Source organism: Hydractinia symbiolongicarpus, chromosome 11 (genome assembly GCF_029227915.1).
Source record: "Hydractinia symbiolongicarpus strain clone_291-10 chromosome 11, HSymV2.1, whole genome shotgun sequence".
Taxonomy (NCBI): domain Eukaryota; kingdom Metazoa; phylum Cnidaria; class Hydrozoa; order Anthoathecata; family Hydractiniidae; genus Hydractinia; species Hydractinia symbiolongicarpus.
Window position 1 is genome coordinate 26,387,252 of NC_079885.1, and position 116,943 is coordinate 26,504,194.

The 116,943-nt window shown below is 33.6% G+C and overlaps 5 protein-coding genes across 5 annotated transcripts; 1 reads left to right on the forward strand and 4 right to left on the reverse strand.

Annotated features, from left to right (window-relative positions):
• Positions 1 to 446: 446 nt before the first annotated feature.
• Positions 447 to 54,245, reverse strand: LOC130614608 (hydrocephalus-inducing protein-like). Its single transcript, XM_057436044.1, has 80 exons — positions 54,027 to 54,245; positions 50,007 to 50,132; positions 49,782 to 49,901; positions 47,508 to 47,642; positions 46,022 to 46,147; positions 45,858 to 45,931; positions 44,179 to 44,303; positions 43,716 to 43,824; positions 42,650 to 42,742; positions 42,446 to 42,572; positions 41,865 to 41,921; positions 41,256 to 41,474; positions 40,935 to 41,066; positions 40,755 to 40,846; positions 40,541 to 40,608; positions 40,042 to 40,277; positions 39,026 to 39,126; positions 38,467 to 38,602; positions 37,254 to 37,301; positions 37,062 to 37,178; positions 36,512 to 36,664; positions 34,824 to 34,927; positions 34,405 to 34,678; positions 33,783 to 33,895; positions 33,525 to 33,675; positions 32,266 to 32,592; positions 31,511 to 31,649; positions 31,150 to 31,412; positions 30,477 to 30,686; positions 30,227 to 30,358; positions 30,062 to 30,145; positions 29,745 to 29,906; positions 29,459 to 29,592; positions 28,456 to 28,729; positions 27,349 to 27,500; positions 26,870 to 26,909; positions 26,109 to 26,255; positions 24,208 to 24,447; positions 23,816 to 24,026; positions 23,014 to 23,259; positions 22,463 to 22,827; positions 22,166 to 22,349; positions 21,670 to 21,892; positions 20,920 to 21,099; positions 20,710 to 20,826; positions 20,167 to 20,356; positions 19,767 to 19,946; positions 19,427 to 19,642; positions 19,239 to 19,354; positions 18,416 to 18,920; positions 18,009 to 18,181; positions 17,659 to 17,857; positions 17,312 to 17,411; positions 16,307 to 16,575; positions 14,914 to 15,260; positions 13,991 to 14,162; positions 13,358 to 13,648; positions 12,928 to 13,080; positions 12,453 to 12,619; positions 12,045 to 12,171; positions 11,531 to 11,843; positions 11,146 to 11,420; positions 10,644 to 10,918; positions 10,018 to 10,506; positions 9,206 to 9,427; positions 8,191 to 8,501; positions 7,720 to 7,867; positions 7,064 to 7,271; positions 6,635 to 6,886; positions 6,388 to 6,557; positions 6,053 to 6,251; positions 5,479 to 5,745; positions 4,551 to 4,856; positions 4,291 to 4,374; positions 3,954 to 4,163; positions 3,534 to 3,697; positions 2,701 to 2,851; positions 1,848 to 2,078; positions 1,549 to 1,773; positions 447 to 1,017 (listed from the first exon to the last, which is right to left on the reverse strand). Exons 1-80 carry the CDS (start codon positions 54,102 to 54,104, stop codon positions 535 to 537), a joined length of 15,132 nt encoding a protein of 5,043 aa, XP_057292027.1. The 5' UTR covers positions 54,105 to 54,245; the 3' UTR covers positions 447 to 534.
• Positions 54,246 to 55,786: 1,541 nt separating this feature from the next.
• LOC130614618 (uncharacterized) lies at positions 55,787 to 61,094 on the reverse strand. The gene is made up of 6 exons (XM_057436053.1): positions 60,938 to 61,094; positions 60,645 to 60,725; positions 60,394 to 60,420; positions 58,081 to 58,241; positions 57,171 to 57,208; positions 55,787 to 56,854 (listed from the first exon to the last, which is right to left on the reverse strand). Exons 1-6 carry the CDS (start codon positions 60,981 to 60,983, stop codon positions 56,674 to 56,676), a joined length of 534 nt encoding a protein of 177 aa, XP_057292036.1. The 5' UTR covers positions 60,984 to 61,094; the 3' UTR covers positions 55,787 to 56,673.
• Positions 61,095 to 62,821: 1,727 nt separating this feature from the next.
• Positions 62,822 to 91,254, reverse strand: LOC130614616 (uncharacterized). Its single transcript, XM_057436051.1, has 7 exons — positions 90,931 to 91,254; positions 76,616 to 76,677; positions 76,053 to 76,280; positions 75,862 to 75,945; positions 75,574 to 75,604; positions 63,778 to 63,806; positions 62,822 to 63,048 (listed from the first exon to the last, which is right to left on the reverse strand). Exons 1-7 carry the CDS (start codon positions 91,070 to 91,072, stop codon positions 62,884 to 62,886), a joined length of 741 nt encoding a protein of 246 aa, XP_057292034.1. The 5' UTR covers positions 91,073 to 91,254; the 3' UTR covers positions 62,822 to 62,883.
• A 3,853-nt stretch (positions 91,255 to 95,107) lies between these two features.
• Positions 95,108 to 107,808, forward strand: LOC130614613 (cytochrome b-c1 complex subunit Rieske, mitochondrial-like). The gene is made up of 2 exons (XM_057436049.1): positions 95,108 to 95,444; positions 107,111 to 107,808. Exons 1-2 carry the CDS (start codon positions 95,123 to 95,125, stop codon positions 107,719 to 107,721), a joined length of 933 nt encoding a protein of 310 aa, XP_057292032.1. The 5' UTR covers positions 95,108 to 95,122; the 3' UTR covers positions 107,722 to 107,808.
• A 3,905-nt stretch (positions 107,809 to 111,713) lies between these two features.
• Positions 111,714 to 115,694, reverse strand: LOC130614611 (uncharacterized). Its single transcript, XM_057436047.1, has 3 exons — positions 114,954 to 115,694; positions 114,496 to 114,807; positions 111,714 to 113,718 (listed from the first exon to the last, which is right to left on the reverse strand). Exons 1-3 carry the CDS (start codon positions 115,591 to 115,593, stop codon positions 113,513 to 113,515), a joined length of 1,158 nt encoding a protein of 385 aa, XP_057292030.1. The 5' UTR covers positions 115,594 to 115,694; the 3' UTR covers positions 111,714 to 113,512.
• Between the last annotated feature and the right edge of the window lie 1,249 nt (positions 115,695 to 116,943).

Consider the following 116,943-nt stretch of genomic DNA (forward strand, 5'->3'; position numbering starts at 1 on the left):
AAACGCTGACGTCAGCAAAAAACATGCGATTTAGTTTCTTCTGTCTCATACTACAAGTTTATCAGAGGTGTCATTTAAGGACTTTTAGACAGCGGTCACTTTATGTTTCCTTATGCCTGCAAGCACCCATACCAGATAATGGTTTTTGATACCTATAACGATTCTCACATAAAAGGTCCCAGGCTATGGGGTATGATGGCTGCTTCGCTGTTGAAAAACGCTGTTGAGAAACCCAAAACATGTCAATAGAAATCGTCAGTAAAAGAAAAATTTGAACACATAAAAACATAAATTATTTCTTAACATAAAAGAAAGTTTAATATTTCACAAAACCTTAATTTTTTTATTTATAAGAAAATAAATAGTATATATTAAAAATTAAAACTTTCTTTATATCGCATGTTCGCAAAACGTAAACACTTTGGAAATGTCGAGTAAAAGCTTGGTAACAAAAATAGTTATATCCAGTAAAATAAACGACAAATATTTATTACATTTTTAATATGAACATCTAGTTGAAACAAAATTTAAAAATCAAACTGTGACACCTTTCAAATAAAAAGTCCACGTTAAATTACCACTAACTCCAGCGCTGCGCGCACATTTCACAACTAAACGGCCCGTACGCACCGCTTTCGAATCTCCTTGGTTACCATCAAACGACACGACGATATTGTGCGTCTTCTTGGCGCGAATCGTTTCGGCTGATTTTACGGTGAACGATGGGTTATCCACAAGAAAAGAGAATGTGGTGTTCTGACTAAAAATATTTTTGAACGGTATCTGACTGCTCCCACCCGCTTTGATTGTGTAAGGTCCTTGTGGTTTGGGTGGGAGACAGTGGCCATGCAAGGGAAAGACGTACTCTCCTCCAATATGTGACGTCACAGTGAGAGTTCCATGACAATCTCCTAGAACTGAGGGTTCAAACGTGACATCTACATTCACTTCACTACCACCACTGGCAGCAGACGCAGCGTTTACAGATTTCTCCACTGTAAACTCTATTGAATCGATCTATAAAAAATCAAAAAATTGAGCTTTAAGTTATGTTTTTATAGTTCTCTTGCAAGAGATTTTTCTCATCAGCAGGTGGTAACGCTTCTGACAGCGTCAGTTAGAAGTTCCTATTGAAGTATCTACTACAAAGAAATAGAATTTGTTTTGACAGTCGTCGAAGAAAATCTGACTTATGGAAAAGTAACATTCAAATTCAGGGCAAAAAATTAATTCCGGTTTAAAAAAACTGCTTTTACTTTTTATTAATTTATATAACCTATGAAAATAGGGAAGAAAATTTAAAATTACTATCTACAAATAACTCACAAATTGTTTACAAACACAGAGGTGAAAAAAAAAATAAACCCAAAGTCAACAAAAAGTGGCAATTAGCACTAAGAAAAATTGTATTAAAAGTCCGTTTCTCACAAAAAGTTGGCTAAAAAACTCTGTAAAAAAATAATCACCGGGAAACTTCTTTCAGAAACGTTTTGTTTCCGATAATTTACGCTTGTTATAAAAACATCGAGAAACCCGACCCGCCCTTACCTTGCACGTGTATTCTACACGCGTGCGCGCATAACTCGTAAATCTGCACGATTGAACTTGACTTGTTCCAAGTGTGGTTACAAAATGCACCGGTCTTTCTGACGCCGCCGGAGTGGCGGTTAAGTTCAAATCGTAGATATAAGCACCAAGTTCAAGGCTTTGCAAAACTAACCGACCGCTTACTGCTCCAGCTTTAAGTGGAAGATATTCAAACGTACATGATCCCTGTAAAATGTAAAGACAATAAATCAAACAATCACAAACATATATATACACATATAAAAGAAGCTATTTCTCACATCAGACTGCGGAGGCACAATGAATTGGGGTGGAAGATTAACATCTTGCAAGTTGCAGTTAGTCTGGAAATTCACCATATTCACCAGAGGATTATGAACTGTCACAACATGCGACACACTTTGACGTGCCGGCGTCGTCATTTCTATGCTGCCTATAGTTGTAGCACTACCGACTTTGAAGGTGACGTAATAGAATTGATACTCGCCGCTTTGTTCGTTCTTAAAAGTCACCTGAAAAGATTGAACAGTTAGATGTGATTCTTTTCATTATATCAAGCAAAGTTTATTAAGTCAAAGATATGATAACCTGTGCTCAGACTTTTTTTCTAAGTTTCCTCAATTTTCCTAGGAAACACAAAAACTAAACACTTTTCTACGCTTCCCAGATTTTTACTTATTTATGCAAGCTGTAATACTCCATGGACGCTATTTACAAACACAGAAAAAAAAAGTTAAGCTTGCGCGCACATTTAATTTTTGCGTATTTAGCTGCGCGAAAATTTGAAGTGTACGGAGTATTTCTTTCAGAAGATGCGTGAAAATTAGATTGCGTGGGAGTGAAAAACCGAATAACGGGATTTAGAATTACATACTACTAAAGGTAATTGATAATCACAATACTATTAGCGTTGATTGGCGCAAGATTGGTAAAGGGAATAGTTGAAATTTGAAATCTTAGTTCTACCACCGCATTTTCTTTTATTATAAAAAAGAAAAAAAAATCACTCACGTAAGTTTTTTCTCACAAAATTTGCAAAAAAATATGATCTCTCGAAAAAGTTTAGACTTTAATTTCGCGTTTAATTTCCGATTTTTGCATGTTAATCTTTAACTTAAAATGGCGTCTTCATACCTTACTACTAAATGTTCCCTCTCGGTGAGCATAAAAGTTCAGTTTGTACTCTTTCTTCGACAAGCCAGGTACATCAATATAATCAAACCCTTTAAACGTGGTCGCAGGGTCGGGTTTGTCAGGTTTGACTAACTCCATCATCACACGAAATCTAGAGAATATATCATAGAATGTAAGAGTTGTTAGCTGAAACGTTGTTTAAAACTTTCTGTTTTGTGTTTTTTTTACAAATAACTCCTCATTTTTCTGACATTTTTCTTACTTTTCCAGCTAAAATCGAATCCTTGCCAATATTTCGAAAAATGAAAATAGTTCTGGTTCGCCTTAAACGTAAAATTTCTAACAACTCCCGACAATTCTTGACAAAGTAGACATCTTGTTAAAAAACACTTTGTAAATTGCATAGCCTAGTAAGTTGTATCGACACCCAACAGGTGATAATTTAACGAAATTTTAGAAAAAACAACAACTAAAACACTGGAGCAAAAGCTAACAGAACTATCTAAAGGCACGTATAGAACAACTTGAATACAGACGGGTAATTTTCTGATACATCTCTGTTTTTCAGGTTGGCCGTGAATTCTAGAAATGTTGGAAGTACATCCCTGTTTTCCAGGTTGACCGTGAATTCTAGAAATGTTGGAAGTACATCCCTGTTTTCCAGGTTGGCCGTGAATTCTAGAAATGTTGGGAGTACATCCCTGTTTTCCAGGTTGGCCGTGAAATGTTACAAGTACACTTCCGGTTGGAGATTCAAAACAAGATATTGAGTTAAAGAAGATCTGTTTTAGATCAAATACCTAATAATAAACCATTAGGAACATGACAAATACCTTTGAGGCTTGCGTAACCAGTTCGAAACATTCAACATTTCTGTGTACGCCATTTTACATGGAACATCTCGTTGAATATTTCCAACAGGTTTAGGAGGATCTGAATTTCCAATAAGATTATACAACAAACCTGAGCCATCAGGAAGAGCAAAGAAGACAGAACCCTGTAAAGAGCAAAAAAGCATCATACATCTCGTATCCTGCAAGGAAAAACAGAAAAGAAAATCGTTCAACCCTCTACGTCAACTGGATTCATTTTTATAAATCATTTATTAAGATTGAATTACTACATACCTGGCATTTAGCTTGGCTTTTTTGGGGGAAATTAATTTCGCGAATCAGCCAATAAAAATATTTGGGAGAATTTATTTTCGTGAATCAAACAAAAAAATAGACAAAGATGGTAACAGAAACTCCTACATTGTGTTTCTTTTGATCTTGCGTCATCGCTAGTGGGCGATATACAATTTCGTAATTTTTGCTTTGTTGTGGGTCGACTATAAACGTTTCAACTGCTGACCAATATTCACCATCAATGATAGGCTTCAAAGTCCACATTTGATTAGTTTTGTTATGAAGCACTATGACCTTTGTGTCACGATTTCGCACATGCGTATTAAAATGGACGACCTAAAGAATAGCAAAAATAACAACATGACTTCCGCCTTGCGAAACATAAAGTGTAAATCGTTAAAACCAAATATTTTTGTTTTAATTTAAGAAAATCTTTATTTAATGTAGCACAACACGCCAGTACCTCTTTCATGGGCATCTGGGGTACACAACATCCTGTGACCACCAAATTCAGTGAATTTCCTCTCTCTAGTAAGCATCGAACATTCTAAATAAATTGTAATCATCAAGTTGACAAGGTAGTTCAGTTAAAAATTATCTAGCACTTTTTGACTCAGCAAAACTAATCATAAAAACGTCAGGAATGTTATTTTGTTACTAGAAGTATGTTCCAAGAGTTATGTTATCAACTTGAAAAGACAATTAAATATGTGGATTACTCACATCACATCTAATGTCTTGACATACATCTCGTGGTGTGAAAACAATTTCAAATGGAACTTCCATCCCAGGTGAGATGTAACCCTTTTCAGGTGAGATTTTAAAAGACGCTTCAATTTGCTCAACATTCCATGAAAAAGAACTTCCTATATCTCCCGTGTTCATCATCATTAGCTTTCGAGAGCTAGAACTTCCCAATGTGACGGAACCGAAAGGGATTGCTTCGCTGTCAAGTTTAATCTCCTGAGCTTGGCACGCACCAACGATTGTGAAGAGAGGTTGCGATACGCCTGCACACTCAAGTATAACCTAAATTGAGAGAAAACATGAAGTTATTATTTAATTTTGTAATTTCAAAAACTTGCATGTCGACCCCTTAGGGATTATTCAATAATTACATAACATCCAAATTCGCCATTTTTTACCACCCCTTCCCTCCACCCCTTGTAACGCATCGTAACAAACTCAGTACCACCCAACCATCCGCCCCTCGTTACGTAATATTTCGAATTTCAAGGCCTCATATTAATTTCCTATAGTACCAATAACCTTCATGTAACAGAAAATCAGGCAAACTAGTGCTTTAATATGAGAAAAAAGTATAACAGAGACATTTATTTCCGTAAGCTTAGAGGTAAGAAATAAATTCAAGATGTAGATCACAAACTAAAATAACTAAAAATATCAGTAATACATAAAAAATTTCTGTTACATAACTTTTCGTAACAAAAATGACCATACCCCCACCCCTCAGGAGTTACGAACTTATTGAATAGTCTCTTTGGCTTTAGATATCGAACACCACCACATCATAAATAACTGATGTCTACCCTCTCGGCTGGGTGTTTACATATCAACGCCCCTTATAGCCGGGCTGAAAATCATAGGATCATTATAAGGTACGGCTCTTTTCCTTAGCAGATTATCATACCTCTTCTGAAAACTTCGCGACACGTGACTTCGGATGAAAATGAACGACCACGTCACATTTAGCTTTTGGATTTAGACTAATCAACGAAATCGGTGTGATTGCTAGCACGTTTGGATTCTGCAACGCGGTGACAAACGGTGTAACTGTAGCAGTAAAACTGATCGCTGCAAGACTGTTGTTTACAATACGTACAGTCTTTTGAACTTTCTCATTGACTTGTACTATACCAAGGTTAACCTTTCGATCTGCCGGGTCAACCACATCGACCTATAATGACAAGTTGAGATGATTTCACTATGATTAACTTTGTAATTAATACTCGCAACTTAGTCTGATATTGAAGAACGGCTACCCAGTTCGACTCACGTGATGTGACATAATTAGAAGAGAATATGTGATAATTATTCTGATTACCTTCTAGAAAAAATACCTCTACTTCTGCGGTATTAGACTTTTGTCCAAAATTAATCCCAAAATTCAACGTTTCACACTTATTTTTGTGAAAATTAATCTTCGTATTCTCCAGCAGGTAAGCCTGCTAGCTAGTAATAATGAGAACGATGCTTGCACATACCTTCATATCTGCTCCTTCTCCTCTGATGTCAACATACATCATTGATAAGCCGTTTACTTCGAATCCGATTCTTTCAGTGTACACCTTTGATTCGCGCGGATAAAACCGAATCTCGATTTCTTTCGATTCACCAGGTAAAATAATGCTGGGCGTGGCGTGAACTTCCAGGTGTGATGTGTTGACGAAATGACATTCCAGACTAATTTACAGAACGAGAAGAGAAATAGACATTATGGAATGTCAACAAAAATGATTTACAAGCAGGTGCTAAAGCAACTTATAAGTAACAAAATAAAAATATATATATCGTGTATTAATTCCCTGTTCACACTTACCTAATTTCTTTAGCACCAGTGTTCGTAATGACTAAGTTTTTATTCTGAACAGCTAAACCTGGCCTGTATATAAAACATGCTCCAAAATCATGCGAGAAGAAAGAAAATTGAAGTGTTGGTGAGCGCCCACTACCTGTGACTGATATATCGAACGTAGGGCCATTTCCAATCTAGGACAAAGAATATTTTCATTGTTACAGGTTATGCTACCAATTCTTCTGATAACAAAATTGTTTTTTCATCTAACCTTTAACGCCAGCTGACAGTTCTTCAAAGTAAATTTACATGGTGGGCAGAAGGCTAACTGACATCTACGCTTGCTGCATGTCGCTACTGTTCCGCTTTCAGGTATGATAGTCACCGGAAGGTTATCAATTGACCACGCCTCCTTGTTGTGACGCGGTTTTGATGGATTTGTTATTATCCAATTAAAATCAAGATTGAATTGGCCATCGTTTTCAATGTATAGCTGACGCACAGCTTTCTCGTTTAATTCAACCTAAAAATTTGACGAGATTTCTATCAGCTTTGTGCATGGTTGAATAAAGAAATTCTTTATTTCAAGACAAACCGGGGGTATTAAAAACATGGGGATGGGGGTGGGAGTTCATTTTACTTAAAGTCTCAGTGGGGTTCAACCGCACCATTTCTAAAACCCCCCTTTACTATAACTTACTTCTCCAAAGTTTATAAGATTAGTTCCTTTCTGTAGAAGGTTCACTTCATTTCCAGTAGAATCCTCGCAAGATAACTTTACATTTACACAAAAACCTTCCGCTTTCACGTTTAGTGTTAAGGGTGTAGTCTTCTTCTTAACACGACAGAGAAGATTGAAATTCACTTCGGCTTCTGTGGTTGGTTGGTATACAATATAGATTGGAATCCTGTCATATAAATAGTATTACATATTTGATTCATAATTTGCGAACACTCAAACAATACTTCGGCAGGGTGCTCTGCATGTTATAATTCTCTTCGGAAATTTCACAAACTTAATTCACGGGGAATAATGTTACTTTTGAAAGCAATAGCAGAACCAAGATTAATATCACTGTAGAGTGAGCACTACTTCTTCCACTAACAGACAAATGTGAGAGCCAGAACACACCTTCCAAAGCCACGCCCAGAACTAGCACGTAAATGAAGTGTTTTAAACGGAAAATGTTTCATAAATATTAGATTTTACGAGTTTAGGACATTTGGGACTAATTTATTAGCTACTAACACAAATTAATGAAGCATCCTACAAAAACAGTCATTCTGCTTAAAAGAAGGAATCTAATTGTTGAAATCCATATTTCACGACTAATGAAAAAGAGTAGTATTACTTACTTGCTTCTCGGTGCAACAACGCCTTTCATTGGATCCACTTGCAAACTTGCCACGTGACCAGCAGCATGACGCGATGACTCAGCAATATTAAATGAAAATGGTTTTTCTTCATCGTTCATCAAGTAAACTATCTGTTGTGCTGTATGACCTAAAGGAGAAAAATTGATGTATTGTGACTATTCTAAATTTGCCTATCTCTTTAATAATAGCCGTATTCCGTCTGTCTGTTTGTGCGCGAGAAAAACGTTGCGTTACAGAAACACGAAATGCGATATATAATATTACGCGTATTCTTTCTGTCTGTTTAACGGGCCGGGGGTTTGTATCAAAAATAAGGTGTGATTACAGGAGGATTTTTTAAAACAGACAGACAGACAGACAGACAGACAGACAGACAGACAGACAGACAGACAGACAGACAGACAGACAGACAGACAGACAGACAGACAGACAGACAGACAATTTTCTTACCTACAAGCAGTTGTTTAAAATTGATATGAGATCTATCAAAAGACACAGCAGGTTCATCACCAAAAGCCACCAGTAAAAACGGGATTGATATATTCTGTTCTGTAATGGAAAACCTCCAGAAAGCTTCAGTCAATTCAAGACTTTCAAATTTATACTCAAATTTCATATCGAACTTCTTTCCAGGCGTGATTACACCTTTTGGTGTATGACAAGTAAAATTAGAATTCACTCCATCCAATGTACCGTCATAGCTTTCTTGGTTCCAGAGGAATGAGTACGAGGTGTTCGTTGGATTAAAAACAGAGAAAGTTCTAAAGTTGAGTTAGAAATATTACAGCGGTGGAAATATTGGTCAGGGAAAAGCGAGAAAAATGTTTTCCCCAATTTCTAGAAACAAATGAGTTACGTTCTAAGTAAAAAGCAACCAAACAATTTTTTTTAAAAAAAATTTTACAGGGTAACATAGCTGACATTTTCTTACAAATTCTCACTTTTTAAAAAAATTCTTTATATGTTTGCTAGGGTTAGTTAATAGTTAATTAGAAAATGTTTTCTTGGATTTACGGCAATAACAAACTAAATTTGATAAATTTTCTCCACACGTTACTTTATATACAACACCTGATTCATTGTCTTGGTTTCCGTTTCTGAATATTTTGTTGCCTTTTATAACAGTTTTTAGCGCTTTGTTTTTTGTATTTGTTAATTTTTGTTAAAGATTTATCAAATTTAGTTTGTTATGTATTGCCTTAAACCCAAGAAAAAATTTTTTAAATAAATTCTTATTGTTCAGTGAAAAAAGTTGTTTTATATCTTCACTGTAGTATGAACACATTGTTTCCTTATTTTTATTCGTTATTATTTTTACCAGGATTTAGCCTCATTACCACAGGCTATGCAAACAACACAGATTCTTCATATCAAAAGAGTAGATTTAAAGTTCTCATGTATAGGATATTTTAAACAATTCAGTAATATGTAGTACTACTCAGTGATGCAAAAATCCTAGCCGTACCTTTGAACGTTTGTGTTAGTTCCACATGCTAAGAACTCTAACACCTTAGTATTAGGATCCAGTGTTGAACCAGCTGCTGCACCATTTGGTCCACGAAGTTCAGGATTACGACGATCTGTGATATAGTCTGATTCGTTCAACTCAAAATGACACCACGGTAAAATGCTCTTACCATGCAGCGCAATTGTAGGCTTGTCTTGAGTTGATTCCAAGTTAGCAATACTAACAGAGAGACATCATAAGAAGGTTTAGTCGCTATAGAAGGCAACAATTTCAATAAACCTTGAAAATTTAAGGGGCGCAGTATTGCAAACATATTAATCATCTCATGCAAATCGTCCATGCAATATATAAAAACTAAATATTTTAACACCCAATCCTCCATCCTAGCCTATTTGTTATTGGGAATTATTCCACCATTTCACAGCAACTTCTCTGAACATGGCATAAACATGTGAAGACCCAAACAAAATCATATTACAAAAACTATTTAAGGAGAATGGTCAACCATGTGATAATAAAACAGCTGTAAAACAGCTGATTTCTGACTAACATTGTTCTCTATTTAGTAAACGCGTGTGGGTATGGTAGCAGTAGTAGATAGCCTACTGATTTACTCTTAGAAATTCAAACAAATGGTTGCTTTAAACATTCACCCAGCATTCATATCTATGGTGCACTGTGTGAGCTGTGTAAATGACGATCCCCAATGTAATGACGATGTCATTACATTGGGGTTGATCAACAAAAGATTTTGTCCACAGACATATTTCAAACTTTAAATACAAAAGTTAAATTTGAAAATCATTTACCTCGCAGAAAGAATAGCATCAAAATCAATGATTTCCAATGGTGAGAATCTAACTGTGAAAGTAACCTCCTTTCCAGGTACAACTGTACCATATCGAGGCTCGATATTAAATGGCATACAGTCAGTACCCTGCGCAAGACCATCACCTTCCGTTTCATAAACCAACGTCATTACACTAGCTGGTCGACCTTCAGCTGTGTAACCAATCCGACTGGTTGTGCGCTCCTCCACGGTGGCTTCATTGTCAGCAGGTGACTTATAGCCTTCTGTTAAAACACGTGGTGTCTTGGGAGTTTCTGGTGTTTTTGTTTTTACACCACTATTTCTTGATTGAGTATTGGAATACTTCGCTCCTTTTCTTGACCCCCTACTGGGTTTTCTTTGTTGTACAGTAACTTCATCTTGTTCTGGGGATGGAGGGTGGTACTTACCAGCTTCGATGTCCCAAACGTACTTCAAACTTACTTCACCTTCGTTTTTTAACTTGAAACTAAATAGAAGAAATGTGACAAAATTATAACAAAAAGATCGAAGGTATCGAAGATAATTGAAAAAGAATCTTAATATTCTTTTTAGTTTATTTTTCTATCCTTAAAGAGAAGTTAACAGACGAAAAAATAAAGATACCTATACACTCTTGTCTGAAATATGTACGTTTCTTTAAAGTATATTCGATCAGTTTGACACGTATATTTTGCGTAATTACAATTCGCAGAACAGATCAAATCCAGGTTGACATCTGAGTCAGGTATCACTCTATGTGTAGGTTCTTCTTCGACTTCTATGATCTTTTTCTTTGGTAGAATACGTGTTGTTGGAAAAGGCTGTTCGCTCTGTTGAGACGTGCTGATAGCTGACTCATCGTCCACCCAACGAATAACACGCTTTGTGTTGTTCCAATCCTATCATGAAGTTTGTAACCACGGGTTAACATTAAAAAACAAATCAACAAAGACAATAGCTAAACATCATGTGTAGTACATACATAACAATAAAGGAGTCATCGAAACAGTATCTAGCTTTCTAAAGGAGGACAGGTGGAATATAATAGTTTTTTTACACAAGCAATAAATCTCTATCAGTATAATCAGTTTACTTCTCACACACTTCTAAGAGAGAACATAACTACCTTCTTTAAATCATTTGTCAGTTCAATTCGCGAGATCTTAACTGGAACATTAACAGCCTCTAACCGACATGGTTCTGCTGACAGAAAAGTAGCTGTTACATCTTTGGCACAATTTGCTTGCAGGTGTCCACATGAAGGTTGAAATGTTAAACACGACACGTCAGAAAATTTGTAACGTACGACGTCGGTACTTAAATGATTTGTTAGAGTAAAATGAAGCGGTACTGGCTTATTCACTGCGCAGTCACCAAATTTGATTTGATTGTCGCTTGGAACTAAATAAACGAGGTTAGTTAGTTGCCATATATACCTTGAATTAATACAGACGGACAGGCGGTGGTCGGGCGGGCGGTCGGACAGACAAACAGACAGAAAAAAACCATACCTATCATAGTTTCTTCATCAAATATCTCATCTACGACAAGTTCATCTTGTTCAACAAGCACTTGAATGTTATCAATAGTTACTTCTTCTTCGTAACCCTCACCGAAAAGTTGTATCGTGGTATCTTCAAAGGGGTTGTTCACTACTGACAAACGAATGTCTGCTACCATTTTCGCGACCACGTGTGGCGAAAACTGTACAGAGAGTTGAATGATTTCACCAACTTCTGCATGAAACATAGTGGAAACAGGTTTGGTCGAAGTGGCATGCAGATAGATGGGACTATCTTCAACATCCTCCTCGCTCAGAACGTCCTATTAAAACAATATGATTTAAGACTGAACAGAGAAGATTACTACCTTTGCAGGTAACCGTTTCATGGTCTTACATCTAAAACAAAATCAATTAAAGCAATGCTTGATTGTTTAAAAAAACATAAAACAGTGACCTCACGAGATTAAAACTCTTTTATTTTGAGGAAAAGAAATTAAAAACATCAATTTCAGGACGCTTACCTCCACACATGTTTGCATAACCACAAAACTTTGATGAGGGTCAGTTAACTTGATTTCAACATCGCAAGAAAGTGTACCTTCATTTTTGAGCTCGACTGACATGACTTGTGAACGACCTAACAACAACCTGAGCGATAAAAACAAATATTGTAATTCAATAAACAGCATGTAAATCATAGTGCACATTTTTAGTCTATTGACCTTCGCTAGAAAAACGCAATATGTCATATGTCATACAAAAATGTTAAGCTCAATCCGTTGATGCTAACGAAACATAAGCTTAGTCAGTATTGTTAAATACAAGCCTGGTTTGAACACCCTGTTTTGATGAAAGATCAGTCCTTAATACATGATGGCGAGACGACTGTTTTTTTTATTATTCGAATACTAGTAAAAAGTAGAGCATACTTTGAGAAGACGATGGCAGGAACACCTTTCATGTTTGTTGTGATCGGTTTCAATACTGAAATACGTGGTAAGTTTCCATCACCTTGTACTTCAAAAGTTAAACTTCGACCTTTTGAAACAGAAGCTGATAAACCTTCAACTATAGTTTCGAATATACAGGAATATGACTAAATGAAAAATGACAGAAGTTGATATCATGGCCAGAGATTTTATGGTTAATACTGATATCAATGAAGTTGTGGTCCTGAGACAGACCACATTTAATGCAATATTGAGTATCAACCTTGTCCGCGTGCTCAAACATAATACAGCAAGTGATAGGTCCACAGTAAACTTCAGCACAAATTGTATATCACATTTTAAACCGTAACCAAAAAAAAAACAATAAAAAAAACAGAATATAAATAATTTTCGTTTCACATTTTACTAAGATATCCCAGTAACGAAGAATAAAGCAAAAAAATAGTAAACTGACCTGCATTGAGGAAGGTTGAAAAGTCAGCGTGGCAAACACACTACTGTGAGCTTGCACAGATGCTCGAGATGGTTGAACGTCAAATATATCCGAAATGCGATTGACTAGCTTGTTTGAAATAGGTTTGGCATTTATCACAACATCGCATGGTACCTATGAGAAAAATCACACAGCTTGATTGCATTCGTTTTCTCAAGTACATAAACTCAAACGTGGCAACAGTAAAACCTGTACATAGCACTACTAGGTACAAGAGGCTGCAATATGGAAGTATATGGAGTCTGGCTGTCTTCAGATTGTACAGATATTTTCAGCAAAAACCCGTCCATTATGTAACCTGGCCCACTTTGTGCAGGCTTTACAAGTACAACACACAGATAAAAGGGTAGGCAAAAGTACACAAGATTAAGAACTAGGCTAAACCACATACCTTATTCGGATTAGTTATTTTAAAACGTGCTTTTGCTTTATGACCAACAATAACATTGTAAAAAATAAATTTGTTTTCATCCTCGCCAAACACACCCGTGCCAGGCTCAAGTTCATTCGAGTGATATCGGAACACATTTAAGTTTTTCACGATGCGATGTTCTTCAAAGATTGTTGATAATCCACCTGGAAGACCTATAATTTTCGGCAAGCAAGTCTCAGCAAACAGGCGATATTCAATTCCGTTAGGATGGTCATCGGGTGGTCTTTCTGATATGTCGATTGTAACTTCCTGTTGGGAAGAAAAAAAAGTTTTAAATTTAACAGTAAAGATACTACAAGTAATCTTGTGCATAAACTTTCCAAGTGCTCCAAAGATGATGTATCTAGTGAGAATTAAGATCACGACTCGGTAATCTCTCGTTACTGTATTCAAAGTTCAAAAATATTTCCATTTATGTAGTATAAACCATGACGTTGAGAAACAAAAAGTTACAAAAGAGAAAAGATTATCGAAGATCATCAAAAAAGATATCTGGTTCCTTAAATCTTAAAAATCTCTTTGCAAGTATCACTTTCAGCTAATTCTTTTATAAATTTCACAAGATTTAAATTTTGTTCAATAACACAGTACCTCTTCGCCCACCATTGCAATTTCTGAAGCCATATCAACTGTAATTGTGGTAGAACTGCCAGGTAATACAACACCATTAGCGGGAAATATGGTGAACATACCAAGAGTCAGTCTGATGTTATTGTGTACAGCACCAGCGCCAGTACCAGTGCTAAGACCTAAACTGTCACCACTATAAAAACAATAGTAACGAATCTGATGTGAAGACAGCAAAGAAGTCAAAAAGTGTTAAGAAATATTTTTTTTTTGAAAATCAAAGACGTTTGTTCAGACTTCTTTCGTTTTCGCTTTCAACTATTTATTTACACTCAATGTTTTTACTAACATTTACAATTTTAATACAATAACACTTTATTAGTTTTGAGAACTTGTCTCCTTTAGTATTTTGTGTTTCGGTGTCTTGTGGCAAATCGCTTCTGACCTTCTCAGTCAGTACGTTCTCACTAAACTTTTTATGTATTTCTCCTTTGCTTTTACCTATTATTTTACAACCAGTGTTTTTACTGGTTTATATATAGACAATTTTATACCGTGATATATATTTTTTCAAGGTTGATAACAGATTTGTATATATTTCTGAAATGGCGATCCTTGTAAAATATTCGTAAAATAAATAAAAAATAAATAAACTTCTCACATTTGAGATGTTAGATGCCATGGTAAGAATTTTGAAAAAAGAGGATATAACATATGTACTTAAGATTGAGGCACGCCTATTCACAAGGTGAGATCATACTTCATTAACGTGAAATTTAACGGATCAAAAGTTATATACTTGACCCTTTTTTCGTACCTCCTTTAATATTTTACAAAAAGGTAAAAAAAACATATTCATTACATGGATTGATATACTGGTTTTATAACTTCTATTTTGTGTTTACCTTTTACAAAAGACAAAAAAGAACAGAATAATGTGAACTTACCCTTTTAGAGAGTCTTTCCTCGATCGTTGCGGTTGAATTTGCTGAGAACGGCCAGAATATATGGATCCCTGTCTGGACTGAGTCCTCGTCAGTGGATTTAATATAGGCTTTCCTTTTCCAGCTTGAGGCAGAGCGAGACTAACTTTCGAGATGGAATATCTGAAGTCGAAATCACTTTTGTTCTCGATAACAAATGTTCGAGTCTTCTTCGTGTTCACTAGCACAGCACCGAAGTTAATGTCATGTATAGGATAGATCGAGTATTTGCTGTACACAGATTTCGCACTGAGCTTAACAGGTATGCTGGCTATTATTTCGCCGTTCTCACCCATGTTTGGCTCGATTATCTGCATTATAAAGAAAACAAATCATGTAAGAATACAGCATAACAAATTTGAGGAGAATTTCAACATTTTTTAAGATGATGAAGGTGTTTTCATAAAAAAATGAAGACATTTGATGTGTTTTCAAAGAAATTGATAATATTTGAGAGTGCAATGAGTGAAAAAAATTAGTGCTGCATGCATGTAGCATTAATATACATTTTGAAAATAAAAACCATATAGATTAAAGGAGAACGTTGGTAAAAATCCACGTTTAGAGGAAATTTAAGAAGTTTTGAGGAGAAGTTTGGAACTAGAGAAGTACTGGAGTTTTAGGCAACCACGTGTCCATAAATTTCTCAAGCAGTAAGTTTTTATCTTTGACCAGGTTTCCTCATTACTATAAGTTAATAATACTACATGCTACTAAAATTTATTTTAAATTAGTAAGGATTATCAAGGGTGCTGGTATAAAAAAAGATTACTGTTCAACTTTTTTTACAGAAGATATGATGTATTAATTTAGCTTCTGGCACCAGAGTAACTGCTGGGTAAGAACAATCTTTTTAATCATTTAATTTTCCTTTTTTAACAAACATATACAGGGTTCACACTCTTTTTTCCAAAACTAAATCTGAGAACATTTGAGGACTTTTGAGGAGAATTTGCGATTTTTAAGCTTTTGTTAAGAAAATTGAGGAGTTTTGAGGAGAAAAACTCGCACTTGTAAAAATGAAGGAACACACAGACAGGCATCTCAATATTTTCTTACAAAAGATAACTAAAACACTTTGCTTCAAATACAAACACAACAAAATGTTTGCAGGCCACAGCAACCACAAATTGTGGTGATTCAAAATAAAATAAATTTTTCAAGGAGATTTGAGAAAACCTAAATTTCAAAAAAATTGAGGATATTTGATGAGAATTGAAGAGACTTTTTAAATTTGAGGAGATTTGAGGAGATACGAGGATGTATGTGAACCCTGATATACTTAAATATAGTTGTTTAATGCTGTTGTTGTTTAGCAGTTGAACAATTGAAATGATAAAAGTCTCTATTTACTCACTTGACATTTCAATACGGGGACATCTTTCACATGGAACTCTTGTTTTGATTTAAACGTCACTTGTACTTGTGTTGGCCGATCATTTGGTATCAACGAGCCTTTGTTTGGAACAATTGAAAACAATTCATGAAGGTTAACAGCAGTGCTTTCGATTGGTTCAAACATGAAAGAATATGCTATTTCGTAGCGTCCTTTATTTTTGACAGTACATGTTTGTTTGGCTTCTTCTCCAACTCTTAATGTTCCAAAATCTAATCCTCCATCAGCACCTGCAAAAAAGCGAGAAAGCATATAACTTGTTTAATATTCATACAAGGGTCTATAATATCAATACACAGGGTCACTATTCCTTTTATAGAGTGAAATTTAAGGTTTGATAACTTTTGCTGAGAAAAAACAAAAGTGTCTTCATAAAAGCAATTGAAGAGATCTGAGAAGATTTTAAAGGTGATGCCATGAGTGAAGGATCAATTATCGCTGTACAAATGTAGCATTTCTTGCATTTTAAAATTAAAAACATGCGTCAAATTGTAAAACAAAAATTAAGGAGATTGAGGAAAGTTGTTGAAAAAATAGTACTGTAGCTTTATTTGTATATTATTTTAGTTAAAAGAAGTTTTTAAGTTTATTTTTTTTAACAATGAATAATAGTGGCAGGTAATCTCTAAGGATCTTTTGCAGGATCTCTGAGTACTATCTTATCCGTCCGTCCGTCCGTCCGTCCGTCCATTTATTTTATTTATTTATTTATTTATTTATTTATTTATTTATTTATTTATTTATTTATTTATTTATTTATTTATTTATTTATTTATTTATTTATTTATTTATTTATTTATTTTCTACAACAGGTGTTTGGAATTTTGACTTTTTTGATACATTGAATTTGACTTGGCTAGCCCATAAAAATGTTCCACTACATATTATGTCTGTTATATAGAGGGTTGTATTAGAAACAGCAAAATACTACACAGCTTCCGAACAACCTGACACAATAGGTCCTACCTTTTGGGAAACTCATATCTAAAGCTACATCGTAAGCTTCTGCTTGAACAGAAATATTTTCTGCATGTGTTAACCCCATTACATTGCCAGCATCAGAAACCTTGAAAGAGTATATGAAGATAATATGATGCAAATATTAGTTAAACTTACACCAAAACAATCTAACTACAACAAATCTTTTTTAAAAGGGGGTTCTATTTTAACAAAGAAATGTTTTGGACATTTTACTAATTGAAACAATAGCCACCAGATATTTCTTTGCATCTTGACAATTTAGATATGAATGTTGGATTAATACCACAACATCGATAATAGAACAAACAGAAAGCTATCTATAGACACCTCACCTCGAGACGAACCACCTTCTTAACGTTGTTAGGTTTCATCGCACGAAAATGCATCTGCAAACCAAACTCATTCATTGGTTCAATTACACCATGATCTACTGGTAGTGAGAAATCATCACCAAGGTTTTCCATGCCATTTAGTTTCCAAGCTACTGGAAGAAGAGTGCTGTTGCGAAGATAAATAATGCGAGTTTCTTTCCTGTTAAAATAAAAACACAAATTTTTCTTTTGAAGGAATTTAAGTTCTTAAAAGATCAAGTCTACAAAAGTCATTCCAAGATATCTCGTCATTCCTAAAAAACTGCAAAAAAACCTGTTTCAACGCTTCGATAAATTTGCAGAAAGCTCACCTGTGTAATAACACTCGATCAAATTGAACGATTCTACGATCCAGCTCTAGTTCAGGACGAACACCGTGAGTGGAAACTTTAAACAATACAGGTTCTGGATTTTCTTTAATGCAGCATACTATAGTATCTTCATACAGACCAGGTGTTTTAGGATATGCCCATATTGTTAGCACCTAAAAATACATAAATGAGCTAGTAAAAAATTATTCATATATTTTTAACCAGAGTTCTAAGTTTATAAAGCTAACTGCTTCAGTCAAGATCGACGTGTTTATAAAAACATAATAACCTTATAGAAGCATTTCATCGGAGATTTAACTCAACTTTGTTGGATGGATCACATATTTACTACTTTTTAACAAAGCAATCCCTAAAGAAAAACTTGCTAACTTCCTTATTTTACTAACCTGATTCTCTCCTGGTTTTAAAAATGCTGTAGAAGGCTCCAACAAAAACGTGGTGGCGTTTGCATCATTTAAATAAGCAAATGTGATCTCCGCATCCATAGGTGAGGTATTTGAGATGCATATCCTTTCCATGTTCTCTGGGTAACGGCCCTCACGGTATCTTTCTCTGTTCTTACCAGCAAGCAGAGGACCAAATGTAAAGGTTTCACTGCTCAAAATATACTTCTTATGAACAATCTCATCTGGTCTTTGAAATTTCTTTCGATGAGGAAACACAATTCGAGGTTCCCTACTAATATTCGGAAAGGCGCATATTCCACGACAAAATAATTGATATTTTCGTTTGGTCCCAACTATTTCAAAATTCAAGGTTTGGTCAAACTGTCCGAGATCTTTGGAAACGAATGCAACACGAAGATCAACACTGTCACCGGGATTCACAGTCCAACGATGTTTAATCAGCTCTGTTGAGGATCTGCTTGTATCTATTTTGTCACTTGAATTTCTAAAAACCATTAAAAATCATTAGATATCCACTGAATGCATTTGATTTCACTAAGTGTTCCTTGTGGCACTTACATAAATCATTTTATTTGTTAAATTTGTACAGAGTAATCATCTCATTGAGTTTAGTAGATTCTTGAATTCTATACAGACCGCTAACAGAGTTATCAAAATTAGCCTAGGTAAGCTGTAATTGGTAAAGCAAATGCCAGGATGACACATTCCAAATTATAACATAAGTTCACAAATTGTTTTGTGAAGTCTACCAACACAATCATCTAAAAACATTTAACTAAATTAGTACAAAAAAGATCGGCACCTATCAGGACTGGCCGGTGGTGATTCCATTTTAGATGCAGCCAGTGAGCTTTGTCGACCTTTTTTTGTGATTGCTGATGGTGTTCTTTCAATTCGTGATTTGTGTTTCTTAGAATCCTAGGAGTTAAGGTAAATGCAAATAAGACTAACTGCAAGAATAAATAGCCAGCATTAGTTTTAATAACTTACTTTTTTTTCAACAGGCTTCTCTTTTATTAAATCAGATTTTGATTGGTTTTCATCAAATGCATTCGGATCGTTTTCATTTGCTGGTATGAATGTAAAATGTTGCCCAATCTCATTGATGACGGGTGGATCACGTACAATTGGAAATGGAACAACAGAAAACACTGCCTCTGGAGGGATAGGAGGACCAGATGGTCCTGCACCAACACCATCCATAACCTGAAAGGGTAAAGAACTCATAAGAAAATGATAACGACAATGATAACGGAGTTGATTAAGAGGATGATGTTGATGATGATGACATATAAATACATGACACAACACGTGTTGCTCGGTCACTCACCTGTTCAATTGAAGGCAAGAGGCCAACCTCCAAAACTTCAGTCAATAAACTGGCTTGGGGTAGCTTCGTATTTAGGATAATGTTAGGAATACCTATCCCATCTCGTACTACTTTTTCGTTGTCATCTGGGACAGATGAATTGTCAACACTTGAGGCTGATGGTGCTGGTGATTCTGAAATCTAAAAAAGGTTTGCATAAAAAGATATTTTATAGACAAGGAAGGAGTTGTTCATATTAAAAAAAAAGGAAAAAAAAATGTAAAAAAAAGTAATGGTATCATAAATAAATGGAGTTATAAATTGTTATAAAAACAGGCACGTCGGAACTTGCTTTCAACGTTTTTATCAACAATGTAAGAAAAACACTTCTGTCACCAAAAGACGAAAAAATAGGTCATACCTCTTTTAATCTATCCCTATCTTGTTTTTTTCGTTCTGATTTTTTACTAGCAGGTACCGGTGGGATGGCAGGTGTTTCAAGTTCTATTTCACCTTTGTCCGATTCAGAAATTGCAACAGTTCCTGTTGTACGATCCCATGTATCAAGGATCGCCAGAACATCATTTAAATGTTGCTCATATGGTTTAAATCTATAAAGATACCAGAATTTATTGCAACAACAATATATATATAAGGTTAAAGATAGTAAACAATATAATAAGTTGACGGTTGTAGGCCTATTTTTTTTTACTGATTCCAGCTTTTTCAATTTGTTCGAGGAATGTCCAGAAGTTTCTACAGACCTTTATGGATACAAACAAATATAACCAAACCAAAAATATTCGCAGTTTTTACTAATCGTTTTTGTCCAATTTATGTTTGTCATTTTGTTTATTTAAACAGAATTTTCTTGTTGTCACAGGCAGCACATTTATATCTTAACTGTGCATTCTTTATTTACAAGCGTTTCAATTTTAAGTAATAATCACTGATTAAGATGTACCTTGCATGGAGTATTCTTTCTTCCTCTGTTTCATACAATTCTTGCTGTTCTTCGATTGGTGTGATTTGTTTTTCTCTATGCATAGCTGATTTTTGACGTGTTTTGCTCATGCGTTTTCTTTTCAGAAAAATTGAAACAATTCAGTGTTTAGTGTTATTAGAATTTGTAAAATGTGCAGCATGTAAAATCTAAATCTAATCTAATTCTTACTTGTCAGTGTCTTCAACACTAGCTGATCTCTCCGATAAAAGACTTGTGTCAGGTCGAGCAGTCGCTTCTGTGGTCAACTTATTTGTAGTGCTTTCTCGAGCAATTAATTTTTCGCTACTTTTTTTCTCTTTTATCTTACTGCCTCCAACTGGTGCTGTTTTTCTGCCTTTCTTGGTACCCCTATGAAAACACAAAAGTTTTATAACCACAAGAACCTCACTAAAAAAGTCAAAAATTGGATTTAACTAGCTTACCATGCTTTAAAAAACGGTCTATTCTATAAGATCTTTCATCCAAATTAAATGCCCCCCCCCCCCCTTCTCCACCCTTTCATTGATCTTTTCCAGTAAACAGCCCAAAAACATAATTCAAATTTGACAATGCGAACAACAAATGTTAACGCAAATGTTTAATAAAGAACTTCAGAAAAGTCCATTCACAAATATCCACAGAAGATGTGGTCCAGTTATATAAAAGTTATAGGAAAGATGATGAAGCATTTTATATAACTTCATCATATAACCGGCAATGATGATTTTGATGATGATTAAGGTATATTAAACACCACCCACTTTAAAACACTCCCTCAAATAGGCAAGAGCCCTAAAAATAAAAAAACTTAATAAAAGTCCTGTTATTTTAAGCATCTTTATAATTCATTTTGCGACCTATACTGTTCTATTTCTCACACGTTTTAATTTAATATGACATCTCTGCATGAAAATGAAAACAGCACGTTAAAGTGCATACTTCTCATCCTCCAGTCGTTTCCCATCTTGCATTTCTTTCTCTCTCCTTTCTTGTTCTTGTTGCTCTTTTAATTCTTTTCTCTTCTGAAGTTTTTCTCTTTTAGTTAACAACCTTTTCTCATCAATCAACTTTCGTTCAGTTTCAGGTAGAGCATCATACTCATCTTCACTCATCTCTTCCAAGCGTGTTAACTCTGCCTCCTCAGCTATTTGTTTTTGAAGCTCTAAAATAGTAATGAAAGGTTTACACTGTTTTATTGTTGTTTCATTGTCATACAATGAAAGACGATGAAACAAGAAAAAAATGATATTTTCATTGTTATAATTAATTACGAGTGCATACACTGTAAAACTCCAACAATAGTGTATTTAAGGATTGCATAAAGCATAAAACTAGAAGCTGTGCGCTTTTTACTAGATGCATTCTGCTTCTATAAATGTATCTAGCACTGTTTCAACATTAGAATAAAACAAAGAATAAAAAATAAAATGTATACCTTCTTCTTTGCATTTTGTAGTATTATGCTCCTTCAATGTTTCATAGCCAAATTTCAGAGTAATGGCATATATATACTTTCTGTTATTAATGGCTCGCAAAAGAATGGTCAAAGCTGTTGGTAAAGAGGTCGTAAACATTGTCTCTAATCCATCAAAAACAAGACCGTGATGACAATCAGAAACCTGAAAAAATCCAAGCATTTCAAAAACAATAAACATAATTTTCAACTTAACCATCAGTATTATATGAAACCTTGATTGCTGTTGTATATGTCATATCAACAAAAACAAGATACCTGCATTCTATCTGCAAGCAATTCGACTAACAAATCATCGGGTAACACACAACTGTAATATTCCTCCTCCTCACTTGATTCAACTGTAACCGAAACATCCAACTTTTTTGATAAAAATGCCACAGCTGGTGGAGGTTGTGGTGATACTGCTGGAGGGTGTGAATTTAATTTGTTATTTTTGGTGGGTGGTAACATAGAAGATTTTCTTCCTTGTCCAGCATATTTCACCATACCAGCCATACCTCCAGTTGAAAGTCCATTCAAATCTGCATCTAATTTTGCATCATTGTTCAGATGTGATCGAAGTTCTTCATTTGCTTTAGATAGACGTGCTGCAGCTGCACAAAGTTCTCCAACACGTATAGCTACAACATGAAATGAACTTAAAAAAGGTTATGGGTAACATACAAACCTGATTTCATCTACAACATCAAAATTCAAGCCAAATTAATGTCATTTAACCTTATAATTTTTCAAAAACAACAAATAATTCTTAAAAGTATTTGCCGAAGATGAGAGCAGTTACGTAAAACACTGGCAGATAAACAAACCTGCTGAAGAACTTCCATGCTGCAAAGCATCCAAAACAACCTCATCAATGGATATGTAAGCATGACCATACAACTCAGCGAGATCACGTGCAGTGGCAGTTTTCCCACATAATGGTGGTCCATGTACAATGAGGCACATGCCACGCCTGTTTCTTGCTGCTCTTCCTTCAACACTTAAGTCAATTCCAAGGTGTGTAGCAATTGCAGCCGACACAGGTGTGATTTCCAGGTCACCAACACTGACAACTGTAATAGAAAAAACATACTATCCAAATATTTTTTTCATTAAAGAGTAAGAGTGTAATGATTGTTTGTAGTTTTATAAAGTCTTGGCGTCACATGACAACCAGTTTTGTACTTAAAATTACCCACCCTTTCTAAATTACATTTGTTAGCATTGGCAAAAAAAATTGCAGATGTGAAATTCCATGCCTGCTGTGCTACCATGTTGGCATTCGCGTCGGTAATTGCCCGATTGACGATGTGAAATAGAAGGACTGTTAACATACAACTTTTAGTTCATACTCAATTGGTATTTTCATACTTGAAACATTTAGGTAAAACTCAAACTTTTCTTTATTTGTATCCGTATTATGAAAGATTTCTCAGTGCACTAAAACCACCCCAAAAATTGTTGAAAACTTGTTTCTTCTTTATCCTACTTAAATTTTGTCAACACTTAATAAACAAGCATTATAGTTTTGTTTAAATACATGCAAAAATATGTATTTCAAATGTATAAACCTGTGATATATTTCACATATACACAAAAAATGTTCAGTACAAAAACCGCAGTAATCACCTTTTTCCTCCAGTTCTGTTTTTGTTGGACTCAACATAACTTTTCTAGTAGAATCCATTTCATTGATTGTGACAGGTACATTGGTATCAGATGTTGTTTTGTTTACTTTCTCATAATGTTCTAACAGTTGTTTTGGCAGGGGATCACCAGGTGCTCGTGGTGGAAGGAGAATTGTGTTGTATTCATCATAACCTTTTAATGTACGCAAGATCTGAAAAATTGCAATTTATCATTACCATAACTTGCGATCAAGACAATATAAAATTTTAAGAACTCAAGCTGAAAAAAATAAAATGCTTGTGCCCAACAAAACGTAGGAATAAAAATAGTATCACAATGATAATCTGAATTGTCTTGTTTAATTGTTTAAATAACAAAAATGAATCACTTACCTCCTCTTCTTTAAGATATTGTTTGTCAAATTCTAAAGAGTAGAACTCAATTGGAATTGAACAAGGGTTTGTCACTTTTACCACAACATCATCTTTTCCAGAATGTGGCAATATTGGACCAAACTTTAAGACTGTCTTATCAAACTCAATATGAGGTTCTTTTCCTTGACCTTTACAGAACACAAAATGTTTCTCTGTACTTTTAGATACCTTGATAAACAACTTCTCAGAATATGAAGTCTAAATTAAACAAAGAGAAAAACAATTTGCTGTAAGCAATCTTGATCGGTTCGTACATCTGAGTGAAGTCTTGTGTGACTTAAAAAAGGGAGACAGTAAAATACTAATTATTTCTCAAAAAAACACTAGATATAATGTAGTAGAAAGGAGGCTGGCATAGAAAGGATGCTGGCATTTAGATAATAACCATGAGCAAGCGAGAATAGGTTCTATGCAAAGAACACATTTTCTATTTATTTCCTGAGTTCCTATTTTCCTGAATTTTTGGACCTTTCTAGGCCGTTTGCGTGGATTGGGCAATAATGCAGACATTATGGACAGTGCAGCTAGCCAATTATCGAACTGTTTGTTTAGTTAAGACGTTGGGCAGTGGGCAGTGAAGGGGGTGTTGGAAGAAGTGTTACTTGCAGGATAGGTTCTGCTTGGAAAAAGTTCAGAGAGTTACTTCCTTTGTTGACTAGCAGAGTCTTGTTAATTGAGTTGAAAGGTAGGTTGTATGAGGCCTGTGTAAGAAGTGCTATGTTGTACGGTAGTGAGACATGGGCAGTGAAGCAGGAAGATCTTGACCGTTTGGAAAGGAATGATATGAGAATGGTTAGGTGGATGTGTAACGCCAGTCTGAGGGACAGAAAGAGTTCAGATGAGCTAAGAAGCAGGCTAAGTATCTGTAGAATTAAAGATGTTATCCAGATAAGGAGATTGAATTAGCTGGGGCACTTGGAAAGAATGGAGGGGGATAATTGGGTAAGAAAGTGTAGAGACTTGATAGTTCCTGGGGCAAAGCCCAGAGGCAGACCGAGAAAGACTTGGCAGGAGGTTATAAGGACAGATTTGATACAGAGGAAGTTGAGTTTAGATCTAACACAGTCTAGATTCCCTCCAACCCATGCTAGCATGGAAAACGGACGTTAAGCCGAGAATGATGACGATGATGATGCAGGCCAAGTTTTGTAGCCTAACAGATTGGACAAGTGAAATTGTTCGGCTATTTGAGTGAAGCTGTTCCTCTATTTAAGTGAAGTCGTTCGGCTATTTAAGCGATGTTGTTCGGCTTTTTAAGTGAAATTGTTCCTCTATTTAAGTGAAGCTGTTCCTCTATTTAAGTGAAGCTGTTCCTCAATTTAAGTGAAGTTGTTCGGTTATTTAAGTGAAGTTGTACGGCTATTTAAGTGAAGTTGTTCGGCTACTTAAGTGAAGCTGTTCGGCTATTTAAGTGAAGTTGTACGGCTATTTAAGTGAAGTTGTTCGGCTACTTAAGTGAAATTGTACGGCTATTTAAGTAAAGTTGTTCGGCTATTTAAGTGAAGTTGTACGGCTATTTAAGTGAAGTTGTTTGGCTATTTAAGTGAAGTTGTACGGCTATTTAAGTGAAATTGTTTGGCTATCTAAGTGAAGTTGTTCGACTATTTAAGTGAAGTTGTTTGGCTATTTAAGTGAAGTTGTACGACTATTTAAGTGAAGTTGTTCGGCTACTTAAGTGAAGTTGTACGGCTATTAAAGTGAAGTTGTTCGGCTATTTAAGTGATGTTGTTGGGCTATTCAAGTGAAATTGTTTGGCTATCTAAGTGAAGTTGTTCAACTATTTAAGTGAAATTGTTTGGCTATCTAAGTGAAGTTGTTCGACTATTTAAGTGAAGCTATTCAGGCAATATCCGACTCACCTCCTCCATTGGCATGAACTTAACTTGAACATTCATCTTTTGTCCAGAAAGTAATGAACCATGTGGAGGCATGATTTCAAAAATTTTAGCTTTAGGTACTTTTCTTTTCATTTTTTTACGCAAATGCATTGGTAAATGTTTTTCAATCTAAATATATATTTAAAAAAAAATCAATCACTGCATTTAAATTTGACACATCACAAAGTTTTTCCTGTTCTTAAATAACACACTTGGTAAGTAAGCTCTATGTTTTGATCTTAGGGGCTAAAGTAATTTTACAAAATCATTGGATTCCTCACCATAATTATCTGAAATAGTTTTTGGGAATAAATAGAAACTGTTAATTAATTGCATTATACAAATATATCACCTTAAACAAAATAAATCTTGTATTAAACATATTACCAAAAGTTCTGCAATATTAGGCATTCCCCAAATTAAACAACAATGACAAAGTCTTTTGAAAGTAAAATATACAATATGATTGGTAAATAAATTCTTCAGCAATTTCATTGGCAATGGTTAAAGAATAATCTGCAAAGCACACAAATTAGTATGCAACAAATAATTTAATTGTTTTATGCAAACAAAACAAGCAAATTTTATACTTCAGAAAACTTGATACCAAATAATGCACACTACGATTAACTCTCCCTGTTCCATTATCCCACTGCCAAACTGCTTTTGTTATGATTACACACAAATGTCTATAACAAAACAGACATCAAAAACAAAACAACAAAATAGTTGTAAACACCCACCTCGTTTTTTTCTTGTGGTACTTGATGTTCCCAATCACAACTATAACCAAAAATATTATAATTTAACATTGATTTAACAAACAGCTTTAGATGGAAAGCTAAAGCAAAGGAGACTTGTATAGTAAGAACTATAGTAGCCTTACAGACGTAAAATTTACTTGAGCACAAGGTTTATATGACTCAGAACTTGTTAGGGTTGATTTTAAAACATCACAATTGTGATGCGAAGAAAATGATTCTTTGTGTTTTGAGTTAACTACTGATGAACATGGTCCAAAGGGATCAAGCTAAGGTCAACAATGTCAACACTGTGTGGATAGCAAAGTTGGGTTTCTTAAAAAACGTTTATTGCATTTAAATATACTAGTTGCTTGCCTGTGGAAAATTCACAGGAATCTATCTACCTGTAGGTACTTGCAGCTACAATTTGTGGCTAGCAGACTGAAAGCAATATAATATACAGTAGTATCAATACTGACCGAACTTTGGTTATGTTACAAAGTTGTATTGTAATCACTTTGCACTGCCCACACACAACATTATCAAATTCAATCATTTCAGTTGATAATGAGATATCTGGCATTGTAACATGTGCTTTTATAAGAATGTTTGTAATGGGTCCATTTGTAACCTGAAGAAACAAATAAAAATATTAGGCAGCTGCAAATTGAATTTTTTTAATTAGTCTTTTCCTGCAAGAACGAAGCTACTACTAGGCAGGGACTGAACTGTTATAATGTCAACAAAACATGTAAAACTATCATTAATAATTTTACCACTAGCACAAACTTAGTGGTGACACAAAAAAATTTAAACATGAGTGTTTCTTTAAACAATCTGTTGGTTAAAGGCTGGTTCACAATTGCGACGTAAACACAAGCAATATACGCATGTTCACACAATGTTTTAAGAATTTGATGCAAACGCAAGTACAAGACATTCACTCTAGATCATGACGAAAAAATATAATGCAGTAAAAAAGAGTAGGAGTTTTATATTTTACTAAGGTCTATTAGTATATGTATAATTGCTTAAGAATAAAGAAAAAGCGAAAAAGAAAAATAGAATGAAGAGACAATGGATTTTACCATGTGGTATGAGCGCGATCGATAGTTAACAAATTAGCAAAAAGCCAATTTGAAAAGTGCTTCATTATATATTTTTATCATACCTTACAAAACGGGACATTTCGAAAACAATTTTCATCAGCCTTTCTATAAATGATTTTGTTTTTAGTACTTTTTCTGACATTTAATTCTTGCGTTTATTTGCGTGTTCTGGTTCAAACTAAATAAATTATGCTGCAAATGCAGAGGTAAACACAAAAATATCAAAACTATTCAACATTAATGTAGAACTTATACTTGCGCGTGTGCTCACACAGTCTGTTTCTTGTGTGAACCACTCTCAAGGTAGGTGTGAAAAAGTAAGACCATTATACTGATGTCCAATAACTAGTGATTACATCACTGAATTGATTGTTGAAGTAGGTTAAGAAAATGGGGTTTTCGGTGTGTCGTAGTTGAAAAATTGCTACACTAAAATTAAATAATTATTTGTTATGTCACTTGACACAAATATCTTACTTTTATCGGTAACATGGCTTCCACTGGACCAAGAGATAAAGTAGCAGAACTTGGGTTAAAAACAACTTCAAAATCCAACTGCTCATTATCAGGAAAACCAGGCAAACCTTTCACTCGATCAAGATCAACATAAAATCCAGTTCCTACTAACTGTCGGTGATCAACAATAAATGAAACAGGAAAATGGCCAGCATTTTTAAGTTGACATATTTGTGACGCCACATCACCCATTACCACATGCCCAAAATCAAGAACATAATTGATCAGATTTAATCTAAAGATGGTTAGGTAACAAATGGATTTATATAATAAAGAAGAGAAAAAGAGCAAAGAAATATACTTAATTACCCCTTTGAGCAGTAAACCTTATAAAAATAATTTTTTATATTTTTTTCCCTAAATTAGTAGGTGGGATTGGGAAGGGGGTGATGGCAGTGTATGTTTTACTTAAAGCTACTTTAAATCTTTCTTCAGCTGTAATGAATTCAATGGATGAGGTGACCCATTTCTATAATTAACTTTTTCATGCTATGAAAAATTATTTTCTTTACAAAAAAAGGTAGGTTTTTAAAAGTGTCTACTAAGATACACAAGCAAAATCTTTCTTTTTATGCTGACCAGTTCTTATACATGTAAGAGGGGGCTCACATATTGTAAAGTGTATCACCGTGCATGCATATGTCAATCCAGTTCAAAATACTTTCTATTCTCATTTAGGCTGTATGTACTCGTTTTGAACAATTTCTTAGTTTCAAATGTTTTGTTTATGTTTTCCTGAATAAATTAGGAAATTTTAACAAAAAAATATAGAAAAGACAGGGTCAGAAAGAAGAATTTATAGGTTCAAAGAAATAGATGGCATTGAAATTATGTGATAGTTAAAACATACATATATATTGGTCAAAAAAATAATTTTTCTCATTAATTCTGGACTCATTTTTTCCCCTAATCTATTAAGTAATTCTGGTTGTGCCAAAATCTCAGTAGAAACACATCTACATACTTTGGTTTAGCTTTCCGTCCATTCAATGTAGATGATTGTGTTTTTAGAGCTTTACTTTCATGAGAATCAAGGGAAAAGTATTTTACTTCAAGACGGTCAATTTCTTCCTGTATATCCCAATCAAACAGTTCAATCTGAAATATAAAACATTATATACTTTATTATAAGAATAGTGTTATTTATATAAAATAATTTAGTATTTTGAACTCATTTAAGACGTACAAGGTCATCGTAAACTCTCTATTTAAACTATTAGTCTTTTATCTTCACAAAATGTTAACCTTACTTCTGAATTTTTTCCATTATTCTCCAAATTTTCTTTTGCTTCTTTGAGAAGTTTTTCATACTTAGGTGAATCTTCCTCTTTCGGTAAACTCAATGTAATACGCGGAAATACACCAATACCTTCAACAGTTATTGTTTCTGGATCAAAATGTGCTACACGTATCTAAAACAAAATGATTATTAAGAAATTTAAGAATTGTGTACTTGATGAATTCCTACATCTAAATAATATCCTTTAACATTTCATTAATATCAATTTGTGATAACTATTAAAGGATTACTTAGAATAAAAAAAATTACTAAAAAATTACAACATACATGAAAATTGCGTGAGAATGGTTCAGGTATACCAGGAAAAAACTTGATTAATAGTTTAGCGGTACCACCAGCAGGAATAAAACCCTAAAAAATAGAAATGAAAATGCATGAAAAAGAAGGAATTTTTTTATAAGTGTTTATTAAACAAGAAATTTAAAAACAAACCTGTGCTGGTTGCACGTTAACCACACCAGGATGTACTTCTTTACCAATGTCAACATTTAGCACAACAAAATCAAAATTTACTTTCCCTGTATTCAACAATTCAACTTCACTGCATTTAACTTGATCATATAACTGTAATATAAAAAACACACAAGTTGTAAAGTCGATGGCTCATTTATTACTGAAGTACTTGCCAGTAACAAAAATATATACATAAGGACTCTAAATAAAAGGACATATTTTTCCATACCTGTTTGTCAAGATCGATCTTTCTTTGACTAATTTTATATTGCACTAACGATGCTTGACCTTTTAGATGAATTTTATATTCAGGGCCATCCTGTACATTACACACAGCAGTTGCTTCAGCAAGAATGTGCGGATGGCCATAAAAACTGAATTGAAATTGTTGACTTTCTGTTGGCTTTAGACAACCATATAATGGTAAGATATCAAACACCTAAATTAGAAAATAATTCAATGCTTCAATAATTTCAGAAGCAGTTTTGGAAGTTGACTGTGCAAAAATAGTAGTATTGTGCAAAAATTACAATATAAACCAAAAAATGTATAGATCAAAATCTAGATTTAAAAAGTAGATCATTCCATTGCCATTTGCTGGGTGATTACTGAAATCATTTACCCAGGATAGACTTAACAAGGAATCAGCGAAGGGAGACCTACAACATTTGAATTTCCCATTTGAGCTATGAAAGCTGTGCAACTGTGTCAACTAGAAAATCACCTAAGATATTAATCCTATTTTTGTTCTGGACTCTAAGCAGAAGAAAGATTCTGGTATAACCTGACCGTAGTTCGAATCCAAGAGCTTCCGTAGGCTACCACCTTATAAAAGAAAGCAAACTAGACTTTCTGGTACACAAGAACAAGAAAAATAAGCATTTAAAGTCTTATATACATACTTCTTCAATACCAACATGTACAGGTGGTGCTTGTATTTGACTCCAAGTAATTCTTGAAAATCGGCTTTCTTTATCACTAGATATTATTGGCGGTGCAGTTGATGGGCGTTTACGTAAACTTGTGTTGGAAACAACAGGTGAAGTCTTTGGTCGTTCTCCAATGTGCAGAGGTAGAAAAGAGTTTTCAATACCCGTATTTAATATGTTATTCATGCTAATATATTTTTCTTCATCACTACTGTCTGAGAGATCCTTACCCAGACCTGAAATTAAATTTTTCAATACAGTAGCTTAAAATTGGCAGAAAACATAAAAAAGTTGTATCTTTTATTTATTTTCACAAGTAGGGATTTGATTTTACCTTCATCAACATCTTTTCCTTCAAATGAAATCTCGTGATTCACAAAACTCCATGAATAAAACACTTCCAATGGACTGTTGTTTGTAACTTTTACAGTTTGAATGTGTTCAGTGTCATTTAAAACAGATTCAAAATTAATCTACAAAACAAAAAAATTGTGATACGTTTCTCATGCATTAATAAAATAAATATTGTCCCTTTTTTGACACCCTCCTTGAATAAACACCATTCTTCTTCCTTTTTTGCATTCTTCCTTTAACAAACTCTTATCTATAATAAACAACCCTTCCTTTGTGGCGATTTTTATTCGAAATGCATTCGAATGTTGAATCTCATGCAAATTTAATGCAAATGTTGAGTAAGAAACTTCACAAAACCCATTTAAATTATTGAAAAAAGATATATGCTGCAGCTTCGATATAACTGACAATGAAAATATTGATGATGTAGATATGATGTGAATTAAAAACTTTTTTAAGTACATGGTCCTTTTAAATGCCCACCTGGAATAGATTCACCTCCTTCTAAACGCTTCTAAAGTGAATACAATTTGGTTTCATTGGTATCATGGTTCTCTTCGTTATTAGTGTTTTAAAATAAGGTTTTTTTTGTTTAAACTCCTCACTCTCAAAAACTCTTCTATTTACACTCTAAACCCCATGTTGTCACGCGAAATTTCAAAGTTTGCCAAAATGAGCTCAAGCCCTATTAGCAATCTTAGGCTGAAGGACTTTTTGCATGAAATTAGTACCTACCTCCATAGTTTCAAACTCTAAATTAGGATAATAAACATCCCCTGTTAGCAGTATGTTATCCATGTTAGGATGGTCTTTGTAAACAACTTCAATGCTTGACTCAACGGTTCGACTAAAACTATCATCAACAAAATTTGGATCAAACTGAAGAATCAAGGTGATATTCTCTTCAACATCCAAGGTGATATCAACTTGGTCATGTTCTGTGTTGTCAGCATATATCAACTGAAATGGCTTTTGAACTGTAAACACAACACCGATGGGTAACATGCTGATGTTTCTAGCTATTAAATGTTTTGTTTCTTTTGACAGTACAGTCTGTGGTTGCTATTAAAAACATATACCATTTCAATATAACGTTTTGACTGAATTAAAATTTAATTTTAAGCTTTCTCTTTTAAAACTATGGTTAAACACTGCAAAAAGCTTAAAATGCAATTTATTAAACTTAAAGCAGTGACACAAGATTTGTTTTCCAGTGAGTTTTACTGCATATTTATCTAGGGGCCATTCAATAATTACAAAACACCTGAAGGGTATGATCATTTTTTTACGAATTGTTATAAAAATTTAGGCAGGGGTAGGGGGTTAAATCGATAGTTATGTAACAGAAAATTTTTATGTATTAGGACATTTTTAGTTTTAGGTACTGAAAATGTCATCTTGTGTGGTAAATAAATAGCGCTGTGATATCTTTTTTCTTTTCTTATTGCCTGATCATCTGTATCATAAAGGTTTTTGGTACTATAAGAAATAAATGAATAGATGTGGTCTTAACATTTGGAATATCGCCTAAAAAGGTGAGGTACCCAGTCACCCTACATACTCGTACTAGATTTGTTACGATGCGTTACGAAGGGTAAGGGAAATGGTAAAAAATAGCGAATTGGGTATTATGTAATTATTGAATGGCTCCTACCACACATGAATATTTCTTATAATTCAAACCAATGCACTTAACAAAAAAGGTGAACACAAATACATTTAATTTCAGCTTTACTTGTTAAATTTAACTATCCTAAATGAGAAAAAAATTTAAAAAAGATGTTTTTGGCGTGATAGCATTTGGTAACATTTTATAAGTCAGACCTTGTTCAATTTTGAAAAAACAGTTTTTTATCAAAAGACTGCATGCTGAAAATATAAGTTTATGCATATAGTGAGTTGGGTATTAAGTAAATTAATTTTATAAAATGTTGTCAAAGAATATTGAACTTAATTAACAAATAGTCAAAAAAGATAAACAAAATTAATATTACCTTTATAACAGAAAAATTGATTTGGTTCTCTGAAAATTCTAAGAGAGGCTGTATAAAGTCAGCTACGATATCAACTACCATGATAGTTTCTTTTCCAGTACTATTGCCAACTATTGCTTGACACACCATTCTTTCCTTAACCTTCTGTGCACTGCAAAAAATGTAAACGACATATATGTTAAGAATCTAACTTGATATAATTTCTTGGGATTTTTTATATTTTATTTCATTCCTTTATCAAATAGTGAAAAAACTTACTTCTTAGAATATCCCTTTAAAATAACATCTTGATATCTTCCTGGTGTTAAAGACAAACGATTTGGAATTAATTTGAAAATTGGTTTTGCTGGTTCTTCTGGAGGAGGCATGTTCTGAAAAAAATAAATTAATTCTCTCTTTGATGGTTAAACCAATCTGGTCTTGCAATGTAAGTGACATTTTAGTGCCATGGAGATGTAATCAGCTTTTAATACAATATTAACCGTTTAGCCAATCTGTACAAAGAAATATTACCTCAGGCTAAAAGTACAGACTAAATTTGCAAGATCTTTATGACCAGTAGTTGTTCTCTAACAGACTAATTTGTTTTATGATTGTAAAATAGATTTTCCTATTACTGTATTCAAAAATCAAAAACAGAACATCTGACTTATAGTGTTCATTTTATTTTATTTAAAAATCATAAAATAATAGCCTGGTCTGTACTTTTGATCTCAGGCTTTGTATTTCACAGTAAAACATCAAAACCAGTCAGTATCCAAACATTTGTAGGTACACTCTTCAAAAGTATTTGCAGCACACACCCATTTGAAAAATGTTAAACATTAAAGAAATTAACAATGCAACATCGTAATTTGTAAATAGAAAGACAATATATTACCCTGTACTTCATATCCTCTGCATTGTATTCTTGTTTTCGTCGTGTTTTACTGAGAGCAAAGCCTTCAGTTAACCAGTAGATTTGCTGTGGTCGTCTTCCTTTGTTATAAAATCGAAATTTTTGTTGAAAAGTATGGTTGCTGAAGTAAGGTCCTATGGTATACACTGGTCCAAATGATGGCTCTGTTATTATTGTTGTACCAGTCCCAACTGCTGATAAATACACCGTCTGTATTTGACTGTTCACAATATTTATGGAGAGTTTATCTTGAAATCTATCAAGGTAGTAGGAAACAATGTTAGAAGATAACATAAGAGGAAATTACAAAAATCTAACAATAACAGTTTTTTTATCAATTTCTTTGCATAAAACATGTATTGTTTATGCAGTGCAGTGTTTTCTCTTCTACATTAGATTACCTAGTGTTGTCATTAACATTTGCTGTAACCTTCAGCTGAATACACCCTTCAGGAGCTATCACACCAGACGTAGGTTCCACTTGAAACAATGAATGGGGACGAACCTGAAAATACATATTCACAGTGTACATACTATTAGGAAGTAACAAATTTTATTTGTTCCGAGAAAAACATTATGATTTAACAGTTGAGAACAAACTGTACAAGTCAATACTACTCTAGAAAGAAATTGAAACATTAGGTTAGTATCACATTCAAAGGGCGAGTTTAATTCTCCATAGAAAGTTCAGATGAACTTTTAGTGCCATATTGATGTTTTCAAACCAATGCAGCTGTAGCAAGGTCTTATGTAATTCAGAGTCCATATATAAGCAGACCCAGACATGCTTAGCCTATTTGATTTCCATCGCAGTCAAAAATTAGTGTTGTGTGTGTTTAATTTTTTTATTTATTTTTTAATAGAAAATGACTAATTCTGGAATTTAAAGTATAAGTGTTTTTGTACAGTTTTGATAGGCTTTTGTGCTAAAAAAGAATTTTCTAGCTGAAAATAATAATCACTAGTCGATAAGCCTATTGAAAAATCTACCTAGGTAGAAGGACAATGGAAAAAACCTGTCATTTAAATATTGAAGATCACAGCAATGAATCGTCGATACCTTTATTAGAATAGAGCTTGAAATGTTGAGCAAGAAAAGGTATAGGAACATGTGATTTTGATAAATGGTTAAAAAGATATTGTGTTTTTTAAAGATGTCATCAACTCGTCTGTTCTGAAAACGATGGGTAACACAGCTTTAAGGAAATTGCTCATTTTGCTCCCTAGTTACACACGTAGGAGAAGACATCAATTATTTTCAGCTGTTTCCAACTTATTTGTCCAAAAACAATAACTTCATTAATTTACGATATTGGCATTAATTTAATAATAGAAGTTATGACAGACCGTCAAAGTAACAAATTTGTTAATTAGCATTTAAGATTTAATTTCTCGTTTATTTTTAAGGGAGAAATTCAAACATTCCCTGTACAAACAAACAAACTAATAATTGTATTGATATAAAAAATACTGTTTGATTTTTTGTTTGTTAAAATTGTTATAATAAATTTTTTTCGCGTTTGCAAATTTGAGGATGAGTATCTTACTAATAATTAATAACACCTTCCACTTTCTAGAATGAGAAATAAAACTATTGGTCTTAATATTTCTTTAACTGTGTAGCTTTAATAAGTTTTATAACATTAAGGTTATATGCAGGCTTGGTCAGGATAATAACAATGAAAATGTGCTGTCTGTTGCAAGTCATAACACATGTTGACATGTACAACATTCGACCTGTGTTGCAATGGTATAGAATTTAATGGTATGGTAATATTCAACAAATTAAGAATGATAACTTTCTACGCAAATAATGACTTAATTCTACATGTAAATACAAGTAATGATACATTATTATGATTTTAAAATATGTTTCTAGCAAAGCCTGCATATGTAACATGCAGAACAAAAGTAATTTTTAGCTTTACCATTTTCTTTTTGGTTATTGAGAAACTAATATTATTGAAAATAAAAAGTTACATGAATATATTGTGACATGTGATTCCTATGAATATTTTTCACAAGCTGCCGACTAGTACTGCTTAAAAATAGATGTACGAAAGAAGAAGACACAAAAAACAACAATTACCATTTCACAATAGAACTGTGCAGGTATCAATGATTCGTTTGATAATGAGAGACACTCTGTAACATCACTTAAAACAGGAATTTGATTGAATACAATATTTTGCTTGTTTAAGTGTACAACAGGACCATCACCAATTGCTTTTATGTTCACATGCTAAAGAAAGAATTAAAAGTATCATAATTTCATGCTTTTTAAAAACATTTTTACAGATAACTTATCAGATTTAATTTTTAATATTTTTATATTTATTTCAAATATACATAAGAAAATTACAAAATCTATTTTTTGCCGTAACACAACACAAAAAGATTTTAGCTAATTACGTAGCTAAAAGTGACTAAAGATTCACACCACAATCAGCTTGGTGCATTCGACATCCAATTAAATCCCAAATAAATTTGTGTAGCAGGTACGTAAGCCAGGAATTGCGTTATATATTTCTTTCAAAGTTACTGCAAGGACATTATGGAGAGAACTGCAAGGATGGTAAATTTCTGGTTACTTATTGTAATTACCTACTATTTAGAAATTAAACTATTTAGAAGCTCACCAATGATTTTTGCTTTGATCCAAAAATAGTAAAATGTACTGCCGTGTTGATTTGTTTCACACTCTTTAAAGTGATATGAAGAGGTACTTCAAGTGTACTGTTGGCTTCTATTATAGCCTGAGAAAGAAAAGAAATGTCCAGGGAATAAATAGGAACTTTTTTATAACACAAACCAGATATAAACGTATTTACCCTTGGTAACGGACTTGAATATGTTAACAAAGCATTTTCATCTTCTTCCTATTAGAAAAACATAAGATAAAAAGTTTAACACTCTAAAATTCACCAAAGCGTTCTTAGTATTGCCAAGAATTCTCCACCAGCATGTAAAGCTTGGAAGGGGTAGAGGGCACTAGATTTATGGAGCATTAAAAAAAGGGATATTACGAATGCTGATAAAAATTTCATGACATATTTTAGTGCAATATTCGCATTTGGCATGTAATACCTATACCTCTGATATCTAGTAGTTAAAAGAAAACGTTGCAGTATGTAATAACAAATATTATTGAAACATTTGAATGAACGATACACATAGAAGAAACAAAAACAGATATTTTTATGATTTTTTATTTGTTACACGCTTAAGAAATTCAAAGCTTGGCAGATTTCCTAAAAGCATTTTGAAAGGCTTGCCCAGAGGAGGACAGGAACACATCTCAAATCATTATAGAAAACTAAGATAAACATTAAGGTGGATTTTCAACAGTCAATAGTCTCGAAGCAGAAGTAAAAAGACAATTAAATGAGTGGAAAATTTTATTACTTAGCAAATTGACAAGAAGCACTAAGAGAGGCAACGCGAAAATAGTACAAGAAGCTACACATGACAACAACAAAAACATAGAATTCAGTAAGTAAATTGGAGCAAAATTTCAAAAAGTATCACGAAGAAGAAATACACACACAATGAAAAAGTAACTGTAGCTATCTCTGGCTCAACTGGTCAAATCAGTCGAGAATTGGGAGCCGTGTTTAACAAGGACTAATATTTATTCCAATTTGTATTTGGTATTATATTCATTTATATATTAAAAAATGTTTTTCTCTCAACTAACATGAAAGCTTCTAAACAAAGAAGGGAAGTACAACAATACTATGTTCAATTTCTATTTCTTTGAACATTTTTTTAACTTAAAAAAACATTATTACTTTTTGTGTTTCTCAACAAATAGGGTTAGTTAGGCCTGTAGAACAAAATATTAAATTGGCTTCACAACTAACAGGTGAAGTAGGTTAGGGAAGTTAGGGATTATTCCACCCTTTATAAATATACAAACGTTATCAAATCAGAAGAAGTCGCTACATAAAACAGTTGAATTAAGTTTTACTAAACAAAAGATCTAAAAAAAAATCAATTAATATATAAGACTTGCTGTCTCATTTAATGATATTAGTAACATACGTGTTTATAAAGTTCATATTTGGCGGGTAATTCTGTGTCATTGTACAGCTCAACCATGCGTTGGTAAGTGTGGTGAATAAAACAACGACCAAAATCAAGAATTGGTGACACAATCCCAATAGTTGGAACAATACACCTATACATAAGAAAGAGTGTGATCAATACCGAGGTGCATAGAAATAGAAATTAAAACTAAATATAATATATGTAAGACACACAGACTTTAAAATCAAACATTATTTGATTAGACAAAACAGTAATGAAAGTAATGTGTCTTTACTTCTTCAGCAAAAAAAGTAGCAAACAAAATGGTGACTAGTTTGTAGCATTTGGTAAATATATAAGTATTCAAGTGATATCAGAAAGTCTTCACACTGTAACAATGTGTAAATGTGACCATTGCATACCAAATGAAAGTAATGGGAAGTTTTATTCTTAGGGATTCCGAGGCTGGCTCTTCCTGCCCTTCTAAGTAACGTTACCATAAGCGTTATATACAGATTTAAAGTAGAACAAGTGAATAACGAAAAACACGTAAAAGAGAAAGATAGTTGTTTACTTTGCTGCAATGGGAAGAGTCAGAATATCTTTTCCAATTCCTTCAATATCAACAGTGATGACTGTATCATATTTACCAGATGTTAATGGTGTAAAACATATCTAAAATCAGAACCAACATTTTATTGTTATTGCATAAATGCGCATGATGACTACATGCAGAAAACATTTGCACTTTGTAAAAGTTTTAATTTTTTAGAATAAAGGTCTGGAATTCTTAGTTGAGGTCATCCAAACAGATACAAAATGAGCTCAAGTGAAAGTCAACCAAACTTGTAAAAAATATCAAATCTTAATTTTCTGAAAATTTCTGGCTCCTGTGTCAAAGTTAAAAACCAAATATTCTCTGTAATCCTTTTTAAAGTAAATAGCAGAAGCCATTGGTCCGTAAAAAGTAAAGCTGCGGGGTAGCCATTTAGAATACAGATAAAATACTGGTATCATTACAAAAAGGCAAATTAAATTCATTAGTGAATTTTTTAAACAAAACATACCTTATTCCAAAACATTAACGAGACACAAAGGTTAGTTTAGGCATCCCCACCCGCCCACCCACCCCCAGTTGCATGCCAATTTTATATTTGCAGCGCCAAAGCAAATTTATTATAATATAATATACTGTAATTAACATAATATATTATATACTGGTGAACCTGTAATCCAACAGTTAAGACACTTAATGTTAATAAACTGGTTGTCAAAATAAAATTAAAATTTCCATTAAATTTTGTTTTTCTTAATTTCCTGATTAACATTATTTTAATGTTTTTTGTAAGTCAGTTCAATCGCATTCATTAAATTATTTTTTATTAGTTGTTATAGGTGCGTTAATTTCCTTCTTGTAAATTTTGTGATGGTTATTTTCCTGGAAAAAGTAGTCTCCCACCCATTGACTAAATACATTAACAGTTATGCAAAATATCATTGAAAAAACAAAATATCCAGCTTTGCAGTGAATAAATGTGACCTTGTTCAAAATGTCTGTCTATCCTATTTAAAAAAAACCCACCTAATTACCTGTATTTCAACGCCTGATAAGGGCAGAAGAACTCCACCTGATGGTGTCAAATTAAATTCTACTGGCTTTTCTCTGATTTGCTTGTAAACAGTCTTTATATCTGTCAAACCTTCTAAAAATCTTGTTGATACATCAGCAGCACTCACACCATGTCCATCTGTAGGTACTCGTAAACTGAACGTCATTGGTACCATTGACGTATTGACGAGTGTGCAAGTCCTTTCATAGCAGAATCCTTTGAACAAAATTGAAAACATTTATATTAGTCATTTATTACCAAGACATTCTTCTACTTTTACAAAAAAATCATTTAATTAAGTTGGTTTTAAAATTAACTTTTCTTTTTAAATTATTTCTACAGTATTTTTGAACTTAAAAAACAGGTTTATCTAAATTGATATAAATTAAATATTTAACAGAATTATATTTCTTATGCTAACAGTACAAGATGGGAAATAAAAAAATTGACAATGAAACACATAAACCGTTAACACTTACCATAAGATACAACACCAAATTTTAACTGAGGTACGTCAAAGTGAAATGTTGGACCAATCACATTGCCTCTAAAAAAAAGTCAACAAAAACAGATCAAAAAATTCAGTAAGGAAAGACGCCATTTGTATCTTATCATTGCATGCAAAATTATCTTTAGTAACTTACATCAAAGAAAACATCAAAGACGTTTCAACAAAGCATTGCAGTTTCTAACCTGATCTTGAACTTGAACTGTTGCAATGAGCCTTCAACTGCCCAATAAAAATATTCTGCAAATTCTCCAAGGTGTGACGAATTGAAAATAATCTAGACAAGTGATAATTTTTTAGACTGATTTTTTAAAACCTTTTTAAATTGGTTACTGCTTTTACAATTATATAATGCTTCTGTTTACCTGTACAGCTTGATGATCTCCAGCACGAACAATGCCTTGACTTGGGGAAAAAGAAAATTGTTGACCAAACAAGGTATTCGAGGGTACATAGGAAAACACTGCATCAATATCACCTTTGTTAGCAATGACAACCTGTGAAAATACAAAGAAAAATAATGAAAAGATTTTATAGAAGGACTAAATAAAAACCTAAGAATTGCAAATTGAACACATTTTTATCCTGTGCTATCTTTTATGTACCTAAGTTGGTTAACTTAAAACAAAAAAGCAGAAAGATAAGTATGATTAGCATGTGTGAAGAGTCTGAGTTAAAAAACTGACCTCATAGGAATGTTGAGATCTAACAAAAACATTTTCCACATCTAACGTATCGAAAGAGAACTGAATGTTGGGTCCAATCCCATCTCCACGAAGTCTGAGAGGTAGTCTATTTTCTCGACCAGTGATGTCACAATACGCTGTTCTAGAATAACATTTTGCTTCTTCTGGTTTAAAAATGATGTTGATGTCAATTGAAGAGTTTGGCCATATATCTCCTTCCTATGTTAAGAAGAAAACTATTGGACAAACAACTTTTATATGGCCTTTCTAATTTACCCTAATTCACTTTACTCTGCAATTTTCAATGTGGATAAGATAAATTTGAATAGAAAAGGCTGACAAATCCAATTTCAATGGTAGAAAAAACATTTCCTATTTTTAACTTCAGATCCTTAAAAATTGTCTAAAAACATCTCAACCTCTATTCCCTGCTTTCTATATATACCATAAAGCATTATTACTTAAATTCAGTTTTCCTGCCAATCGTGTCCTAGTGTTTACCTATCACATTAGATGGAATGATTGCCACTGTTAGCATTTAGGTAAAATATTTTTTAAATTAAGAATTTCTCAGTTAAAGTCAAATAATTAAGCTCTTATATTACTTACAATAGGTTCAACAATAATGTTCTCATCTGAATAAAACATTTGATCATCTGCAGCAATCTAAAATAAACATTTATCAATTGAGTTTTTAATAAACAAACCTGGCTTTTGTTAAACTTTCAAAGCAAAAAAAAATTACAGGTACATGCTAAAACTGTTTATGTGCAACACATTTTCCAAATTCAAAACACAACTGTTTTTGTTATTCCAAGTGTTTAATGATGGCTCGTTTATGCTTTTTTAATAAGATTATCGAAATAAACATGATTATCAAAAAAAATCGTAATCTTTGTGAAGTGGTTTATTTCATGTGTGACACAAAACTACTATTATTTCCAATTGGTATAATAGGCTAGTCTTATGTTATAATGAGTGTATGATGTAAAAACTACTGTGTTACTTTTATCACATGAATTAAGTTGTTGTCTATTTCATTTACACAATTTTTTTACTTTCATTAAGTGAAATTAATAACTACTTTTTTTCAATTTAACAAATAGTTTACATTTAGTTGTTTATTATATTCAAAAAGTTTAATAATAGTTACTTAACCACCTACTAATTTATATATCTATAGCACATACTTGAATTTTATTTTTGATAGATTGCGTCACAAGTGAGAATTTATCTCTCATAAGAGGATCTGTAATGCACTCTTCTAAAAATGCATCATTTTCTTCCACTCCTTTCAAACTCAATTCTCTGTAATATCTAAAAAATAATTTACACAATGGTAAAAATAATACACAAGTATAATGTGTATTTGTATCTAGCCAACGGTATCTTACAGTTGTCGCTGTTGATCTTCTTCGATAGCTGTTGCACACGTTTTCCATTGAAAATGAACTAAAAAATTACTTCGATTTGACAAGGAGATAGTCCTAGAAAAAACATGAATCTCTTTAAAAATGTAAAACAAACATGTTATGTTATTGTTTATGTCAATAATCTAAAATATAAATGTACAAAGTTAAAATGACATGCAAGCTCTTAAAATCAGAGAAGAAAGTTGCATATTTTTTCAAATATGTCTGTTATAATTCAGCCTCTCTATTTCTCTTATGAAAATCTAATACTAAGTTTGAAATACAAAGCTAAACTATACAACTAAAATCATGGTCGAAATATGTTGAGACAAGAAAGCTAATTTTAACCACCACAAGTAATTGCATAGGCTATTTTATCGAAATTACGCATTTTGAACTTGTCAAAGGTTATTGTTTAATATAGATTTAGGACTTAGGATTTTCGGTTATTTGGTCAAAATATACTAGGACAAGACAACTAATTCCAAAGGTCACCACCACAAGTAATTGTGCATTCTAATTCTATATGAAATTCAGACATTTTGAACTTGTCAAATCTCAGTGCTCAATGTTCAGGGTGGACTTGTGTGTGGATCTTAAGGTATCTTAGGTTATTTGAAATGTGCTAATTGTTACTGATGCCAGTATGTCCCATTACCACGAATTTTGTGGCCTGTTAGGGCTCGGACGTAGATTATTTTGTTATTCACAAAAGAGAATGAGACTAGCAGACTTTAAACGTTGTCTGTCTGGCCTATGTGTGTGCAAAAGTAGCAATTTTCTGGATGCAGAGCATTGAATGCTTTCATCATTTCAAAATGGATGGAGAGGTTCTCCATCCATATTGCAAAAATGACGAAAAAGCAGCCTGTTGTTTCATTTTAAAATTCTTCAATGAATACCATGTATTTTAAGGTCTTCAATGAATACCATGTATTTTAAGAAATACCATGTACTGGTATTAAACTAAGGCTAAATATGTTACATCTCAAACTTGCTATCCTCATTACCACCTTATAATTACTAAAGGTAAATAAATTTTTCCTACCTTCTAGATGCACTAGTAATGTAGGTGTTATCAAGACGAACTGTGTTTTTATCCAATCGTACGTTCATATCGGACGAATCACCATACAAACCAACAAATACTTCTTCACCTTTATTTTAAAAGATGTCAATTAAAGACTTTGTGCCTATTTTGCACAAGATGACATGTTTATAAAAATTCACTTTGGAAACATAACTTGATAAATAACAATTAAAACAATAAAAATGTATTTTCTTCTCTTTCTCTTAAAAATTCTTATAATAATATTATCCTCTCAAAAGCATTCTTAGCATATTGGGCGGTATATCAAGCATTTAAGAGGCAAGTAGTAGTGGAACATTAATTAACATTTCATAACAGATTACCATATTCCTTCTGTATAATTCAAGTTTGATATTCTTTTTATTCATAACTTTATGAAAGTTGGAAATGGTAAGAAAAAAACCTTTTGAATAAGACCTACCTGTTTCATACTGAATAATGAGATGAGACTGGCAACCTCCAGTTTGTTGGGGATTGAACCCCACCTCAACTTGGATACTTTTCCCAACGTCCAAAACACCTTTTTCTGGTGACACTTTAAATGGTCTATCAAAACAATATAAAAACATATTTAGATCTTTAATTAAAATATTTGACATTTTTGTAATTTTTATTATTACAGTATTCTTTAATACTTGGAACCTTTTAAAAAAAAATGAAAAAAAAATCCGTAAATTCATTGGAAATGTTTCTCAGAAACATGAAACTAGTACTATTTTGTTTCAAGATAACCAAAAAAAAAAGTGTCTTTATTACCAAGGGATTGACCTGCTTATAACTTTTTTTTATTTGCACTCATCCATTTAAAGAGAAATGATTTAGATGCTTTTTTTGTCTTGTTGTTTTCTAACTGATAAAAAATTTCAATTTTTTGTCTGTCGGCGTATTTAAAAATTTGAAATGTCCTTTGGAGTAGTTACTGTTTTCTATATATATATATATTCTTTTTCTTAAAAAATAAAAACAAAAACTATACATTATTTTTCTCCAAAGAAGTTTCTTCCACAATCATGCACAATTAAGTAAAATTACAGATATCTCAATGTTAAAACATGCACCATAACTTCTCTAAAAAAGTTGAACTCATTTGACTTTTTCAGTGCAAATTTTTGCTTTTTTAATTAAAATTCAAGGTATTGTAAACAACTGTTTACAATATCTATCTTCCTGTTTACAGCAGTAATTTTATCTTGAACATTTTTTCTCTCAAGTGGGAAATTAATTTCTATTAAGTTCAAAATTAGGAGAAACTGCTCTCAAGCTTTTCTGAAGCGGAAAATGCAGTCGTACGGAAACCTACCTTAGGGGTTTAAGCACATTCCTTAAATGTGTCCCTTTAATTAAACAATTATGTGGTTAATTCGCTGCAAGTGAGCTCTCTCATGAAAAGGCATGGAAAAGTATAAAAAAAGATTTTGATTTGCTTTTAAGCTTCACAAGGCTTTCTCTAGTATTTTCAAATATTATGAAGGTTAATAAAACCCTGCCCTCTATATACACAACACCTCACATAGTTATCACGTCTGTTTCAGCATCAAGAATTGATAGATCCTGCTTGTTATGATCTAAAATATCCCTTTTCTGCAGACCTTTAGAGTACAAAAATATTTAGAAGATTTTTATGTGAGTTAAAAAAGGCCTAATTGTTTTTGCAAATGCTATAAAAACTGCCAAACATTTGCCTTGCAACTACCTTTATTTTATTTAATTTTAATTAATTTCTACTCTGACGAGTGTTAAAACTCAAGGGTTTCTTGTTTTATCTTGGAAAACATGTGAAGGTCTATGCTTAAAGAATTGAACAAAATGTAAGAACATATTATCAACCATCAACAGATCTAACAGATTTGTTCAAAGTTAAGTATACAATTGTAATTATGACATTGCACATGATCAATATATTTGTGGAAAAAAAAAGAAACCATATCAGTAAAATTATTTCTGATTTTTATTTTGCCTGTTTGTTCAACATGCCCAAAACAACTAGTATATTCATATGCTTTTATTATCTTGCCAATCTTGTGCACAAACTTGCAATAAATTTACATAGATTGAAAGACTGGTAACAATACAGCTGAAAATATGAATGATTTGACATACTCTTCCACAAGTAAGTTAAATTTTGTTTCTGTGTTTCCAATGTTTCGAACCAGCAATGTTTTAGACAAGTTATACTAAACATAAAATAACATTGACATGTGACTTGCATCAGGTGAACAACATATAAAATCATACTTGTTACAACTGTATGACCAAAGTATTACCTTTACAGGGCATAAACCAAAGTGAATTTCATCAGGGAAATCCAAAATACCACGAGCACCAATCGCTTTTACAGGAACTAAAAACTTCTCTCTTTCTGTGATACATATAACCTCATGGTTATAATCCTGTGAAAGACAAAAATTGTTGTTACATAAAGTCACGAGACAATCTAAAAATAAAAGGTGTTACATATATACAAGTCAATTCAAAAATAACATCTAAAAATGTAAATAGTGATGAAGTTACAACTTAAAAAGTTGTTTAGCACTTTTCATTTTATGTATAAAATATCATTTCTCAAAGAACCCAGGCATTTTCTATTATTTATCTAAAAATAAGCACTGAACTGTTTGGGTTCAGCCAATCTGTTTCATAACTTTCAGATCTATTTTCTACATATAAATTCAGGACGGGTCCCATATCTATGAATTTAGACCTATGTCTTATGTTTCTTATAAATAACATGTAGTCATTGTCAGATCATGATTGATTTCATAATTTCTGCGAGTCTTTCCATCAGTTGGAGTCTGCACATCTGTTTCCATTGTAATTTAGTGGATCATACACAACATTTTTATTTACTCACAAAATTTTATTTCTAAACAGGAACAAGCAGCCCTGTGGCTTAAAGATTTCTGCCATTAGCAATAATCTGAAAAAGTACTGAACTTTGAAGAGGACTGATTAATATGGGAAAACAAAATCATTGAATATTCTAAAATTTTAAAATTCAATTTTTAATTATAACTGTAAATCATAGCTAAACTTAACTTACATAAACTTCATTTTTCCATAAAAAAATTTTTTAAAAAAAAAATAATAAACCTGAAAAATGATGAACAATAAAAAACAAAATAAGAATAACGGCAAGGCTGAAAATTGATCTATTTCCTCTTTTTCTCTGATAAACAGCTTAGAAAATATCTTTAAAGGTGGCAGCAAATTTTTTTTCTACATAATCAGTTACGAAAGGTTATTTTCAGACTACATATTCTTATTTTTTCTTTTATAACACACTTGTCACAATTTTATAGCTATAATACATTATTTTTCACCAAAAATATTTAGCCTCCACAATTTCTCTTTAAATCAAAATTCATGAATAATTATGCTTGCAAAATTGTACAGAATAAGCAACATACATAAGAAACAACTTGCAGAGTGACAAGACACATGACGCAAATTATTCTTTAGCATATTGGGACTTCTAAAATTTTTAATAAAATAATGATTTTCTGAAATGTCGAGATTTTTCGATTGCAGTTTTAAAAACTTTTTTTTCAGATAACAAATACTTCCTTGAAAAAGGTGCTTTGTGTATTAGCACTAGTAAAGACAATTGTCATAATTTTCTAAAGAATCTGAAGAGTACTCAAAAATGAAATAAAATATCATTCATACTTTTCAATTTTCCAATGCTCACAAATAGTGATACAGATGACTAATAGTTCAGCCTTCATTTAGGTGTTCGTAAACACATTATACCTTTTTCTGATCTGGTGTAAATTGAATTACAAAAATTATGTCCATTCCAGGAGCAACTTTATGTCCAACATCAGGTGGGCTAATAATTTTGAAGTATGGTGATTCTGCTTGTACGACTTTGACTAATATTGCAACCTAAAAATTGAAATTTTTAAAAAGTAACTGTCAAATTTTAAAAATGTTTTATGCATTGGACCTGGATATCAAGACACAAAAACATCCAACACATGCTAACAACCTTTTTCTTGCACCAAAATTTTCATAACCAAATTTTGGTGATTTTAATTTGTGAGCTAATCCGTTGATAATAATATGTTAATTTTTATTTAATAATAAGGAATGAAATATAAGGAATGTAGATCCATTATTATCATGACACAGCAAGCGTGATTGTAAAGCCGTGCGGTTGCATTCACACGCTGAACACCGTAAGGGAATAAATTTTGGCAAATCTCACAAAATGATTTTAAAAATAATTTACACTAATTTTTTTTCTTTTTATTTACTCAGAACTTCATATTACATATAAGTGAATTTGCACTTCTAAAACCCCTTTGTAAAACTGTATATAGTGAGAAACAATATATCATCAAATCTTTATTTCCTGAAGTTTGCAAGATTTAAACTTCGAAAAGTATTAGGACATGCCAACTTCATGAAAATTGGGTCACTCCAAAATTAAATTTTATTTTTGAAAAAAGCAAGTTGTAAAAGAATGCACACAAAAACTCTTCTCTCATATACATTTTGGGAAACTTTGGCAAAGGTTTTGTTACAATCATTATATTATTTAAACGCATCCTAATTATTTAACAAATGAAAAGCGACCATTAGTAACAGAAATGCATAACAGGTTCTTTCGTAATTTTTGTGTAATCCATTTTTATTTCAGCAATTACAGGTTAAAATGGATTGCAGCAACAGGGAGAAATACCAACATGAATAAAAAGGAGTTTTACTGCAAATCAAGCAATTGAAAATGAGAAGTTCGTTTTGCAATTTATTTCCAAAATTTTATTTTAAAGCTAATTTTCAGAATGTGAAACATAAATCGTTTTTGTATAGGTGTGATGATTATTGCACGCCATGTTACTTTTTATGTACCACAACTCTCCTTCTGCATAGAAGTCTCACTGATAATAGAAGAATGTTAGTATCAACAGCACTGGGTAAATAGACCATGTTTTTTTTTATAAATTGTCTGTCTCTTAGATCGATGAAAACAATAACTTACATTTAAGACCATCTCTGAACAATTATTTTTTGTGATAACCTAACTATTTTCTAGATTTTGAAGTTTTTTTATAGACAATCTGTAGGTTAACTACCTTATTCCCTAACATTAACGAGACATGAAATTAACACGGTTTTTCAAAAGTTGCGTTAATTTAGTGACTGCTATTTAAATGCAGTGTTAATTTAAAGACTTGGTGACTTTTTTACAATATATAAAAGCCTAAAAAACATAAAAATGCAATTTTTTTTGGAAATTTTCTACTATTTTCTCCTCATCGGACAATAGCTCAAAGGTGTTCTCTTTTTCAACAATCTTTTTTAAAATAGCTTTTGTATCATCTTCATACTCTGATCCAAGTGAAAAATTAACTAAAAGCACTTCTTCTTCCAAAATTTTTAAATTTTTAACATTGTCTTTCCAAACAACGAAAACTTTTATTTCGATTTCCAAACCGCCTTGTAATAGAGGAGACCTCATCACTACCTTGGATTTGACTGTTACCGTATTTTTTGATGCGTCTGATATCGCATATTATCAAATTTGTGTTAATTAAATGCATTTTTGAAAACAACCTTGCTCAACTGTGTTAATTAAATACCTTTTTCAAATTAATATAATTGAACCATGTTAATTTCATGACCGATATTTTAATTTGCGTTAATTTCTTGACTTGTTAATTTCATGAAATAAGGTAGCTATGTCAAAGACAGAATATTGGTAGTAAATCTAGTTAAATCAATGATAAAACTTGACATTGTTGCTATTTTCTTCAAATAAAATAATTTTTTTAATTAATGCATAGCATGAATTAGACAAAATCCTTTCCAATACTTCTTGGAACTGTTTTTTGGTGCTTGTTCACATTTTAAACTACTGTTTTTTGTTTAAATATTTCAAACTACTGTTTTATGGGTATGGCCCATAAAACAGTATAGTGGTTGATATCGACCCATTATTTATGAGATCAAGCCAAATAAATCCACTTGCAAAATTCATATGGTTGACCAAATAAAATAAAAATTAGAAACAATCCAAACCTGGTCATTGTTTCGAAGTTGAAGAGGAATCTTGTACACTTGTTGAGCTTCAAAGTTTTGAAAAATAATCTCAGATGGGTAAGGTTGAAAAAGCGGTGATCCAAGGTCAACTATTGTACTCTAAAATTATCAAAAGATTTGAACGTTATATATAGAGCTAAAAAAAATAATATTTTTTAATGGAACTGCATGCACATCAGTAATAAAATTATTAATAAAACATACCTTTTGATGTGTCATTTCTGACATGTCAAGCAACTCAATAATTTCTGGTACATGCATTTCATATGTCTTGTCCAATCTCTCCTGTGTTGTGAGAGACATTTCCATCAAAAACGCAGATGGACATTGCTAAAAAAGAAATTAATGCATTTTTTGATCTTCATAGTCATTTTTGATTTTAAATGCATATTGAAATTTGTAATAAAAATACAGCAAAATATTTTTATGACAGGCCTCGTCATATTAATCATATAATAATGGCCATGGCTCCGCACACTCCTACTACATCCTACAAAATTTGCACTCAATCAGAACGTAAATATCTTACGCGTTTTGACTTACTCAACGTTCATCATGAAGATGTTAATTTGGAAGGATTGAATTATGCACTTTCAGCCAAGACTGGAATAGTTCATTCAATGGGAAAACAACCACTAAGATTCTTTCTACTTTTACTTTATATGTTTCGAACATTCAAAAACAAATGTATCTTTCAAAGTTAGCAACAGTTATGAGAAATCAGTCTCCGACAGGTACGGTTCCTACTTATCTCGCAGAAGAAGGAATTAACAGAAAAATTGGTTATCCATTCACCACCACAAACCAGCTCAATAATATTATAGGCGACATAAACTTTAATGACATAATATAGCATTCACAGTTAATGAAATTTCACTAACTTCAGCAGCTGGTCCATATAGATTCCCAGCAATTCTACTAAAAAGATGCACGACCTGTCTTACCATACCACTCAATATTTTTTTGGAGGAAGTGTCTTGATGATGGAGATATATCACAGCCTCCTAAAACATCATTAATTACTCCCATATTAAAAGGTGGAATGAATTACAGGAAAAAATCTGTGAAATATGACTGTGAAAATAAACTGTGGCAGCCAAAGCGATGTTTATATTGTTTATATGGATTAACTGATGCTCCTCGAGAATGGTACAATCCTGTACAAGAGGCATTGATGAATCTGGTTGTGAATTTGAGCATGTTTATTTTTGTGGTTTGATGAAAGGGAATTTACTGATTGGGGTAATTGTGATGCTTTTGTGTATCGTAGCACATGTTTATGGCACACGAAAGTGAAGGATGTATTAAAAAACATATTCAAAATCAGTTAACATGAAGAAGACTGTTTTAAATATCTTAGTTTGGATGTGAGAGAGACAGGTGATTCAATATATGTTAATCAAGATCAATATGTGTAGAGAATGAAAGAGATTGAAGCTGAGAGTGACAGAAAAGCAATACGTGACCCTCCACTTACTGAAAAAAAATTTCTCCCTTTGAGGTCAATTGCTTTGCACAACCTCTCAGACACGCCAAGATGGTGCTTATGGAAGCTTTAGGTCTGCTAACTAATTGCGGTGAAACCCAAGGAGAGTGGTTGGTGTTCACTGTAAAAAATAAAAATGTGGCTTTGATTGAGTGGATGTCAAGAAAGTTTGCAAGATATACGAAATCCCCACTAGCTTCAGAGGCTTCTACAATGGCTGATGCTGCTGATGTTGGTTGAATACATGCTTATCTGCTAAAAGAATTTTTTAATTTACCACATACACCCAAAGTTGTCTGTTACATGGACAGCAAGTCATTAAAGGATCACCTTGGTAGTGTTATACAAGATCCAAGACTGCGAGCTGATGCTGGACAATTGAGGAAAATGGTAGAAGAGCATAAAGTTATTTACTAGCTTCCTGGCAAGAGGCAGCTTGCAGACTGCTTAACCATGGTACATTTACAAGACAGTTACTCGATGTACTTGAAGGTAGTTGTTGCGTCCTTCTGCTTCCATTAAGAGAAGATGTAAATAGTTTCAGACTGTTCCTTAATTAATGAAATCTTGATCATGAAGAATGTTGCCTTACTGTTACTGATAAAATTTTGATATTTATCAAAAACTGTTCCAGATTGTTGCTTTACTTTACTGAAAAAAAATTCATAATAAAGGAAAAAAACTGTAAAGAGAAACTGTTGTTTTGGTACTCTTTACTAAATATCAACATTCACATTGATCACCTCCGTGCTCCATATTAATTGTGAAAGTATGGTCGAAAACAAATGAAGAAATGGTGAATGGTAAACCGTTGCTATTTTTGTTCTTTTAGAGTACTAAGTATAATTAGCTTGTGCTTCATTCTATTTGTGAAGTACCAAAGAGAGACCATACTGGTAAGCATTTCATATATTTTTACATTTTGGAATCCAGTGAAAATGCGATGTGATTTTTTGGATTTCGTCAAAGCTTTTGAAAAAGTTGAATTTGATATTGTGCTGAATAAAATAAAAGGTTGTAAAAAAACAATTGTATTTTCACTTTATGCATGTAAATATGCAGAAGCTGAGAGCATCCTCACTGCCTTTGCATGGTGCAAAATTATTTAATTACTTACCAAAGGTAAGAAATAAAATGTATAGTGAGGGAGGGTAGTTATCAGGTTAAATATTACGCCCTTAATTTACAAAATGGAAGTAGAATTCAGCTGTAGCTAGCTCTAAGCACATTTACATTTCCATAATTGTTAATTAAATATATAATACAAACTCAAGTATTTAACTGATAACTACAAATAATGCTTTATGCTCCAATGTCAAGGTTCAATCCAATTGACCTAGACAATTTAATTAGGCCAAGTTGTATGGCTAAACTTATTTCAGTGTGCTTTATTAACTTGCTTACAATGGAAAACACGTTTTTTATTTTTTAGATGTAAACAATAAGTAGATAACATCTTCTGAATACTTGTGTTCTTTTAAGCTACAGCCTATCACTAACTAAAATCATTCAGGCTACAGAAATACTGTGGTGTCGTTCGATCCGTAATAAAATTGTATATTGTATTAAAAAGAAGTCCAGAAGTTCTTTCTCCCACATGACACAGCAGACAATAAGTCAGTCCTCTGTGAAGAATCTAACAATACAGCCAAAATATATAGGAGGTATAGTTTTGCTTTATGTTAAACTGTGCCTGTGACAAGCATTTTTGAAGCATGTCATCGGCGACTTCTGCAATATACAACCTTTCAGTACCTGTTGTAAAAGGTTATTGGTGTAAAATATTTATAAGAAAGTTATTGTGTTCTTTTAAGAGCTTAGTTGTATTATTTACGTATGATGCAGTTGTTGGTATATGCCTAACAGTGTAATAATTTTCCTTACAGGCATAATAAGTAATTAATTTTGTGGCTAATTGTTACGCTCAATAAATGGCGAAAAATTGCAGAACAAGGCAGTGAGGAACTAACAATTCTTTTTACTTTTAAGATGGTACCATAGCCTTTACGAAATCATAACAAAGGCTTTTAAGTCGATTGTGCTGGGCAGAAAAATAAAGTTTTGTGAGATGGTGCAATAATTACCCTACCTTACTATAATGTTCTAGTGTTTAAGAAGCTGTTGGACAGTTTTCTGTCTAAAATTATGGAGTATCCCTATAGCATATTATTATCCTGAAGTAATTATTTTCTAGCCTGAAAGTTGATGTGTTATATTTTTTACCAGGACCGAATTTTCGTAAATAAGCAACTAAGCTAGGCAGGTAGAAATTTTTGTGGGTTAGCTAAATTACCACAAAAACATTGAGTGCTTAATTAGTTAAGACTTGGAGACACAAACAATTGTTATGTGAATGCAGTTTGTTGCGTTTTCTTCCTTTTAAAAAGAATGGACCTTATAGCCTACAATTTCTCATGCGCAATGCAACAAAATTATGACAAAAAAATGTTGCAGAAACATTCACTGCAACAAAATAAACTGCAGCAGGTCATTTTGTGAAGTTTGCGCAGTGTAACCACACTTTATTTGCAACATTTTTATTATCAAACAATCAACTAGTTTAAAAAAATTTTCCCAACAAGGGTTTTTGCATTTGCAAAAGATTTGTTTTAAGATGGCAGAAATTAATTTATTGTAAACAAAATTTTCTTTATTATTATTAGCTTTTATTATTTCGATAAATATAATTTTCGTTAAAAAAACTGTGTAACTAGGATAGACAGGAAGATAGGGGATACCTTATCTTCATCAACATTTCCTTTAACTAATTTAGGATTTCGTGGAGCCACAACTCTCGATCTGTTTTTGCTTGGCATTGCGATTTTGTTTGTATGTATACTTGTCACATTCTACTTTAGCTTAGTTAGTTAGCTAGCTAGTATTGCTTTCCACCTCTGCTCTTGTAGTAAGTACTTTGTCGCGAAATTTTCCATGTTTTTTCAGAAGTCGACTGCGATTTTTAAATATGGCTACCACTTTCGCTTTTGTTTGTTATGGTTACAGTATAAACAGGAATTACTTAGGGCAAGGACGATATATACGAATTTTACGTGCCTCCTGTCCTCCGCCAAGAATGTTGAAGTTTTGATAAAAAACATTTTTAATTTTTTATAAATGATATTCAACTGCTGTTGCTCTTTTCCTGTCATTATGATCTGTTGCAACACGCCTGTTTATCGCTGCAATCCGATGTGGAATTTTCTAAAAGCTAGTAGCAGAAAAGAGACAGTTCTTTTTACTTTTTTTACACAAGCAAATTTCGACGTAGTTTTTTGTAAGTCCTATCTGTTTCTCACCTTTTTTGAATAAAAGATATATAATATGTTTACAATATATATTTCTTAGGGGTTTTTTTTCTCTTCACAAACCAGCTCCATTCCATTATACTGCAACACCCAAGAGCCAACCCAAGAAGTTTATCCTCATAAAAAAAACGCTACAGGCCCTGGGATCGAGGTTGCCTAAGAGCAGGTTATTGAAGCAGTCCAGACAATTTTGGAACCTTGTAGAGGACACTATTTTGAGGTCCCGATGGCATCCGCTATAAAAATAGATTTCACTGAATTTTTTGAACAAACGAACGCTAGATTGATTTTCCTGGTAAAGTATTTTTGTTGGCAACCTCATTCCTAGGGAATATTGTTTTATTGTATAGATTTGATAGTATCCTGTGATAACCTTGGACAAAGAGAACCCTGGGGACGAAGATGCCCTAAAGAGAAGTTAAAAAACTTTTGGTTTAAAAAAGGTTTTAACATTTTCTTTACGTAAGATGCTGGCACCATTTTAATTAAATTACGAACAGCAACTTTGCGAGTACAGTGGATTAATTTTCGCGGATAACGTTTTTTTTTTAATTTTTGCGGACTCCACATGATGAAAAATTAAATAAAAATAAAATTTAGCTAATAAATAGAATACAATTTTTTTTAAAACCATGCAAATCATACAAATGTTTTTAACATAAAAAGTTGTCAAGGGCGTTGCTATCTTCAATACATTTAGTTCGTATTCTGCTTCTGAAGTCGCCATCGTTACATCTTCACGATACCTTGTTTTCAGCACCTTTTTGACTCAAGCTTGATTTACAATGTTTATTACACTATTTCGTGAACGACCCTAATTAAATATTCTGCGTGAGCTTCATTTCGCAAATTTCCAAAAAAACGCGAAATTTAATTCCCGCGAAATAAAATCCACTTAAAGTGTGTAAATTTTCCATTCAAATTCGTTCAAAGAGGGTTGTTGCAAACCTCGTTCTCAGTGCTTTTTGTCTCTCACTGGCGCTACGCTTATTAACAGTTGTGATATCGTCTCATATACGCAGAGACAACAGGTCCTGGGATCAAGGCTGGGGTTCTTTCCCTTTTTCACATTGAGGCCAGCGGCAAGGTCAAAAGAAAGTTTAAAATCAGGCAACAATTTCTGGCAAAGTATTTGTTTAGAGCGAGTATTAAAGACGAGTTTGCGTAGCTATATGTATTCAAGCGAAGCAAAATGTAGCTTCTCCCCATATTCATCTTCACTGATAAATGTACATTGGCGAAAATAGCTACACGAAATCGAAATTGTGGGAAATTATATAAAAATACATCAAATTTTCATTAAATAATAGCAAAAATATATTCTAAGTGTCTTAAAAAAACTACAAGTATAATATTATCCATTAAAATAAATCTCAAAAGATCTCAGTAAACTCGAGGTGGGTCAACAATCTTTCTATGACCTTTCAATCCATGACCTTTTAATCCCTGAAATTGAGTTGGATAAATCGTTTGTTTTTTTAGTTAAAACGATTTAACTTTGTCAACACAACTATCACAGGGGACTACTCTGTTGCTCGAACTTGGTTAATAACTTTAAAAAGGACTAGGTATCAAGTTCTAACTCGCCGCTGTTGACACAACGGTAAATTATCAAATTAGTAACTTCGTCACCATATCCAATGATTGAATTAGTAGTATTACTCGTGTGTACTAAAATGTGGTTAGCGGTAAAAATGTGTCATTTTAAAACTAATTCTTTCAATATTTATAAATAATTTGAAAAATGCAGTTAAAACTTGTGACAATATAAACAACGGTGGATGCCGTACTAATGGTGAAAACCGTAACAACGGTGGAGACCGTAACAACGGTGAAGATCATATAAACAACGGTGGAAAACGTAACAACGGTAAAGACCGCAACAACGGTGGAGAACGTAACAGCGTTGGAGACATTTTAGCCGGCTTCAGACGGCTATAATATCAATGTTTAACGCATATGACTTCATGTATATAATATGTATCGTAGCTGTGGCACAGTCTCAAAGTAGCTGATAAGAATTCGATTAACAACAAACATTCGAAATGAACATCGGTGTACAGTGTGTGTTATTGGTACGTTAGATTTCGAAAGAAAGCGTGCTCTTTCCTAAAGATACAATTGAGTCTTGCGTATTAACGACAACTTGTGACTTAGGTCGCGTGTTGCTTTTCTTAGACGATTCTCGTTTGATGGGCGTACTTGGTGGCTCATGTTTACGTTCTAGTTGTGGAGAGTGCTGAATATCCTCAGGTCGCAATCTAAACGAAATAAAAATATTCTAAATGTTATGCTATGCACAAGTAAAAGTTGTATTCCCATAGAATTCATATTGTCATGTGTGGACGCATTTAATTTGCTATCCCAACATGCAGCGCTGTTACAAAAGTTATCGATGTTAACACACAATCATAGCAGTAGCAGAAATTTACCTGTTCTTTTTTGTTTAAGAAAGCAATGTCTGCGTTTTTAAAGTCTAAGAAAGCATGTCGTTATAAGTTGCGACGATTAACGCTAAAAGAGTTTTTGTTTTTTTTATTTTGCGCATAAAAATATTACGTGGGGATGTAGACATACCGGTGTTCATGTTTCTTCTTCTTCCTCAAGAATGACATCTAAGAAAAAAAATATTTTGGAATATTTTAATTATATTTAAAACATAGAAAACTTTCTTTGTAACGACTACAAAGTTACTTTTTGCGAATAACAGATTTGTAGAAATTTCTCTATTTACCCATTGACGCAAAAAATTCTGTCTTTCAAAAAGTTAATATTTTCAGGCTGATTTTCAAAAGTCGTGTATATTTTGCTATTTTTGAACATTCTCGTCCCCAGACTTTGTTTCCTGATGCGAGGTTTTTGGAGTTGTGTTATTGTTCAAGACAAAAAAAGGATAACAAAAATAGGGTGAACCGTGGAGGATATAGGAAATCCAAAACCCATAGACTTGTTTTTAAGGAAAAAACAAAGCATATGTACTATTTCTGAATGTTTAAAACAGTAACGACAATAAAAATCATTGTTCTTTATTTCTCTACAGAAAACAATTTAAACAGCAGTTTCATGATCTCGTCATTTGTCTTATTATTCCTTGCATAAAAATATGTACGGTAATTAGAATGTGTGCTAATTCTTTTTGTATGCTTTTTAGAAAGTTTTCTTAGTTTTTTTACTTTTTATAATCATTTTGGATTCTATTCTCCCTTATGATTCAGTAGGAAGTGCATGGCCAGTGCAGTAGGAAGCAAATTTGTTGGGGGCTGAAATTTAGTGTCTCCACAAAGGCAAACCACAGTTTTTTTAGACAGACAGATTTCGACAATTAGAACCTCTAGATTGCCGGAAAATGCGTTGAAATTCAAGCAAGTCGGTACAATGGATTGGTTTTAAAGGGCGAGCAAACGATGTTATTATGAAGCACCCCCCTCACTTCTTCGATCCCCACGTCACTGCTTTGTAAACAAACAATATGAAATCTTGAGCTTACAGATCGCTGTGCACTCGCTCCTAGTGACTTTAAATGTTTTCTTGCAACCTCAGGTGTGCTTGATGGACTTATCTCTCCATCAGAAGATGCTGCCGACAATGAGCGAAATTTACGGCTCGGCGGTGCGAGAGTGACACGAAAATCCATCGTAGAATCCGGTTCTAGAAAAGGAAAAAGTCATTTCTTATAAAATCAAACGTTTCTATTAAATAATTCTGATTGGCTTGTCGTTCTGAAGTAGAAGGTAGTTATAAAATGTGACAATGCTTTTCAATAAAAATTTTTATTTCCAATGTTTCACAATTAAATAATATTATGTATCGTAATAAGACTTTTATAATAACAAGTTTAAATTTAAAATTACGACGTACTTAAGCTAAAACACAAAACAAAAGGGTAAGGGTTTAGAAGCTTATTTTATAATTCGTTGATTTATAATTAAAAGAAAAAGCATACTCCTATTTCCAAAAAAATGACCTAAAAACAGGAAATGATCAAAAAACCAGGTAACGTCATAGGAGATTACAAATAATTAAATAACGGTTAAAAACACCAATTAAAAACATCATTAAATCACAATACAAAAATGCTTCACTTCGACAGAGAATTAATTTCAGGCGACAGTTACGAATTCAAATTTGTTGAATTCATGTAAATGCGTCATCAAATATTATTTTTATCACAACAAAACAAAACTTTTTGCGTTTCTATTCTTTACATGCTCAATTGATAAATTTTTATTGGTAACAACAAATAATGTTACGCAAATTAATACTTATCGACATAAAATTGTTACTATCGCCTGAAAAATTTTCTCGTGGCAGAACAGTCTTACTTCTCTTCACTTATTACCGTAGAACTAACCAATGGTAAGTTGGACTTACATCGTTTATTAGGGTGTGACTACAAAAACTGCGTAAATTTTGGTCAGCATTTGTTTTCGACATTTTAAGGTCAAAGGGGTAGCACAGCCGTTGTTATGACAGTGTAGATAAGGATATTCTGTTCGGTAAATTATCATCATGTGTAACGCATCTTAGGGCTAGTCAAAGTGGATGTGATGTAGAGAAGCGAACAAATTAAAAATTACATATAGGCTTTTTCTTTAGTTCTCTTTTAAAAGAGAAGGGGAGAACTTACAGAAGTGATCTCTTTCGACCTTCATAATTAACTAAGTTTCTCATCAAATATTAAACTTCTAAGGATCCAGTCTGTCAGCTGACATTTACTGTATTTGATCAGAAATATAAAGCACATGTCAAAGAGACAACACCTATATGATACGCATCTAAAATCTCATTTTTTACACAAATATAATAACACGTATAATAATAATGATAATAAAAATCAAGTCAGTAAAAAGGTCATATAAATAAAAACTATTTTTTGTATTAATTTAAAACGAACGGTAAATGCCTTAATCTATAACACAATACGAATCATGATCATCGTGAGCCTTACAATGCTTAGTGAAAACCAGCTTTTAAGTCAAATCGAAAAAACACACACATAACTAGATCCTACTACACACCAAAGGACTTGTTTTACGAATAACACTTATGATAATGGTTTTTATATAGCTAATAAATTCTTTAATATATAAATTTCACTCTTCGCATTAAAAATGTTTTACAGATAAAAATAAAAAATTAAAAATATAATAAACAAAAGTAAGAAGAATTGAAGACAGGACAACACCATACTACAGAAAGTTGACATCAACTGGGAGTTTACTGCATGTTTACCAGCCAAACAAAAACACGTGATTCAAAGGAGTGTCGACCACGTGATAAAGACAAACATTGCAGGTGGAAAAGTTATTACGACACTGATTCCTGTCGTGAAGGCTTTGACATACGCCTTCCGCGCGGTGATGGCATTTTTAAACTGATGGGCTGGTGCTGCAAAGAAGCTTTACGTTCCACTATAGCATCAGACATTATCCAGTCAGGTTCTATAGCGAAACAAATGTCATAATCACAAAAATGACCCTCATCATGCAGTAAACTCCCATCAACGAAAGAAATGCGTGTAAAGCAAAGAAGATATGGTTTCAGAAAGAAAGATGGCGGATTCACAACATGACAACCAGATTTTTTACTTTTAAATTTTCATTACCTTCAATTTTTCTTCCATACATCCAGGGAGTTTACTGATCAAAACAAACATGGTAGACTAGCTACATCAATACTTGCAAAATAAGAAAACAACTCTACATACGCTGCTAACTTCAACTCTAAATTTTGACACTAAACGCTAGAGAAAAATACACCACTGCGTTGATATATAGAATAAGAAAAAAAATTCACTCACCAAGTATTAGCGATCTTCCCAATTTCCCTAAAAATAAAAAAATACAAAGTAATCATCAACATAGTTGCAGGGTGGCGACAGACATTAGGATAAAACCCGACTTTTTCGTGATTTTTTAAAAACATTTCATGGTCACTGAGCTAAGTAAAATGGTTCGCAGGTTTAGAAAAAAGAATCATGAGTGCATAGAGTTTGACTTTATATCTCATTCAGATTGGTATAAAGCACAACTACAACCAACAAGTTCTTACTCTGGACATCAGCCGCTACTGTTTCTCTGACGACATCTTTAGGTTTTCTTCCACTGTGATCACGTGCGTGAATACTTGCACCTAAGATACGACAAGTTGTGGATATTGTTAGCAATAAGCCAGTGAGAAAATAAACGACAGACATTTTAACACCTAATAATTTTAGCACGAAGAAAATACGTTCAACTAGCCATTACAGGAGTAACAAGAAAGATTCCTAAATTTGTTTTTTGTGTTTTTGTTGTGGCTAAACTATTAATACAAGAGATCTCTTTTAACATTTTAAAACATACCGTGAAGTTCGATCAGTTGGGTGATAACTTGATCTTTACCACTCATAGCAGCTATATGAAGTGGTGTATATCCCTAAAAATAAATTTTAAATACACAATACACTTTGCTATACAAATAACATGCTATGCCATTTGATCATCATAACGTTATTTGAGTTGCGTGCCCCATTGAAACTACCTGTGACTATATGTAAGTGTTGTGATGTAAAAAGGCTTGGATCAAATACTATAATGGTAGATCAGAAAACATATAGACAAATTCTCTTACCCCCTAATCATTGAAACAGCACATAAAGAGAAAATAATTAAAAATTTAGATCAACGACTTTTGCCAACATTAAGTACATTTTATTGTCTTTGAAAAGACAAAATAACAAAAAATGAAAGTACAAAATAAAAACAAAAAACTTACATGCTGTTTCCAAAGTGAACATAAAAGAGAAAAAATATAATGAAATATAATAATTAAATATTACTCTAAAAGAAATACAGTTAGCTTGATCAATATATTCAACGAAATTGACATCATTAAAAAATCCCAACGCTACACAAACATAACATTTAGTGTTGCAGTTAATAGTCTGAAGCTTGATGTGGTGTTGCAATTAAACAGAATGTTTGGCGATAGAGATATCTCATTGTAGTAAGAAACGGTTTGGAACATTTAATCCTTACCGATTTTGATTGAAAATCAGCACCAGCACCTCCAATGAACCTCACCATGTCAGCTCGTCCAAGTTTTGCAGCCCAATGAAGTGCAGTCTAAAAGTTCACAACAAAATAAAACAGTTACAATAACGGCTTCACTTTACTTTAAATGAAACTTTGAAAAAGATTACGAAAAATACTTACATACTGAATATGCCAATGAGAGCAAAACATAAAATAAAATATATAATATATATTAGGCAAAATATATAATGAAAATAGTTCCTCAAAAATTATTACTTAAGTCTAGTACCAAGTAAAAGGTGACAAATTTAATGCATAGCATTAACATGTAGCTCTGGCACAAAATAATTTTTAGTTGTGTACGACGCTCTTCTTAACCCTATGTGCTTTATCTGGGAGCAAATTCAACTCCTCTACCATTTTAAACAACTGTTTGTTGCTATGTTAAACACCTACGGTACTTGATATTTCTTAATTTTACACTAACCGTTATGTCAGTGGGATAGTTCTGTTTTGAAAAATTCTTATATAGCTACTAAAGATTAAGGCAAAAAAGTGGTTTGAATAGACTTTTAAATAAATATTAACGACTGTTTATTTTTGTATATCTATTTCACTATTTACTTTGCATCAAACACATTATTTTGCTTTAACAGACATCTCCATTTGTTTACTTTTTCTTTGAAAAGCATTCTTTTATACAACTTGGAACTTGAAAATTCAAAATGAGTTTGATATTAGTTTAGAACCCTTAACTTCTTCATTTAATATGCAGATAGAATGAAAATGATTTATTTATGATGAGCTAGTTCTGAACTCAGAAGAAAAACCTTCATTCTTAAAACCTCCTTGTTAAGTTGCATTAAGCCTTAATGCAATGGTGTCAAGCCGAAGGCATTTGGTAACCGTCAATACTGTATTTAGCTATGCATTTTCGTTAAAGCAGATGTTAAACTTCACACCATGGCGTTAAGCTTAGCATATCTTGTTGGGTACTAGACTTAAACAACTCCCGGAAGAATGCAGAACAAGCAAATAACAAACTTATTAATGTGTTGTGATAATTTAATTTTAATCAACTGAAAAGGCATATTCATTATACAAAATTTGTATGATGGAACTTCTACGCATTCCTTTTATTCCAAACAGAACACTATCAAAGCACAAAATACAAAGGATAAGTAAATGAATTTAATACTTACACCCTGTGAAGAAGAGCATACCAATATCGTGATCATATTGTGGCAGCAGACAAGAAAAAATATATATAAGCATTAAAATTTAGAATTATTCAAATAATTAATTACTAAAAATAAGCTACTCACCATTACAAAATCCTTTTTCCTCGCTAACTCTGGATGCTTTTCCAGTAACTTTTTTAATGCGTCAATTTTTCCATGAGCTGCAGCTAGCATCCATTCTTTTTCTTCTGGTAAAACCTATAAAAAACAGATTCAAAAGAATAAAATTTATTTTGAATTTTTTTTTTTCCTACATAAATTATTCTTGTGAAGCTACCCACACAACTGAGAAAATTTATATAAACATTTTAAAAAAATGAATTTAAAATGTATATTACCATTTTGGTACAACTATATATTTAATATGTTTTCAAAAAATGTTATGTTATTCACAGCACAGTCAAGCAAAACATCAATTCACTTAGTTGATACATGTAACTTATCATCTTTTGTTTCTATTCGAAAACATGTAATTAGGAAACAATTCAACCTTTCAATAGGAAGTTCTTGTTAAAATTATAAACAAAACCAGGATCAATTATTTTTTAATTGTCTTGTAAGATGAGAAGAAAATTTTGATTTATAGTGAGGTTTTCTAAAACATAATTTTTCATACTGGGTTGCGTGTTGATTAAAACTATGTAAGTTGCATGTTTTTATAAGTTTTATTAAGAACAATTTTTATGCAGAATTATTTAAATTGTTGTTTTGCCTACTAACTTAGGCTCTGAAATGTTAACAAAGGTAGTCATCAAGACAGAACAGAATTCCTGGCATCTAAAATGCAATTTTGTATATCTGTAATAGCTCTAGAGTTGTGTCAAAAATCAATAAAATTTTTATTTAAACTACGATGGGAATAGTAGAAAGAGTGGTCAATATGCTCCCTCTCTCTGCTTCAAGAATTCACACAAAATTCACACTAACCACAGCACCATCATTCAAACCAATTTCATCTAAAAAAAATTAAGTATATTTTTTATGTTAAGCAAAATGGGAAAATATTATAATAACCGATGAAAAAGTAGATCAAATAAATACAATAAGAACAACAACAACAACAACAACAACAACAATACAAGCGCGAAGGCACTTACCGGGACATAATGTGTGATGTGTTTTTCAAACACATAGCGGGACACATCTTCTGTATGAGATATCTTAAATAACTATACAGTGGGCTGTTCGCAATTACGAACAAAACCAGTTTTCGGCATAAAGAATGATAAAACATGTAGCTATAGCGTGTCCCGCTATGTTTCTTACAGGTAATTGTTGTTATCACATGTCCCGCTATTTTTTGACCCAAAATTTTGTTGCTATTTTAGATACGACTATTTTTATTGAACTGTCTTTACTGGCTAATTTAAATTTTATAACCTACCAAATTGTAAACCTAGAGGGAATAACCCTCGTTTTATTCCAGGTTTCGTCTTTAAAAAGTAGAGTTGCATGTTAAATCCTCGATAATAATACTAAATTTTCGATTATAACACTAATTGACTTTCGACGACTGCTACGGAAGGCGGAATTATTAAAATCGCCTAGAGGGAGATAGACAGAGACAGCGCAGTAAGGCTGGACATACGGGGCTGTGACATATAGGCTAAAGCAGTTGTAAGGACCCTGGCCATTCTTATTACTTTTTTTTGATTTTTTCGTTATTACCTGACTAGCCAATATAGATGCAGGTTTTAAATAATCTGATCTTCACGACCTTCTAGTATATCCCGTTCCTTGACCAAATCATAGTCCCTTTGGACTATGACGAAAAGCACTTTGAATTATGACTGAATTGAATAGTCCTTTTGCTGTGCCTGTCGGAAATTTCTTTTGGGGTTAGCTTGCTGGTGTTTATATTATAGTATACTTGATATGATGTTAGCTGGTAAAAATAGTGTACTTTGAATGAGAATTATCAGGCAAGAATTATTGTATTTTGATTAACTAGCTGGCGTTTTTTAGCTGATCTGCACATGTCTTTGTCTAGTTACCAAGCTATAGAATAGTTAGAGTTACCAGCAAAGTTAGGTTAGTTGGGTTAATAGTTGGCCAACTGGACGTAGGTAGCTACCCCCTTTTTATTTTGTTTTACAAGTGTTTTAATTATCCATTTGGGCACTTTGTCAAACCTGCTTGGCAAATTCCTAAATCACTTGTCCCTAGCTACACTTAACCTCATCATATAGTAGCTACTAGACATATTTCATCATGACACGGTGCTGTTTATATTTTCAGACCTCAAACGCAAATTGGCAGGTTAAAAAATTCAGGCGGTAAACCATAGTACACTAGTCCGTTTTAAACTTTATTTCCAAGATTTGTGATTGGCCACTTATATACTATGTTGTAATGTTATAATGGCATATATATTACCTTAACACGTTGACTCTGAAACACGTACATATATGCTTTTCTGTAAGCTGATAAAATCCAGACCACATATATATATAGGGTTAGCCTTTCTAATTCACGTCGACACTCTGCAATTGGCCGCGGCTAATGCCGAGGTGTTAACAAAAATACTTGATTCACGTCGATATTTATTCGCCATTTATTATTTATTGCAGTTGGATGTGACTTAAATCTACGAAAGTTTTATTTTTAATTTCTAATAAATTTATCTTTGAATTTATCTGGTATTCGTGTATAGAGTAGCATATTATCACAGACATGATATAAATTGCCGACGTAAAACACAAGTTTGCCAACTTAAAGCAGGCAAATGGTAGTTCATGTTGCCATTTTTTCGCCGACAGAAAATAAATTAAATTAGAAAGATTGACGTTTGACTTTATATATTTAGGGTTTGTTTTGGTACACGTTTTTTTATAAGAACCCAGTTTATAAGAACGTTTAGGCTGAGATTTTGCCAAAAATTAAGAGCACATTACGTACTCAACCTGAATACCTTCATAGACTATAAGAACAAAATAATGAGTCTACAATTGCTAAATATATTACAATTAAGGAACACTTGACGCCGAAAAAGTGTAAAAATAAAAACATAAGCATCTGCTGAAATTTAGACGTTCTTATAAAAAAACGTGACCCTATTAAAATAAAAGCAGGTTTAAACTTGGACGAAAATATATTTAAAGGAGTATAAGTAAAAAATCAAATATTTTTTAAAGTAATCATAATTTTTGTATTAGTCTTTCTTGCTTGTGAAATATGTTGTAAACACTATATACTTTTCTGTCTTGATGGTTTTAAATTGGATGGAGGGATGAATAAGGGATAAATATGCTGTGTATGGACAAACCTCCCAGGCAAAAAATACACTTATTGCCCTTTAGAGTTTCAATAAATATTGATTCATGTGAACAGGGGGCTTCTCCAACCACCGTCCCTGGCAAATACTCTTGAAAATATGTCCATTGTCAACTTTTACAGATATAAAAAAAGTATGAGAACAAAAGAGTGTTGAATAAAAAAGGGTGGAAATTATGTGTGAATCGCATTAATTATTTCGCACAAACATCCCAAAATGGCAATTTGTAATAATAAGTTTCACGCTACGCAAAAGATTGACACTAACGCAAATTGAATTAAATACTGTAAAATATCCTATTAAAACCAAATTTTACTATTCCTATCAATGTTTTACTCAAAATGATAAAATAATTATATCTGGTACATAATTACTTTATCTTATAATTATCTTGTTAAATAAAGAATTATATACGTTCTACATCACATAAAGTATTGTTTTGTCTCTTTTTCATGAATGCTCTCTTTAAATCATTAAAAAGACAATAATAAAATAAAATGGTGTTAACTCAGTTTTTGCTACATTTGTATTATTGTTACTCATTTGTTGAATGTTTTTTCTTTTTTAGATTAGCCTTTATCAAAACATCCACTGTCGGCATTTTCAAAAAATTGAGCGAAAAAGTATGAATAACGCCTAAATACTGAAACATTCAATAAAATTTTTCAGAAGTTCAATTTTAAATAAAAAGATTTGTATATATCATAGAATTTCCAAATTTTGTAGATCAATCTCGAAGACATCGACTTAAAGCTTCTTTCTTTTAAATTTAAAATGTTTTTATTTTTTACTTTAGACATTATTGTTATACGAACATTGAAATGGAAGAAAGGTTTGTAATGTTCTTAACGTTTTCAAAATGCAGCCTATAAATGTTGTTGAGACGTTCTTAATTTACCGTAAATGATGAATAAGCGGGCAGAGAGCTTATTTAATTTCGGCCATTAAAGGGGCGCTTAATTACACAGGAGCGCTTATTTAGCAGGAAGCGAGGTTTCTGTAATTCAGGGTATTATCGTAATTCGGTGATAATTGCTACATAGGTGTAGTACTTGGATTTACATTTTGGTTATATTTTTACTAAAAAATAATTGTAGTCGAGCTTCATAAAGCCTTTTAATAATCTTAATTTGGGCATTTATGTTCTTATATACTTTGTCTTGGGAAGCCTAAAAAATAATTTCGAACGTAAAAAATGTCGCCCACCATTGTCAGGTGATTAAGAGAAATTCACACTAAAAACGCAGTTTCTTGCAGCCCGGCACATTGCTGCATGATTTTTGCGTTTTTTTTTTTGCCACATTGGATTTTTATTTTTGTATACAATAGAAAAAATCACGTTATTTCAGAATATCTATATCCGTGTTCTAAACACCTTTGACGTCGAGACCTTATCGTTAATGTCTATTTCAGTGATCATAACGCAGTCAAGCTAAAACTTCTGTAACATAGATGTTTACAAAACCTTCTAAAAGGGTTACTTCAAATGGATTTTGTCCTTAGAACGAAATATATTTATTGGGCTTACTTTATTGTTGTTTTTTTAAACTTACTAGACTTTGTTCCAGATAACAGGCATCGCGATTTTGGTTTCTGAGGATAGCCTCACACTGTACGTTATATTTTACTCTCATATTTATATCACTGCTGATAGCTGAAATCTTCAAGATATATCATTTTCATAACAGTGATTGATTGAGATAAACAAGGTCTTAAACTTGATTATCCAAATAAACAAAGTCAATATTTCTTTCAAAATAGCGATCAATTACAAAAATACATGCCATTTTGTTAGGTTTTGAAATTTGTTTACCTTTTTACTTCATAAAAATGGCAAAAACGTGGTTTACTTCATGAAACTTTGCAAGTAGTAAGTTATACCATTCCTGATTAATTTAAGAAAAAAATGAGAAAATGTGGTTTACTTAAAGAGGTAATATTCTGTGGCAAACATAAGGTAAAATTTGTGGTATACCTAAAACCATATTAATTTGCCTATTTCGTCGACTGTTTTTTTAATAGACTGCATTCATTCCGTTAACAGCTGTTTTGTACGACGTTTATACTGTTATTTTACCCTATTCTCGGTTGTGGAAGGATGCCTGTTTCATTGTGTTTCAAAGTTAACGGCGCACGTAAACGGAATTAATGCACAAACAGCTAAGCCTTTGAAAGATAGATTCCAATTAAGCAGTGTTAAAAAATTTGACATTCGGAATATTTCAGTTGTTAACAATATTAAAATCTATCATTCTATTTTACGAGGACTCAAAATGGGACGCAAATTTACCTAACGGGATTGAGGGGAAAAAAGATTGTAATATAGCAGTGTCAAGACACTTTAACATTGGGTAAACTTCAGTTGTTGTAAAGTATGTTAAAATGATCATTTAGCGGGACACATCTTATTTTGTTAAACATAGCGATATATTATTATTCGTAATGATAATATACCGTCTTCTGTTAGAAGGACTCGGAAAAGGACGCAAATTTTCCTAATTCGAATGAAGGGAAGAAAGATTGTAATATAGCAGTGTTAAGAAACTTTAACATTGGGTATACTTCAGTTGTTGTAAAGTATGTTAAAATGATCACTTAGCGGGACACAGGAAATTTTAAAAATAATGTGATATATTATTCTGCTTAATGATAATCTATCGTCCTATGTCAGAAAGACTCGGAAAAGAACGCAAATTTGCCTAAAGGGAATGCAGGGGAGAAAAATAGTAATATAGCAGTGTCAAGAAACTTTAACATTGAGTATACTTCAGTTGTTGTAAAGTATGTCAAAATGATCATTTAGCGGGACACAGGAAATTTTATAAAACAATGCGATAAAATATTATGCTGAATCATAATGTATCGTGATATTCTATAAGAACTCGGAAAAGAATGCAAATTTACCTAAAGCGAGTGAAGGGAATGAAGGATTGTAATATAGCAGTGTCAAGAAACTCTAACATTTGGTATACTTCAGTTGTTGTAAAGTATGTCAAAACGATCACTTAGCGGTACACAGGAAATTTTATAAAATAATGTGATATATTATTCTGCTTAATGATAATCTATCGTGCTATATTAGAAGGACTCGGCAAAGAATGCTAATTTACCTAAAGGGAATGCGAGGGAGAAAAATAGTAATATAGCAGTGTCAAGAAACTTTAACATTGGGTATACTTCAGTTGTTGTAAAGTATGTCAAAATGGTCATTTAGCGGGACACAGGAAATTTTGGAAAACAATGCGATACATTATTCTGCTTAATGATAATCTATCGTCCTATGTTAGAAGGACTTGGAAAAGGACCTAAATTAACCTAAATCGAATAAGGGGAAAAAAAGATTGTAATGTAGCAGCGACAAGAAATTTTAACATTCGGTATACTTCAGTTGTTGTGAAGTGTGTTAAAATGATCACTTAGCGGGACACAGGAAGTTTTATAAAATAATGCGTTACATTATTCTGCTTAATGATAATCTGTCGTCCTATGTTAGAAGGACTCGGAAAAGGACGCAAATTTACCTAATTTGGATGAAAGGAAGAAAGATTGTAATATAGCAGTGTCAAGAAACTTTAACATTGGGTATACTTCAGTTGTTGCAAAGTATGTCAAAATGATCATTTAGCGGGACACAGGAAATTTTGGAAAACAATGCGATACATTATTCTGCTTAATGATAATCTATCGTCCTATGTTAGAAGGACTCGGAAAAGAACGCAAATTTGCCTAATTCGAATGAAGGGAAGAAAGATTGTAATATAGCAGTGTCAAGAAACTTTAACATTGGGTATACTTCAGTTGTAATAAAGTATGTCAAAATGGTCATTTAGCGGGACACAGGACATTTTATAAAACAATGCGATATAATGTTCTGCTTAATCATAATGTATCGTAATATTCTATAAGAACTCGGAAAAGAATGCAAATTTACCTAAAGCGAGTGAAGGGAAAGAAGGATTGTAATATGGCATTGACAAGAAACTTTATCATTGGGTAAACTTTAGTTGTAGTAAAGTATGTCAAAATGATCACTTAGCGGGACACAGGAAATTTTATAAAACAATGTGATATATTATTCTGCTTAATGATAATCTATCGTCCTATGTTAGAAGGACTCGGAAAAGAACGCAAATTTGCCTAAAGGGAATGCAGGGGAGAAAAATAGTAATATAGCAATGACAAGAAACTTTACCATTCGGTATACTTCAGTTGTTGTAAAGTATATCAAAATGATAACTTAGCGGGACACAGGAAATTTTGGAAAACAATTCGATATATTATTCTGCTTAATGATAATTTATTGTCGTATTTTATAAGGACTCGGCAAATAAAGCCAATTTACCTAAAGCGAATGAAGGGAAGAGAGATTGTAATGTAGCAGTGGCAAGAAGCTTTAACATTCGGTATATGTCAGTTGTTGTTAAGTATATCAAAATGGTCATTTAGCGGGACAAAGGAATATTTATAAAACAATGCAATACATAATTATTTCTTAGTCCATTTCTGGTTAATTATAGTCTATTTCCATTTTTACGCGTTGCTTTTTTTTTGCTGTCAGAAGGCGGAATTAGAAGTAGACAATCCAAAGAAAGGAAGCTTGTTTAACAAGAATAGATAAATTTATTTATAAAAAAATTGAACACTGTTATTAATTTAACAAAGGTGATAATCTAAATATGACAGTAAGCTTCATTGCCATATGCATACTACCAAGTCAAAACGTTAGTAAAGGTTAGAATATGCAAAATGATACGAATGTATCAATGCATACTAAGAATCATATTTTTATAGCACTATATGCAATCTCTTAAGGTGAAGCCTAATTCGTTTCCATAGCTCTTTAAAATTTACCGCTTTTGTCATGGTATCATTGTTGTTTAACATCTTTCTCTCTGTATTTAAAGAGCAAAGTGATACCTTTGATATGATCCATATGGATAAAAACGAAAAAGATAATATTATACCAGGTAAGTTAAATTCTATCCATCACGACAAGCTATTGTATTTAACAGATTAATAAAGTAACTGCTGGTAATCTTAAATAAAGCAAAAGTTTCAAAAGTTTAGATGATGACGATCGTAGTAGCACAAGAAGGTGAGAAAAAAAGTAAGAAAATAACAATTATTCAGTTAATTTTAATTTTCAGTTGGTAATTTGTTATTATCATGCATTTTCAAAATATTTTTGTAGACTAGATGTTCGTTTATTTCGAAAAGGTATTGAAATATTGACATTATTGAATACAACTTCATAAACTAGTGCAATTTTGCGAAATGTATTTTCTACTCTGTGCATTTTATTCAAGCCTATTATTTCTGTGATGATGGCGGCAGCGTATTACTAATCCCGCTACATTTATTGAATTAAATTGGAAGTTTAAAATTGTAGAAAATACTACTGCTATCGAATTAATTTATTTCCAGTACGCACCAAGAATTTTACGGCATCGCATGTGTTAGAAAATGTTAAAGAAGAAAAATAAATTTAGAATTTTACTGATTGTCAAAGTAAAATAAACCTGAATGGTTAAATATTAAGAAAAAAATTCTAGGATGTTTAAATTTCCTCTGAAAAAGGTTGTAAAAGCACATGATAATGTATTTAATAATTAACATTTCTTTTAAATTAACAGTATGATAAGTTTTTTATAGGTCGAAATTAACTGAAATGAATAAATTCAGCTGTGTTTCAGCTGGTAATGACACGCACAACATAAAGATGAAAGGAAGATGCACAGCTGTTTTTTGTGTCAACAATGGCTTTATCGAATACCAAAACACTTTAAAATAGGCACAAAAAGCACGAAAAAATAAAAAAAAAACCTTTATTGCCAAAGAAACAACAAATAAAAAAATTTGCCATTCTACAAAGAAAAGGAGGTTTTGCGGCAAACATGAACGATGCGAGAGAAAACACAGAGTCATTAGCGTTGTAAGAAAAAGTAAACCAATGTCCGTTGCTACCTACACCTCCTACATAATTGTTTTGGAGTTTGCAATAACAAAACGCTTCACAGACACTTGGATATCTGTCAGGCTAAAAAAACATCTTCAAAGTTCAATTCCTCCAACGTAAAGGTTAACAAGGTTTTATTGAAATATCGGGTAAATTAAGAGGATTGAAAGATTGATGCTACATTTCAGAAAATTAACTGGAATTCAAGACGCAACAGCATTTTCAATATTTGATCCTGTCAATTGGGACAGCACACTTTTTTTATATATAAGTGCACAGTTGGTTTTGGCCTGAGGCTCAGTATGCTTAAGATTTTCCGATTTGAGCCTAAAAGTATGCTGATTTCCGAACTCTCATTTGTTTTATCACGAGTAAATATTGCATATTGGATTTGCGTAAAGCTACACTGCAGTGTTCTTAAAATTTTTCTAAAACTCTTTGAGATAGATTATTTTTTCTTTTCGTTCCCTTTAAGTTTAAGAAAAACCTAGATATGTGACTCAAAAAAATTTTGGTTGTTAAGGATGTTCTGAGCTTCAAGGTATGCTTAGTTTCAGAGAAATTTGTGCTTAAGTATGCTTAAAAGCGTTATGCTTATAAAAAAGCACCATTAAAGAACTTGACTGAGCGGTAACGATGCAGTAGGTGATCAAAGCCTATTATTGCGAGTTAAACGGTCCCTTGAAGCAATTGCATGTGCTAAGCGAGGTTGAGGTATTTGTAAAAAAAATAAAGAAGTAAAAGAGGATGTTTGCTTGTTTTTGGAATTTCAAAGGGTACTAGCACATTTATTCTAAGTATGCTTTGTCTGCAATAAAATCAAAGAAAGATAAAACGCCTAAACTTGTCCTTGACTGCAAATCTTCATCAACTTGGAGATTTTCTACTCCATCAATTTGAGGTTCTAACATCTGCTGATTTGCAAGATTGTGGAATGAAACTGCATGAATGGAGTAGTTGCTTTCAAAAGATTATTATAGTTAGAATTATTATATTTAATGCAAAGCGTGGCGGAGAATGACTGGAACAGGTGTGAGCAGTGGAAAAGACAGGAGGATATTGAAGTAATTCAAGATCCTGTAGAAAAGGTTTTGGCGAACACTTTAAAGATATTGTATGTCAAGGGCAAGAGAAAGAGGCGTGTGCCAGTAATTTTTACAAGGAAAATGCAGAAAGTTAATCGCATTTTGTTGGAAACGAAGGACAGTTCTAAAAGCCCTCACTTGTTTCCAAGACCAAGTCGAGGGTCAATGTACCCAATTCGTGGATAGGATGCTGTACATAAAGTAGCATTAAAGGCTAACCTGAAAAAACATGAATTGATTACCTCAACTAAAATTAGAAAGTGTATGGGACATTACTACAATTACTTGATAGGACAAAGTGAGAATTGAACTGGGTTAGCGATCATTTAGGCCACTCAGTGGACGTGCAAGAAGAATTAACAATTGAGCTAAGCAAAGTTGCGAAAGTACCCATGGCCGAAGATAGAGGCAAAATCAAATCAAGAAAATCTGTGTGGTTAGTTTTATGTTTCTTTACAGAAGAAACCCGCGAAGATCAGAGGTATACAATGTAATTTTGGAAACTATTTAGCACCATCAAGCAAGTTGTCGTCAGTAATTAAGGATAGTCAGGAAATGGCTGAGGACAAGAGGAGGAGTTTGACTCGCCGTAACGGAAATGCTTTCTTTTCATACTTTTATTAGATGAGTTAATTAGTTTTCATAATCATATGCTCACATTTCACACTTTTAGGACAAAAAAGAAAATCAAGAAAGTACTATACATGATAGTGACGTCAATTTTTAAGGTTTGTTTTTGATTACACAGTTATTAAAGGCTATATAGTTTACTTGAATTGCTCTTAGCCATAACCAAAAAACACTTTTTCAGTAATAACACATTCAGCCAACATGGAAAAGGTAAATGGAAGATAATCTTTTTTACCGCTACCCTAACCTATCCCAGAAGATAAAAATCATATGGGTCGTCATTCTTACGGTAATGGATTATGGTGAGCGAAAACGTTTTCTTCGATTCCCTTTGCTGAATTAATGGTGTAAAGCATGGTAGAGCAAATATATAATAAAAAAGTACAAAATAAATTCTTGTTCATTAAACAAAGGATACTTACTGACTTTTTATATTTATCTGTTAGGCACCTGCATGTGAAATTTTTAGGCCCCATACCTTTGAGAGCCTTTGGCCATTTTTATGAATATTCTCATGAAATGAATGGTCTTACAAAATATCATAATAAGGAAATTCATTAGAATTATTCTTAGAACTTTTGACACACACCCCATTTTTTTTTGTTAAGAGAAATCATTTTGCCCAAAAAAAAAATCCAAAAAAACTTTGCATTTAGCGGCATAGTTTGCCAGCCGTCGAACCGGTTTTGCAAACGATAAATGTAAAGCCGTCGTATTAAAGTTTATTAATGAAGACGTAATGGCTCAGTTGGCTAATAGGTCGTGGGTTCGAATCCCCAGAAGGTACTTTCTCTAAAAAAAATTTGTGTAAAGAAGCCTGACGATAACGTCCACCCATTTCGTTAGTTTGTTAGGAGTGGGAAAGCAATACTATCCTCGCTAGCGAGGTGGCAATAAAAACGTTTTACATCTGAGCAGAACTAAAATGAAATAAAGAGATTTTAAACATCAGGGGTAAGTTTTTCACACATTCCATGAGCGCCGCTGTTAGCGTAAAAATAATAATATCTTTTATACTTCTTGATAATTGTATTAAGTTTGTCTAAGTTATTAATCTCTTTCGAAAATTCTTAAAGTCATAATATGTTTTAACACCCCCAGATTAAATAGGGTTGAAATTAAATACTTGAGAACTTAGGTTGCTCCACTCAAAGAAAGTTCCGGCTCAAGCCGTGACATGTATTATAAATACAAATAATACTTATTAAGTTAAAAACGGTGACAATAGGCCTAGATTGCTTGGAACTAATTAAATTCCGTGTGAAATATTGCAGCTATTATTCTACTAGTTCAAATGTAAATATTAAATTTTGTGTCCCGCTAAGTGCTTTCATGACAAAGTGCATAAGATGTCCCGATATGTGCGCGATATACCGGGATTTGTTGTAAAATATTTAAAGCTGTTTTAACTAATGTTGCTGCAATCCAAATTTTACTTTTATCAATGACAACCATTTTATAACAGATATAACACATTTTGATCAACATCTTTGATTTTTGGGCGACCTACTTCGTGTCCCGCTAAGTGCTTCAAATTACAAAGTCTGTTGTAGCGAAATTTGCTACATAGCGGGACATCGTCTAAGCTATGAAAACGTGTTAATTAGACTAAACTACGTTGTTTTAGCCTAAGACATTTAGCGGGACAAAAAATGTCCCGGCAAATGAACGTGTCCCGCTAAGTGTTCCAAAATACACATGCATGTCCCGCTAAGTGCTCAGGTGTGAAAACAACAACAACAACAACAACAACAACAACAACAACAACAACACAGTACCTTCTAGGTCATCATCTTCACCTTCTGCCATCTAAATAAATAAACAAACAAATTTGTGGTCACATAAAAAACAGACACAAATGTTCACTGACAAGTAATTTGAATTTTTGCTCTTTGAGTCTGAAATTTATGTACGAAAGGCTATATTTCACTTTTAGATTACATTGAAATAAAAAAGAGATACTTTTCTTTGGGATAAAAAGATTTACAGGGCTCTCATTTAGCACAAGCTATACCAGTAGTAGTCAGTGATAATGCAACACCACATTTTAGGATTGCATAACTTACATAAGTATCAATTGAATCCATGCTCTGGCTTTCTTTCATTTTGTCAGACAAAGCTGAGCGCGGTGCTGATACTGAATGTTGGGACTAGGAAATAAATAAAAATAGAACACTTCAGAAATAGTAATAGTAGAGATAATTAAAAGTAAATATATTTTTAAATATCCTGCATGAATAAATGTTAACACCATTACCGAGGTTTCAGAAGCAACGCCAGAGTCTTGACTTGCAATTGTGGAGGCTGAACCATGATGATGAGGAATGTTGTCTTCTTCATCACTTCCATCATGTGTTCTCGCATAATCAATTTTAGACTTTGCCAATTCTTTTCGCACGGATAATGGGCGGTTGGCTTTTCGACTTATAACAGATGCTTGAAAATGTTCTTGCTGTTGTTTAATCAAAACAATGAACTTTTCACCCTAACATATACAAAACATTTAAATAGAACTTGTCATCATCATTTGTATTACAAAATTCAAAATTTACTTATGTATTTGCTAAGCAAATTTCTCTATTTTTTTCTGTATCAAAAAAAAGAAGTGTGATTGTTTAGCTAGTATTGGTTTTCGCTTCCTTAAGTAATATGTGCATGAGCTTAATTTCAAATTCAGAGGATAGTATATAAATGTAGAATACAGTGGAGATATTCCAAAATCTCCTCATTTTTTACAGCTATGTATCCACTTAATCAAAAATTACACACAATTACATGCATTGCATGCATTAATTATTTAGGCATACTTATGGGACTTACATTCTCAGTTTTAACGGCTGTTATTAGCTGCAATATATCTTTAAATTCTTGACGTGCACGAACTAAATTAAGACAATGTATACAATGTATAAAGAATATACAACCAAATTAAAACATCAGGCAGTTTATATCATCACGGAAAGGTGTATGGTAGTACCTAAAGAACTCCCACCACACACATACATAAATTATTAGGGTGTGCTTTTGTAAAATATGCAAAATAAAAAGTTGCTCAATGTAGCACACCTGAAAGAACACAATGTGTGTTTGTTGATGCATTTGTGCCAAAATATTCCTGGAAAGGCCCAGGAAATGTCCAATTTTTATAAAATAACCATTACTAAGGGAACAATGACAAGTGTCATACAGTGCTCCCAGAGCATCAATGAAAAAAAAATTTCTCTCTACAGTCAGCAAATTTCGGGGAACTGGCTCTATATTTCTAATTCGAAACAATTTGATGTTGGCCCACCCTAATTTGCAGTTATCCAAAAATTGGGCAGTAAATATATAATTTTATATTTCAGAAAATGGTGCTAAATTGCTTCAGTTAATTTTCCATGGAAATCTGCCATTGTGGAATTAGGATAATATCTTTAGTTTTTAAACTCAGTGGGGCAAATTTGTATGCTTCACTACTGAGAATAAGGGTCCAACTAGCTCTAACACAAGTAGTAGAATAGTAGTAGTAGAATATATATTTTTACCAACAATCTACAGTGAATCTCGTGTATATATAGGCCTAGGCCTAAGAATATATATATATGCAATGTTATCATTAATTCACAGATTAATTCAAAAAAGCGTGATGGGTATGCAACGCCGACAGAGCATGGCATCAGAGAGAAAGGCTTTAATTGTATACATAGTCATGTACATTTCTTTCCTTATTTTTTCACTGCCGTTCTTTATTATGAGATTAATGGTAGCTTTCCATCCGGATATATTTTTAGACACACTGGAGACAGTGTTGCATGTGTTAATATTGTTTCGACTTCTTACGTCATTTATTTTTTATAAGACCATTAGATTGCGCTCGTGTGGTGCGGGGGTGAGTGAAGTCAATAGCATATGTAAATAGGTTCATGACGGGTCTTTTGATTCAACTTGAGTAGAAGAAGAACATTATTCATATGTACAGTATCAGAAAATTTAAGTATATTAAGATTTGCATAGAGAATAGTAGCAGATGATGTGTATCTGTTGACAAAAGACATTAAACGAATAGCCCAGTTTTGAAGTGTATAAATCTGTTTTACAGAAGCACTAGGTTGACCCCAGATTTGAGAACAATATAATAGACTAGAATGAAAAATAGCATGATTAGGATGAGGACATGACGTGGTATAAAATGTCTAATCTTATCTATTGCTCTATTAGCAAATTTCATCCTAACAGCAATTTTATTAATTTGCGATTTCCAGCTAAGGTTAGAGTCTAACAAAACTCCAAGGTACTTAATGTATTCACTGTGAAAAATTCTTTTTCCACTTCCAATCTTAAGTCTCACAAGATGATTCAAAGGCTTGTTGACATGTTTAAAGATGATGTATTCAGTCTTACTAGCATTAAGAGCTATCATATTGGCGTTAAGCCATTGCCAGAGAAACTCCAGGTCAAGATTTACCTTTTTTGTGAGCCTTCCAGGGAACTATTAATGTGAAGAAGATTAGTATCATCTGCAAAATGATGCACCTCTGAGAATTTTATTGCTGATGGACCTATTACTTACCTATTACCATTACAATAGAAAATTAAAGATGGTATCCATGCCAAAATTATGTATAACACAGAACTTTTTTAATATTTGAAAATAGACCATTTTTTGTGCAACATATACCCAATGTTTTGATTTTGCATAAAAAAACAATGGGCACATGCCCCCTTTTAAGGTAGCTAATGCAAATTTGTCTGTTCACTGGCAAAACAGCATGGCTATGACCTGACATCCTTCGCCTAGGACCATATTAACCATAGTTATCACTAGTACCAAAAATTGTGCACTTTTACAGAACAGACAGCCTAAACATTGTTGAGGTATAGCTTACCTAGGATAAATTTTTTGCACAAAATTTTAATCTATTGTTATCTTTGTAATCATTTATTACATACAAAACAAACCTATAATATTATGAAACTAGCCAGGTTGGAGAATATTTTTTAAATTTATAGATTGTGTCATCAAGTTTTCCTAATGTCGTTTCTGATTTTTGAGAAATGGGAAAAGATAAATTGTGATGTTTACAGCAGTCACTAGCTACATCTGAGAATATAGGCCTTAGAAATGTATCAGGTAGATCTCAGATTGGAATAAACATTTTAAGGTATTAAGATGTAAATCATGTCACAATGATGTTTCAGTTGATTCCTTCTTTGCTTAACCCTGCACAAAAAAACCCACCCGTTTGAAAAGTTGTTTAGAGATGCATTATGATTAAAAACATTTCAGTGCATTTTGTATTTTTACCTCAAAACTTCCCCACTGCTCTGGTGTTACCAGTTAGTTAGAGAAAATCGCTAAAAGCAGGTTTAGAGTGAAAGTTTTTAAATTTGTTACATTTAAAAGTTCTATTCCTGTGAATATAGTTATGACTTTAAACTGAAACGGTTTTCTGAGACACTTTCTTCAGATACTGTAATTCATCTTTTGACAAGGTGGCCCATATTTTGACACATGCTGCCCTGTCAATTGACGGGCTAGGACCAACTTGCAACATGGCATTAAAATGTATTTGCATACACCCAAGACCTTGTATTTAACGTAAACTAACTGCAATAAAGTGGAAAAACTGAACTGCTGCTTATTTTTGGCATATTGTTGTACATAGCCACCTGAGATCAAATCCAGTCATGCATTTCAAATTTGTTGTGGGTAGCATAAAAAACACTACTTGGCAACTCTTGGATAAGATTTTGGATAAGTTAATTTTTATTCGTAACACAGCTGATTAGATTGTATGGCAAATGCATTTTTTTAAAGTAGTTAGAGACTTGCTTCTTGCATGATTGAAGATGTTTTAACTGGATTGTTGTGTTCATAATGACTATAGCTAAATAATTATGATTTGGATATCAAGATATAACATTTAGCTCAGTGTAATGTAATGTTATATATATAACAGCAAGCTAGCTAGCTAGCTATTTTTCAAGCTAATTATGTTTATGTTTCAAGGCAATCTTCAATGGAATTATTGCAACTTGACCTATACGTAATTTGAGGAAAGGATTGCTTTGGCTGGTCTTTGGGGGCACTCACAATTGAAATATGTTGTAATTATGATTTAATCTATATTTTATGTGATCAGTCTCACCAATTTTGAGCAATACACCTTTTTAATTATTTCCAGGAAGGACCACAAAGGCAGTTCTAGAGTGTTTAAAGCTCCCATTTGAAGAAGATTTCTCTGCGGCAACAAGGCTTTTCAGAAAGGAGAAATGGATTGAAGTTTAGAGACTTAGGGAACTTGGTTAATATGCAATTTTGAAATATGACAAAGTATTTTCTAGGGATTTCAAACCAAAAACAGTTTCCATTACGCAATAAGATTAGATTTGCTTTTTCACAAGATGGCTGAAATGATAGGAGAAAATTTTGAAAAAATAGTTTTTGAAACTTTTAATTCGCAAAGTATCCTCTTAGATAATTCAACAGACCCTGACGTAAATCTACACAAAACTTTTCTATCAGATACAAAGTACTTCACCATAAACTAAATCTACATCATGAAACTTTTTCTATTTTACATTTAAATATAAGGAGTATAAAAAAGAACTTTGAAAAATTTCAAAACTTTCTGTCAAATTTAGAACATGAATTTAAAATAATATGTTTAACAGAGACATGGTGTCGAGAAGATAATTGGGCAAATTCTCTTTACAGTTTGCCAAATTACTCCTCCAAACATCAAATTAGAGATACAGTACTGGAAAAAGGTTGCATAACATATCGAGCGCGCAACGTGCGTGGACTCCCTTGATACGCGATGTACTACGTTTATAATAATAAGAAACAATTAAAATAAATTGTTGCGATCAATCGAGAATCTTGTATCATCATCATCATTCTCGGCTTAAGGTTCGTTTTCCATGCTAGCATGAGTTGGACGGGGTATATTAATGACCCTCTTCCAATCTGATCTAGACTGTGTTAGATCTAAACTCATCTTTCTCTCTATCAGGTCTGTCCTTATAACCTCCTGCCAAGTCTTTCTCGATCTGCCTTTGGGCTTGCCCCAGGAACTATCAAGTCTCTACACTTTCTTACCCAATTATCCTCCTCCATTCTTTCCAAGTGCCCCAGCCAATTCAATCTTCTTATCTGGATAACATCTTTAATTCTACGGAGACTTAGCCTGCTTCTTAGCTCATCTGAGCTCTTGGTGCTCATCTGAGCTCTTTCTGTCTCTCAGACAGACTGGCGTTAACCATTCTCATATCATTCCTTTCTAAACGGTCAAGATCTTCCTGCTTTACTACCCATGTCTCACTACCGTACATAACACTTCTTACACAGGCCTCATACAACCTACCTTTTACCTCAATTGACAGGACTCTGCTAGTCAACAAAGGAAGTAACTCTCTAAACTTTTTCCAAGCAGAACCTATCCTGCAAGTAACACTTCTTCCAACACCCCCTTCACTGTCCAAAATATCACCTAAGTAACAGAAGTTCTCAACTATCTCTAGCGAGCCACTGTTGTACATCATTAAAGCTGGAAATACTTCATTCCCTATAATCTCACTTTTGCAACACTTGCATACAAACTGTATGTCAGCTCTTAACCTTCCACTAATACTACTGGACTTCTTATGTACCCAATGCTTGCAAGTCTGGCAAAAAATTGAGTTACTACCAACCCCTTTCCTGCAAACTCCACAAGGCCACTTTCCAACTACAAGGTCACACTTGGCTGCAATGCTACTAATTATGACTTTAGACTTTGCTGTGTTTACCTTTAGCCCTTTCTCTTCTAGTCCTTTCTTCCACTTCTCAAACTTTTCAACTAATTCTTCCATCGACTCTGCTATGAGAACCAAATCATCTGCATACAATAACTCCCATGGACAACCTGTTCTCAACTCCATCGACAGCGCTTCTAAGACTAGAATAAACATAAAAAGGACTAAGTACAGAACCCTGATGTACACCAACATTGACACTAAATTCATCACTAAGTGAATCGTTAATCCTGACACGACTTCTAGCATTGCTGTACATAGACTGTACCATCGTAACTAGCCACTCATCCACACCTAATTTTCTTATAGCCCACCAAATAAATTTATGTGGTACTCTATCAAAAGCTCTCTCTAAATCTACAAAGGCAAAATAGAGATTCTTTCTCTTTCCGAAATACTTTTCCTGAAGCTGTCTGAGTAAAAATATTGCATCTGTAGTGCCACGCCCTGGAACAAAACCAAATTGCATCTTATCTATATTAATTCTTTCTCTAAGTAACTTATCAATCACTCTTTCAATAACTTTCATTACTTGATCAACCAACTTCAAACCTCTATAGTTACCCCTTTCTAATGCATCACCCTTGTCCTTAAAACAATTCACTATTACACTCGACTGCCACTCACTCAGAATAGCACCATCCTTTATAATCTGGTTAGCAAGACTTGTAATAAGCTCAACTCCAATATATCCAGATGCTTTTATTATCTCTGCAACAATACCTGATACTCCTGCAGCCTTGCCAATCTTCAATTTCCTAATAGCCTCCACTACCCATTCTGTCTTGATCTGCATAGCTGGCCCTTTTACAACATCATCATCAGACAAATTATCCTTGTCCCAATCAAACTCAGTGTTAAGCAACCTCTGATAATGATTCTTCCAAGCTACCCTTTTCTCCTCCTCTGTGCTAGCCAAAACACCTTCTATCATTACGTATACACACCTACAACATCTTGATTAGTCTAGAAAACCTACAACATCTTGATTAGTCTAGAATCACCTACAAACAATTGATTAGTCTAGAATCACCTACAACATCCTGATTAGTCTAGAATCACCTACAAACAATTGATTAGTCTAGAATCACCTACAACATCTTGATTAGTCTAGAAAATTTACGCGTATATAAACAGAAATCAAGAAAACATGAAGCAAGAAACATTGATAGAGAAATAACTGATGATTTCCTCTCTCTTAAAACTAACAAAAGTCCAGGATATGACAATAACAATTCAAATGTAGCTAAGAACTATCAAGATCAACTATTTGAACCACTAAAACACATTTTTTCGATATCAATAAAAGAAGGTATTTTTCCCAAGCAATTAAAAATAGCATGAGTATCTCCAATTTTTAAAACTGGAGACAACTTGTTACAAACAAACATTAGACCAATACCATACTGTCCTGTTTCTCAAAATTACTTGAACGAATCATGTACAATAGATTATATAAATTTCTTTTAGAGCATAACATTATATATGAAAAACAGTTTGGATTTCAACATACACATGCTACTGAACCTGCAATTGTCCAACTCGTTGAACAAATACCCCAGTCATTTAATGAAAATAAATATACAATAGGTGTATTCATAGATTTATCAAAAGCCTTTGCCACCGTAGATCACGAAATTCTAATAAAAAAAAACTCGAATCTTATGGTATCAGAAACATATCACTGAATTGTTTTCGTAGTTATCTCTCATCATCATCATTCTCGGCTTAACGTCTGTTTTCCATGCTAGCATGAGTTGGACGGGGTATAATAATGACCCTCTTCCAATCTGAATCTGTGTTAGATCTAAACTCAACCTCCTCTGTATCTCTCTCAAAGAAAACAGTTTATACGTTATGAAAAAGGTAAAACTGACTATGAACACATACTTTGTGGAGTACCTCAAGGCTTGATATTAGGCCGACTTTTATTTTTATTATACGTAAACAATTATTTTCACGAAAAAAAGTTAAAAATAAGTTAGCACAACAAACATTCCACAATAGTTTTGAGCTAATAAATAGTTTTCGTGAAAATAATCTAAGGCAGACAAAAATTGAACTAGTTTTGCTATATCTAAAAGAGGACCATGTCTATGGAATAACTTTATAGACAGAGATTTAAACAAGTTAACATCATTTATGTGTTTTTAATGTACTTACTAAACAGAGGAACCACCTACAACGATCTACAACGACCTAAAACCATCTACAACAACCTACAACCAATACATTATGTACATTATTTGGGGACTTGTATTTTTTTTTTATCAATGTTGTTGTGACTCAACTACAGACGGCGGCCCAACTTTGGACGCAGGACTGGCCCATCTTTAGACAGGACAACCCGTCACAAGACAGGTCGGTGTGGTCGCAGTTGGGATGGCCCATCTATTGACAGGCCTTGCCCAACTTTGGAAAAATGTATGCAAATTCGTCTTAATTTGGTACATGCCTAACTATTGACAAAGGAATTTTCCTTTTTTAAAAACCGTGTCATCAGATAGGACAAACTCAACTGTACACTCAGATGGGAAAGAACTAACTATTGACAAACAATTCCCATGCTTTTGAAGCCTAAAAGCTTTAAAGACTCCAGAATTGCCTTTCTGGACCACTTCTGAAAATAATTGAAAGTTGGTTTACGTTAGATACAAGGTCTTGATGTGTGCAAACACGCCAGTGTCGCCAGTGTCAAAAGATGGTCCGTCCCATATTTAGTGTTCTAAGTTAGGTCAGAATAGTGTCTTTGATCACTTCCAAAAATAAAGAAGGCTTTTGTGACGTTTTCAATTTCTGACTTTAAAGTAGGCTGGAAGTGACAATTTTTGACTTACCAAACTTTGGTTGGTGTTAAACTTAGGACACGTCCTTTAGCTAAAAGGCCGTGAAGGAACAATAAAAATTGACTTACTCTACTTCATTTTATGCATAGGTAATGCAAGTGACTTTTTTTGACTTACTTTTGGATTTGACTTACCACATAGTTGCACTAGGATGGGCAATGACAAGATGTTACTTTAGTTTTTTTAAGGGAAAAATTCTGTCATTTTATCCTGGACTGGTTAAAGTAAATAGTGAGTGATCATTTTTTACTTACTTTTAAGGTTATATGTGCCAAAATATGACTTACTTTCTATTTTCCATAACAGACAAAATACTTGATAGGTTGGTTATATTTTTTCTTGCACACTTCTTACTTTGTCTACTATTAAGGCCACCACACAATGTTTTAAAGATACATGTGACTTTATTTGACTTACTGTTATTATTTTTGTGGAACATTTTTGATAATTTTAAACATTTTTAGTGATAAATCAGTGCTAGAACCTTTAATTATTAGTTATAAAAATACGTTTTTATGACCAAATGCATGTGTCATTTATTGACTTACTCTTTGTTTATTTATGATAAGTGACCATGATATCTCATCCTTATCTTTTTTCTAATGAATCTTTGTTTTATTTCACAAGGATTTATACTTTTAATTAGTTTTTGAGTATATTGTATATATTCTGTAGAAGTTAAAAAAAGCACCTTTAGTGTTGCCAAAAAGCTAATTTCATTAATGAACCCAGATATCGATAGTACTTCATAAGATAATTTGACAACAAATATATCTTCTTTTTTTTTGGGGGGGGGGGATTGAATTTTAGGCTTAGTGGTTCATAGAAACTGACCAAAAGTAAGTCAAATAAAGGCACTTTATTATATTATTTTGTTTCTTAAACTATGTCTTAGGTTTATGTTCCCAGGAGTAATTTAAGGAATAACTTAATTTAAATATTTTTGACTTACTTTAACCATACCTAGTTATTTTCTGTGGTAAGTCAAAAAATAGCACCTCTATTACAACTTTCAAACTTCTCAATCAATTTATACAGGCTGCTTCTATCTGTGATAAAAATTTTAAACTAAAATAACCAGGTAAGTCAATTTTATGCACATATTTTAATTTTTAGGGTGTTGAATAATTGTTGAAAAGTAAGTCAAGAAAAAGCACAATTCCCTCCAAAAATTTGGTCACCTTTATATATTTGCACATATGTCAAGGTATAAGGTTTAAGTTTCCATGAATATTTTAAAGAAATATGTAATGTGAATGTTTTTGACTTACTTTAACTATACCTAGTCATTTTCTGTAGTAAGTCAAAAAATAGCACCTGTATCGCAATTTTTAAGCTATACACCAATTTAAATAGGCTATTTCTACCAGTGATGAAATTTTAAGGCTAAAATAACCAAGTAAGTCAATTTTATGCACATTTTCAATTTTTTGGCCTTTTTTAAGAAAAAAAAAATGTCACACTATTTTTGGAACTGATCCTTTGCAACCAGCCATGTTTTGAATTAAATGACTTTCTACGTATTATTATTTAGTACTCATATATGTAATACCTATATTCAATAAAACAAAAACGGAACCTATATAGTTCGAATATATAGTATTTGTTATTTTTAGAAGGAAAAAAATTGCAAAAATCAGCAGAGTAAAAATATAAACCTATATATATATTATAGCTCAACAAACAAAATTACGAGTATGAGGTGATACACAAGTTAAAGCCTATTTCAGACCTGCGTGAGCCAAACAAACTGCCAAAAAAAGGCGTCTAGCAACCTTAAGTGGATAAATTTTGGTGAGGATTAAATTTGGCGAATTTGACGAATTACGGCGAAATTCGCCAAATTAAATACCCGCCAAAATTTTGATAACTGACTGTTTGCCACCTTAAAAACTCGCCAAATTTAAACAAAACAAAAAAAAATAGGGTTTTTTTAAATAAGAAAAGAAAAATGTTTTATTCCCCCAAAAACGACTTTTTCTTTATTGACGATGATGAAGAATTTTTAACTCTATAACAAATCTTGTATTTATATATACGTGTATTATTATTCTTTATAAAACATTTCAAAACATAAAAATTCATTACTTTGTGTCATTCTCCAAAATAAATCCCCGCCAAAATAAACATTTTTTGTATATATTCACCAAATGAAATTCTCGCCAAATTTTTTAAAATTTATCATTCGCCAAAACAAATCCCCGCCAAATATTTCATTTTAGTCATTCGCCAAATTAAATAATCGCCAAATTTCATCCACTTTAGGACCTTCATTTTAGGTCGTTGTAGATCGTTGTAGGTCGTTGGAGATGGTTTTTAGGTCATTGTAGGTCGTTATAGGTTGTTGTAGATCATTGTCAAAATCAAAAAACGCTCCGGTCTTGGCGCGCTAAGTCGAAGAAAGAAAAAAGAAGACTAAAGCTTGAAGAGCTCCTGCTTTGACAGCTAAGTCCTTTTTGATTTATTATATATTGTACTGCCTTTTTTACTTCATTTATATCTTTTTATTTCTTTAATTTGTTGTTTTGTAAGTTTTTAAATTATTGTTTTTGTTAATAAATTGTTTTTATCCCAGTCAGTTTTTTATCCATCTAGCATCTAATATGGTAGCTTTGCTGTGTTGTGGGTTCCTGCTGCTCCTTCTGTGTAACATTGTAAGGAAATGGGCTTGCCTTAGATCCTTCAAACATAGTTTTGGAAGAGCACATAACCGTAGAATGATCTCTCTTCGACTTAAAAATAACTTTACTCAGGTAGGAAATCCCACATTTACGCTAAAACTGATTTTTGTGTTCGTTGTATTTTTGAGCAATACAAAACCTTCGTTCAAAAGTAGCTCACCCAACAACAACGAAATGAGTCGACTAGATAGGAGTTTCTTTTCTATCTCTTCACTTGATGCCTGCAATAGAGTTTCCGAAAGCCAGCTCACTCTCCAATTAAAATTAATGGCTTTATCAAAACTTAAGCCAAGCAGGCACAAGTATTTCTATTTTTTAATCCTCTTGTCAGGGGACATCTGCCTCAACCCAGGTCCTGTTAAGTATCCCTGTTCTTCATGCTTAAAACCTGTGGCAAAAACACACAAAGCACTTTCTTGTGACAAGTGTGGATTATGGGCTCATAAAAAATGCGAGCGTATTTCTGATAAAAAATATCAACAATTTATGAAGACTCCTGAAGATAAACTGTTTTTCGTTTGCAGTCCCTGTCTTTCTCGTAATTTGCCCTTTGCTAATGAGGAGTCATTTGGTGACGAAATTCCGGACAACATCAATATTACTATTGATGAAAACTTTGATTTTGAGGCAATCAGAAATGGGAAGGGCTTAAAAATGGCCCATCTCAACATTAATGGTCTGTCATCCAAACTAGACTATGTTAAACTTCTGCTACATCAAACAAAACTTGATGTATTCTCTATCTGTGAAACCAAAATTGATGACACCATCACTGACAATGACGTTAAAATTGATGGCTATGTTTGTTATAGGAATGATCGGAATAGACAAGGTGGGGGTGTTCTAATTTTTGTTAATGAAAACTTGGATAGCCACCTTTTGAAACACCTTTACTTCGAAAATGTTGAATCACTATGGGTGAAAGTGTGCCTGAAAAAAACTAAACCTATTTACGTGTGTGGGGTTTACAGGCCACCTGGAGGTAGTGATTTGCAGAGTACCGAAAACCTGTGTACTCATTTTAAACAGTGTTTTAACAAGCTCCCAAAAGAAAAAGAAGTTTTTATCTTGGGAGATTTTAACTGTAACATGCTTTCAAAATATGCTCTTTCCTCCAAAATAAAGGAATTATGCTCCACTCTTTTCCTAAAACAACATATTACGGAGCCAACTCGTGTTACTGAAAATAGTAGCACTCTTATAGACTTGATACTTTCTAACAGTTCTTGTATTTCTAAAACTGGTGTCATGGATTTAGGCATCAGTGATCACAATTTAGTTTATGTGATCAGAAAATTCAAAAGGCCAAAATTTGAACCTAAAACATGCAAGGTTCGTAGCTACAAGAACTTCAGTAAAGAGGCTTTTCTGAAGGACCTCAGGAATTTAGACTGGTCAATTTTAATAATTATGATGACCTTGATGAAGCATGTGAGAAACTGAATAAAAATGTTAAAACAGTGGCTGACAAACATGCCCCTTTCAAAACACATAGATTTTCTGGCCGTGTTGAGGCATGGGTCACTGATGAATTAATAATAGCCATCAAAGAAAGAGACTTCTTGAAACGGAAAGCATCAAAAACAAAATCCATCATAGACTGGGAAGCTTTCAAACAAAAAAGGAACCAGGTAATAGGTCTCAAAAATCGACTCAAAAACGAGTACTATAATGACGTTTTGCAGGACTTTCAAAAACGGCCAAAACAACTTTGGAAAACCCTAAAAAAACTGGTTCCTGCTAAGTCAGGCAATACTACCTCGATAAAACGAGTAGTCCAAAACGATGGTACAGAAACTTCTCACCCAAAAGAAATTTCCAACACATTCAATTCATTTTTTGTCAGTGTTGGTGCCAAACTAGCCTCTAAATTTTCTTCTGACACTACTAATGTTAATCCACCTGTTAGCGGACACAATTTTCGGTGGGCTCGTATTGAGACCAAAAGTGTCGAAAAAATAATTAGTTCACTAAAACTTAATAAAGCTACAGGCTTGGACGGAATTGGTTCACGACTGCTAAAAGCAGGTTCGTCAGTTTTAAGTATTTATTTATCAAGTCTTTTCAACAAATCTTTATTTACTGGTTATGTACCTAAATGTTGGAAGACTAAAAGGGTCTCGCCTATTTTTAAAAGTGGCAATAAAACAGATCCTACTAATTATCGGCCTATCTCCATTTTGCCAATTCCTATGAAAATTTTTGAAAAGTTAGTGCATGAGCAAATGTCTCATTTTATTTCTGAGCACAACTTCCTGAATGACAGACAGTCCGGATTTCGAAAACTCTTTTCCACAGAAACTGCAGTAGTCGATGTCTCTGATTTTATTCTTACTGAGCTCGACCAACATAACTTTGTTTGTGCTGTGCTCATTGACCTTAAAAAAGCTTTTGACACTGTTGATCATAAAATTTTGTTAAAAAAACTATGGTGTTTTGGCATCAGAGATGCTGCCTTTGACTGGTTCGAGTCCTACTTAACGGGCTGAATGCAGCTGACTCTTGTAAACGACACAGGATCAGATCTGCTTCATGAAGACGCTTTTGGGGTGCCGCAGGGATCTGTGTTGGGGCCCCTGCTCTTTCTTTTGTATATTGATGACTTAAAATCTGTCATCAATTCAAACTACCACCATCTATATGCAGATGATACAATAATTATTTCGTCTCATAAAAACTTGGATACCCTTGTCTCCCAGGTCGAGTTAGAACTTTCGCAAGTCGACCTCTGGCTGAATAATAACAAAATGACTATTAATACGGACAAAACTAAAACAATCTTTTTCGGCAACCACAGCCAGTTAAAAAAAGTTGAGAACAAAACTATCAACTATATGGGTATTCCTTTGAAGAGGAGCGAAAAAGTTAAATATCTTGGGGTAACATTTGATCAAAAAATGCAATGGGAAAAGCACATTAATGACATAAATAGAAAAATACTAATTAAATATTCTAAAATTAGAACCATTGCATCCTGTTTAACACCTCACACAAAAAACCTTTTAATTAATGCACTTGTCATGCCATATTTCCACTACTGCTCCTCGGCATGGGCTTGTGCCACCCAAGGTAGATTGGGAAAACTAGAAAAACGATTAAAATGTGTCCGTACCTTTCTTGGGAAAGAGAGGGAATATTCAATGAATAATTTACTCATCAAAAACGATGCCATATTAGTTTTCAAAGCCATGAATCACATTGCTCCTGATTACATGCGCTCAAAATTCCTTTTGACAAAAAACTGTCATAATCATCAAACAAGAGGAGCTTCAAAAAACAGGTTCACACGTCCCTTGGTCAACACGGAATTTGGCAAAAAAGCCTTCCCATTTAGAGCTGCAAAAGTGTGGAATAATCTTCCAGACCAAGTGACCTGTGATGGAAGTCTGCTTTCGTTTAAGACTTCCATCTCGAATGTATTTGGCAAATTCTAATGGAGATCACTTTTTAACTTTTTAATTTTTGTTTTTTATTCTTTTTCTTTTCAATTTTCACAGATTATAAATGTTACTATGTTTGATTGAGCTGACAGACCCAATTAGAGCCCGCGCTCTACTAGACAACTCCCGGCAACATCCAACGGCCCACACAGTGTGCCATCTTCCCAATTTCCCTCACATGGCTTGGGTTAACCCGGGGCTATGGTAACATTCACTCGCCCATGTTGAATCGCCGTCAAGAGGAATCGAACCCCGGTCTCCCGCACAGAGTACGAAAGCTATAACCACTAATCTGCGGCGCCATGGGTCATCCCAACTGTACTGTTAGAAAGCTAGCTAGCAAGCTTAGTATGTAATAAATTTTAAGTTTCGCTACATAGCAATCTAACCTTTCGTGGCTGGGCTGCTGAGTTGGTGCCGAAAGTTATTAACTAAATCTGCTTGTTGGACCTTTCCCTTGTTCTTGACAAGAAACTCACGGACTGCATCAATGCTGATTATCTCATCTGGTTCATTTTCTTTATCAGTCATTGTAACACAGTAATATTAAGGCACTGTTGATCTACTGGACATTAAAAAGCTACCGTTACGTTACTGCCATGCAACAATTTAATGATGATTTGTTTTGACAGGCAGCCATTTGTATTGTGCCGTGTTCATTTTGTTGGTTATGAACAGGCCAGTATGACGTTCCCTGCTTTGTTTACATTCTTGGCATTTTTGGCGGCCCCAAACCTCACTTTTTCGCCATTCGCGCACGAAACCGTTTTCGTTGTTCAGGTCTTTTTTTTACCATATTTTATGAATAATTAAAGTAAAAAGAAATATAAGTATCAAGTAAAAATACATTTATTAAGTAGAAGGAAATTGAAAAAGTAAAACTTTTTTCAGGGCGCCTAGCAGATCAATTTCACTATGGGCGTAAAATCCGTACGCCTTCTTAGGGCACTAGAGCGCATTGCCTAATTACTCGTTCTATGAAATGAAATTTATGTAAATCTGATAAAGGGCTTTTTATTTGATATTAAGTGTCTTCCAAAGGCGCCTTCTTAAAAGAGAACTCATACTGGTAAAGTAATGTTACAGCGCGGCGCAGCATACGGTGAGCCACATTAAGAAAGTATTCAACTTTTGTGATGTGCGCAATGTGACGTTGTTCAACTTATAATTTAAATTCCGTTATTATTTTACAATGAGAAACTTTCCGCAGCGATAGAAGCAAAGGCGTGAAAATTTGCATGTTTTTTAGGTCTTTTGAGTGCCCGGAGATTTTTTAGTGGTTTAGTGGATTTTATAGCGGTTAATCAAAAATACGTTAACGAGTTTCTCACTCTACAATATTGACTTATTGTAATATGAAAAAGGGGATAAAGTTAAATGCTGACAAGCATCCAAGTCATCATAAGAGTATTCATGTGACTTATATTGGTCCTTACTGCTTTACGCAAATAAAACCACATTTTTTTTAGAGAAAAAGGATGTTGAGAATTCCTGCATGTTTGAAGAATGATGTATTATTTTCGCACATGCCCATCATGCAATTTATTTTACGTATTATAAAAAATTTAAAGGACTGTAAGTTTCTTGTATGACCTTTCGCCTCAAAGTTCCTTCAAAAGTAACTCAAAAACATAAACACAACAAAATAGCCGCATGGCTAGGCAACATGACCCGAAATAATTAAAATGTATTGTCCTTTTTATGAATAAATATACACGTATACCGTAATGATCCAAACAAGCGCCCTGGGCACTTATTTAATTTTGGATTTTTTGCATGGGCGCTCAATCAGGGGGGGCGCTTAAAAAATGCTGGGCGCTTATAAATTTTTCCTAATTTTGTACAAGTTAAAGACACGATAATTTTTATTTTTGTTTTTTTTCCCTGAAAAATAAAACTGAACAAAAGATGTAAAAAAAGCAAGTTTAGTCTTTCAAGGGTTTTTTAGTTTTGCTTTTTATACAGCATCGACATTCTCAATATATATTTCTTAAGGTAGTTTTGATAAAGCGCCCCCTTTTATCAGGTGGGTGCTTATTCGAGGAGGGTGCTTAATAAGTGCTGGGCGCTTATTGAACTTTAAGGAAATTACTTGGGCACTTGAAGAGTGCGCTAATTAAATTATTACGGTACGTGCATATTATTATACGTCATTTCTGACTCTCCTCGCGAAAGTTTCTCCTTTGGAACATTATCCAAAACACGATTTTTTTTCGTGAAATAACAGATAATTATCTCTAGCGAAAATTTCTTTTACAATTTTTGAATTTTCTTTTTGTTCTATAAAAAACAAAAAACACTGTCATTAAATTAAAAAAAACTGAATTATAATCAACCAGTGAGCATAAAGCCAGCATGACCACATCTTGCCGTCTTATAATGAAGGAGTTAACCATATTCGTTCGGCGGAGTGAGACCATTCTCGCTTGAAAGATTAAGAAAGCAAGGATTTGCCGATAGTGTTTACGTGAGCAAAGAACAATCGAAGTAACCAATCAAAATAAGTAGTCAGTATTCTGACCCCAGAAAATTGGACCCAGTGTAATTTTTCGCACCTCAAACATTTCAATCGCCTATGGTAAAAAAGTTATATTGGGTCTCGAGCTAGGGCTTTATATTCGAGCTAGACCTTTGTATATAATTTACACCGTCAACACGAAGCAGATGATCGTTCTACCTGTGTATACACGCCATAAGATAACTGGTTGCGTCGTTAACATGGGGATGTAGTGTAGATATTTATCTTGTGACTCGCAGTTCTTGCAACCGTAACTTAAACCTTGCTTGTTACCAGGCAGTACCGTAACGAAATTATTATCGGAAACACAGGCAAGACTATTTAGTTACCCTGAAACTTGTTTCCATGATCTCTTGTCTAGAGACGCGCTGGTGTTATGGTCATCTTGAATACGCCCTAGGAATGAGGTTGTCCTGAAACCGGAAATATTTACTCCTACAACTGCAGCTTTTGTGTTTAATCTTATCAAAAGTTTGGTTTTAACAGAAATTTGCGCTCTTTTGTTTTTCTTTTATTCTAATTTCATGCCCCCAGAATATTACAAAAGGAACCTTTCTCGGTTTTATAAAAGAGCGGCCTATCGATATTACTACAAATACATGATTTTTCAATTTATTAGGAAATACGACTGCTACATTTTGGCACATTATGGTTTAAAATTTAGATTTTAGCTTTTAATGAAAAACGATAAAATGTAAAACCTTGTTTAAACTTGTTACCTTGCTTTTCCGACTTCTCGTTTCGCTTCGTGTACTTTTTAGAGTACTATCGTGTTTCTTACACAAATATTAAAGAAATACAAATAAACCTTGGAAATTAATCTGGAGCTTAAGCTCTTTCCCAGCACCTGTTGTATCTTTTTTTACATCAAGACGGCGAGACCCGCCCTGATGTCAGAAAATATTTTTGGGACTGTAATTCCCTGCTTTTCTTTAAATAAAAACCCTGAATTAGAATATTAGCGATGAGGAAAGGAATACAAAAGAAATTATTACTCTAATATTAGAACCCTGTCAATTTTCTTTATATTTTATGAAGAAAGGCTTTCTCTAAAAAAATGGAAATTCTCTAGGCCTCGTTCCAAAAGGCTGGTATCCTCTTTGGATATCAGGGACGAAAAAGAATAAATAGAGAACGAACTCTGAATACCTCTTTTGTTGGAAGATTCTTACGAATGACATAAAAAAGCTTTTTATATAAACAATAAAAATTTTTTGATCGAGACTCAATACTGCTCAAGTTTTTATAGCTCGACCGTTGATTATTGCTGTTTGTTAGCATCCTCGTCCCCAGGGTTTGTTTCCTATATTTTAAAGCCGCCAGCACTTACGCCGGCCTTTATGTCAAAAAGGCAAAAGTCCGGGACGAGGTTTGTTTGTTACTATTTACTTGGGAAGACCAAATTTACTTTTAGCTTAGTATACTAATCAAAATCAAACTTTCACATATATGTGGATTTCGTAGGTCTCATATTGTAGCATGCCAATTATAGATAAATCACATTAAGAAGAGCCTCAAAGGAACGAAATATCTATTCTCGACTCCAGAGCTCTTTGAGATAAACTAGTTTTTCTCAAAGAGCTCTGGGGTCAAGAATGCGAAATATCAAGAGCAAGAGCCATGCTGTCATCCGCATTACTTAGCACGCAAATGGTTGTATCTACAAACCTAATCTTGATGAATGACCTTGGCGAAGTTCAAATTGCGTGAATCCAATGTAGAAATAGCCTGAGTAATTACTCGTGGGGACGAACTTGAAGCTTGGAGCTGCTAGCAACCTCGTCCCCAGGACGGCCGTCCAAATATAAAAAGCCTAACAGGTCCTGGGGACGAGGTTAGAGCTGCTAGGTAAACTAAACCAAGCTTATCACACAAAGTTAAAATAAAGGAAAAAACATATAGGGCAATTGATTGGGTTCCGCGAAAATAAGAATCCCTACCTCTTTACTTCATACGATTCGCTTCAAAAAATAATACCCACAATATTATATCTGCTGTTTTAAGTGTATGAATTCAATCTCGTTGTGTTCCCAGTGCTTAAAAAAACAGGACTGTGCAGTGCTATGGTCAGAGGGTCGAACGTCGGGCAAAGCATTCTAGCGACGGAACGGATTGACCCTGCACGTAATTGCGATCGTTCTCCGGGTGTTTTACACCAAACGCAAAGCAGCAGAAAGGCTGAAAAAGAGATGTTGTCCACTCGAAACATATCACAGAGTTTTGCGAAATATCTCTCTCCTAAGGTCGTAACTGTAAGTTGCCAAAGAACAGTTATTCCTCCTGTTGTCGAAACAACAAAAGCAGTTACATACTCAAAATCTAACTATTGTATCAGCCCTTTTTTGGGACCCACTGCAAAATGGTCAGTTGTCAAATCTGGACTTGGTAAGTTGAACAAAGATTGTATAGTTACCCAGCAGCTAATTTTTATAAATCCTAGCATTTAAAGTATTGAAAGTCATGAATTGTGTTATCCAAGGATGATGCTAGCTATATACGCAAACACCCCAATTTGATCATGACTCCCCGTCCCCCTTGCTTATATTTATACAGCACTTTGTTATAAAGTTTTTTAGATGTTTATAACTGGAAATATATTTTCATTCATCCTTTAATACAACATAACATGTTTTTTTTAAAATATACTTAAATTTTTCAGAAAAAGCATAAGTTGTGCCCGTACTTTAATATAAGGTCACTCAAAATATATATTTGGTTAGCGTCCTTTGTGGCGCCGTAGATTAGTGGTTATAGCTTTCGTACTTTGTGCGGGAGACCGGGGTTCGATTCCTCTTGACGGCGATTCAACATGGGCGAGTGAATGTTACCATAGCTCCGGGTTAACCCAAGCTATGTGAGGGAAATTGGGGAGATGGCACACTGTGTGGCCGTTGGATGTTGCCGGGAGTTGTCTAGTAGAGCGTGGGCCCTACTAATTGGGTCTGCGTAGCTCAAAATGAGCATTAAATACTCTAGGACTCTCCATCTAAGCCATGGCCCCTCCTGGAAATAATAGACAGGGTATATCCCTCGATATTTGTGAGGCTAGCCATGTAAAATATGCACATCTATCTATCTATCTAATCACAAAAGTGAGTAAATCGGTTAGTCAGTCAGATATAATTTTTCATTTTCCGTTCTTCGTTTTAAATGTCTTCATTTTTTGTTCTATTTTTGTCAATCAATGCCGTTCCAATGTTTTTGCATTTTTTGTGTAAATGTGAAGTTGAAAAATATAACTGACTGAGTAGCAAATGGACCATGCAATCCCTAAACCTCTGTGAATGTAAAATAACAATTGTACGTAACAATCATTATCCTGAGGATCTAAATTTAGTGGCACCGTAGGTCAGTGGTTATAACTTTCGCACTTTGTAATAATAATAATAATATTAATAATAATAATAATAATAAATATTTAAAGTGGCTAGCCCAGAAAATCACAAAAACCTATAGTTAGTGGATTGTTTCCGCTGGGGGCCACTAGAACAAAAAAGAAACAAAAAATGATAAACCTTAGACTGCCTCAGCTCAATCAAACATAGTAACTTTTATAATCTGTGAAAATTGAAAAGAAAAAGAATAAAAAACAAAAATTAAAAAGTTAAAAGTGATCTCCATTAGAATTTGCCAAATACATTAGAGATGGAAGTCTTAAACGAAAGCAGACTTCCATCACAGGTCACTTGGTCTGGAAGATTATTCCACACTTTTGCAGCTCTAAATGGGAAGGCTTTTTTTCCAAATTCCGTGTTGACCAAGGGAAGTGTGAACCTGTTTTTTGAAGCTCCTCTTGTTTGATGATTATGACAGTTTTTTGTCAAAAGGAATTTTGAGCGCATGTAATCAGGAGCAATGTGATTCATGGCTTTGAAAACTAATATGGCATCGTTTTTGATGAATAAATTATTCATTGAATATTCCCTCTCTTTCCCAAGAAAGGTACGGACACATTTTAATCGTTTTTCTAGTTTTCCCAATCTACCTTGGGTGGCACAAGCCTGTGCCGAGGAGCAAAATGAGACATTTGCTCATGCACTAACTTTTCAAAAATTTTCATAGGAATTGGCAAAATGGAGATAGGCCGATAATTAGTAGGATCTGTTTTATTGCCGCTTTTAAAAATAGGCGAGACCCTTTTAGTCTTCCAACATTTAGGTACATAACCAGTAAATAAAGATTTGTTGAAAAGACTTGATAAATAAATACTTAAAACTGATGAACCTGCTTTTAGCAGTCGTGAACCAATTCCGTCCAAGCCTGTAGCTTTATTAAGTTTTAGTGAACTAATTATTTTTTCGACACTTTTGGTCTTAATACGAGCCCACCGAAAATCGTGTCCGCTAACAGGTGGATTAACATTAGTAGTGTCAGAAGAAAATTTAGAGGCTAGTTTGGCACCAACACTGACAAAAAATGAATTGAATGTGTTGGAAATTTCTTTTTGGGTGAGAAGTTTCTGTACCATCGTTTTGGACTAGTCGTTTTATCGAGGTAGTATTGCCTGACTTATCAGGAACCAGTTTTTTTAGGGTTTTCCAAAGTTGTTTTGGCCGTTTTTGAAAGTCCTGCAAAACGTCATTATAGTACTCGTTTTTAAGTCGATTTTTGAGACCTATTACCTGGTTCCTTTTTTGTTTGAAAGCTTCCCAGTCTATGATGGATTTTGTTTTTGATGCTTTCCGTTTCAAGAAGTCTCTTTCTTTGATGGCCAGAAAATCTATGTGTTTTGAAAGGGGCATGTTTGTCAGCCACTGTTTGTGAATTTTACCATAGCCCCAGGTGAATCCCAGCCATGCGAGGGAAATTGACAGCCATTGTCTGGTATTGTACAGGAAGTTGTTGACAGAGTGTGTTGTAAGGTGTTGGACAGACAAGAACACTTGTGTATGTTGTTAAATATATTATATAGCTCCTCACTTGTTACATGTCTGTTGCCTACTGATACAGGCTAGCACACCCACTGACCATACCTGGACTCTCCATCCTACAGCTAAAGGAGAGTCTTGACTAGAGCCCAGGTGGTCAGGGGAAAGTACAGGACAGAACAGCAAAACAAACATGGCTGACTCACTGCAAAACAAATACACAAATGCCATGTTTGCAGGACAGGGAACACTGAGATATAAATATAACAAACTATATACAATTTACAGATATATATACAAAACAGTTCTCCTACACTCTCCCCAACTTTCTGAAGATATCGCCATAACTTAACAACCAAATAAATCGTAACTCTGCAACGACTCGTAATTAGATCCAATCGACTGCCAATCACGCATGAATATCCAACCATCACCAACCATCGGAATTTACGTTGATAACACATTCAATATGTTTCAATGATATATTGACTTGAATACAGTTCAATTTCAATATTTTCTTTCCATCAGTCATTTACGTTGAATTTACGTTGAACTACGTGTAATTTTTTTTTTTTTTTTAACACATGGTATAACTTCTTAGGAGCTAGTATGGCGTACGGGTGACAGAGCTTGAAATCCCTCCACAAGAGTGACAATGGCTGCTAACATTTGTCTACTAAGTTAGGTTCACTCTAAGAGCTTACTAACCGCCTCGACTTTGGCAGACCAATTGGTTAATTGGTGATTGACATTTTGTCTACTAAGCTAGGTTCACTCAAAGAGCTTACTAGCCGCCTCGACCTTGTCAGACCAATTTGTTGAAAACCACGGAGGGTGACATTGGTGATTGACATTTGTCTACTAAGCTAGGTTCACTCAAAGAGCTTACTAGCCGCCTCGACTTTGTCAGACCAATTTGTTCCCAACCACAGAAGAGTTCTCCTTGTCCATGAGATGTCCATAGAAGGTAGTACATAAAAAAAAGAGAATCAGTAATTAACATATTTCCTTCATCAGCACGCTAGCAGATATGAAGCACTTTTGTTTCTACAGTGACTGAGTGTATACTTCCCAGTCGAAACACAGCATTTTGGTATACCCAACACATGTAATTACATACAAAACTGCATCTGTTTCATCCCTCCCTTAACTATATAGTACCTTATCTCCCCTTGGATATTCTGAAAGGTTTTGAACTATAGTAAGCATTTCCATCAGAGTCATATGTTAGTATTTTAGGGGGTCTTCTCTCCCTTTTTGGACGTCTCTTTACCTCTGATCTGTCTTCCGTGATATCTGACGCTCCTTCTGTATTATCATCTCCCATAGTTGTCTCTTCCAAAGCATAATTATCCAATCCATCACTCTCCACTGTACTGTCCAATTCCTCTGTGGGCTCACCTGCGCTTCCCTCGTCTCCTCGGGTCTCAACTATGCTCTCCACTCCTCCCTCCCCTACAATTTTGACGTCAGGTAAACTATGTTTTCTTTTTCTTTTTTGCAACTTCCGCATCAAATACCTCTTAAGCGAGTTTGGTAAGTCGTCATCTGAGTCTGAAGTATCACTAGAAATAATTTCTTCTTCAGCTATCTTTCTGCTAGGTTTCTTGACCATCGTTTTTTTCGTGGATTGTTCTTCTTTGGGAAATAGGTTACATTTCATAAGAAGATTTCTATGTAATGTTCTAATATTTCCTTTCCCATCTTCCTGCTTGACTTTGTACACTGGTATGTTTGGAAAACATTCAACTACTTGGAAAACCTTATCCTCCCAATATGAGCGTAGTTTCCCAGTTCCTCCTCTCTCTGATAGGTTTCTTACTAATACTCTGTCTCCTTCACTTATTTCACCACCATGTTGTTTCTTGTCATAATGCGACTTACTCTCAGCAGATGCCTTTGTGGAATGGTTAGCTGCAATATCACAAGCTTGTTGAAGGGACGTCTTCCACTGATCAATAAAATCTTTCTGGGACCTAGTACATCCATCCCTATCCTCTATCTGGAGCATGTAATCTATGGGAAGCCTGCTTTCTCTACCAAACATCAAAAAGTGAGGGGTATAACCAGTTGACCTACAGACTGTACTGTTATAAGCAAAAATGAGCTTTTTCACATGGTCTTTCCAGTTATTCTTTTGTTCCTTATTCAGTGTCTTCAACATGTTAATAACTGTTCGATTTAACCGCTCGCAGTGTCCATTACCCATTGGGTGATATGGTGTGGTATTTGATTTTTTTATACCTGACAATTCCTGTAATCTATTCCATAGTTTGTTGTTAAACTCGCTACCTCTGTCATGATGGATTCTTTTAGGAAAGCCAAAGTTTAGTACAAAGTCATTAAATATTTTGTCTGCAGCGGCTTTTGCTGACTTGGTTTTTGTGGCATAGGCTTGGAAAAACGTGTAAAACTATCTATTACAACTAACAGATATTCAAAGCCTCCCTTACATCTATCTAGATGCAGAAAATCAATGGATATGATTTCGAATGGTCGTGTACTACTTATCGCTCCCATAGGTGCTCTTTGCTCCTTACTTGGTCTTTTATCTTTTAGACATTTGCATTTCTTGGTGACATACTCAGAAATATCCTTTGCCATACTGGGCCAGTAAAACCTTTTCTTTGCCAAATCGATAACACGATCACTGCCCAGGTGTCCCATATTCTCATGTAGTTGAACATAAATTAATTTATGGTACCTTGATGGCATAACAATCTGTGTATTTTGAGTTGTTACCTTAACAAGTATCTTCTCTTTATTTGTTAACTGTAGGTTATCAAAGTACCTTAACAACTGTTTGGTTTTTCTTGGTAACGCTTTGATTTGACATATCTGTGGCTTTTTTCCAATCAAAACAGCTTTGTATACTGGTCCTATGATATTATCGTTTATTTGCCAGTTTCGCAACTCTGTCAATTCAATTCTTTCTACATCAATGGCAGTGTCTGCGTCAAAGAACGATAAAGCATTTATACTAACTGGTGTGTCAGTTGTTGTATGCAGCACAGAAGTAAGTATTGCATTTATTGATTGAATACTGATGTTTTCTGTATGATTCTTAAAGCAGTGCATTCTTGATAGATAGTCACAATCATTACTCATCTTACCGGGTCTGTATTTTACGGTGAACTGGAATTGAGATAGAGCTGATACCCATCGGAGACCAGTAGCATTGAGTTTTGCTGTTGTTAAAACATAGGATAAAGGGTTATTGTCTGAATACACAGTGAAAGGTTTGCTGTAATAAAGGTACTCATGAAATTTGTCACATATAGCCCACTTTAGGGCCAAGAATTCCAATTTTCCTGAATGTAAGTGGTAATTCTTTTCTGGAGGTGTTAATGTTCTAGACGCATAAGCTATTACCTTAAGAACATCATTTTGCATTTGATACAACACTGCACCCAAACCAGTTTGTGAAGCGTCACAATGTAGGATGAATGGTTGATTAAAATCTGGGTATGCCATGATCTCGGGTGATTTTAATCTTTCAACAAGGCTATTAACAATTTCAAGATGGGCAGGTTTCCAGTCAATCTTTTCTAAAGACGCTTTCTGACCTTTGCTTTTCTTAGCACTATTTACTCTGCTATCTTCCTCTCCATGATATGGGATTGAAATCAAATCATAAAGTGGCTTCACTTTTCTAGCAAAATCTTTTATAGTTGAACGATAATATCCAAGAAAACCCAGCAAACTTCTCAATTCTCCTACATTCTTAGGTGATCTGTTGATTTTCTCAAGAGCTTCAATGGTTCCAGGATCATCCATATATCCTTCAGCCGTGATTATTTTGCCTAAATACTTTACAGACTTCTTAAAAAGGCAACATTTCTTTGGGTTAAGCTTTGCTCCATTCTCAATCAATTTTTTGAAAATCCTTCCCAAATCATCAAGGTGGTCTTCGAACGTTCCGCTGTAACCAATTATATCATCCATATATGGAAAACAGATCTCATCCTTTAATTCCCCAAGGCATTCATTCATAAAGCGCTGAAACTTTGGTGGGGCATTCTTTAGACCATACGGTATCCTGATCCACTCATACAGGGCCCATTGTGTAGAGAATGCTGTATACTTTTGGGATTCTGGATTGACATATCCTTGATGGTATGCTTGGGAAAGATCCAAGGTGGAGAACCACAATTTTCCAGCAAGGTTGTCAATGATATCGTGCACCCTTGGTATTGGCATGCGATCAGGGATAGTTTTGGCATTTAAATCTCTGTAATCTACACAAAGTCTCAGTGAGCCATCTTTTTTTCTAACACATACTACAGGGCTGGAATAAGGAGAATCTGAAGTTTTAATCCATCCATTCAATTCTAGATTTTTCAGGTGGTCTTTTACCTCTTGGTGGAGCTGCTTAGGAATACGTCTGTAAGCCTTTTGAACTGGAATGTTGTCACCAAGCTTGATGTCTAATTGCAGCTTCTTAAGACTTCCAATATCATCATGATCTTTAGAGAAAGCCTTATTATACTTTCTGAGAAGAAATTCTACTTTTTCCCTTTGTTCATCTTTCAGGTGTGTGAGATCCACAGGTGGTAGCCAATCATTCTCTTCCGACATGATAACATTTTCGGTATCTAGAGCACTCACATTAACACAATTAGCATTCATAGCGGTCATGGTTCCTCTAGCATACGAAGCTTCTCCAATTAATTTTTGGGCTTGTAGTTTTATATCAACACTGTTGTAGTTTGCGATAGGAAACACAAGTTTTGATTTTCTTTGCTTGATGATACAGTCTTGCGATTTCAAATCCTCTACTAATTTTGGTGAAACAAATAGGTCCTCATTCGCTTTTTCCAGTCCTCTGACTTTACATTTTACCAACACCATGCTGTTTGCAGGAACTATAACAGTTTCAGACACAAATACTTTTCCACTATCCTCCTTTCTATCTTCCTGTACAGCCTTCACTAATTTTAGCGGTTCAACAAGGGTTGGTAAAGCTGATAGTAAGACATCCAACAGGGTTTCATTTCCTCCCTCCTTCTGAATGATAAATTTCATCAGATTAAATCCAATTATTGGGGTAGAAATCTGGTCCTTGGTAACAAGAAACGGGGTATTTATGACAATGTTATGGTTTGGTAAGGACAACGGTAAAACAGTTACACCAACAAGATTTAGTTCAGTGTTGTTCGCTGCTCTCAACGATATTTTCTCACTATTTCTATCCATGAAATCCTGAACAGGGTAAATATCTTTCTGTGGTAACTTTTCCTCTAACCACTGTTGACTGACTAAGCAACACATGCTTCCTGTATCCAGCAACCCCTCAAATTCTTTATTTTCTACTCTAACTTTAATCAAAGCTTTATCTCCAATCAAGTCCACTATTTCCTTTCTGCATAGGCTACTAGCAGTGACTGGGTTCGCATCAAGAGAGTAAACAAATGTTTGGGTATCACATACATTGTTAGAGTTATCCTTAAGACTATTTTTAACATGATTAACAATACCAGCAGACTGAAATGTTTCAGACGGCATCTGCGAAACAACATTATTTTCAGCAGGTAAAACAGGTTCAGACAAAACATTTTCAGGTGTAGTAGAAACATAACGCGGACAAACATGATCACATTTTACATTAGATACACTATTAGTAGTTTCAAAAGAACAATTTTTCTCACCAGACACATGCAGCTTTCCTCCACACAAAACACAAACATGATGAAACAACGACAAATCAGTTTGGGTTACCATATTTACAAATTTACCGGACAAATATTCCGGTACCGATTTTTCATTGTTACGGTTTTTATTTACATTAGTTGAAGTCGCACCGCCCGACCCAACTTTGTCTAGTTTTTTTCATGCTTATTTTTAAATTTGCGTCTACATCCTGCATAGAAATGTTCTTCAGATCCACAATAAAAACAATGAGTACAATGTTCAACTTTATTTTTCTGGCAGTTTTCACAAAAATTTCGGCCTCTTCCTTTGAAACGTTCTGAAAAAGGGCGTTGAATTTTCCTCTCGTTGCCGTATTTTATCTGCTCCGCATTCTGCGCCACTAACAAACTTACTTCAGCAATCTTATTCTTAATTTCAAGGAATTCTTCGGCAAGGACCAATTTTTTTGAAGGTTCAGAGTTAGAATCTTTGACCTCAAGCGAATTCGAAACTAAGTTTTTCTTTGAGCCAAATTTTTCTATGTGTTCTACTTCATCTGATACTGCATTAGTAAGCTTACTCAGTAGTTCTTCATCTGTAGTTTCCTCATTTTTCAGCAGTTCTCTCATTTCGTTTCGCACATTTTCATTTTGTAGGCCAGTTTGAATAGCATGTAAAAAACGTTTTTGTACCAAGATAGGATCATAATTAGCTTTTTCTTCCCTAGACACAAACAAAACTTTCTGCCTTAGGTTCATCATTCTTAGCACAAAATCTTGGGCACTTTCTTGCGGACTTTGTTTTCCTACGCTGAGTGTAGTAAAAAGTGTTGTAGCATCTTTTTCTTTATAATGATACCTAAGTATCCTACTCACTTGATCCAGGTTTAAGTCAGAGCGGCTCTCCAAATATTGTCTAAGTTCGTTCTCATGTGAGATACTTCCGATAACTGCATCTATTATATTTAATTCAGAATACCCCTTTTTGACCCCATTTTGAATTTGGAAGATAAGGCTACTAAAAGTTAGGGAGTCTTTTTGGCCTGCTTTTCCAATTTTACCACTGATCTTAAAAGGTTTCATCAAAATATTTTTCATCCTTTCCTCCTCCTCATCCTTCATTTTTAGTGGACTTCCGTACTCAGATTTAAACATACTGCCAATTGAGACTTTTGGAAATTTTGTTTCTTTAAAAGACTGGATGACCTCATAAACTTTTTCAAAATACTGTTTCCCCTGATCTGCACTTTCTTCGATTTCCATAGATGTCAGAAACCGGAATATTTGTCTGAGGAGTAATGTTTTACCTTTTTCTGTTCCAACATCTAACTTCAGTGACAGGCACACCTCCTCCAATTCTTCCTGTGTCAACTCTTGAAGGGATTGGAAGACTTCTTGCTCCTTGTCACCCATTCTTGTTTACTTCTTTAGCAACTCTTTGCTTTTTAAACAACCACCCTCTGCTACCAAATGTTGTAAGGTGTTGGACAGACAAGAACACTTGTGTATGTTGTTAAATATATTATATAGCTCCTCACTTGTTACATGTCTGTTGCCTACTGATACAGGCTAGCACACCCACTGACCATACCTGGACTCTCCATCCTACAGCTAAAGGAGAGTCTTGACTAGAGCCCAGGTGGTCAGGGGAAAGTACAGGACAGAACAGCAAAACAAACATGGCTGACTCACTGCAAAACAAATACACAAATGCCATGTTTGCAGGACAGGGAACACTGAGATATAAATATAACAAACTATATACAATTTACAGATATATATACAAAACAGTTCTCCTACAAGTGCAGCTCCTAATTAGGTCTGTGTAGCTCAAAATGAGCATTAAATACTTCAGAACCCCCTATTTAAGTCATGCCCCTTCTGGAAATAATAAACAAGGTATTTCCTGGCTAACTATATAATATATGCATGCCATCTCTCTCTGTCTGAGGAACCACTCAACAAGCCAGCAACATGTTGATTTAAAGAATTAGTCAATAGTAATTGCACAGATTGCAACAACAAAACCAAAATATATAAAAATATAATTAAATGCATAATACCGAAAGGATCAAAGTTCTGAAAAAGAAGCCTAACAACAAATAAGTGTGATGAAATTAAACTATTACTCTTGGAAACCAAATAATATGCAACCGTTTCGTTTTTATCAACCATAAATATTTTAAACAAGCAAAACGGGTCAGTCAGGTGATACTAACCAATTATATTTTTGGAAATATAATTTTGTTTCAGTAGCAAAATAAAATAGCTTAAATAAAATTATAGTTGCATTTCAACCAATGTATTCTATTACGATGATAATGACCAGTGTTTATTCACCAGAAATTAGCATGAATATCCCCGCAAATTTGTAATAACATGCTAATGAACTTAGAAAAATATAGTGCTTGTAGTAAAAAACAGAAGGAGCAGAATGAAGTTTAGGGGCCACTCACAAATTGATTTTAGAACAGAAAACGTCTGACATTTTGAAGTATATTTCTCTTAAATTAATTTTTAGGAATTCGAGGTACATAAAGCTTGGTGTCCACCTGTCACATTGCGATATCACAATAACTACAAGCAGACAGATTTAGCGATAAAACGTGTGAAGCAATGCTTAGTCTATCCCATTATTTTTCTTGCAATGGAGAATGTAAAATTTTTCATTCTCCATTGCAAAATTCCATTGGATCGCTGATTTACTTTCACAACAAATTTCCATATTTTTTTAAATAGACAAGAAACGCAGTGTGAAAGTTAACATAGCGCAAATATATGTAAAATTTTACACACAATTGTTAAAATCATAATAATAAAAGAAAGGATTAATTCCGCAGTTGGCTAAACACGTGTTTGAAAACTTGAATTTTGCGTATAAGAACTTTGACAATTTTCCCAGCTATTTAACTTCACATGTTGTAGAAAAAGCTTCTGATTTGTTCTCTTAGTATTATACGGTTAAGTAACAAAAGCATTTCAATGCTTTATTGTGACAACATGAAATTAGGAATGTTAGGAATGTTATTAGGAATGTTGAACATGGTACGTTTGCCCATTGGTTTTCTCTGTTATGGCCAAAGAATGTTTACCTTGTTTACCATTTCAACAATATAAAGTGTACGTTATGTCACTATCGTGATTTGTGTAAGAAAAAATCGAACCCTGAAAAAACATTCTACAAAAAACGTAATTGACGAATTCGATTTTGCGTTTGACAAAACGTTCACTTAAAAACTGTTTTAAAAATTATTATTTTGCTTTTGTGGATTGTATATTTATTTTATCTTTTTTAATGTATAATTTTCTTTTTACAAATAGCTAACATTGTAAGAAAGCAAGCGCTCTCTTCTTTAAGCTCGAACACTTTGGTTGCCATTTCTTGTTTTAAAAGTTCAGCGAATTAGTCCCTTATATGCTTAACTTTCACAAAAAAAAATCACTGGAATGCAGTTTCTTTTAAAGCAAAGTTTTGTAAATTCAAACTCGCCTCCAAAATACAATGTAACAAATTTTAGAGCAACATTCTCTTTTTACTGTTATTCTTGTTTAGGTAAATTCCAGCAACGCTTTAGTCACACAGACGTCTCTGTACCTGACTTTTCCGACTATCGACGCGACTCAACAAAAGACCCGACAGTCAACAGCAATGAATCCGACATTTCTCGTCGTGCGTTTACGTACGTCATGGTTGCAGGTTTGGGTGTTACTGGCGCACATGCTGGTAAAAACCTGGCTATCGACTTCCTATCTTCAATGAGTGCTTCTGCAGATGTGCTCGCTGTAGCAAAAGTTGAAGTCGACCTTACAACAATTCCTCCAGGTAAAAACGCCACTATCAAATGGCGTGGTAAGCCGTTATTTGTTCGTCATCGTACCCAAGAAGAGATTGATCAAGTGCGTGCTGTTGACTCTGGTTCTTTGAGAGATCCTGCAAGAGACGAGGACCGTGTCAAACACCCCAACTACTTGGTTTTATTGGGTGTATGCACTCACTTGGGGTGTGTACCTATTGCAAACGCAGGTGATTTTGGTGGATATTATTGTCCTTGTCATGGTTCACATTATGATGCTTCGGGAAGGATAAGGAAAGGACCAGCTCCACTAAATTTGGAAATCCCCCCATACGAATTCTCGGACGACACTACGTTGGTGGTCGGATAACGCATGTGGTGACTTTTAACATCTGAAAGTGTATAAATATAAATTTAATCTGTCTCTGAATAAAGTGAACGTTATCAGTGTGTTTTACACATGTTTTGTTCCGTGTAGAAATATGTCTTGTTTTCCATTTGCGTGGTCAGAATGCTAAAAATATAACAGAAATAATAGAAGTATGTAAATATTTTGTTCAATTAATGATATTTCTTGTAATGCGTCAATTTAACGACTAAGCGCTTAAGGCGATTTTGCACTTGGTTGGTTTTTTGAGCTCAAATTCTAGCAATGATAAGTGCAGGTCTTTTTATAATTAAAACTTCTATTTATTTTCAAAAGCACTTGACTGAACATGATGGGTCATAACGAATAGCGGTGCAAGATTGTATTTTTTTTTTGTATTTGAGCCAAAGATGGAATTTGAGGTTGGATCATAACATCATTCTAATCCCAAGGTTTAGCGTTCGTCGCGTGCATGAGGTTGTTTCTTTTTACGTAATTCCTCAATTTTCTTTTTCTATAATTACATTTGGTATAGTAAGTAAGTAAAATGTATTTCAGGGTATCCATATATTACAATGGCTCTTCAACCCGTTAAAAATAATATAAAATAAATTCAAATGTTATCAACAATAAAATTTTAAATATATATATATATATATATTAAGTATTAAATGACAAAAAAAAAATTCATGGGGGAGTTAGCGCAAGCCAAAGGGAAACACATCGCAAAGAGAAATTGGCAGTAGCTGCGAAATATGGACTGAAAGAGAAAACAAAATAAAAATAAAAATCGAAAAGGAAATAAAATGCGTGAAAAAAGAAGTGATTCGATAAACTATCAGAATAAACTATCGGACAAGCGAGCAACGGACTTATCTAGTAGATATGATTTAATATTTCTAGAAAAAATATTGAAGGAATCAGCAGTACGAAGGTTAGCTGGTAGACTGTTGAACACTCGCGCTGCTTCATCTTGAAAGGTACCATCGATCGAGTGATGAAGGCTTAGTTCATGCTGGTTTCGGAGATTGTTTCGCTTTATACGTACATTTACTTTGCAGGAACTTGACCAGTTGGTGAAATTAATGGCTTTGTACGTTAGTTTCGATAAATTGAATTCACGACGTTCCTTTATGGGGAGCCATTTTAATTTGATGATATCTTGAATTTTGGCATAACGTCCAATAACAAAACTACATGCAACTTTTTGAAGTTTTTGTAATCTTTTCATTTGTGCTTCAGTCAGCGACATGATAAAGTCGTTATAATCAATTTGAGAAAAAATTAAGGTTTCAATTAACTGTTTTCGTAGTCTGAAGCTTGTGAAGTTCTTCAACTTTCGTAGCACAGATATTTTCTCATAACATTTTTTCAAAGTTTTGTCGATTTGTGCGTTCCATTTAAAGTGTTCATCAATTGTTAGTCCCAATAGTGAACAAGTCCCAACACGATTGAGTGGAGTACTCCCTAGCTTGATCGTCGAACTGTGTTCATTAAGAATATGAATATTGGACAAGCGTTTGGTCGAAATCAACATAAATTTAGTTTTTGCTGCATTAGCCGCAAGAGAATTTTCTTCGGCCCATTTGTCAAGCTCATTTAGTGTATCGTTAATGGAAATTTCTGTATTCACAATATTTGCTGGTTTACATGATCTATAAATCGTTGTATCATCTGCGTATTGAATAGTGGAAGCATCAAAAGCGTCCTGTAAATCGTTGACGTATAAATTGAATAATACGGGGCCAAGGATTGAACCTTGCGGTACTCCGAATAATGATGGTAATTGATTTGAATTATTGCTATCAATTTGCACAAACTGTTGTCTATCCGAAAGATAAGAAAGTGTCCAAGTAAGGAAATCTGCAGAAAAACCTTGTGAAGCCATTTTCTTGATAAGTTTGTTGTGACAGAATGTATAGAATGACTAAATCTGCCTAAAGTTAAATAATTGATGTGAAGGTATTCTTTTCGCGACGTCCAAGAAATTGGATCATTTATGTCGCAATCGAGAGCTAAAAAAACTGCAAAAATGCCTTTACTGCGATATACTGGGAATTGACCCATTTATGTACCTTAATTTGATTAATTTTCGCGAAGTTTGTGCATATGAGCGAAAATTTATTTGCTCAAAAATTTCGAAAAGTCAATTTGCTAAAAAAAGTTTTCGCTAAGTAACTAGAAATGGCTTACTTGCTTTGTTTTTCTCACTATTTTTTTTAGTGGATAGTTTACTAGATTTGAATAATTATTCTCAAAAAGCCTTAAAATGTTTCATTTTTGAAAAAGACCTTCGCAAATTATCGTTTAACCCTTGTTCCAATGGATTTTTACCTCCTTGATACAAGAGCAGACGACGAAATATTCTTCGCCATTTTCCCATATCGAGAAACCAAAAATACCTGGGGACGAGGTTGCGCCAATGGGTATTAAAGAACTGCTGTCAATTCGCAAAGAAAAAAAATTTGGTGTTTGAAGTTTAGTATCCGTAGCACATCTCTAACAACTAAACTTCGATTTTAGCTTTCTATCACTATTTATCACGATCAACATTTTTCCAGCACAAGGCGCAAAAGTTTGTTGCAAGATTTTTGCAACAAAATTTATAAGTGGTGCCTTATTCGTTATATTAGCATGCATTTGCATAAAAAAACCTTATCCACGAATATGGTGTTGAAGAAAGACACGTATCAGCTTCCTTTTTGACAAGGAAATAGAACAACATTCGCACTGAGTGTAATGCGCTCCGTTAAACCATTGCTTCCACGAGCCCGCATAACAGGGCTATGTTTTGCGCTTACAAGACTCTTCCTTTAAATCTAGCACTTTTAATGCCGACCATGGTTGCACCAAGAGAAATTGTCTAATGAGCTCTCTTCAAACTCAACATCGAACTCAGCGCATGTTGTCACGCGAAACGAACATGGTTTTTGCCGATTAAACTGCTTTCCTGTACTTCCTGTCAAAATTGGGGCACTTTGGAAGCTGAAGGAAGGGTTTGGGGTCACCATAATGAAAACCGCATTTTGCGGAACGTGCGAGAAGCCAGTTTAATTTAGTGAACATGTCAGAAAAGACACATGATGCTGTGGGGACGAGGTTGCTTCACATGTATATGACACAACAAAATGTACGTTGTTGGAGAAAAAGAAAGCGGCGTTCAGGTTAGTCTGGGAAATTAACAGTGCGGATGATTCTTACTGCCAGGGGAAATTTCGCTCTGTGTTTTTTTATTCTTTGCTATCCATCTTTATTGATTAATATAAAAACTACTCAAAATAATTAATGATTGCTTTTTCATTTAGAGTTCTTGTATTAGTAACAAATTTGATGCATTTCAGCAAAAAATAGCAAGGAAGTAAAGTTTCTATTCTAGCTAAAGTTGCAGAAAACGTTCACCACACGGCTCAAATTCGCGAAGATTATGTTCATGTTCATATGGCGATTTTTTAAACATTTTAAAGTTTTTAGTAAAAAATTATTTTTGCGAATCTACTAGCACTTTTTTTTGCAATTTTTATTTATTTTAGGCCTGCTCAACCTCGTTCCCAGGGCATTTTGCCTTGTTGATAAAGCTGATAGCCACTCCGAAATAACGGCTCAGGGGCCACAAGACCCTGGGGACGAGGATGAGGCCTGCTGAGATAAAGCTTTTAATCGAACTTTGCTTAACCGAGAGAAAACAAAAAAACATTAATTTCAAGGGAATTTTTGCGCGGACTTAATTTTGCAAATAAAGAAAGAATTTGCGAAAATTAATCTTTGCTAAATAAATCAACTTAATGTAGTCGGGGATTTAGTTAGTAGTTAGTGGGGAAACTTATAGCCGATGCTTTCCTCCAAATGTCAAAATTAGTCATTTTGCCCCGTTTTTTATTCCATAAGTCAAATTAAATCTTAATAGTTGGATTTTTTTAACTTAACTAGTTGATTACTTTTACTTAGCTACAACAACATTTTACAGAAGTAGAACTAAACAAGACCGTTACAGAGGCGGGACAATATCGTTTTTTATTCCTCCTCATTCTTAAAACCATAAAACAACACATTGTTTTGTTACAACTCACCAAAGAATAATTACACACTACAAAAGTTGAAGTTTCGTTCTAGAAAACTGTCAAAACTTGTACAGAACATAATACAAAATATATATATTCAAATATAAATTAGAAACGAGAATATTGCATAATATATATATATACATATAATATAAATGAATTAAGCGTAATGGTAATTTCTTACAAATTACCGAACTGAGTATTTATATACTAATAACAATTTATGGAAGAGTATAACATTTGTACCTTCGTTACTTGTTCTACTTTTGTGTCCGTAGAAAATTTTTTTTTATCTTACTTTATACATCTAATTGACCTGTTGATGACCTATTGATGTGTCGATTAATTATCTTCATCCTCAGTCGTCTGGTTGCGGTTTAGACCCTAGATATCGACAAATTTTTGTTCGTTGTTTGCTCGTTTGGTTTTATCTACGTTACATAAATATTCCTTACACCTTTTTATGAGAAATAGCATTGTAAATGGATGTTAGAAAAATATCGATTATTATTATTATTGTTATTATTACTATTATTAAATTAATTTTCAAAACTCTGCAGCGTTTGCGTAGACACTTTATCGGTTAAAATTTCGTCAGTTAGAAATGACGATTTTTTTTTGCAGGTGACGAAAATTTTTTTCTGACGAAATTAATAAGCTAGGAATATTTTTTGCATGACATACGTCAAAAAAGATCTAATTTTGGACTCGAAGTAGTGGACAACATTAAAGAAGAAAGTCCCCCAATTAAAGCAAATTCTGATGACTGACATCAAATATAAATGAAGACACAGGTTGCATTGTAATTGATGCTAATTGATGTTGAATAAAATACTGAATCTTTTCCCCCTTCAAATATACCCGACCAATAGAATTCGGTAAGAAGTGACAATTTCTTTCGTAGGTAACGAACATTTTTACCGACGAAATTAATGACCGACGGATTTTTCACCGATAAGGTATATAGGCCACATAAAAAACACTAGTTGTTCATTCTAGCAGGCACGCAATATGGAACAACCATAATATGGCTGAAAAAGACCGACCATTTTTAAAAATTGGTCAAGCTGATGTCAGCAACAATTAACCTCTTCCAATTTGACCAAATAACTAAAGATCTAAGTCCTATAAAACAGTAACCATAAAGACATTTTTTTGTAATATTATTATTTTTAAACATTTTTTCTTCAGGCTGTAATGGTATAGTGTTCGCGCTGTCAACTTGTAACCATAAGGTTGCAGGTTTAAGTCTTCACTCAGGCGCACTTTAAATGTAGTGATGTTAGCTAAAATGGAACCATCCACTCACCGCCAATTGACTTGTGTGGCAGGCAACCAAGTTGGAGCAATGATATACGTTTCTTTAGCGGGTAATGTAACTTAGTTGCCGTCAGAGGGGAAGAATGGTTCCGTTACTAACTTACTTACTTAATTTTTGAGACAAAGAAGACCCAAAAACTTCGACTAGTAGCGTGTCATTTTACGACGTTTACGGTTCAAGAACTAATTGACACGGGTGAGCTTTTAAAAACCTTTGAGCCCTTCAAAAGTTAAAACCACTAGCCTTGCTCTGGTCACACGTACGAAAAAAAATTCTAGAATTAAGCATTATTTCACAAACCACTTTTGTAAAGTTAAAATCTCCATATGTTGGGAGTGACTTACAAATCGAAACATCAATTTGTCGTTTAACGTTAGATTGACGATCAACGCACACATTGAAAGCTATTTAATGTTCAAAAAAAATGAAACAGAAGACCCGTTCCACCAAAGAAAAACGAAAACCATGCTAACGTTGATGTAAAAGTAATGCGACCAATCTTAAAGCAAACGGGACTTGCAGAACAGTACGACACAAACATCTGTAATTGGCGACGATCTTTGAAAATATGACCTTCCTTCCAATCCTCACTCGTTGTATTGTTGATTTTAGCAGATATCGCTAAATATAATAATAAATTATTTACGTCCTGTACACAAATCAAAACTTTACATTACAATAGGGTTGCCAAAAAAAACCGCACAAAAATCATTTATATTCTAAATTTGAAAATTTTTAGAAGCAAATGAAGAGTTACTATTAACAAAACGTAATAATAAAATACTTTAAAAGAAAGAACAATTATATATACAATTTTTTAAATAATTTAGAAAAAAACAGTATTTTGGGTCCTAATTTTAGGAGATTTTAGGAGGTAAGGTGTGTCCAACTTTCACTAATAAAAATGTACACAGGTAAATTGCAAAAACAACAGCCCAGTTTATAAAAAATAATGTACCGCCTTAAAATTGTAACAGGTAGGACCATTTTGAATCTACAGGTGGCTTAACCTAAGGGAGCTAAGTACGGTAGTGCAATGTGGCCCTCAAATTAAAGTTTTCCAATAGCAGTGTTTAAACAAGTAATTAATCCAATTCACATTTTTTGTTCTGGAAGAAAGCAATTTATTGGTTTTAAGGTAGTGCGAAACTTATAAGAGACGACTCCTCCTAGGTGCAAGTTATTTTTTGGCGTAAATTTTTACATAAATTCGCATTAATAAGTTCCGCACTTCTTTATTCTGCATGCTTTTATTCGTGCACTTTTTATAAGACAAACAAAAGCAAACGATATTTATAATGAATTTTCCCGTTAGTATAGCGATGTCGATTTACAACGAACGAAATATTTCGAAATATTTATTTATCTGTTTAGCTACTCTTTCATTGACTTACTTACATGCACATGTACTTGTAATATATGCTGCACATGCGCATGGGTAGATGAAAAGAAATACATGCAATGCAAAATAGGTGCCAAAATATGTCTTCTTGATCACTTCGTCATGTCCAAATTTATGCAAAGCAACAACAACAAAACCAATAATGACAGTGATACCAAAAATTAACCAATGAAGGAGAAACCATGTTGAATAAGCATCCGTTGTCTCTTTTACAATGAGACGTAACTCTTTATGAATTTTTATGACATCGTCGATAGTTTCTCCTGTTAACGTTTTTATTCTTCGCAATGTGTCTGCAGCAAACGCTCCTACATAAAACACAAAACACACAGTTCCTTCTACCATGCAAATTAACAATAAGAAATAGCATAATAAAGGCTGAGTGTTTGATAGTTAACTATACATGCATTTGATATTAAAAACTTAACAAAAAATGGTTTTAAAGATTTCATACCTACTGCAAATGATGAACACGAGAAAGCATATAGCGATACAATGGCAACCCACTCTGCAATAAACTCACATGACAGGCTGATTAGATAAACTGCTCGTCTTGGCTTGTGGCCCTCTGTATAATATATGTACACAAACAATGCAATGTAACCAATAAAAATCCCCCCAGATATGAGCATAGTTATTAAAATGATTTTCGCTTTAGAATTAGCCATATCTTTCAATCCAAAATAAGGACTAATTCCATTTCCACGTGGCTTGTATATCATGTTCAAACAAAGCAACATAAATGTGTATGAACATGCAGATCCAATCGACGCTGATAAAAAAGATGCATACTCTAACTGCTTTGTTGAATGTACAGTAACATTGTTGCTTTTACATTTAAACTCAGGACAACCAGCTATCCTAGCAATTTCGTAACACACTTGATACCAACAAACGATAAATAAGTAGAAGCTATATAACTGACTTAGAGATGTTAAACGTTTATTATAACCAGATGACCAAAAGAAAAAACGGAGAAGATTCGAGAGCAACTGCTTCGTGCTCCCCCATTGGTAAACTAAATAGTGCGGTCTACTTTCTCTGCAATTTCTCTGTGGGGAGGATTCTATAAGCGGCACCAGCTCATCCATCATTTACAACATGTAACCAACTGACTACAATGTTCAACACCATGCGTAAATGTTGCTTTCTGGGAAAAAAACAAATGCATTTGTAAATACATTTTAAGATGTTTAAATGCAAACCAGTTACTTTGGCTGAAGGTCTTGTCAAGGTACTGTTTTCAATTAAAAAACTCTACAGGCACAATGGTTTTCAGAGACAGTATAAAAGGATGATGCTAATAAAATATATTTTAATATAACAATTGATAATTTCTCAATGTTAATGAATTCATGTTCACTGTCCACATAATTTATTAAAAGAAAGTCATAGAAAAATTATCTGAATGCAATTTTTGTTTGGATTGTAAATTCAGGATGCAGAAAGAAATTTGACCTATTTCGGTCTACTATTCAAAGGTAAAAGACAGTGGTAGTAAAATAATACCTAAGCTAAAAGTAATAAAATTATATACATTTTGGTGCTTGCTAAATATTTGTTGTTCTTGTTCTATTTCTGGTTGTTTTTTGCTAAGAAATTTCACTTTAAGGTTCTAGTGCAGATGCAAAGAAAATCTGGTACGAACAGGATCAAGCAAAATCAAGTCTTAAAAATATTGGAATCTGGTAAAAATGCAGATACAATTTATTTGGATTTCGTCAAAGCTTTTGCCAAAGATGATTTGATATCCTGCTAAATAAAATAAGAAGTCTTGGCATCTCTGGGAAAATGTTCAAGTGGTTGCAAAACTTCTTAGTCGATCCCACTAAACTGGTATCAGTGGACGATGAAAAATCAGTACCAGTTAATGTTCTCTTAGGTATACAACAAGGAAGTGTCTTAGGTCCACTGATTTGTCAGATGCTTATTGGTGATATTGATGAAGATATCAAACACAATAACTGAAAATGTTTTGCTGATGACAGCAAAGTCAGCCAAAGTGTTGCAAATGTCCAAGATGTCTCTGAACTACAAGGAGATCTCAACAGAATATTTGATAGGCTGAATATTCTAACATGGAAAATCACACACAAAGTGTCATTGAGGCCTCTTAATAAGACCTATGTGATTCCATTCTGATGCACCAGGGTTCGATTCCTCTTGACGGCGATTCAACATGTGCGAGTGAATGTTACCATAGCCCTGGGTTAACCCAAGCCATGTGAGGGAAATTGGGAAAATGGCACACTGTGTAGGCCGTTGGATGTTGCCAGGAGTTGTATAGTAGAGCGCTCAAAATGAGCATTAAATACTCTAGGACTCTCTATCTAAGCCATGGCCCCTCCTGGAAATAATAGACAGGGTATATCCCTCGAATTTGTGAGGCTAGCCATGTAAAATATGCACATCTATCTATCATCTGTGCGCTGTCACATAGCTAG

Coding starts and splice junctions, on each gene's coding strand:
- LOC130614616 (XM_057436051.1), bottom strand. CDS start 91,072: ATGACTGATAAAGAAAATGAACCAGATGAGATAATCAGCATTGATGCA. Junction 76,678..90,930: donor CAGCAGCCCAGCCACGAAAG/GTTAGATTGCTA, acceptor GTCTTAATTTAG/TTCGTGCACGTCAAGAATTT. Junction 76,281..76,615: donor CAGCCGTTAAAACTGAGAAT/GTAAGTCCCATA, acceptor TGTATATGTTAG/GGTGAAAAGTTCATTGTTTT.
- LOC130614613 (XM_057436049.1), top strand. CDS start 95,123: ATGGTCAGAGGGTCGAACGTCGGGCAAAGCATTCTAGCGACGGAACGG. Junction 95,445..107,110: donor AGTTGTCAAATCTGGACTTG/GTAAGTTGAACA, acceptor ATTCTTGTTTAG/GTAAATTCCAGCAACGCTTT.
- LOC130614618 (XM_057436053.1), bottom strand. CDS start 60,983: ATGAGTGGTAAAGATCAAGTTATCACCCAACTGATCGAACTTCACG. Junction 60,726..60,937: donor CCAACTGATCGAACTTCACG/GTATGTTTTAAA, acceptor GTCGTATCTTAG/GTGCAAGTATTCACGCACGT. Junction 60,421..60,644: donor AGTAGCGGCTGATGTCCAGA/GTAAGAACTTGT, acceptor TTTTATTTTTAG/GGAAATTGGGAAGATCGCTA.
- LOC130614611 (XM_057436047.1), bottom strand. CDS start 115,593: ATGATGGATGAGCTGGTGCCGCTTATAGAATCCTCCCCACAGAGAAAT. Junction 114,808..114,953: donor GTGTTCATCATTTGCAGTAG/GTATGAAATCTT, acceptor TGTTTTATGTAG/GAGCGTTTGCTGCAGACACA. Junction 113,719..114,495: donor TATTACAAGTACATGTGCAT/GTAAGTAAGTCA, acceptor TATTATATTTAG/CGATATCTGCTAAAATCAAC.
- LOC130614608 (XM_057436044.1), bottom strand. CDS start 54,104: ATGCCAAGCAAAAACAGATCGAGAGTTGTGGCTCCACGAAATCCTAAA. Junction 12,620..12,927: donor TTCAACCTTCCTCAATGCAG/GTCAGTTTACTA, acceptor TTTTTCATTTAG/TCATATTCCTGTATATTCGA. Junction 12,172..12,452: donor CCTGCCATCGTCTTCTCAAA/GTATGCTCTACT, acceptor TTTATCGCTCAG/GTTGTTGTTAGGTCGTTCAC.